Here is a 144,179-nt window from a genome sequence, read left to right on the forward strand (position 1 = left end):
AGCATGTGTGTGTGTGCGTGTGTTTGAGCATGTGTGTGTGTGTGTGCGTGTGTTTGAGCATTTGTGTGTGTGTGTGTGTGTAGGCATATGCCACAGCATGTGTGTGGAGGTCACAGGACAACCTGTAAGCGTCAGTTATCCCCTTCTGCCATCTGGGTCTTGGGATCGAACTCAGGTCATCAGACTTGGTGGCAGGCAGGTGTCTTTTTCCTGCCACCTTGCTGGCCCCTATTTATTTCTTTTAACAAAATCATCCCTGCTTGAATAGTTCTAATTACTCCTTGTTTTTTCCACGCAGAGTTTAGTAAAAATGGAAAAATCCCGATTTTCCTTGGCCTGGGCTCAGCCATCCCAGTACTAATTGCTGGCCAGGAAGGGCCCGAAATAGCAAGACTGCCAGCCCCTGCCTGGGCCCGGAGCCAGATTACCAGTGAGAAAGCAGGAGGGAAGGGAGAGAAGACTCAGGAACAGCCAAGCTTTTTCTAACGGCCTCGATGTCTGCAGAGTCAGGCATTGCCACCTGTCCCCAGTGTTTCTCTTTAATTACTGTGAGGCTGCTCTGTGGTTCTCACCAAGGATGCTGCCACTGCTGTTCTCTGCCTAGTAGGGCCTGATGGGGGCTCCAGGAAGGGAGCCCTTCCCAGGCAGCTGTGGCTTGTGCCCGCCCTCAACTGACAAACTCCTGAAGCATCCTCACCCCAGGATATAGCACCAAGGACTTTGGAATAAACTGCAGGCGAGGGCATCGAGGCACAGGAGGAGCCCGTGTCTTTGGTGTCTTGGAGAAGGTGCCGCCCTGGGAGGCAGCCCTGGGTGGCTGAGGCATCGGCTGGAGCCGGTCCCCCAGCAAGGATGCTGCCGCTGGTTAATAACTCCCAGGATCCCAGTGGATGACACCATCTGCAGCTGAGCTGGCGAATGAAAGCCTAAGCGGTAGTGGCAGGGGCTAGAGAGAACATTCTGGAAACAGGACCGATGGGCATGCAAACATGAAGGGACTAGGCTTTTCTTTTCTTTAAACTGCACCTCTCTCGAAGCCACGCTGTTCCAACCAGCTCTGCATGGCTGTGGCAGGTGATGTTTCGGGGGACCCAGAAGGACAGACTGTTGTCAATGAAGTCTGGGACTGTGGAATTCCATTTCCACTTTAGCCTGAAATGGCAAAGTTGTATGAGTTTGGAAGAGGCTTCATAAAATTTCTGGACTTTAGGAGTGTGGGAGGGGTTGTTTGCTTTCATTTTCAATTATTTACAGAATTAAGGCAGCAATATCGGTCCATCAAGATTTTTAGATTAACATAAGGTTTTATGGGTGAAGTCCTCTTTCCCTTTGTTTAAAGCAGTAAGGTGTCCACCGTAAGGCAGCTTGGAAGTAGTAATAAATGCAGCAGGCTTGTTGTAAGGCTCTCGCATGCTGCCCAAGTTTTCCTCTCACCTCTCCCCTCCCTACTGGAGGCTTCCCTGTCTCTCCGGAGGCTAACTTCCTCCACAGGCCAGCTCTTGATTCTCAAGTCAAAGGACAGCCCCCAGCTCTCCCACTCACTCAAAAGCCCCTGTGGGGGGGGAGGGAGGGGTGGCACCAGGCACCCTGGCAGTGGTGTTTCTGGTATAAGCTGCCTCCACCATACCTTCTCCTGATCAGGCTCTTTGGGGTCTAGTCCATCAAGAAGCCAAATGCCCTCCCATGGAGCACAGACCTCTCTTCTTCCCCGATTGCTTTTCAGAGATTTGTTTCTGGCCCTTACTTGGGGGTTGATCCATTAAACTGAGGCTGGAGTGTAGCTCAGAATGGTAGCAGCTCTTAGTCCCAAAAGCACAGGGACCAGCCATCTCCCTGGGGACCATGCCAAGGGTGCTGGTCTAATCATCACCCAGGCTTCATGTCCAGTGTTCCTTCTGAAAGCCCTGAGCAGACTCTGCAACCATCACCTAGCTTCTGGGACTTAGCTTCTCAATTCTTGCCCAGAATGTAATTGGGTGAGGATTGGACACCTGATCAAAGGTGAGCCAATAAGACATTTTCCCTGAGAACCGGGGCAAGAGAAGAATCTTGTCCTGTAGACAACACCCATTTCTTAATACTCACCCCGCAGAGGCCTTTCGAAGGGCATGGTAGCACCGCCATCTTAGTGCCCAGCTCCCCAATATGCCCACTGAATTCCTGCCCTTTAGCCTTGATAGACAACAGGGAATGGGCCCAGTGCCCAGAAGAGGCAAGGTGCTGTCTTTGACACTTGTCCAACAAGACATGGCCTGAAGTAGGAACTGATCATTTTGGGCACCTGTCCTCATCCCACCTCCCCACCTGGACCAAAAGCTGTCCACAGAAGACCATCTGGACCCTGAATTTCCCTGACCACTGAAACAGGAGAGGAATGGATATACGAGAAAAAGAAAGGCTCAGAGAGGAATAGCCAGCAACCTTGGAGAAGGTGGCAGTTGGACTCAGCTAACGTAAGGGGCGGTAAGGCCGCAGAGTGGGCACAGAGCCCTGAGGATATGGAGTGACCACTGCACCAGGCTGCTGGCACAGGATGGCTCTGTCACCTCGGGTCTGTAGAATGGCTGATGGCTCTAATGATGTCAGATCCAGCCCCGTGCCTGCTCTTTCCCAAACAGCATTTCTGTACACTCCAACCCAGAGTGCTTCTACAGCTGGACTTCATGACTGCTTTGACCCTGGACATGGCAGCAGCGTGTGCTGGTTAACCCAGCACTGGGGAGGCAGAGGAGGGTAGATTCCTGGAGCTCGCTGCCCAGCCAGCCTAACCTAATGTAGTGGGATTTCAATTGCATTTTAATGAATAAAGCTTGCCTGGGGATCAGGAAAGGAAAACAGCCACACTGGTCAGTCTTACAGTCAGGCAGTGGAAACACACACCTTTAATCCCAGTAGCCACACTAGTTGCCAAAGAAACCAGGTGGTGCATGCCTTGAATCCCAGCCCTAGAGAGGATTGTAAAATAGAGGGGTTCAGGGAGACAGCTCTCAGACAGTCTCATTCTGAGATTCCTGGAGGCAGGATTGCCATTTCAGACCGAGGTCGAGGTAAGAGCCAGTGGCTGGGTGCTTTGTTTTTCAGATCTTCAGGTTGAACCCCAGTTTCTCTCTCTGAGTTTTTATTAATCCTGCTTCAGCCTAACCAGTGAACTGCAGGTTAATTAGAGGCTCTGCCTCCAAAAGAGGAGGAGACGACACTGAGGAGGACAGTCAAGGCCATCCTCTGGCTACCGCAGGCATGCAGACACATCTCCACAGTCACCCATACAATGAGAACATGGAACAGGCAGACACATAAGGCAAAAGCAAAGTCTGAGCACATCACAGCCGCAGGGCTGCACACACCAAAATACAGAAGGCGAAGTGGAACTTAGGCATGCTTTATCTTCATGGTTCAAATGGGCACAAGGAGTGCGGACGGCATGATGGTAAGGAATACCACAGTCGAGTTCAGCCCTCCATGGGTGAAGAGTTTCCTGGAGAGAGAAAACAGGCCGAGCGAGAACTAGACAGAAAACACAACCCAGGCAAGCATTGCTTCAAGCAGCGACAGTGTGAGCACTCCGCAGAAAGCGCGGGTCCAGCTGCCCCACAGCTCCCTGGGATTTCTAAGCTACTCTCCCCGTTCAAATTTTGAGCCAAGTGCTATTTTTTTTTTCTTTTGCTGCCGGTAACATGAAACAGGAATGATGAATTGTTTGGTGCCAGGAACACAAAATAAAGAAGGACAATGGAGGTGAAAATAGCCCTGCTGTGATTTATGGGACAACCTAGCGTCCCGTCTCCTTCCCACGCTCTCCCAACCTTTAGACTCTCCCTGAACACTCCTTCCACTTAGTTTGCTTTACTTTCCAAAGTTTGCTTTAGAATAATTACCTTTCCCTCCCACAGCATAGCCCCCAGCGTGTGCGCCTGTCCACGTGTGTGTGCAGGCCGGAGGCTGGCGTTAGAATGGCTTCTTCAGTTCTCTCCGTCATACTTTGAAGCACGGTCTCTCACTAAACTCGGAGCTTACCGATGGGCTATAGTCGCTGGACAATGCACCCCTAGGATCTGCCTGTCTCCACCTTCCTCCAGCCCCAATTTTTATGTGGGTGCTGGGGAGTGGCACTCAGGTCCTCAGGCTCCACTAGCTGAATCCTCTCCCCAGCCCCACGGGACGCTCTTAGCAAGCCCACAAGGACCCATACAACCAGTTGTCTGTACCATTCTTGTTACTGCACTTGTTCTTGTTCTTATTATCAAAACTAATTAAACAGGGTCGAGGTTCAACCCCTCATTGTTTTTAAAGACTGTTTGCTGGAAATGATTTCTCCTAGCAGAACCACTCGGTATCTACTGTCTGGAGGTCTGATAACCTGGTGGTAGACCCAAGGAAAAACACGTGGCTTGCTAGCCCAGAGGTGAGACCAGGGCAGTGTGCTGACAAGAGGTGGTGTGTTCTCCGCGGGGAGGAAAGGCAGGAAGGACCATGGAGCAGAGCAGCAACTGCTTCTACAGACTTCTGAGTGAGTCCACAGGCTGAGAGCAGAGGAGAGGGCCTCGCTGTGGGCTGAGGCACAGCCATGAGATGGGACAGGATGGAGGAACACTAAAGGATGTCACGTAGGCTCATGGGCATGCAAGGCTGATGGGAGCTGGTGGGCTAAGCCAAGGACAGGAGAGAGGAGGGAGCAGGCATGAAAACCCCAACCCACACCAGAGAGGCAACTGACAAAGTAAGGGTTCTACCAACAGCCAGCTTAGGGAACCACTGACTTTACCAGGGCCACTGGCAGAAACCTGGGTGGACTCGGAGGTAGCTACCTCATGGGAAGGCCCACGCCAGTCCAAGTGAACACTTCCTGTGGCTTCTGCATGGTCACTGAACATGAAAGAACAGCACTGGCTGAGGATAAAGGCGAGGAAATGAAGTTAGAGGCCCAGGATGAAGCAAAGACCCAAGCAGAGGCCAAGACAGTGTGTGGTTGGGACATTAGGACCCAGAGGGACCCACTTACATAAAGGGCCATAAACTTAACTAGACACCATTTGTCCAGTTGCTTAGGTAGCCACAGACTATATCTGGCTTCAGCTGGTTTTCACCAAGGATTTTGCACCAGAAGACAGGATGGCTGAGGACCTGTGCTGGCATGTGGGGTGTAAGCGTGGTCAAAGTAATGGGCTGTAAGCTGGGCGGAGGACGGGTGTGAAGATGAAGGCTGTGATGCTTAGTCTTAACTCTCAGCTTAGTCAGATCCAGAGTCAACTAAGAGGAGCTCACCTGAGCAGGCCTGTGAGGGTGTTTTCAGGAAGAACTTGTTCGGCCGTCCTCCAGACGTGGTGAGGAGACACTGTGTGTGGAAGAGGCAGCAAGGGTGAGGAAGACCGTGGCTCTTCATTTAAACTTCTGTTCAGGGACAACCAGAGTGCATCCAGTTCCCCACAGGCTGAACAGACAGGGAGGTAAAGGCTGAGGGGACCATGCTTGGCTAGGTCTGGGAGCAGCCAGAAGGTTCCAGGGTTCCTGCCAGGGTGCTTCAGTCACCACTCATCTCAACAGGAAAGAGGCAAAGCATGCTGCTACAAGCCTAGGAACTGGGGCGCCCTGCCTGACACCCACAGATGCTGCTAGCCACGCTGCTCAGGTCTCACAGGCACTGTCTGCCCAATGAACAGCAACGAATTAAAAACAAAAGATGAACGCTGTTGGCTCGGTGTATTACGTACTCCACTTCCATGCAAAGCCAGCAGGTAGTAAATCAGCCCCAAACCATATTTAATGGCACCTAGTAAAAGCCAATTTACTCACCTGCCAACCGTGAAGAAGCCAAGTGCTTTGTCAGAGGTGGGAGCCCCATTCAGTGCAGACTGCGGGGGCTGCTCCAGACGTAAGAATACATTTTCCTGATTTAGATCAGGATGATATATATAAAAAATGAGCCAAGGGCTGGAGAGGTGGCTCAGAGGTTGAGAGCACTGGCTGCTCTTCCAGAGGTCCTGGGTTCATTTCCCAGCAACCACATGGTGGCTCACAACCATCTGTACTGAGATCTGGCACCCTGCTCTGGCGTGCGGGCATACATCGAGGCAGAATGTTGTATACATAATAAATAAATAAATCTTTAAAAAAAAAAATGAGCCAAAATAAAAAAAAAGTAATAACCCCACCCAGGAGCAACACGCCCGTGGTTAACAGCAGCAGGCGCTGTTCTTTGTCATCTAAGATGCAGTCGCCCTGGGAGCTGGAAGCCTTCTGGAAGTTTTAACCAGAGCCCTCACAGGGCAGGGAGAGGAGGTGGATAAAGACAGACTTCTAAGAAAACTACAGCTGTCCTTCCTGGCTGTTTAAACAAGCTCTTCGTGTCAGTCTCAGGAAGTCGGGAGCTTTCCGGGTAACATCTTACTGTGTGGTGCTTGTACTGCTGGGTTTCTAGAGAAACCTTCTACCTCGTGACTTCTGGGCTGACCTGAAAGAAATGATGGGAATTTTCTCATCTCACTCACTGATTTTGGTCCTCTGAGGTCTTTCTAGCATTTTCTTCAACTTCACCCTCTATTGTCAACAAGTTACTGTTCCTAAGAAAATTCCCCATTTCTGGCTGTCTCCCAGAAACAGAGTGCTTTGAAACCGGAAGTCGGATCCAGGAAGCTGACTGCAGGGAGGGAGCAAAGCTTGCTGCTTGCTGGTAACAGAACTTCTGCGTTCTAGCTGGCTGTGGTTCCCTTCTGTTGCTGTGACCAAGGCCTTGGGTCAAAGCCACTGAGGAAGGAAAGGGTTTGTTTGCCTTCTATTTCCAGGTCCCAGCCCATCATGGTTGAGAGTCAGAACAGGAACTTGACAGGAACTTGGAGCAGAAACTGTGAAAGGACACGATTTAGCAGCTTTCCTCAGAGGCTCCTGCTTTCTGACGTAGCCCTGAACCATCTCTCTAGGGAATGGTGCCGCCCACAGTGGGCTGGACCTGCCAATGAACAATCAAGAAAACCTTCTAACAGCCATGCCCACAAGGCAATCTGAGTTGAGCAACCCCTCATCGGAGACTCCCCTTCCCAGGTGGCTCTAAGCTAGGTCAAGCTGATAATTAAAGCTAATGAAAAAAGTCTTTCCCATATTGCCCTTTGATCTGTGCGCATCAGTTGTTCCAGGGGAGACAGAACTTCTGATCTGAGCTTCCTACTTCTGATCTGAGCAGTGCAGCTGGAATAACTTAAAGGTCTTGTACCTCAGACTGGGAAGATGGCTCAGACAGTAAATGCTTACCACACACACACACACACCCATGCCCAAAAGGACCTAAGTTCCATCAGAACCTGCATAAAAGTTGGGTGTGGTGTTGCACACTTGTAGTGTTAGTGCTGGGAGGTGAAGACACATGGATCTCTGGACCAGCTGACTAGCCATTATTGCGAGAGGTCCTCCAAGAGTTACAAACTCTCTATTATGGGGAGACAAAGGAAATGGGATTCAAATGGAACACACAGACTCACTGAACACCAGCCAGGGTGGAAACCACAGTGTCCCACCGCTCTGCCCCAGGGAGATGTGAACAAGTTTGCTTCTGCTCTGACCTCCCAAAAGAGTGAGCATGTTTCTTCTCTCCACTTGGCCAGTACCCCAAAAGTTATTGACTGAATGAGTTCCCAAAATAAGTCATCCTAGCTTAACTGACAAACTCCAAATGAACAAGAGACCCTGTCTTAAAAAAGCAAAAACAAAAAAATACAAAAAAATTAAAAAACGCAGTTGATGTCCTCTTGCTTCTCCACGTATGTGTGCACACATGTATGTGCACCTACACACATCTATAAAACACACACACACACACGCACACACCACTCTGCATCTCCAAGACTATGACCTTGAAAGTTTGCCCAGGAAAGAATCCAAAACCTAAGACGTAGTGAGCAGGAACTTGGGCACAGTCTTCAGTTTCAGGGTAGAGTGTGGCTGGGTGTCCACACTGCTGCCTGCAGCCTACCGATTTATGTCAAAGCTGAACCCAAGCTTATGCCTGCAGATAGCAACAACTCATGTTCAACTTGCTGTTTAGAGTTCTACGTATTTGTTGATTGTATGTGAGGCTCGCTTCCTCAGCTGACCTAAGACCCTTTAGAAGTTGTTCACAGACATAAACAAGAGGGTGCAGGGTGTGCGGGCCTCACTGTTTATAGTAAAAGTCGTGGTTCACTCTGTATTTTGACAGACACAGTTCTCCATGGGAAATACTTGAGCATGGTATTTCTTAAATCAGTCTGGAATGATACATTCTCAGGGGTCTTCAAAATGTTCATTACATTAGCCAGGTGGTGGTGGCGCACACCTTTAATCCCAGCACTTGGGAGGCAGAGGCAGGTGGACCTCTGTGAGTTTGAAGCCATCATGGTTTACAGAGTGAGTTCTAGGACAAATTCCAAAGCAAAACAAAGAAACCCTGTCTTGAAAAACAAAAAGCAAAAAAAAAAGTTTATTCTGTTAGCTAGTTAATTAATTAATTTGTGTGTGTGCATATACAGGCTATGTACTACAGTGTATGTGTAGAAGCCAGAGGAAAACTCATAGAAGCCAGTGGACAACGTGTGGAAGCAAGTTTTCTTTCTCCACCATGTGGGTCCCAGGTCAAACTCAAGTCATCGGGCTTGACAGCCAGCATCATCTCAGCTCCTTTTCTTGGGGTCTTAATGTATGAGATTACATTTTTGAAAGAAATGTATTTATTTTTATATGTATGAATGTTTTGCCTGCATGTGTGTCTATACACCACATGGATGCAGTGCCCAGCGAGGCTACAACAGGGCATCTGGAACTGGATGAGTTGTCCTCTGTGTGGTGCTGGGACCTGAACCCGGGTCTCTGCAAGAACAGCAAGTGTTCTTCACCGCTGAGCCCTCTCTCCAGCACCCAAGACCTGCTGGCTCTTGACTGCCGCACCATCCTCTCTCCCAAGGGGCGTATCTTCATTTCCAACATAGCACTGCTCAAATTGGTCTGCACAGAAATCAGGACACATACGCACACACCTACACGCGGGGGGCGGGGAGGAATATATTCAAGAATTTTAAAAGGTTACTGGTTACTTTCCTCTACACCTGTACACCCCTTAAATTCGCACAAGCACGGATGCTGGAGCATCCCAAGTTAGTGTTCAAAGTCAGACAGGGCTCCCGCAGTCAGGCAATGGGAGGGAGATTTTTTACCTCCCTCTGTTGCCATAACGCATGTGTACTTGGGGCACAGGGATGCTCCTGTCTTCCCCTCTATAGTGCTAGATTAGAGGCATTCACCACCGCGCCTGCCTTCTTATCCGGCTGCTGGGTATGGCACTCAGGAACTTCCATGGCCAGCCCTTAACCGACTGAGCCATCCCGCCAGCCCTTAACTCTTGTTTATTTTGTTCAGCAAAAACCATTCTACCATGTGATCTTGGGATTCTTCCCAGCCTCTCTTAGTCTCTGTGTTTCTACACCTTAAACTGTAGTAAGCAAACACTGCCATAGTTACGGTCGTATGAAGAACCCAGTACTTATGTGAACTTGATCTGCTGTGCTTGTCTCCAGGGGGAGTAACTAAGACCCTGTGCCGGCTCATTAGGCCAGGCCCTGCAATAGCATGTTTGCCTCGAGCCCCATTTTAATTGAGAAACAAGAACTAAATTAGGCTTTCCAGAAGTTGGGTTGGTACCAGATCATCATATTTGGCCGTGGAATGTTTAGTCCTCTTGCGGACACCTGCTTCATGTAATTTACCATCTTGTGGGATTCTTTAATGGCCCCTTTCTAAGAGATGAGTAATGCCCCAGCATATTGCTTCAGGAAAAAAAATAAGTCACAGCTGGGTGAGATGCTTAGCAACTTTTTCTGCAATGAAGAGATTTGCCAAACTCAGCAATCCGAAGCAGTAGAAATCCATCATTATGTTCGCAAGGCGCCTGGGTACCAACTAGCCCGAGGAATCTCCTTCCACAGGTAAGGGAATAACCTTCATTAAAGATCTGGGAAGACACTGCTGAGGTTTGCCAAGCTCTCCACACTGGGCACTCTCAGAACTCAGGGCAAGCTCTTGCATAGGGTACAGATGTGTTTGTGTGTGTGTGTGTGTGCGTGCGCGCGTGTGTGTGTGTGTGCGTGCATGCGTGTGCATATGTGTGTTGGCTTAGTCCATTAAGTGTCTGCTGCAAAAGCATGGGAACATGTTAATAAAAACATGAGTATGGTGAATACCCGAGTATGGCGTGTACCCGAGTATGGCGTGTACCCAAGCAGATGACGTATAGTGAATCACTAAGCCTGGCTTGAGTTTCTGAAATCTCAAAGCCCACCCTCCAATGACACACTTCCTCCAACAAGGCTACACCTCCTAATAGTGCCACTCTCTATAGGCCTATGGGGGTCATTTTTATCCCAAACACCACATTATGTCCACCCAGCCGGGGCCTGGCAGGGAGAGTGACAGCATCTCTCCATTACTAGTCTCTCAGGCATTTCCCAGGACTCGAAACCTTACCCAGGAGTGAGGGTCCAGAACAAATAGCAACTGGTCCTGTTTGCATATGTGGGCAGCAGCTGATAAGGAAGAAGGAGCCAGCATCTCAGCTCACAGAATGAATTGGAAGACGTCCCCAGCCTGTTTTCAAAGCACTTTAGAGAACTGGAGACTCTAGTTGCTAAGCTGCTGGTCACAGGGGACTTTGCCCACTCTTCTGCACCTCCTCCCTTTCCAAGAGCTCTTCTCACGACCCACCAGGACTCTGTGACCTTGACAACCAGCAGGCCAGCCCACCAGCCTGGGAATGTGGCAGGAGGTGGGGCTGGGGACAGATAGTGGATGTAATGTGTGGCAGTGTGGGGGCAGCTTGGCCATCTGGACAGGGGCAGTTCTTCCAATGAGTTCTCCCTTCAGCCATTGGCTCAGATGCCCAGGCTGGTCATGCATGTGGGAGGGCCCTGGGAACAAGGTTTGCCCCTGGGTTGGACTGGGAGCAGGAAGCTTTGGTTGGTTGCTATGGCATTCCTGCCTTTGAGAGCTTGTTTCTCCTCCTAGATTTGACCCTGCTTATCTGTTCAGAGACCAGAATGTGCTCTTGTCTCCAGGAAGATGAGCAAGACCTTCAAAAGGGGCTGCTGCAGAGGGGAAAGTCACTTGGATTTGGTCTTTAATGAGGTGGGGATTTTAAACAGTAAGGACAGGGGAAGAGCGGGCATGAGATTTCACTCTGTGGCTCAGGTTGAGTTAGAATTAACTATGAAGACAAATCTGGTCTCCAACTTGCAGCAATCCTCTGCCTCAACCTTCTGAGTTCTGGGTTTACTGATGATCACCATGTCCTGCTTGAGAAACCATAAATGTGTGAAATATTTTCAATATACAAGTGTACATACATGGGTAAACACCATACATATCACATACATATGTGCACACAAATGGACATACGTGCATTTACTTACATATGTATTTATACACACAAAGAGACACATATGTGCATGCATATGCCTATACATACAGAGACACACATGCATATATATACATATAATCATGCCCACATAGGCACACAGACATGCAAACACAGTTACACACACATGCACACCCACACATGACCACACGGACCCACATACAAAGGCACAGGCATACCCTTACAGGGACACATGCAAAGACACACATGTGCCCACACAGGGACATGCATGCAGGGACACACAGATACAAATGTGTGCACACAACAGGTGCACACTCAGGCATGCTCACATTGGTTGTAATCTCAAGGACTGCTCCACTGGGCTCGGCTGGGGGCCACTCTCCACTCTCTGTCCTTCTGACTCTGAGGACAAGGCTTGAGTCGCAGCGGGAGCACCAGCTAGTGTGTTGCATCGTTTGCCCGGTGCCATGGAGATGAGAGGCCCAGCGAGCAGCGAGATGCTGTTGCATTATTGATGGCATCACTGACGACTCAGCTCTCCTCCGGCTGTGACACTTGTCGTCTTGAGTGGGCAGCGGAAAAGGCTTTCAGCAAAGAGAGCTGAGCTAATGTGGCCTCGGGTGACCTGGTTAGGATGCACATCCCTCGGCCTGGGTGGGATGCTGGCTGCCTGACTTCTTATTCTTTTCTCTAAGCACCCAGGATCTGGCAAGTGTCTGCTGCCTCATGGTGTACTCAGGAAAAGGCAAATATTGAATAGGTCATGGGAAGAAACCTACAGCCTGCAGGAGGGACTGTTACTTGAAAATGTGACCAGCTAGGTGAGAAGGCCACGTGTGTCGGGCAGCTTCCTGCTGCTCTAAGCACTGGAATAATTAATTTATGGAGAGATGGCTTGCTTTGTCTCAGTTTGGATGGTTCCAGTCTACGGCTGGGAGACCCAATGTCGCCAGCCTCTTAGGCAGTAGCAATCAAGGCGGGAGCTGTTGCCCTCATCATCAAAGAAGACAAGGAGGAAGGGGCTGGATTCCTACAGCGCACCCCCCAATAACCTGCAGACCTCCTGCACAGCTCGCCCTCCCAACGGCTCCACCTCATTCCAGAACCTGATGACTTCCCAGAAGAAGTCAGTTCTGAGGCTTGCTGACCCGTCCTGTCGGCAGTGCCCGGGTCTGATCTGTTTAAACTTGGCACCTACTCACTATGAATGAGAGCAGATGCCATGACCCAGAAGAGATTTTCCATCCCTGAAGTGATGTGTTTAGGCCAATGGCTTAGCAGAGTAACATCAGGCAGGATCAAAACAGAGGAGGGCCAGGAAACAAAAGAGCAGTCTCCGCCTACACTGAAGTGGGATGCTAATGCACACAGGGACCATCAAGGTGAAGGACAGTTGGGGAAGGGGCATAGGTAGATAAGGAAAGCGAGAGTGGCTCTCTATGGTGGCTTCTTGGCCCCAGAAGACACTGTGAGAAGACAAGGCAGGTACAGAGACAGGTATCTAAAAAGGCTTAATGGGGAAAGGGAGGGCCCAGCGGCCCTATAAAACACCTAAGCCAGTGTTCCATTTAGCCTTAGGCTTCCTCCTATCCCAAAGGGATAAAGCCGTTATTTTCCTCTTTCTCTGGGGCGTGTCTGCACTTAGGAACAAACTCAGTGACCCCATAGATGACCGCCAGCATCTGTTACAAAGAACGCTTCACAGAGGGCCAGCCATACCCGCTCTAGTCAGCAGTATGGGGTTGAGTCAGGGCCTCCAATCATGGGAGCAGGCTGTAGGTGAAATGGCCATTGCTCTCTCCAGGGTGAGCTGGGAGGACAGCTGGGACCCCATCCAGCCCTGGCTTCTGAAGAGCAGAGGGAGGACTGGGCCACTTGGCCTGCTATCCTTCCACCCGACCCTGTCCAAGTCAAGGCAGAGGTCATAGGTCCCACCTGCCCGGGAGTGCTGGGCCATGTGCCTTTTGTTTATGAAATGTCCCCCAGGCTCAAGTGTTTGAACACTTGGTCTCCAACTAGCATTCTGTGTTTGGAAGACTGCAAAACTTGGGGGGAAGTGAAGCCTTGAGGTTTGACGGCCCAGCCTTACTTCCTGTCCACTATGCTTTTGACCCCAGACTCAATGTGACCAACTGCCTCCTGCTTCCCCATTGCCACGCCCTCCATGATGGAGTAGATCCTTCTTGGTTTGAAAATAAGCCTTGCTTCCTTAAGTTGTTTCCTGTAAAGAATTTGGTCACGTCTTATTGCTATTGCTAGAACTTCAAGCACTATATTGAAGAGGTATGGCGAGAATGGACATCCTTGTGTTCCTGAGTTTAGTGGGATGGCTTTGAGTTTCTCTCCATTTAATTTGATGTTAGCTGTAGGCTTGCTGTATATAGCTTTTATTATATTTAGGTATGACCCTTGTATCCCTAATCTCTCCAATACTTTTATCATAAAGGGATGTTGAATTTTGTCAAGTGCTTTTTCAGCATCTAATGAAATGATCATATGGTTTTTTTCTTTCAGTTTATTTATATGATGGATTACATTGATAGATTTTCGTATGTTGAACCAGCCCTGCATCCCTGGGATGAAGCCTACTTGATCATAATGGATAATTTTTCTGATGTGTTCTTGGATTCGGTTTGCCAGTATTTTGTTGAGGATTTTTGCATCGATGTTCATGAGTGAGATTGGTCTATAATTAATTCTCTTTCTTGGTTGAGTCTTTGTGCGGTTTTGGTATCAGAGTAACTGTAGCTTCATAAAAGGAATTTGGCAATGCCTCTTCTGTTTCTATATTGTGAAATACATTAAGGAGTATAGGTATTAGGTCTTCTTGGAAGTTCTGGTAGAATTCCGCATTGAAACCATCTGGTCCTGGGCTTTTTTTGGTAGGGAGGTTTTTGATAACCTCTTCTAATTCTTCGCGACTAACAGGTCTATTTAGATTGTTCACCTGGTCCTGGTTTTAACTTTGGTATATGGTATTTATCTAAAAAAGTGTCCATTTCCTTTTGAGCAAAGAAGTCGGGACCACGAGGGGTGTACCCACCCACTGAGACAGTGGAGCTGATCTACTGGGATCTCACCAAGGCCAGCTGGACTGTGACTGAAAAAGCATGGGTTAAAACTGGACTCTCTGAACATGGCGAACAATGAGGGCTGATGAGAAGCTAAGGACAATGGCATGGGGTTTTGATCCTACACAATGTGCTGGCTTTGTGGGAGCCTAGCCAGTTTGGATGTTCACCTTCCTAGATATGAACAGAGAGGGGAGGACCTAGGACTTAGCACAGGGCAGAGAACCCTGACTGCTCTTTGGACTGAAGAGGGAGGGGGAGAAGAGTGGGAGGAGGGGGAGAAGGGTGGGAGGAGGGGGAGGGAAATGGGAGGCTGGGAGGAGGTGGAAACTTGTTTTTTTTTTTTCTTTCTTTTCTCAATGAAAAAAAAAATAAATAAATAAAAGAATTTGGTCACGGTGACAGGAAAGTAACTCATGCCAGATCAAGTGCCCAGTCTGACCCCAAGGGTGCTGGTGTCTGCTGAGGCCGCTCACCATGCCCAGCAAAAGGACTCGTGACCGTCTGCTCTGCCATATGCCTACGCGGCACTGTGCAAACATCAATGCACAGCCCCTGCATTCTAAGGCACAAAATCCAAGTGTGTTTACACAGTTAATACCGAGTTCTGTTCCCGGGAACCCTGGCTCCCAGGCGGCTCTTCTTCCTGACAGGGGTCTGGTCTCCTCTGCTCCTCAGCCATGGGTGGGAAGTAGGAGCCAGAGAAACCAGAAATGTGACAGGCTGGAGCCAGTTCTGCACGGCCTTTCTCCTGACCCTGTGTGCTCCCTGACATACACAGCCTGGTTCCCCCACAGCTAAGGTTTCTCTCCTGTGCTGCTATCTCCTGAGAGACCCATTGTATGGTGTGACCAGGTCCTGGCACAGTGTCTACACCACAGGAAGCATTCATCCCTGGGTGAACTAGAATCAGAGGTGGGCTGAGGGGGAGGGGAAGTGGGAATTAGGCTCTGCGGTTCTGGACCCACTTTCATTGAGATCAAAGGTATGGAACCCAGCTTTCCATCCCGTGAACCACTTGCTCTTCCTGCCCCCACGGTTCTTTCCCCTGAGTCCCAGAGCCTTCCACAGTTGCCCATGTCTCCTCATTTGAAGCGCGTCTCCCTTCTTTCTTCTGCGCCTCCAGCTCCCTGCATCCCTGCAGCTTCAATCTCCTCCCTGCTGTTTCCATGTGTGATCTGGGTCCAAAGCTTTCCATCCTACCAGCCGCTGTGATTGCAGAGTTAAATGTTAAACTTCAGGGCCCGGAGCAAACATGTCGGACTCATTCTTCCTCTTCCCCGCATTAATTGCCAAGTTAATCCCTCTCCGGAGAGAGCCTCCCTTCCCTGTCCATCTTCCTGTGGGCCCGGAGCTAAGCTTCCGAGAGCCCAGGCTTCTCTGAACGGATGGCAGCGGATCAAAGCTGGGTACCCAGGGGGCTCATCAGCGGTGATTCTGGCTTCCACATGGTGGAAGGAGAGTGAATTCCTGAAAACTGTTCTCTGATCCCCACATATATGTTGTGACATGTACACACACACACACACACTAAATTAATACCTATATAATAAAAATAAAGCAAAGCAAGGAGCTGGAGAGATGACTTGGTGGTTAAGAGCACTGGCTGTCCTTCCAGAAACCTTAAGTTTGATTCCAAGCACCCACACGACAGCTCACAATTGTCTGTAACTTCAGCTCCAGGGATTCAACACCCTTTTCTGGCCTCTGAGGGCACCAGGCACCCACACAGTACACAGACATTCATGCAGGCAAAACACCCAAATAAAAACTACTGAAAATTGGCATACTTGTATACATAAATGCACATATAAAGACAGAGTTGATGTTCATGTCCAGAGAGTTCACACAGAACCACCCTCACGAAGCTTAGTTCTTTGGGAGACTCTATTGGACTGAGGTCTCCTTGTACAGATGTGTTTGCAGCCAGAACTCCTTCAGAGCGTTTGCAGAAGTGCCTCCACTCTGAATCACGCACAGCCCTCCTCACGGCTCTCAGGCTCCATGAGGGTTTCCCACACCAATCCCTCCAGGCTGATGGGTGGCCACTGACTGACGGTCAGGACATCTGAAGTCTTGAGGACAATTTGGAATCCATAGGACCTTTGCGGGTTTGGTGGGGAGGGCTGTTTCTCTGGTTCTTCTGCCACGTGAGGCTGCTCGGCTAGTCTCAGGCAGAGCCCGGACAGAAGAAGTCAGGTGTCTTCAGCTGGTCATGTCAACAGGTGAACAAAGACTTGGAGAGTTTCAGAGGCCAGCACATCTGGTATGCTAGGATGAACTGGGTGGGGGAGGGGCTCACATGGTCACATGTCTAAGTATGCGATTTCTGGGTAAGAGAGCTCGGTCAGAAAAGAGTTTACCATGCAGGTATGAGGCCCTCACTTCAACCCCCAGAATCTGCAGTACAATAAGCCAGGATGATGACATGGACTCATAACCCTGGGGCTGGGGAGAGTCGGAGCCCTAAGGGTTGGTGGTCAGCCTGGCTGAGTTGGCCAGCTCCACCAGTGAGAGGCCCTGCCTCAAAAAACACAAGGTGATGGCTTCGGAAGATGAGGCTGTCTTCTGGCCTCTACCCCCAGGCACACATTTGTGTGTTATCCCCGCCCCTAAGGGTGACATTTGAGGTGAAGCCTGTAAACGTTTTCTGTGTGTCTGATTTCCCATCCAGTGTCTAGAATGGGAAACCAGCAAGCTCAGCACCTGGATTTATCTGGAGGTTACAGGTGAGAAAGAGGATGCATTTCTCTGGTTCAAGTTCATCTCTTACCATTTCCCCTCCCGTGTGTCACAGGAAATAAGCAGTTATTTCCTGCCTTCTTCCCTTCCTTAAGAGCAGTGTGCTTTTCAGCATCCCTAGAATCGTCCTAATGTGTAACCCACAGACACAGTAGGTTGGTACAGTCTCCACCACCCCTGCCCGCCCTCACTCCATCTGGGGATGCTGAGGAGCGGAGCACACGCTGGCTTGGTTTCCAAGGATCTGGGGCTACTTAATGGCCCCCCGAGGCAGGAACTGGTGGCGGCAGGCCTTCATAAACTTCTCACAAGTATCTTCATGCTGAGGTGGCACACCGTGGTAAAGAGGGAGCGGAGCCTTGACCAGATGGTTTATCTCCAAGGACATGAAGCCCTCTGTTTGGCTAGAAGTCCGCAGTCAGTTCCACAGAAGTCTCCAAATCCACCGTGCCTCAGAGATCAGCAGTCAGTCAGCCCCTGGCTCTCAGGCTGGTGTCTTACAAGGGCACGGGACTTTTCCAAACACTCTGCCACTGTCAGGTGATTCTCCGGTCTCCTACTCCTTACCACAGGAGTGCCAGGGTCACAGACACACGCCATGCGCCCACCTTTTTGTGTGGGTTCCACACATCTTAGGCCAGCAGGCTTCTACGGCTAGGGTTTTCACCGGCTGAGCCGTTGTCCCTGACAACATGTCCTCGTCCTTCTATGTGGCCACCTCTCTAGCTGTAGACTTTGCAGGTAAGAAGCTGTGGCTTCCTAAGTCTGATGGCATCCCTGGTGAATGACAGGCAATCAAAATGCATTTTGATTGACGGGTGGGACCACGGGCTTCTTCTACCTCATTGATAACTGAGCAGCTGAGCAAGGTAGGTTCTGTTGTTACCCTTGGATGGCAACTTGTGTTTTTAATAAGCCCTCTCCCTAGTATAGGAAAAAAAACCCTCTCCAATATGCTAATTACTTTCAACTGCCACATACTGGGAAGGCTTTGACACACAACAGTTCACCCCATAAGGCGAGAAAAAAACACCTGCTTAATTATTCTAAAATAAAAGCAATTACTTTTAGAGGCTTGACTCCAATATTAGTTTGTAGCAGCGCGTCCTCATAGCAAGTTAACATGCCTAGTTAAGAGGTGTCAGTAACCAAGCATGGGTAGCAAGTGCAAAGCCGCTCAGAACACCCTGCACCACGGAGACAGGAAGCATGTTCAGTTAGCCTGCAGAGTGACGGACCAGAATCACCTTGTTCCTGCGCTAGGCATGGCCCCATAGACATGGGTTTGAGAGATGACTCCACGTTGGCCCTAGAGACAAAAGGACTTAACATCAAAAAGACATTGATGCTTTGGGCCATGGCAACGCCTCAGGGTGGGACGGCACCCCACTTGGCTCCTTTCTTTCCTCTAAGGTGGACTCACTCCACCTGCTTAGCTGCGTGCTACAGGGCCACAGCTGCTCTAGGTCAGGGACTCAAAGAGCAGTGGCTGTCAGGGCTGCACAGCCGCCTCACAAACAACTCTGGATTCCTCGAATAAACCAGATTTATAGTCAGTCAGGTGTGGTGGCACACATCTGTAAATCCAGGTCGCAGGAGGATGAGGCAGGAGGATGAGTTATTAGTGAACCTGGGCTATACAGTGAGCCCTGGCTTTTCTAAAACCAGCCAACTAAATGGCTTTCCACCCCTAAAGGAAGCTTGAGTAAGTTACTCACCCCAGGTCACAGTTTATCTGGTTATAAAATGGGAACCCCCCCGACCCTCCCAAGGATATGGTTAAGTTCACCCAGACCCTCCCAACCCAAGGATACTCCTAGGGTCACCCAGACCCTCCCAAGGATACTCCTAGGATCAAGGAGACTAGAAGCTTAGAGAATAGTATACGTGGAGTGTAGTAATGAATCCTTAGCATTCTTAACCAGTGAGAGGCTAAGAGGCAGCTAAACAGTTCCGAATACAGATCAGGACCCGAAACGACCTGAAATAAACTCACAGAAATGATGGACACATCACAGTCTACACACACCAGATAACACTGTTTCTTATGTTGACTTCTTTTGAACATTTATTAAAAAAGCAAAATGTATGTTCATCTCAAATATAACAGTTAAAAATGGAAAAGCAATACAAACAACGTGTTAGCCAGCAGCACTGCCCGCCTGCTTCAGCCCGTTCCGGGTGAGCTCAGTCACCGCCCGCCTGCCTGCCGCCCTCCTTACAGTGCAGGTGAAACCAAATCATATAAAATTAACAGGTTAGGGTTAAATAAGCTTAAATAAGAGTGTTAAATACAAGACGCTTTATCGGAGTTTCTGTACAAAGATCAACAAATCTGGGGCTGTCCGCAGGACTCCGCGGGCACTCAGCGTGGGGACCGCTAGTGGGGGGGAGACGACTGTCCTCAGCAGAGCAACTATGGGAGCAAACTAAGCACTGACCACCGACAGGTGCAGCCACTTACAAGACATAAGCATCTCTTTAAAAAAATCAGAACACTGTTAATATTCAGGCACCGTTTGTTCCTGCAATAAATATGTCTCTACGGTAAGAGCGTTTGAGCTAGTGCTAGACTTCAGGGCTTCTCGCTGCCAGAGCTCTGCCGCTGCTTCCTGCACCCTTCTTATTGCTATGGTAATGTGGCTGGGGGAGAAAACTACTGTACATCCAAAAAAATAGAGCACCTTTAACATTAAAGTCCACGTCTGGTTATCTGCCTCCGTATTTATTTTTACAATCCTACAGCCCTGCTATAGTACACTGGCTTAGCATCTCTGTAGGTCACCTACTTCAGTTAGTGACACCCAGTTCTCTCCCCCAGGGAAGCTGAGGCCCGAGCACTGTCCGGGAGCCTTTCAGCTGCCGGCTACTTCTGCGTTCACCAGGGGTTACATTCATCTTCTGCTGCAGCTACCCAGGAGGAGTCCAGGTCCCCTGACCTGTCCTGCTAGGGTGAGTCGCGAGACACAGAACGAGCAGTGAGAATCTACCTACAGGTGGTGGAAAGCGCACGGAAAGCTGCGTTGGCAACTTGGAAGGGACTGCAGGCGGGCGGGCCAGCCCAGGGTCCCCGTGAGAGCAGCTGGCTGGTCAGGCCTTCTTGTCGATGGTACTGAAGAACCACTCGGTGAACTTGCGCAGCTGGGCTGTGGCAGTCTGCGACTCTTCCTGCAGCCGCATGTTGTCTTGCCTCAGGTGCTGGACCTCAGCCTGCAGCACTGCCTTGTCCTGCTTCTCCTGTGGGGACCAGAAATCGTGTTACAGAGCACTGGTAGGCCCCTCCCACTGAGAGGACATGAGGGTCCCATTCCGACTTAATCCCAGGGACTCTCCTGCCTGGGCTTTGCCACTCACACAGGGACAGGACGGAGCTGCTATGTAGGACGACTGTCAATCAGAAGCTACACTGCCCTCACCCACTGGAAGAGACAGACTGAAGCAGTTGGTGTGAACCCCTCCAGGTCTGCAGCTCTTCTCCAGTTGCCTTCCTCTCCACCTAAAACTGGCGCCAAAGTGGCAGCCATGGAAGCTAAATCTAGAACAATCACTCAGGGCCTCTCATTCTGTCCTTAGCCTTCTGATGCTGCCATATTTCCATGTCGGCCTTCAGTCTGCCACTCACAAGCACATAATAGTGGGATTTCCACAACAGGATGGTGCTACTAACAACAGCCATGAGGAACACAGGTCTCTAGTGCTGAGGTGGAAAAGCAAAGCCTTGTTGGCAGATCAGCTGAACTCTTCCCTCTACACTTGACCTTAGCCTCTTCTCTGGTGACGGAAGACAGAGGCCATCAGAAAGTGTGTCAACATGTGGACGTGCATGCACACACAGACACACCTGATTGACACACTGAGGAAGCTGTCCCTGTGCCCACCCCAGGCCACTCCCTCCCAGCACTCTTGGCTGTTGTGTAATTCCTTCCTTTCTGCTCGGTCCGGTCCTACTAACACTCACACCAGCTATAATCCCTCTTCTCTCAAAGTCAAACTGAAGCTCCACCCAGAGCCTCCTGGGACATTCTCTGCGATACACACCCCACTCCGCAATTATGGGCAGCAAAGGACACCTAGCACAGTAAGGACACAGCAGTGGGGACCAGCAGGAATTCCTGCGTAAAGAATCTTGTTCCTCTGAGGAGACATTGGCACAGGAGCATGTGCACACAGCTGTTCCGAGGTGGGTGAGCTGACTGAACTCTTGGAGATATCGTTTTGGGGGAGCAACTGACTCCCCTTTGGACTGGCTCACATCTGGCTATTGCAGTCAACAACTCACAGAATCAAAGATTCTGGCTTGTTGCGTCTTACTTCACATGGGGACCTCACCGTGCAGAAGGCCCAGTCACCCTCAGGCAAGTTCACAGGACTCCCTGCACCCTCAGGAAAAAAACCACACCAGCTGCCTGTGAGCAGGTGAGCACAGACCCAGGGAATCTCCTTCTAGAGTCCAGGTCTGGTGAGGGTCTTTAGACAGGGGCCGCCATACCTTGCGAAGGTCGGTCTGCAGCTGTCGGAGAATCAGTTCGAGCTGGTTGACTTTCCCAGTCAGTGTGGAGGGCGATCGCTCCCTGGGAAATGGTATAATGAAGAGGACTTAAGAAACTCAAGGCTAGGATATTGCTTGTGTTTGTGTTGGTACACTCACTACAAACATTATGTATAAGTTGATGATTTGGGACAATGTCCCCAGAGCTACCGCTACAGACTGAGAATTTGTAAGACACCAAGACTGGTAAGGAAACAAAGACCAGGGTTATTTAACTGGAGAAGAGGTAGGCCAGAGCTAAGTCCAAGGAGCCAAACATGAATGTGACCTCTGTAACTTGCTTTTGTCAAGAAAACAGAACCAGGCTCAATACCAAGTTAACAGTGACTCAGTTCACAGGTAAGTCAGAAGTGGGGTTCATGCATCATAAATAGCAGGTACAGTCCTCATAAATGTCATTAGCAGGTGGATGGTTGGACCAAGGACCAGGGTCTGGGATGAACTGTGCCCTAGGAGGATCCTAGCATGAGTGGCCTAGCAGTCCAAGAATGACTAACAAGGGGGTCACTGCCTGGTGCTTTTGCAGTTTTTAGGTAGCTGACCGAGGTCCCACCTGGTCCTCTCTGCCAGTGAGACTGGCTGCTGTGGGCACAGGCCAGCCACCAGCGGTGCAATGGTCACACGGTCTAGTGGCGTCATTTCCAGCGTGGCAGGAATCCAGGTTAGGCCCACTGTAAGACTCTCCCCTGCTTGGCCTGGGGTCCTTGAGTTCTGGGACAGTGGGTGCCCACTTACCCAGAGGCATCCATGAACTCCTTGCCGCTGGTGGGATCCACACACAGGGACAGCTCTGGGGCCCCTTCCAGGTCTTGTCCATGCTGGAGGTCGGTCAGGGTACAGAAAGATGCCACTCTCTGGTCTGGAGATGAGGAACACACAGAAAGCAGTTTGGTGAGAGCCACCAGGCACCATGCCTTTGTACAGAGCAATTTACTGAATGGAATCTGCTGGCCCTCCTTACCACAATGCCCTGTTTGAAACAAAATGGAGAAACAGAAACTCAGGCAAGCTGTTGGCGATGAAAAAGCAAGAGACTGACAGTTCTCCGCGGGCTGTATGGGACACACCATACAGAGACTGACAGTCCTCCGTGGGCTGTATGGGACACACCATACAGAGACTGACAGTCCTCCGTGGGCTGTATGGGACACACCATACAGAGACTGACAGTCCTCCGCGGGCTGTATGGGACACACCATACAGAGACTGACAGTCCTCCGCGGGCTGTATGGAACAGACCATACACAGAGACTGACAGTCCTCCGTGGGCTGTATGGAACAGACCATACACAGAGAGAGACTGACAGTCCTCCGTGGGCTGTATGGAACAGACCATACACAGAGAGAGACTGACAGTCCTCCGCGGGCTGTATGGAACAGACCATACAGAGAGACTGACAGTCCTCCGCGGGCTGTATGGAACAAACCATACACAGAGACTGACAATCCTCCGCGGGCTGTATGGAACAGACCATACAGAGACTGACAGTTCTCCGCGGGCTGTATGGAACAGACCATACACAGAGAGAGACTGACAGTCCTCCGTGGGCTGTATGGAACAGACCATACAGAGACTGACAGTCCTCCGCGGGCTGTATGGAACAGACCATACACAGAGAGAGACTGACAGTCCTCCGTGGGCTGTATGGAACAGACCATACAGAGACTGACAGTCCTCCGCGGGCTGTATGGGACACACCATACACAGAGACTGACAGTCCTCCGCGGGCTGTATGGAACAGACCATACAGAGACTGACAGTCCTCCGCGGGCTGTATGGGACACACCATACACAGAGACTGACAGTCCTCCGCGGGCTGTATGGAACAGACCATACAGAGACTGACAGTCCTCCGTGGGCTGTATGGAACAGACCATACACAGACAGGGCTACCATCTTCTTCCACACCTAAGTCATCTAAAGGTACTGGCTGGGCATGGCTTAGCAAGCTGGTTGATGTGGCTGGTGGACAGAACCATGGAGATGGACCCTTCTGCAAGCTCCCGTGAACTCGAGAACATTCCTGGGACAGAACAGCCAGGGCATACGTCCCTGGTGCCTCCCCCACCCCCATTCGGTATGTGGACCACCATGCAGGCGTGCAGACACATGAAATAAATAGAACAGGCTACAAAACAGCAAGAGCCAGTGTCATTCACCTAGGTAGGAGGCGTGGTGACAGAGAAGCCCGAGTTCTTCGTCTGAGTCAAGACCTGAAATAAGATTTAGAATTCTCCCATGAACAGGAAGATCTCTCTGACCTTGAGAATCTCGGGGACCTTTATGGCACTTGAAGGATGGGCTTGTGTGGGTACAGCATGCATGGTGTGCTAGCATTTGTGTGTGTGGGGGGTCGATGTGCACCTATTAGTGTACGTGTAAGAAGACAGTAACCAGAAGGCTCCGTGCCAGTGTTAGGTGGTGTCACACATCATGGTGAGATAGCATGCTTCATGTTTTAAGCGTTCTAGTTAGAATCAGGGTGTTAACGTCTGACATATACGTGTTCAGTTACAGATCCCACCATTTCAGATTGTCCTGCTCGATCCACTCTGCAAAGCTAAGAGAACAGTGGTGGTGAGAGCCGCCGGCTGGGCCCTCTCATTAGAAACGGTGCACGGAGCTCAGCGGGATCAGCGAGGCCAGCAGAAACACCCACAACCCGAGACAGAGCCTCCTCTTACAAGGCATCGTGAGCTTGACATTCAATGTTTCCAGAAAGCTGGGCAGCAAAGAACGGCAAACAGGAGCAGTCCAGCCTCTTGGAGCTAAACTCTGACCCAGAACTCAGGCCAGCAATACTTCGAGGTAGGCAGGAAATGTCCTGTCTTTGCAGGACCTGGGGACAGATTCAGGGAGCTGCCCTGGGAGCCTGCCTTGCCCCAGAGTCTGAGTGCACGCGCATGCGCAGCTGGGACTGAGCACTGAGGTCCTCCAGTGAGCATGGGAGGCTTCTCATAGGGTTGATTAATGGGGAGGAGCAGTACCCAGGCGCGAGGAGCTGTCTCCCGCTGGCTGCTGCGCAGGCCTCCTAATGAGGTGACCTGCCTGCTTGGTTGATGTAGGGTCACACACTACCAGTTAATTAAAAAGGCTAGCGATGCGGAGGCTGCCAGGAGCACATGATGGAACGTCACTGCAGCCAGATGGAGCTGAAGGCACAGCCGACTTATTCACGGTGCCCTGGGCCCTCTCAGAAGTCCTGCTGAGCCCACCGAGTGACCCAGCCCATCAGGGTTCTTGAGCTGCATGGCCCCCACCTAACACCTGCCAAGGGCAGACAGGTCCTTTAATTGCCTTTTCTGTAAAGCCCAGTCTAACCCACAGCACGACAAAGACCCTGCAACTGCTCAGCCCTAACAGGAAACTGCGCAACCCACTTCTGCCTGACATTTGGTGAAATAACCTGGAACTGAACAGGCTAAGGCAGCTTGGCCACTGCCCACATCCACACACGGTCTCCCTGTACAGAGGTAGTGAGGACGGATGAGGGGGAACCCTGGCTGGGAGTGAGAGGCCTGGGTGGCTACAGAATTCTGTGCACACCAACTATGGCCTTTTGGTTAAGATCTTGTGTAGAATTCTACAGTCTTCTTCTGTGAGGGCCCCAAATAGACATCTTATCATTTAAAAACAATAGCAACCGAAAACTAGAAAAACCCGGGCTGGGAAAGTGCTTGTTGCACAGCTGCGGACCTGAGTCTGGACCCCTCACACACACACGGAGAAACTGAGCATGGTGAGAGTATGTCTGGAGCCCCAGTGTGGGAGGGCAGAGGTAGGCAGATCCTCGAGGCTCACTGGCCAGGAAGTCTAGCTGAATGGTGAGCTCCAGGTTCAGAGAGAGATCCTGTCTCCAAGGGCGATGAGGACAGGAGAAGCTACCAAAGAAATCCTGATGTCAACCTCTGGCCTCCACAGGCATCCACACAGGCAAACACACCTGCACATGCATGCTTGCACTCCAACATCAAGATATTCTATTTTGTTCATTTGTTTTTGTTTGAATTCCATGGATTCATTTTTACCATGTGGAGCCTGAGACAACCTAGCCAAGCTGCCTTTGTTTTTCAGTATATTTGGCTCTGAGGGTCAGGTCTCACACCTGGATAAAAATACTGCATTCTGCTTCAGCCATTTCTGTCTTAATCTATAAATCCCACACAGGAACCAGAACAGCACACGCTCCAGGCAGCCCCAGGGAGTCACATGGTCTTCTGGCCAGGGTGACAGAAGCCAGTGCAGATTTGCCACCCAGGCAGTGTGTCCCGGAAGAGCAGGCTGGGGACTCTGGGCAGGCAGATGCTACTCTCCCTAGAGACACTGAATGAATTTCGGATAAGGCTCACCTTCCTGACACTTTCCAGGGACACTCTGCCCCTTCAGCTTACTTCTCTGATGACAAACACTCTGCCATCACATGACCTGACCTGGAACCTCATGGCACAAATTAAAAAACAGAAAAGGCAAGCTTGGGAGAGTGGCTGGTGTGTGCAGGCACAGCTCAGGCCTGGCGCCTGAACTATGGGGCGGCCTGTTTGCTTTGCCCCTCCTGTTCCCACAGGCTCAGCAGGTTTGGCTAATGGGAACATCAGGCATGTTTGAGGAGACAGCCAATTTTCCCCTTTAGGTATGGTGATACTTATTTCAATGTCATTATATATGTTCATGTGGGGTGGGGGTAACGTGCATGCGTGTTCGAATGTTGAGGTCAGAGATCAGCTTAGGGCATTGTTTCACAGGTGTGTCTACCTCTCTTTTTTACTTTTAAGACAAGGTCTCTCCCTTGGCCGGGAACTTGCAGACTCTACTAAGCTGGCAGGTCAGCCAAACCCCAAGGATGCTCATGGCTTCACCTCCTCAGTGCTGGGGCCATAGGTGTGCATGGTGTACCCCGCCTTTCCACTCAGGTCTTCTCACTTGCAAGGCCAGCGCATTAAAGACTGAGCCATCTCCCCAGCACCCGATGTCATTCTAAAGATCTGAAAGGACATAGCACTATGCAAGAGGAAGGCTAATCCATAGGCCATTCAGTGAGTCTAGGGCTGAAACAGCAAGACAGCGGACGGCAAATCACCCCAGACTTTAAACCACACCAGCACGACAGGCAGAGATGAGCAGAGCCATAAAATGTACCAGAGTCTCAGTGGATGGCAGGTGGTGAGATAAGCGACCTCTTCCACAAAGAAGGCTTCTCTGATCTGTCTGTCACACTACAGAGGAAAAGACTTGCGTGGACTCTGCAGCTGGGGAGGGGAACCAGGGCTGCCTGGACACCCACCCGTGCTTCCTGGGTTGTGGGACGGCGACTCAGATGACAGGAAAGGAAACAGAACACACTGCACGCTCCACAGCAAAGACCCTGGTTCAGGCCTCTGTGGGTCTCCTGAGGCAGCACTGAAGAGCTGGCCCGAGTCATGGGAAGCAGGAGCCCTAGAACTAGCCTCTGCTCAAGACACAGCAGCCTTGGCCTGAGACCACTCAATCCGCTGCTTAAGGGATTTAAGCTGATTTACCATATAAACCTGACCTCGCAGTGCTTGTCTCTCTACTTCCCCACCACTTACAAGACCACCAGGAGTACCCAGCAAGCTGTGTTCTGTGTGTGCACATACAGGCTCAGACAGCAATAACTCTAAGACTTTAAAACTTCTATCAGCTTGGTGCTGAGTATTTAAAATGAAAAACTTTTCATCTTCAAAGTTTATATATATATATATATATATATATATATATATATATATATATACTACACACACACACACACATATATACACACACAGACTACCCCCCTCCCCCACACACACAGTGTGTTCATTTGGTTATCTAATTCCCATATCAGCCCAGCATTGACATTAAAAGCATGTGAGCACACAGGTCTCACTCACGCTCAGTCTTGGGGACGTGGTGACAGCCACCGCCCATGGTAAATACTGAGCACTTAGAGGACAGGCCTCTTCAGGTTAGGGACATAGAACCCAGTCTCTGGTTGCCAGCATCATGTTAATTTTGAAGCATGCTTGCTGTTCACTTCAGCATGTAAGCAGGAAACTCAGAACCACACTGGCCGACTCCTGATATTTCGATGATGAATGAGAGCAGCTAACTTCAGGATCTGTGTATGTGGACACTCACGTACGTGCAGGTACATGCGTATGTGGAGGCTAGCTCGTTGGCCTTGAACACGCACTGATTTGGGTAAGCTCTCAGTCTAGTGAGACCCAGGGATCTGAGAGCATCAGCTTCCCCAGCATGGAGATTACCAGTGTGAGTGACCATGCCTGGCTTTTCACACAGGCTCTGCAGGTCACACTCAAGTCCCCATGCCTGCAAGGCTACCACTTTTCTGACTGAGCCATCTTCCAGCCCAGCCCGTTAACGGCAGAACTTTTCAAAGAGACCCCACTTCCCTTCCTGGACTCAGTCTGACCCACAGCCAGATTTTCTACTTGGCTCTGATCCCGTTCACACGATCCCGTCCTGTTAAGCCTGGGTTTAGGTGAACACACTATTAACACCACCTGCAGGGGAGCCCAGCCCAGCCACACAGCCCATGTTCTGCCTGCAGTCCCCACTGCCGGCAGCACTGGCAGCACTGGCAGCACCCAGCACCGTGGGGCAGGGCCATGACGCACTGCAAATCCCAAATGTAGTTTTTACAGAGCGTACATTGCTCTTGAAGTGCTGGAAAGTGAAAAACTCACTAAGGAAACGAGTTGGGGCGGTCTAGAAAACATTACTTCACGTAGCAGAAGACAAGCTGGAAGGGTTTTGCTGTAGTAGGTTAGTCTGGAATTCTGTTCAGGAACTCTGACAGGCAAAGGGCATTGCCGCATCCACACCAGACAGAACTGGACATATTAAAATAAAGCCTGGCGCCAGGCGGTAGTGGCACACGTCTTTAATCCCAGCACTCGGGAGGCAGAGGCAGGTGAATCTCTGTGAGTTCGAGGCCAGCCTGGTCTAGAAGAGCTAGTTCCAGGACAGGAACCAAAAAAGCTACAGAGAAACCCTGTCTCGAAAATCCAAATAAATAAATAAATAAATAAAAAATAAAATAAAATAAAGCCTGGCATGTGACCCAATCAGGTCTTAAATGTGACTGTCACAGCACAGGGGAGTTGCTGGCCCTGCGCTGACATTGGCACCTGGATCACCCTCTCAGTCCCAGACTAAGGAGACTTCTCCACTTTTGACGTGTGCTTTTGGGCTACACTCTGGTTATCTATCTACTTGTAACCGATCTTAATGGTGCTGTATTATTTTATATATGGAATAGTTTGCTATTGGCTCGTTCTGAGGAATGAGATTGTGAGATTTCAGGTCTGGGGAGGGGATGTGGTTATGGATTCTGTGCTCGAATGAGAAGACTGACTGCTTTAAAACCTGCAGAGCAACACTGGCTTTAGTGCTCTTTGTGGCTTCCTGGAGCAGCAGAATTGTTTTTCACACTGAGCAGGTGAGTGCCCGCAGCTCATTATCGCTTGGATCTACATGAACACGGTTTGCACACTTAGTTGCTGTGTGTCTTCAGCCGGCCGCATGGACACACTTCACTAGCCAACCACGGAGCCAGCACATTTATCTGGCCACACTGTATCTCACATGCTCTCTCATTACTGCATAATTAAGTCTTCCAAATGGTAATATTGAATTATTTTTCACTTTTTATAAAGTTGACTTTCCTAGTATATAAACTGCTTTCTCACTTAGGTGTTAAATACATTCTGATGCCTATGTTCTTTACTTTTTCAAAAGAAATTATTCTATTTTTGAGTCATTATTATGCTATTTTAATTATTATTGATTTATAATAGGTTTTTTGTTGAAAACTGTTCATCATTTTTCTAAATGGGTGCAATTAAGTTCTTAGCATATCTTTAGATAGCGGAGTTCAAACTGCACTTATCTCAAATTAATTCAGAAAGGACTGTCATTTTTACCAGCGAGGATTCTATCCACTCCTGTCCTTGTCTATATTAAGACTCTACAGTTACTTAAGAGGGGCTCTGTTCTCTCATTGTAATTCTAACGATGGCTTAATTTCCAAAGAACACACAGTTGGAGCTTGCTGGTTTGCTTATGGTGTCTTTCGAGGGTGTTACAGAGACTGTGTGGGACCTGAGCCAACCAGACCTCCCTCTGCCATGTGAACACACCAGCCGTGACCACAGCACCACCCTAGTGTCCGGCTGTCCTTGAGACTCGCTCTGCAACAGATGATGGTAGGTATCATAGCCTGGGACTTCACAGATCAGACATCAAATAAAAATAACCTCCTTTTATTCCACTAGGAATTCCATCATGCATGGAAATATGCAATGACCCCAGTGGGTGCAGAGTTCAGCCAGGGTGTGGCTATTCCTGACAGACACAGGAGTGGGGTTCTCTGCATGAAATTGACACAGCCAAGCCCCAAGCATGGGCTCTGGTAGCCTGTGGAGTAGAAGAAGCACCAAGCTGAGCCTCAGCCAACTCAAGGCACTGAAGAAACAGACCACGGATGGTGGTAGCACAAATTTTGGGATGGCTTATTATGTAGAAATAGTAGCTAGAAAAACCAGGAATACTTTGAAAAATTGTTTATCTAGTTAATTTTAGAATTTTTTCCCCCAAAACAGGACTTCTCTGTGTAGCACTGATATCTAGAAACTCATTTTTAAAGATCAGGCTGGCCTCAAATTTGCAGAAATCCACCAGCCTCTGTCTCAGCAATTTTAGAATCTTTACTAATTTCCATTTGATCCTACCTTCTAGATACAGAAGCATGGCTGCAATTTTAAACCACTGATATCATTCTTTTTATTCCCTCCCACACTACATGTGTCAAGGAAGCCAGTGCAGAAAGGAAAGGCTATGGTTTCACTGGGCTCCTGCTGTGGTTACATGTGTGTTCCCCACAGGCTCATGCGTTTTAACACCCGGTCTCCAGCTGGTGGCGCTGCTTGGAAAGGTTGTAGAGCCTTTAGGAGGTAGAGCATTGCTGGGAGAAGTAGGTGTCTGAGGGCCCTGGGGCTTTAGGGCCTGGCCCTACTTCCAGTTTCTTGTTTTGTTTCCTGAGTGTTGATACGATGGGATCAGCCAGTTCCCAAAGCTGGGGTGGCTGTGCCCTGCCTTCCCTGCCACAATGGACGGTCTCTCTCTTTCTGGAACTGTGATCAAGATTAAGTGCTTTCTCCCTTCAGTTGCGTGGTCAGGACACTTTATTACAGTAATGAGAAAGGAACTAAGGAAGCTCTTGTTTAATTTCTCAACTTGAAAGCCCTGCTCATCAACATATTCCCAACTGCATTATGCAGACTATCTGGGAATGAGGATATATCCTTCATGAGACTTGGGAAGGATTTCTCAAATCTTATCTTTTATTAGAAATAGGTCCCAATTCTATTAGATATACTTTTAGGAAATTAGAATAATCACTCTTAATTACTTTACCTACTAACTTACTATAATTAAAGCTTTTCTTTTATTAAACTAGTTAAACTCTTGCCTGTAACAATGAATAACCTCAGTCTACTACAGAATTTCATGTGCGTTTCTCACTGCAATCTTACAGACCAAGGCGGTCTCAATGGGACTCTCTTTTCAGAGATGTAAAAAAAGAAAGAATTCTATCACACAAGAAAGTGGCCTCTAGATTTCAGGAAAGCCCCTCACAAGCGAACCATTATTCTCTGAATCTAAGAACAATTCACTGCAAACTTGGTAGTTTTGAGCGATAGTGGATATTTTGGAATATTTTCTAGTGGCTTTTCAATGACCTCCACACTCTGGCTTTTGTCCTTGACCCCCGGTTTTTTTTTTTGCAATAAATACTCAATTATGTCACCATGAAATTTATTCATATGTAGTTGACATTCCTCAATAACTTCTTTTAATCTCTCTTTAGTATCACCCAGAGAATATGTAATGAGAAAATGTGGAGGAATGATGGGTGGGGGAGGGAGAGGACATGGGAGCAGCCAGGCCAAAGCCACTGAACAGTGTCAGGTGCACGGTTTCCCACCTGTAAGAAGTAGGCTCCGAGTGCTGTGTTGAGCAAGGGCCTCACCAGGAGTCAGCTAAGGCACTGTGAGTGAGCTGCCATCACTAGGTTGTCTGGGGACAGGTTCCCTTTAGTCTCTCAGCTACTTCTGGACACTGGGAACTGTGCACTGAGCATCCTAGGGAACCAAGTTCTGCTTTCTGTGATACTAGATGTCGAATCCTGGGCCCTGCGCTTTCTGAGACAGCATCTTGTTCCGCTGCCCAGGTGGGCACCAAGCTTGTGGTTCTCTGTCTCTCATCTTCCAACAGCCGGGATGACAGCCTGGCCCGTGCCTGACTTGGAAACCAGCACACAAGGCTGGTGGCGTGGCCTGGCCAGAGTCTGCATTCTTCTTTGGGGACAGCAAGACCCCAAAGCACCACAAGGTCTCATGACACAGCCAGAGGGGGGGGGTCTTACAGGGCCTGTGTCTTCTCCAGGGGACGACAGTCTGCTGCAGCTCCAGTAGCCTCTCACATATTAATCCCATCTTGCTCGTGCATTTTTATGGTTTGGGATCATATCTGATAAATGCTAATTAATATTCAAAGAAAAACTATTTTTTTTTTTTTTGGTTTTTACAGACAGGGTTTCTCTGTGGCTTTGGAGCCTGTCCTGGAACTAGCTCTGTAGACCAGGCTGGTCTCGAACTCACAGAGATCCGCCTGTCTCTGCCTCCCAAGTGCTGGGATTAAAGGCGTGCGCCACCATCGCCCGGCTAGAAAAACTAACTATTGATCTATTTACACAAGCAATTATATTTTATCTGTGGTAGTATTTTAAAACAGATTTCATCTCTTTTATTCTATTTGTCTGTGTGTATGTGCTGTCTGCACACAAATGTGCACACCACTGCACACGAATGTGCACACCACTGCACACGAATGTGCACACCACTGCACACGAATGTGCACACCACTGCACACGATGTGCACACCACTGCACACGAATGTGCACACCACTGCACACGATGTGCACACCACTGCACACGAATGTGCACACCACTGCACACGAATGTGCACACCCGTGCACACTGCGAACAGAGGAGGACGTCAGGTGTCTTCCTCTCTCATCCTCTTCCACCTTGTTGGCTCAGGACAGAGTTTCACTGAACTGGAAGCCTGCCATTTTGGCTAGACTGGCTGGCCAGCAAGCTCTGGATAGTCCCATCTCTGCCCCGCCCACAAGTCTGGGTTACAGGCATGCACAGTCAATATCCAGCTTTTGATGAGGCTGCTGGGGATTTGAACTCAGGTCCTTACACTTATAAGAAAGGGCTCTAACCCACGGGGCAGTCTCCCTAGCCCCTATGCGCAGTTTTCGGGAATCTCTGGAAGTATAGTTAAGTTAGTTTTCATACTTGTTCAGTAAAATGTTTCTAAAACATTGTGTATGTCTTTAAGGACTGCTCTCTATTTAACAGGCCACACTCTCTTCATCACTTCTTACTCACAGAAAAAGGACGGTAAATTCAGAGGAACATTTCACATCTCCAGAGTTCCAATCTCGAGTTCCAGCTTTGGCGTTCTTGATAAATTGTTTTCCCTGCCTGCGGTCAGCAATGTCTGGGCCTGTTTCTCTCTGGAGGGCACTCATGGAGTGGCCTTGGGCAAGCTTCCTGATGATGTCTGTGGTCACAGGAACACCCCCATTCTCAGACTGATCACATCTAAGCACATTCAAACAACTGTAATGGGGGGGGTGTGCATTTGGTGCTCAGCGCTACTCTTGAATAACACAACAAAGCCTAAGCTTTAGCTCAGGGAAGATGAACATGGCCTTTAAAAAGGTGGATGACCGAGGTAAGTCGATGGACCACGTGACTGCCAGGGAGGAATTCCTGTTTGGATTTTCTAAGTAAGAATTGTGGTGTCTGCTTGGTAAGTTTTCCTGAGGAAATGGAAACATCAATTCTTCTCAGACGTAGACAGTTCCGACAAACCAAAGAAAAGACCACATTCAAGGCAGCATGGTGAGCCAGTGAGTTCTGGGGTGACTCATGGAGGCGTCTGTGCAAGCCAGAGGCAGCTGCATCACTGAAGAATCCACCCACGCCCTTCCACCCCTTATACACTCTATCATCCAAAAGGCCACATTCAGCTGGATGAGAGGGCGTGGTGACGAACATCTTTTATGGGGTCCCTGAGTACCCTCTTCTATGAGGGAAAGCTGTTGGGTTCAATCTGCTAAGGTTCTCCTGCTTGTCATTATGACTGCCGATTTAGGACCACCAACCCGGAGGAAACAGTTACACTAACAGTTCACTCCAACAGGCTGGTAAATTCCACTTTAAAAACCCGTTTTCAGATGCACCACCTGCTAGGTATATCAATATGGGAGCTGAAGTCTGATCCAGTAAGACATTTTACCTCACCACCCTTAGCGGCTTCTAACAGCGACATAAACAAGTACATGGACATTATTTAGATGTTTCCAGAGGGAGTGATGTACTAACAGGGACGTAGTGAGGGCATGGTCCCTGTGTACGAGGGTCCTCTCTCAGCTGTCCAGTCTCAGTAATACCCCCCCCCCCCCCAGGCAGACATACATCCAAGGGGCACGAATGCACAGGAGGCCTCTCTAGCAGGTCTGGTCACAGCAGCAGACCTTGGTTTTCTGTGGCCGATGTCACAGGTGGGAGGTAGAGCCACAAGCAACTGAGAGATGTGGGGGCCAAGGGAGGCTCTGAGCCCCAGGGACAGCATACTCTGTTAGGGCTGGAAGGCCTGGCCGCCTCACAGTGGACAGAAGGCAAGGCAACCCTAACAAACAATCCCATATCACTTCATCTGCTGGGAAAGGCACGGACAGAAAGGAAGCCGCAGTGTCGGCCTGCATGCAAAATGTTCTCGTGGGCTAATGTGTTCTCAGAGCGCAACTGACTCCCCACAGCCCACCCACCACCAGACTTAACCGACCCTCCGCAGCCCACCAATCCACAGGCTTAACCGACCCTCCGCAGCCCACGAATCCACAGGTTTAACCAACCCTCCACAGCCCACCAATCCACAGGTTTAACTAACCCACTGACCTACACACTTAACTGACCCATGGGCTTAACTGATCCACCGACCTTCAAGCTTAGAAGAAGCTGAGACCCACATGGGTAGAGGGATTTGCAAGGGGCAACTCATCCTGCCAGAGTCATCCGTGTTGGCACCAAGTGAGCAGGCTACAAACAGTTCCACCCACACAGCAGCTCAGCCTCATGAGGGTGCTCTCCCAGGCCACCTTAGGAGCTAGGCAACCACGCATGCTTTTTACACAGGGCAATGGAGCCAAAGTGGAAAAGGGGCTTGTCTGATCAGGTGGCACTTGGTGCCTGGAGTAGAATTTAGGGTTTGAAACCCCTTGCCTAGCACTATTTCACCAAATGACATGACCACCTCTAGATGCCTCCTTAGATCCATGTCTTCCCCTTAGATCCATGTCAAAGATGGACAAAGCATTCAGCATTTGCCAGATGATCCAATACATAGACACGTGCTCCTAAGCTGCAGTACAGGCCCTGTAGGAGCATGCTTGCTGGGCACACAGAGGGGCCCTGGGTGTGGGTGAATCTTTACCTTCAAACGCTCGTGCAGCATCCACAAGGTGGGACCAATCTAACCCTGTGGCTGTGTCTGGTAGTGGCATCAGGCCAGGATCTGCACGCTTGGACTTATCCGATAAGGACCCGTCGGAGAACCAGAACTCATCTGAGTAGAAACAAAATCAGAGTGTAAGTCAGTTTGTCTCCACCCTGAGCCACAGCATGGGGACCATTGTCCCCAGACTCTGTCAATCCGTTAGTCCGTCCGTCTGAACATGAGTACTATCGTCCTCAAAGAGAGTCAGTCAGAAGGCCAGTCAGTCACAGCATGGGCACCTTCACCCTCACCCTCACAGGGAACCAGCCAGTCAGTCAGAGCATGGGCACCTTCACCCTCAACCTCACAGGGAACCAGCCAGTCAGTCACAGCATGGGCACCTTCACCCTCAACCTCACAGGGAACCAGTCAGTCACAGCATGGGTACCTTCACCCTCAACCTCACAGGGAACCAGTCAGTCAGTCACAGCATGGGCACCTTCACCCTCAACCTCACAGGGAACCAGTCAGTCAGTCAGAGCATGGGCACCTTCACCCTCAACCTCACAGGGAACCAGTCAGTCACAGCATGGGTACCTTCACCCTCAACCTCACAGGGAACCAGTCAGTCAGTCACAGCATGGGCACCTTCACCCTCAACCTCACAGGGAACCAGTCAGTCAGTCAGAGCATGGGCACCTTCACCCTCAACCTCACAGGGAACCAGTCAGTCAGTCAGAGCATGGGCACCTTCACCCTCAACCTCACAGGGAACCAGCCAGTCAGTCAGAGCATGGGCACCTTCACCCTCAACCTCACAGGGAACCAGTCAGTCAGAGCATGGGCACCTTCACCCTCAACCTCACAGGGAACCAGCCAGTCAGTCACAGCATGGGCACCTTCACCCTCAACCTCACAGGGAACCAGTCAGTCAGAGAATGGGCACCTTCACCCTCAACCTCACAGGGAACCAGCCAGTCAGTCACAGCATGGGCACCTTCACCCTCAACCTCACAGGGAACCAGCCAGTCAGTCAGAGCATGAACACCTTCACCCTCACCCTCACAGGGAACCAGCCAGTCAGTCACAGCATGGGCACCTTCACCCTCAACCTCACAGGGAACCAGCCAGTCAGTCACAGCATGGGGACCTTCACCCTCAACCTCACAGGGAACCAGCCAGTCAGTCACAGCATGGGCACCTTCACCCTCAACCTCACAGGGAACCAGTCAGTCAGAGCATGGGCACCTTCACCCTCAACCTCACAGGGAACCAGTCAGTCAGAGCATGGGCACCTTTACCCTCAACCTCACAGGGAACCAGTCAGTCAGTCACAGCATGGGTACCTTCACCCTCAACCTCACAGGGAACCAGTCAGTCAGAGCATGGGCACCTTTACCCTCAACCTCACAGGGAACCAGCCAGTCAGTCACAGCATGGGCACCTTCACCCTCAACCTCACAGGGAACCAGCCAGTCAGAGCATGGGCACCTTCACCCTCAACCTCACAGGGAACCAGCCAGTCAGTCACAGCATGGACACCTTCACCCTCAACCTCACAGGGAACCAGCCAGTCAGTCAGAGCATGGGCACCTTCACCCTCAACCTCACAGGGAACCAGTCAGTCAGTCAGAGCATGGGCACCTTCACCCTCAACCTCACAGGGAACCAGTCAGTCAGTCAGAGCATGGGCACCTTCACCGTCAACCTCACAGGGAACCAGTCAGTCAGTCACAGCATGGACACCTTCACCCTCAACCTCACAGGGAACCAGCCAGTCAGTCAGAGCATGGACACCTTCACCCTCAACCTCACAGGGAACCAGCCAGTCAGTCACAGCATGGGCACCTTCACCCTCAACCTCACAGGGAACCAGTCAGTCAGTCAGAGCATGGGGACCTTCACCCTCAACCTCACAGGGAACCAGTCAGTCAGTCACAGCATGGACACCTTCACCCTCAACCTCACAGGGAACCAGTCAGTCAGTCACAGCATGGGCACCTTCACCCTCAACCTCACAGGGAACCAGTCAGTCAGTCAGAGCATGGGGACCTTCACCCTCAACCTCACAGGGAACCAGTCAGTCAGTCACAGCATGGGCACCTTCACCCTCAACCTCACAGGGAACCAGTCAGTCAGTCAGAGCATGGACACCTTCACCCTCAACCTCACAGGGAACCAGTCAGTCACAGCATGAACACCGTCACCCTCAACCTCACAGGGAACCAGTCAGTCAGTCACAGCATGGACACCTTCACCCTCAACCTCACAGGGAACCAGCCAGTCACAGCATGGGCACCTTCACCCTCAACCTCACAGGGAACCAGTCAGTCACAGCATGAACACCGTCACCCTCAACCTCACAGGGAACCAGCCAGTCACAGCATGGGCACCTTCACCCTCAACCTCACAGGGAACCAGTCAGTCAGTCACAGCATGGGCACCTTCACCCTCAACCTCACAGGGAACCAGCCAGTCAGTCACAGCATGGGCACCTTCACCCTCAACCTCACAGGGAACCAGTCAGTCAGTCAGAGCATGGGCACCTTCACCCTCAACCTCACAGGGAACCAGTCAGTCAGTCACAGCATGGACACCTTCACCCTCAACCTCACAGGGAACCAGTCAGTCAGTGACAGCATGGACACCTTCACCCTCAACCTCACAGGGAACCAGTCAGTCAGTCAGAGCATGGGCACCTTCACCCTCAACCTCACAGGGAACCAGTCAGTCAGTCACAGCATGGGCACCTTCACCCTCAACCTCACAGGGAACCAGTCAGTCAGTGACAGCATGGACACCTTCACCCTCAACCTCACAGGGAACCAGTCAGTCAGTGACAGCATGGACACCTTCACCCTCAACCTCACAGAGAACCAGTCAGTCAGTCACAGCATGGGCACCTTCACCCTCAACCTCACAGGGAACCAGTCAGTCAGTCACAGCATGGACACCTTCACCCTCAACCTCACAGGGAACCAGTCAGTCAGTCACAGCATGGGGACCTTCACCCTCAACCTCACAGGGAACCAGCCAGTCAGTCAGAGCATGGGCACCTTCACCCTCAACCTCACAGGGAACCAGTCAGTCAGAGCATGGGCACCTTCACCCTCAACCTCACAGGGAACCAGTCAGTCAGAGCATGGGCACCTTCACCCTCAACCTCACAGGGAACCAGTCAGTCAGTGACAGCATGGACACCTTCACCCTCAACCTCACAGGGAACCAGCCAGTCAGTCAGAGCATGGACACCTTCACCCTCAACCTCACAGGGAACCAGCCAGTCAGTCACAGCATGGACACCTTCACCCTCAACCTCACAGGGAACCAGTCAGTCAGTCACAGCATGGACACCTTCACCCTCAACCTCACAGGGAACCAGCCAGTCAGTCAGAGCATGGACACCTTCACCCTCAACCTCACAGGGAACCAGCCAGTCACAGCATGGGCACCTTCACCCTCAACCTCACAGGGAACCAGTCAGTCAGTCAGAGCATGGGCACCTTCACCCTCAACCTCACAGGGAACCAGCCAGTCAGTCAGAGCATGGGCACCTTCACCCTCAACCTCACAGGGAACCAGTCAGTCAGTCACAGCATGGACACCTTCACCCTCAACCTCACAGGGAACCAGTCAGTCAGTGACAGCATGGACACCTTCACCCTCAACCTCACAGGGAACCAGTCAGTCAGTCACAGCATGAACACCTTCACCCTCAACCTCACAGGGAACCAGTCAGTCAGTCACAGCATGGACACCGTCACCCTCAACCTCACAGGGAACCAGTCAGTCAGAGCATGGACACCGTCACCCTCAACCTCACAGGGAACCAGTCAGTCAGTCAGAGCATAGGGACTACCACCCTGACAGAGAAATCAGCCAGCCAGTGAGCCGGCTAGCCAGCCAGGCAGGCAGGCAGGCAGAGTGAGCATGTACACTATCACCCTCACAGAGAATCAGTAAGTTGGCTGTCACAGCTTGGATCCCATAGATTCCACACATACATCAATATAAGTACCTAGTCCGCTCAGTTAATCTGTCAACCTATTAGTCACCGTGTACATGTCAGTCACAGCATGAACACCGCTACCCATACAGAGCAGTCAGTTAGTAGGTCACAGTATGGCTACAACCGCTCTTGCCCGCAGTATGAGCACCATACTCCCTGTCTGGAATCAGTCAACCTATCATTCCATCAGTAATTGTCCTCACAGCCAGTCAGTCAGCCAGAGTATCCTCACAGCCAACCAGAGCATCCTCCCAGTCAGCCAGAGCATCCTCCCAGTCAGTCAGAGCATCCTTCCAGTCAGTCAGTCAGTCAGTCAGTCAGTCAGTCAGTCAGCCAGCCAGAGCATCCTCCCAGTCAGCCAGAGCATCCTCCCAGTCAGTCAGTCAGTCAGCCAGCCAGAGCATCCTCCCAGTCAGTCAGAGCATCCTCCCAGTCAGTCAGTCAGTCAGTCAGTCAGTCAGTCAGTCAGCCAGCCAGAGCATCCTCCCAGTCAGCCAGAGCATCCTCCCAGTCAGCCAGAGCATCCTCCCAGTCAGTCAGAGCATCCTCCCAGTCAGTCAGTCAGTCAGTCAGTCAGTCAGTCAGTCAGTCAGTCAGCCAGCCAGAGCATCCTCCCAGTCAGCCAGAGCATCCTCCCAGTCAGCCAGAGCATCCTCCCAGTCAGTCAGAGCATCCTCCCAGTCAGTCAGTCAGTCAGCCAGCCAGAGCATCCTCCCAGTCAGTCAGTCAGTCAGCCAGCCAGAGCATCCTCCCAGTCAGTCAGTCAGTCAGTCAGTCAGTCAGCCAGCCAGAGCATCCTCCCAGTCAGTCAGAGCATCCTCCCAGTCAGTCAGTCAGTCAGCCAGCCAGAGCATCCTCCCAGTCAGTCAGAGCATCCTCCCAGTCAGTCAGTCAGTCAGTCAGTCAGCCAGCCAGAGCATCCTCCCAGTCAGTCAGCCAGAGCATCCTCACAGCCCTCAGTATGAGCACCATCAGTCCCTAGCCCGAGTCTGCTAGTCCATCAGTCCCTGCAGAGGTACCACTGTCCCCACGCCAACAGCACTCCTGATCCTCCTGGGGTCAGAGAGTGGAGAACAAGTCCCCACTCAGTCATGGAGTGATTGCTAGAGTCGCCATAGAGTTGGTTACAGCACAGGGACCTCCATCACCTCTCACAAAGGTTCCTAGGAAGCTGTATAAGACATGTCCTACTAAAATAGGAAACATTAAGCTGCCATTACCCAAAAGAGATGGAGGTTTGGCATAACCAGCCAACACAAGACTGAAGCAAGGGCCACCAGCATGGAGCCCTGAAGAACATCCTCACTCACGCTCTTGCAGAAGCTTTCTGGAGGTACCCAAATCTCACTGACCTGGGATAAGCTCCTGCTTGTTTCCTCAGCTGTCTCCTTTAAAATGTGCCTCAACCTCCACCCCGCCTTGACAGGCTGGTAGCAATCTCTTTCCTGATGACTTACAAAGTCTGAGGAACAAGGTCAGCAAAGCTGAATGGTAGGTAAACATTACAGACATCACAAGGGCCTTTTTTCCGCACCCAAATGTAGTGAGACTACTCCAACTAACGATGAGAAGAAGAAAGGATGGCTCTTCATGACCTATGTGCAGATGCAGCTGTGGGCCCACCTGTCTGACTTCCCAGGACAGCCCTACTGCGGCCACACCAGAAGCCCCCGGGCCCTCCCTCGCTTCCGGGAATGCTGGGCAGTTCTCCTTCTGCAGCGCACGTGAGTTTCCCACCATCCCTTTTCTCCTCAAGCTCTCGCATCAGCTCCTTCAGTGCCCAGGACATTAATAATACTCATTGTTAAGAACTCGTTATGCATCTGAGGACCCGTTCTGAAAGGGCCTGACCGGATGATTTCAAAGCGCCTTTTCTGAACCTGCCCAGAGCGTTGCATGCAGCTGCTTGTGGCTGCATCTGACTAATGAGACCAATCAAAGTAATGACCACCTGGCTGGCTGAACCTGCAATTAAGTTCAGGGGCGTAATTAAGCAAATGCACCTGTGATTTCTGCACCTCCATCCTTCTGGGAAGCTGTGAGGTGCTGGCATCTGGAATGGGACAGGCACCACTTTGCCTGTGTGGTCTTGAAGGACACCCACAGTCTGCTCCCAGTGACAGTGACACCAGTCAGAGAGTGCTGTTTCCAGGCGACCATGCTGCGATGTGGGGATGTCTGCCAACGTGCTCCCTCCCAGTCTCCTCCGAGGGGACACTGTGGCAGCCCCTCCCTGCACACATCAGCAGTCCCTGCCTGCACTGTGCCATTGTCAAGTGCGAAGGCAGCAGCAAAGGCTGGAGCACGGGCTGGGAGAGATAACACTTAAGACTGTTGGGTCCTTTCCCCCAGGCCTTCTCTGCGGTACGCTGCAGGGGCCACTGGGTAGAGCTGGGAAGAAGACTGTGGCCGGTGTTGTTAGACTAACTGGAACAGTGGCTGGCTGGCACGATAAAGGAGGGGATGGAGGCCCATGGGAGAAGGAAAGGGACAGTGGCTGGTTTTAATTGAGAAGGTGGGGTGAGAGTTAACACCCTCCTGTGGAAATATCACTCCCCCAATTACTCAAGGAACCAACCACCTGGCAGTCTAGGGCTAAGAAATTCAAGTTCTGTTTCTAAGGCAAGGTACAAATTAAGAATCTCGGTGCTGAGGGGCAGATGATGCGAGTGACTGGGTGTGCAGACAGGTGCGGCTCAGTCAGCTCTGGAGTCTGCTCACAGGAGAGCACATGTGCAGTCACCACTGAGTGGCCCTGGGGTCTCAGGAAGTGACCTGCATAACCTGTTCAGTGTCACGGCCCCTTCTGTGGTGGGAGGAGAGGAGATTGCATGAGACGTCCCCTCAGGCTGGGGCCCCCAGTGCTGTCTTTACAGAATGGCTGCTCCATCACATCTTGAGAGCAGGCCAGTCGGGACACGGCTGGGGCTCAGCGCTCGGGCTGTCACTAGGAGACAGATACACACTGGGATTCCAGAACCTTCTAAAAAGGCCAGGCTAGATGACGTGCTGTGAGACAGAGTCCTGTCTAAGGAGGTGACCCTTGCTTGAGTCCCGAGAGACAGGGGGAGCTGGCAGACACCTGGCACGGGACTGGCTTAAAAGCTTGGGATGAATGTGGGGAGATTTGAACCTCAGCCTGACGACCTGAGCAGGGAGAGCCGCAGGCTATGCCTGTTTCTCAGACGACCCAGGTGCTGCATGTGCCTTTTCCAATACTCAAAATCAGGTGCACTTGACATCTTTTCCTTCTACTAGGCGGGAATGAGGTCATTAAGAACAAGAGAAGCCCCTTTCAAATTCTTTACATCCAAAGATGCAAACCTGTCTCGTCTTTACTGACACAGACACATCACTGGGCTCTACACCGGGAAGCCAGCAAGCACAGCCACCATGTCGGAGGACAGTGGAACCAGAGCTGGTGGATAAGCACTGCCCGTGGTCTGGTGGGTTTGGCTATGGTGGGAAGGAGGAGGCCTGTGATATTACACTCAGTATGTGCTCTGTTCTCCAGGTTTGATGATTTCTAGAAAAGACTTCTTTGCCATAGCTACCCAAAGCCATCCTTTCAAATCCAACTCTTCAAAGTCTTGGGGGCACCTCAGAAGATTCAGAAAGTGACCAGCTAGGTGACAGTACTGACTAGCTCCTGGCTGCCGGTCCCTGGGCACAGCGGTAGCGCCTATGGCAGCACATGACTGATTCCCAGAATAGCATCTGGCTCCTCACAGAGCCAAGAAGGCTGTGCTATGTAACACTCGGGTCAGATAAGATGATGCACGCAGGGAAGAGGGGAATGCAAGACTGTAACAGGAGTACTTCCTGGGCCAAGGAGGTGAGGAACAGAAGGGGTGTGTTGGCCTGAATGCATTTCTGGGTACAGGTGGACAATGTTCAGCTTCACCTGGACAGAGTCATGCAATTTCTCTGCTTGACTGCATGAGGACCTAGATTTTAGGGGTGGCTCGTGTCTAGGCCCTGTTGTCCACCCAACATGCTAATCTTTAGCCCTAGACACCAAACTCGTGATCCCTAATATCACTCCACCATCCTGACCCTGTCTGGCGTCACTGGCATTATTATAAATGCTGAGGGGCCACCCCGACAGCATCGACTAGATGGCTCTTGAGTGTGAGCTTTATAGATGACAATGCTGTGTCCTGATGTCAAAAGGTTGGATCAGTCTGACAAAAAGACCTACCCACGCTAGAAGACATGACATGGACATCCCAAGTCTTCCTGTGCACAGTGTTTATGTTTTTCTGAGAATCTAAATGGTTCTCTCAGGCATGTGGTCCTTGGTGTTCACCACTGGAGACCTGCTTCTGGGGATGAGGGTTCATGCTACAGCAATTCAGAATGCTGCCACATTCTCAGAGGGCTGTGTCCCTTTGGGGGGGGGTCTGTGTAACAACCAGGAAGGCACTGGATAAATGGATTCTGAGGGGACAGATGCAAACTGTCACACAGATATTGGAGGTAGTCACGGACCAGGAACTAGCATCCTCCAACTGAATCATGGGCAGCCAGAAGGGAATCAGAGGCGTTTGGGGAAGATAAGTCACTACACAATATTGTAAAGTTTCTTATTCACATCCAATTACACATTACAGGTTTGCACGTCTATCCCAGAACAGAGTTCTGAGCAGCTGAAGGCTCGAGGAGACACGTTATCAAACAAGGATGTTTTATGAGAGTACACCTAATAGCAAGGGCACCTCAAGAAGGGACAAGGACCTGGCACATCTTGCTTCTTCCCTCATTCTGCCTTGAAAGGATTCAAAGAAAGCATGAACACCTGTCATTCAGAGAGGGAAAAGCACAGAACTTCAACTGTTAATGCTAAGAAGGAGGCCAGCATGAAAGGCTACATATTCCGGCTTCAGGTTGTTACAGGACCACAGAAATAGCAGAGAAGCCATGCTTGCTATAGACAGGCAGGTAGGAGGGAAACTGAAGAACTGGGCTTTTGAAGGCTGTGAAGCAGATCTGGACAATGCTGTGAGGACGGAAATGTGTACTGACCCCATACAGAGCATGTGCAGAATGGACACTAAGCCAGAACTATGGCCTGGCTGACAGCGATGTGTCAGTGGGTTCTACAGTAACCAAGGTGCCATGCAGCTGGTGGTGGGGTGCGGGAATGGGATGGGAACTACAGTATTCTCTGCTCATCCTGGGAACCTAAAACGTGTCTAAGAAGTGAGGTGTTTATTATTATTATTAATTATTATTATTCATTTAAAGAAATTGAAGCTGAAAACTGCATTTCTCATGGGGAAAAAAAAGAGAAGGGCTGAATGGAAAAAATCCAGCAACACAGACCACTTATAGTGTGGGAAATAGAAAAAAGTAAACAAGTGCATAAACCAGAACTTCAGTGGCTGCACAAAAGCGTTGAGAGACACTTACTAGGTCATCCTGAGCTACACGAGGCCCTGTCTCAAAAGGGGATGTGTGGCTATGACAGTTAGAGGACCATGGGCAAACACTATAAATGTGTGTCCTGCTATTGAGAAACTCGGGGGATTTATACCAGGCAGATACCATGCTCCTAAAGAGATACAGTAAGCACTGCCCAAGATGAGGTCCTCCTCAAGCTTGTTAAATATTACTAAGAAGCCTTTTGTCAGATAACTTGGGATGCTTATATACAATGCAGAAGTTAAACTGGTTCTAAAGATGGTTCTTTTTATGATGAAATTTTAAAAAACAACCTTAATATTAATTTATAATTAAACTGTTATCTTTTCTGCACAATAAGAATGGGGGCAGGGCGCAGAAATTAGCATTAAAAAAGTATCAAAACCTAACACACACATTGGGACTAGGGAGGCGGCTCTGCAAACATGAGGACCTGAGTTCGGATTTCCAGCACCCAGGTAAAGGCCATGCACGCTGATGTACGCTCATAGCTGTAGTGCCAGCAAAGGACACAGCAGATCCCAGGGCTCGCTGGGCAGCCAGGAGAGCTGAAATGGCAAAGTCTGGGTTCAGTAAGAGACCCCGCCTCTACAGATGTACATCCCTATACACGCATGCACGCGCTCACACACACACACACACACACACACACGATACTAAAGATTATAGTTTTAAGATTTGATTTGGCAATCATCAGTTTGACTTGTGACCAGGGCACAGGGAAAAAGAGATGACATGCAGAGGGTGGGAAAGTCGGAGCTGGGTCTCCTAACACCCGACCCAGGACCATGAGACGGGAGGGCTGAATGCTTGGCACAACCTGAAAACTCACCCCATGCCACTGTGTTTTTTGCAAAAGTTAGACATTATACATCACTTTCTTCGGAGATAGAGTAAAAACAGTATTTGATAATAACGTCTAACGTAAACCACCTTGCAGTTTTGTTATTTAAAAATGACTTAAAAGACAAAGAAAACAGTGCCGAATAACTGATATCTAATTCCGCATGTGCACTGGGATATCTGACTTGAAGAGTGTATGTACCCCAGGTGTCCCATGCGCCCACCCAGGCAGCCAGGGTGGCCTGGCCTCCACTTACTCCGTAGGCTCCCCATGCTGGGCGCAGGGTGGGTCCTCGGGGGCAGCGTGCTGTGGTAGGGTGGAGTGGTGCTGAACAGAATGTCGTTGGGCAGGGCCTGGTCCAGGATGGAGCTTCGAGAACTGGCAAAGGAAGAGCCCCTCCGGTTGCTGCATACGCTCTCATCAGACAGTGTCCGGTACAGTGACCTCCGTGGAGACAGGTTCCCATAGAAGGAAAACTAGGGGTTCAACAAGGCAGGGGGCATTAGCAACCTGAAGGTGTCAGGAGCAGTGTGCATACATATAATCTCCCCGAAAGTGGGTTCAACAAGGCAGGGGGCATTAGCAATCTGAAGGTGTCAGGAGCAGTGTGCACACATATAATCTCCCCGCAAGTGGGACACTGACAAGGGCATTGCTGAGAGTTCAAGGCCAGACTGGGTTACATGGCAAGTACAATCAATTCTAGGCTACCATCCTAAAACTGTCTCAAAACCAAATAAAACACCCAAGGTAAACATGCAGTTTGAACTGTTTGACTGCGCTATGGGAGCGCCATCCGCGAATCTTCTATTAGTCCAGGAAAGCCAAGCATGTGCCTAGATGTCAGCGCTCCCGCCTCTGACATTCTGTGAAATACCTGGACAGATTAGACGTGCATGGCTGTACTAATTCTGAAATGTTGAATGGAACTGTGGAGAGGCGAGAGCTCCTGGAAACACACAAGCCGCCATTTCAGACAACTGATAGCCACAAAAGCACACACCGTGGCTTAATGGTAATCGGAAATTACTACATTTTAATATCAGGCAATTGACATGACGGTCACCTGAGTCTCAATAGCAAAACTAATTCTGAACACGGACATCTTCTGAGCCATATAAATGGGCTCAAGGAAAGCAGTTTAAATCCAGTAAATTCAGCCATCCACTTAAAAATGACCACTTACAAAGTCTGTGCTATAATTGTTGGAAACCGAATTACAACCAATGGAACAAAGCTATTGCAAGGGTCGGCTTTGCCAACTGACAAAATCTAGAATCACCTGGGAAGAGTGTCTCAAATGTCCACTTTGGGTTACTGGTGGGAATGTGTATGGGATGGCCCAGCCCTCTGTGGGCGGCACCATTCCCTCGGCATGGGCTCCTGGACGGTATGCAGTCGAGTGGAGAAGCTGAGCTGAGCACAAGCAAGCACATATGCACCCCTTCTCTCTGCTCTTGTCTGTAGATGTGATATGATCAGCTAGCTGTCTGAAGCTCCTGCCTTGACTATACACATTTATAGACTGTAATCTGAAATTGTAAGATGAAATAAATCTTTTTTTCTTCTCAGTTGCTTTTTTGAAAAACAAAACAACTGCATGAGAAATGAACCTAGGAAGCCAACTCTAAGGAAAGCACTGACGTCACTGTGTCAAATCTCAGGCACAGAAAAACAAATCCAAACAAGAGAAGCAAGGACTCATGAATCGCCACCCCCTTTGGCATTCTGAACCATTTTCCTCTCGTGTAAATGCCGTTTCTAGAACACTCATTTCTGATACATACAGAGGTGGATGTGGCAAGAAGCCTAGGAGTCTTTCCATTGCCAGTGTTCTACTCGCTCTGTCTGGCCTCTCTGGCGAAAAAGCAACTGGCATGTGTGTGAGCTGCAAAGCTCACATGTACTGGGAAAAGGAAGTGATTTGTCTTTGAAGCAAACACACACATGGAGTATGAGTTCATCACTCTGAGACGCTGCACGCTGTAGGCCCTTGAACCCAAGAAAACGCAGGCCCCTAATTGGATCTGATACAAGCTGGAAGAAAAAGGCTCACCGTGAGGCCTCTTGTGAGATTCCCTTTTCATACCCCAGCGAGTTCTGTAGAGCTGAGAGTAGGTGCTTAGATGAAAGTGGATGGGGACGGGGAGGAGGGGGGTAGTGCCCGATGGTGCTGCTCTGGGAACACAAGCCAGTTCACGGTGTGCTGTTCACAAACGGAACCCAGCACACAGCTGGCTGCTCACTGCCATTCCAGGCAACAGCCCACTCTCCCACTTAAACCAAAGAAGCTTAGATGACAAGTGAGAGAGGGGTCTGTTCTGGTACCAAATATTAGGGCACGCGTCACATTCCATCCCCGGAGTCTCAGGGTCTAGCAAACAGAAGCGACTGGCTAACGTTATTTAGGATCTTTTAATACTTTGCAATACTTTATAGAATTGTTTTGTTGTATTCATTTATTTATGGTGTGTGGGGCACATGTATGTCACGGTACATAGATGGAGGTCAGAGGGTAACTTGGGGGCATCCACTCTTTCCTTTATCATATGAGCCCAAGCTTCAGAACTTGGATCATCAGGCTCAGCAGCAAGCACCTTTAGCTGCTAAGACATCTTGGTAGCTCCTATTTTGCATCATTTTAAAAAGTGGCTTACAAGACACACACACACACACACACACACACACACACACACACACACAGAGAGAGAGAGAGAGAGAGAGACAGAGAGAGAGAGAGAGAGAGAGAGAGAGAGAACACTTGGGGAGAGCAAAGCAAAAAGTGGTGAATTCCTCTCTTGAGAAGGTGCCGCTGAGCGTGAGGATGGGACAGTACTGTCTCTCTGAGCTCTGCAGCTCTGTAAGGCAGAACACAAGGTTACACAGTGGGACTGTGACTAGCTCCCATTCACTTCTGGAACGGGCAGCCTCCCAGGAAGACCTGGGCAGGGTACAGGCTGGAGGGTCTGGGTGAGTTAAGTGTGAACTTCACTGGCTGAGGTCTGATTGCCCGTCATGTCTAGGCGCTGTGCTAGGCTCCTATGTGTCAATCTAGCAGAGCCCTGAGCCTGGAAGACAGTCATCATCACACTCTTTCAGCACATCAGCATACAAAGGGCACTTGCATAAGCTCACATAACAAACAGGTCACAATTGGAGCTAAGACCTTAGTGGAGCCTACCTGGTGTGCAGAGCACCTTCAAGACTACAAAGCTCCCACCCTTCCTCCCCAGGTCTGCTTGCCCTCTGAAGGACTTGCCGAGTGGAGCTGCAGCTCCTGCCTAGAATGTGCAAGGTCCTAGAGTTCCAACCTCAGTACTAAAACACAGAGCAAAACCCAAACCAAGCTGGGGCAGTGGTGGTGCACACCTTTAATCTCTGCACCCAGGAGGCAGAGGCAGGCAGATCTCTATGAGTTCTAGGCCAGCCTGATCTACACAGCAAGTTCCAGTACAGCCAGGGCTACACAGAAAAACACTGTCTTGGGGGGAAAAAAAAGGCCCAAACTGTGGCAGTGGCAATGGCCACTCTGTCTTGGACGGTTGGTGGGACCACAGGAAGCACCCCACAGTTGCTTCAGACTGACTGTAAGTGCTCCTGGTGACTGCAAGGCCCTCACGATCACTCACCTTCCGTCTTCCCTCCTCCACTAAGGGACTGTCGGGAAGCATCAACTTCAGAAAGTCATCTTTGGACAGGACGTGTTGAGCTTCTGGAACAGAGTCTCCCACCGCTGCTGGATGCTGAGTGGCTGCGGACATGATGTCCATCTCGCCATATATCCTGATGGAATAAACCAGAACATAGTTCAGAGGAGTGGTGGCCTACTACAAGACACCCTTGATGGTCAGATGAAGGTCCAGAAAACATCTGTAAAGGCTGAGAGAGAGTCCAGCAGGAGGACCTGAGTTCAGTCTCCCAGAATCCAGATGAGAGGGGGAAAGGCAGGTATGGCAGTGTGCTTGGCACTGGGGCAGCAGAGACAAGTAGATCCAGAGGCTCACTGGGCAGTCTGTCTAGACTAATTAGCAAGTTCCAGACCAGTGACAGGCACTGTCTCAAAAATCACAGTGGGGCTGGGTGGTAGTAGCACATATCATTAATCCCAGCATTTGGGAGGCAGAGGCAGGTGGATCTCTGCGAGAGTTCGAGGCCAGCCTGGGCTACAGAGCAAGTGCTGGGACAGCCAGGACTGTTCTACAGAGAAATCACCTTGACAAACAAATAAACAAACAATCACAGAGTCTGAGCCACATTGGGCCAAGGTTATTGGTACGTGTACACACACACACACACACACACACACACACACACACACACACACACACTCTTTCTCTCTCTGGAAGCCCACAGTTCTCAGTTCTGGAAATTCACTGTGTGCACAAGTGTGTGCGCCTTCCCTACACCACCCCGCTTCTGTGAAATGAGCTTAAAAATAGTTAAGATTTTTTTAATAATTCACAGACAACTCAGATCCCCAAAACTCGGGATGAAAACACTGTCAACTTTAGAAGAAGGCCGCACGTCCCTTCTAAACTGTGTCGGAAAGTAGCTCCCATAATCATCAGAGACATTAGGCACTGCAGCGACATGCAGCTCCCTGGGGTTGAGCAGCAGGACCCCACGGCTGCCAGGGAAGAGAGAAGGCTGCCCCAGGTGGCCTCAGGTTTAAGATAAATTGGCTGAGGCATGAGCCAAGCAGGTTTCATTACTGGTGACTTCACATACGCTGTTTGGATAAATAAAGCCACTGTCTCTCTTAATTACAAGGATATGAAAATGGATGTATAAGCCACAAAAGCCTGCCATGTTGAATTACTGTGCCCAGGTCCTTTCCCGGAGAGACTGGGGAGTTACTCTGGCAAGGTTTGTGGTCAAAACATGATCTGAGCAGCCAGACACTCCAGGGTAATCAGGCTGGATGATCTGTGCTACACAACTGTGAACACGAGGCTCAGGGACTGGCTGCCCGCAGTGGAGGGCCACCGAGGTGACCCCGAGTCACTGCGGCACTCCTGTGTCTGCTTCAGTGAAGTGCTACCTCATCACAGTGACGGCTCACAGGGAGTGAGAATAGGAAACAGACCAGGGCCTGTCCACAGTGACTAGGCCTGACGGGAAACTCTCTACCTTAAATCCAGGTGATGCTGACTGTGTGAGCAGACAGCTGGGACAGTGGCTCTCCAGACCTTCCAGACATGACTGGAAAGGGACAGGCTTGTGTTAGATAGGGCATGAGAAGGGGGCCACCAGAACTCCAAAACCTTGGGGACTTTTGTAGATGAGTCTTCTAGGGAGAGAGCCACACATGGCTTTTAGGAATGGCATGTACAAGAAGTACTTGACATCAGGGCTGGGAAGTGCTCTACATCATCAGGCCCTGTCTGATTTAGGGGAGACAGAAAAACCTCTCGGTTTCATCAACAGCCACAGTGTGGACGAAGCCAAACCACGATCGTGCAGCTTACAGGGGCGCTTCTAGCTCCCGTGGGGTAAGAATCACCAGCACTCTCTGCTAAACTAATTCTGGGGAAATGTCTTCAGTGATGTGCTGGAAATATGTTCCCAGGTTTATTCTGTGCTGGTCACTGTGACTAACAGGGGCCCTGGATGACCCCTAGCCTGAATGTACAGACATACACGCATGAGGGAGTTCACAGAGAGTGCAGAGAAGAGCCCGCCATGGTGGAGCTGGCCGTGCTCAGAGGCTCCGAAGGCTGACTGGCAGGAAGCAGGGATACTCAGAGGTACCAGGCACAACTGTTCCTCCACTTATGCTATTTTAAAATACAGGATACTGTGAGCAAACCATCACAGAAGGCTCTATTGCACAATTTTAAAGGAATTGGCGATCTTTCTTCGTCCTTCCTTCCCTTTCTTTCTGGTGGTGTATGCATGTCTATGCTTTTGTGTGCGTGAAGGTTTAGGTCAGAGGTTGAAGTTGAGATGTCTTTTTCTGTAGCTCCTGGTAGTGATATTTCATTTGCATTTTAATAAATAGTTCTTGCCTGAAATTCAGAGAGTAAGACAGTCATACTGGTTAGCCATACAGAGTAGGCAGTGGTGGCAGACACCTTTAATCCCAGTAGCCACACTAGTTTGCCATAGAAGCCAGGCAGTAGTGGTGCACACCTTTTATCCCAGCTCTAGAGAGGAATATAAGACAGGAGGAGGCAGCTCTCACATACAATCTCATTCTGAGATTCCTGGAGGCAGGATCACCATTTCAGACGGAGGTAGCAGTAAGAGCCAGTGGCTGGCTGTTTTGCTTTTCTGACCTTCAGGTTGAACCCCAATTTCTGTCTCTGGGTTTTTATTAATCGTGCTACAACTCCCCATCTTAGTTTTGAGACAGGGTCTCTTGCTGGACCTGAAGCTCACTGTTTTGGCTAGGCTGGCTGGCAAGGGACCCCTGGGTAACACCTGTTTGCACCTGGGGTTCCAGGTGCTATCAACCACCGTTTACCATTTACATAAGGGTACTGCCAGTGCTGAATTCACAGAGGTGCTAGCCTCATGGCTGTCCGGCAGCTTCCTGAATAGCTCTTCCAGTAACTTGGTAGGTGGTACCCTGACAGGACTCAAAAGCCAGCCTTGCAGTCCTGAATGGATGTCTTTCCTTAGAACCTACTGGACGTGCCTTCAACAGTTATGGCTGATGTGTGCACACACGTGGGGGCGAGAGTCCTACACTGACACAATGCCTGACATGTCTACTCTGGGGGCAGAATGAATGACTTCCACAGGCCTTCCCTGTAACACAGGCCTGAGCATACCCATGGGATCAGGACGACTTCTGAGGTGAGGGGCCCCATCCAGCATGTGTGGAGTTGTACCCTACCCTCAACACTCCCGCATCACCCCTTTCCCTTGATGTCAGTGTGGCCCACTCATAAGCACACACAGAGCCTGGGCCCCACCCACTGGGGTTCCAACAGTGCTTTCTGGAATTTACAAAAGGCTTGAGATGCGGTTCATGAAGTACCCAGCAGACAGAACACCCATGCATGGCAGAACACCCATTTGTCTCCATAAGATCAGCAGTCACGTGAAAGGCACAGGACAAAGGGCCTTCTTAAACATTTTGCAAGAAATTGACATGATTCTCTATATTCCGAGATTCCAGGGACAATTTCAGCACTAACACAAGGGTCACCTTAGAAGCTAGAAATGGGATAGCTAGGTTTACTACGGGTCATTTTACCAGTCACCAGGGCTAGTTCACAAACATCTCTTAATTCTGAAGTGCACCCTTTAAGAGTCCCTGCACCTCCCATAAACCGTGCATTCACGGCACACCCAGCCCACACCTACACCATGGCAAACTCACACAGCGGAGCACAGGATTCAGACCTTAGGACACACAGTTTCTTAGGCTTCTTGGATCATCCAAACCTTCAGTTTTTCCTGCTTTCACACACAGAGACTATCCCCCCACCTGCCCATCAAAGCTCGAGAGTCCTACAAAACAATCAGGCAAGTGCTTTCACTTGTGTGTTCTCTGACTGTGGAATTCATGCTGCCCTTGGCCTTGAGATACCATACAGTCTGTGCCTACACCACTGCTAGCTGTTACCATGACTCCACTGCACACAGATTTTTGGATATGGAATCAAAGACAGCAGAGTTTTACATTTTTTTGTTTTAACTTATAAAAGTCAAGGGCTGGAGAGACGGCTCATCAGGCAGAGGGCTGGCCGTCTCAACGTGCAAGCCAGCCGATCTGAGTTCAATCCCAGAAGCCCTTATGGCGGATGGAGAGAACCAACTCTACAGAGCTGTCCTCTGACCTCTAGACTCATGCTATGGCACCACTCCACACCATCATCACTACAGTAATAACAAAACCAAGACTTTAGAGAGAGAAACATGGATGCCAACACTTACAGAGCTCAAAACAGAAGCCGGGAGACGGAGAAGGCTCAGTGGGTAAATGCTTGCCTTGTAGGCACAGGGACTTGAACTCCATCCCCAGCACGGGGCGTGGGGGGGGGGGAGCTGAACATGTTGATCTGAACTTGGAATCCCACTGCTGGGGAAGTGGAGACAGGAGGATTGCTGGGCGCTAGGGCTCAAGGGCTGGCCAGCCTCCACCTACTTGGTAAGCTCCAGGCCAACGAGAGGCCCTACTGTTCGTTTGTATTTTTTTTTAAAACCTCTTTTAATTCTTTACTCTTTTAGGGGCCCACCACCCAGCTCCCAAATAAATCATACAGAGTCAATGCCGATGTGAGCTTGGCTTGTTTCTAGCCAGCTTTTCTTATCTTATCCCCGTCACCTCTGCCTCTGGGCCTTTTCCTTTCCTTACTTTCACTCTGCTCTCTGGCTGGCTGGTGGCTGGCCCCAGTGTCCTCCTCTCCTTTCCTGCTCCTTCCTCTCTCTTGCTCTTTTCTAAGATTTCTCCTCCTATGTAAGCTCTCTGCCTGCCAGCCCCGCCTATCCTTGCTCCTGCCTCACTATTGGCCATGCAGCCTTTTATTAGACCATCTGGTCCTTTAGACAGGCAAAGAATCACAGCTTCACAGAGTTAAAGAAATGCAGCATAAACAAAAGTAACACCTCAACATAATTTTCTACAACACCCTATCTCAAAGAAGGTAGACAGAGCCTGAAGAACATCCCGGACGCTGTCCTCTGGGTTTCGCCTGACTGTACAAACTTGCACACGCTTAGGCTGTGCTGGCTAGCTTTGTGTCAACCTGACACAAGCTACAGTTATCTAAGAAGAGGGAGCCTCGACTGAGAAAATGTCTCCACAAGATCAGGATAAAGGCAAGCCTGCAGGCCATTTTCTTAATTAGTGACAGAGACAGGGAGGGCCCAGTCCACTGTGGATGGTGCCAACCTTGGGCTGGTTGGTGGTACTGGGTTCTATACGAAAGCAGGCTGAGGAAGCCATGAGAACCAGTAAGCAGTGCTCTTCCATGGCCTCTATATCAGCTGCTTGAGTTCCTGTTCCAACTTCCTTCAGCGACAGACTGCAGCACGGAAGTGTAAAGCCAAATAAACCCTTTCGTCCCCAGTTTGCTTTTGGTCATGGTGTTTTATCAGCAACAGTAACCTTAACTAGGACACACACACACACACACAAGCACACACATGCACACGCACACATACACATGCGCACACACACGCGCACACACACACATACACATGCGCACACACACACATACACACACACAGAGTTTGAAACAAACATTTCTTGGCTGCCTGTTTCTAGAAAAAGCACTTCCTATGGGAGGAAAGGAGAAAGTGAACATGGCTGCCCACGTAACAGGAAGCCACTTACCTAGGGCAATCAGTCACTTCGGGTTCTTCAGGAGGAGGGCTGCCTTCTGACTTTTTCCAGCCAATGACATATTTGTTCGCTGCCCCTTGTCTATGGTAAGGCTTCACCACGGCCCCGGGCACCTGCTGACCACCACCGTGAGAAACGATGTAGACCTTGGAGCTGTCCAGAGAGCCAGTGCTTTTGGAACAGTGGGCAGAGGGGCTTCCTGAATGGTGAGAGCCACTGTGGAGGAAGACAAAGGCGGTAACACTGTCACACACAGCAGCGATGTGGTCAGAGCTGGCCACTGGGCTGGGAGGGCAGGGTGACCTCTCGCCACAGCTTGCTGGGTGGAAGCCCCCTGTACAGCGGCTCCCACAGTCACATGTGGGCTCTCTTGTGGCAAGATCAATGAGACACACAGCTGGAGGGAACTGAGCTGCAGCACCAGGCAGGCAGGTGGCAGGGCCACTCGGCGCCTGAAATTCCACCTCAGTTACCCAGGCCTCAGTCTCACTGCAGGTAGAAAACCCAAGGTGGCTAAGGGGCTTCAGCCCAACTCCTCATGGATTCTTTAATCCGCTAACCTATCCAATTATAGATGAGGAATTTGAGAGTCCCCTCGAGCACCTCTTCTCTATGAAAGGAGTAAGCACTGAAGGCAATGCCCCAGGAAACCCCATTGCTGCCATACGGACTCCACAAGTCCCCGAGAGCATCCTGACTCCTGATACCAGGTTTCTTACAAGTGTCCTGAGCTTCGAAAAGATGCTACAGGGCAGCAAGACCCCAGCAAAGCTTTTACAGGATGGTCGCATTTTATCCGACCCTGAGAAGACGGTGGGAGTCATCTCGGAAGTCGAGCTCACCCGATCCCTGAATACGATGTTACCCAGCACTGAACTTACTTCACTAAACAAAATTGGTAAAAATAAATAAATAAATAAATAAAAATAAAAAATAAAAAAAAGCAGCAAGACTGTCTGCTTGGCCCACAACCTCCTTACCCTCTGTTCCCTCTACCCTGTCTTGTTGACTAGATCTGGGATCCTGGGGTGACTGCTGTGTCTGAGGGCACGACAAGGACCCACTCTGAATGTGGCAGCACCATCCCACAGACCGGGTCCTGGACTCAATACAAAGGAGCGAGCTGAGAACCAGCATTTATCCACGTCCCGACTGCAGAAGCCATGCGACAGCTGCCCTGCTCTCCTGTCACAATGCCCTCCCACCAGGATGGACTGCATCCCCCAAGCCATGAGCCAAAATGAACGCCTTTCCTTATGCTGCCTTTGCCATGGATTTTATCATAGCAATGAGTGAGAAGCTAGCTGGGACAGGGGCTTCTCAGGGAGGCCTGCTTCTGAATACACTAGAAAGAGCCTTCTCGCCCAGGAACATCAAGGAGCAAGGCCCGTGGGTGGCAATCAGTGAGGAAAATACTCACGGTGTGAAGGCGTCACATGGGGGCTAAAGATAGGAATTCTAGTGTCAGGCAATGTCACTTGGCCAAGCAGAACCTCAACAGTTCAAGACATTTCAGTTACACGAGGCAAAATGACATAACAAGTGAAATGAAACAAGGAGAGTTTAGTTACCCCGCTGGTTGTACACACAGCATTCATGGCCGCCACTGTCCTTTAGTAATGTCCAAGGGAGGGCAGGGAAAAGTTCTAGGGAAAACTCTGGCGACCACTGCTCAGGAGGCCTGTCTAGGGGCTTGCAGGCACCACTTCCTGGAGACATGCCTATTAATCCTGGGTCCTAGAAGACTGTCCCATTATGGTTTGTCCAGCCCTGCTCTGTGGCTGGGAGCTCTGAGAAGCCAGGGAGTGGCCCAGAGCCCAGTGCGAATATCAGTGGAAGCCACACTCACTGATTAAATCCCACCCACAGATACAGCAACACACGTTTCTTCTCAATCTTTGAAGGCGGAAATGTGAAATTATCAGTTTTTAAACTAAAATATAGATGTCTGTCAAGTAGGAATACAAATCTACACACAGGCATGTATCATCCATCTATCCTTAGAACACAATTCCCTGATATTTAGCTTCCCCCTCACCCCAACACTGACGGGTTGGTTGAATTCACTAGCGCCTAGAGCTATCTCATAAACAAGTCAATTAATTTTGAGACAGGATCTCACTAAAATGTTCAAGATCACCTTTAACTGACTATATATATGTCCCAGGCTAGCCTTGACTAACCTGTGCTGTGATTATAGGCCCCTACCATCAGGGATTATAGGCCCTCACCACCAGGGATTATAGGCCCTTACCACCAGGGATTATAGGCCCCCACCATCAGGGATTATAGGCCCTCACCACCAGGGATTATAGGCCCCTACCATCAGGGATTATAGGCCCTTACCACCAGGGATTATAGGCCCTCACCACCAGGGATTATAGGCCCTCACCACCAGGGATTATAGGCCCCTACCACCAGGGATTATAGGCCCCTACCATCAGGGATTATAGGCCCTCACCACCAGGGATTATAGGCCCCTACCATCAGGGATTATAGGCCCTCACCACCAGGGGTTATAGGCCCCCACCATCAGGGATTATAGGCCCTCACCACCAGGGGTTATAGGCCCCCACCATTAGGGATTATAGGCCTGCACCTATAGCTGACTGGGTGCTAACTCTTCATTTAAAAATCCCAATTGGGGCCGGGCGGTGGTGGCGTGCGCCTTTAATCCCAGCACTCGGGAGGCAGAGGCAGGCGGATCTCTGTGAGTTTGAGGCCAGCCTGGTCTACAAGAGCTAGTGCCAGGACAGGCTCCAAAGCTATAGAGAAACCCGGTCTCGAAAAACAAAAAAACAAAACAAAAACAAAAAACAAAACAACAACAACAACAAAAATCCCAATTGGGGGCTGGGAAGATGGCTCAGCATTTAAGCATATTCACTGTACTTCCGGAAGATCTGAGTTTGGTTCCCAGAGCTCACACTGGATGGTTTATCAACAGTCTATCTCCAGCTCAAGAGGATCCAACCCCCTTTCCTGGCCTCTGAGGGCACTATACTACACACACAACCACACACAGAGCCAAATCCTAAATTTCGGCTGTACATAAGTGGTCACACCAGAAACCTCAAGTCTGGCCGGCCATCAGGCTTCAGGGGGCACGGATGGTCACGATGGTGTTCACAGCTTACGGGGCGGGGTGTCCCAGATGAGGCCTGACGAGGTGTCTACTACTGTGCCTTCCCTCTTCCAAGGGTCCCCAACTGTCTTTTGACAGACGCGGTAAGACGATGCTGTCCTCTATAAAAGAGGTTTAGAGTTAACCTGAGATGCAGGTGGCCTGCAGGGTGGACATGGCTGGTAGACACTGAAGATTACCCAGCTTGCAGCTCTTTATCAGAAGACATCAGTGTCACAGGCTGAGCCAGGAGAGAGAAGTGGCAATCCCTCACATTGAAAGGGAGAGTAAAATCACGGGGACAGACTAAACACGCACACCTCCACTACAGAGCTTTGGAGGCAAAACCTCCCTGTGAGGTCAGACAGTTGGGCAGCCAGCAGTACCCAGCCTCAGGCCCCGCCTTTACAGCTCCAGGCAGGAGCAGGTGCAGCGTGGCCCATGATGGCTCACCTGGAATGAGACGAGATCTCACTGAGGTCACCCATGCTGCCCTCTGCAGCACTGGTGGAGATGGCGGAGGCGTAGCCATGCAGGGTATACATCTTGGCAGCTTCATCGTCAGCTCCCGAGACATCAGCAGCGTCAGCCCACTGTTCGGCCCGGCTGTGGATCAGAGACCTGCTACCCGTCAGGTGCACGGGGCCAAGGATGGTGGCCGGCATGCATGGAGTGGTGTCGATGCCACTGTCAGTGGAAGCGCCTTTGATGTAGGTCAATCCCAGCAGCTCGGGGTCCATTAGGTCCCCTGACCCGAAATGCTTGTCGTCGCTGTTGCTGGACGTGTTACTGGAGAGAGTGTTGCTGCTGGAGTGGCTGGAGCAGCTCTTATCCCCGATCTGGAGAAGAGGTGGACAGAAGATGGCCTTTGGGTGACCCCATGCCCTCCCCAAACACTAGACTATAGCTGGGACTGAGTGCTCCTGGTACTGCCAACAGAAACATGGCTTTTCTCCACAATAGCCTTGCCATTTTAGAGTGTGTGTGTGTGTGTGTGTGTGTGTGTGTGTGTGTGTGTGTGTGAAGGTAACAGTGGTCAGCCTCCTCCTGTTTCTCAGGATGCCAGTCTCTGGCTTTCACTTGTAGCCTGCCGACTCAGCTGGCTGAGAAGCCCGGGGATCTGCCTGTGCCTGCCTCTCCAGTGCTGGCACTGCCAGGGTGCGTCACCACAGCTGGTTGGAAACAGGTGCTAAGGACCAAACTCAGGTTCTCACGTTCACACTGCAGACACTCTGTCCACTAGGCCACCTTTCTAGGCCACCAGCCTGGCCTCCTGCACAGGCCCTGCCTCCCGACCCCTCCCCCATAACTGTCATGAGCTCAGCATCCTTTCTTTGGTCAATCACAGGTGTGTAACACACGAAAATAGGTCGCACGGCACTGAGAAGGATTATATAGACTGGGAAGGATGTAAAAACTAGGTAGAGAAAGAGATCACATTTACAGCCAATTTACAGTCATTTACAGCCAATACGGCATTTCCTCTTAAAAGTTCCAATGCCAGCTCAGGTTTGGGGAAGGAGATTCGGGTTTGAGTCATGATGGTAAAACATCTGGTTAATTCCTGGAAACTTTCTGAGCTTACAGTGCCACATGGTTTCTGCTCAGAGAAGTGCTCTGAAGCCGTGATGTGCCCTGCAAACAAGCAAGTGGGCTTTGGGGGGCTAAAGCCAAATGATGTCCCAAGGAGGGAGGTTCCAGAACACACCTGTTTGAAAAACACCCAATGCTTCCAGTCCCCGAAAGACTAGCGGCAAACACAACAGGAGAGATCCCTCTGTCCACTGTGTTCAGACCAGCTGCTGTCACAGCCTGAGAACCAGCAGGGGCAGGGCTTTGGAGCCAGGACAATGGACCCTACCTGGGCATTTCCACGGAGTCTGGCCATCTCTCTTTTCCCTCCATCGTACTGAGCCCTCAGGTTTGACCCTGTCCCCTCTGACAGAAGCACTGCAGGAACTGCAGGGTGGGTGTGAGCAGACTGGGAAGTGACTCAGTGCAGGGGTTAAGGGGACTATAACGTTGGCTGCTGACAAAGGGAGGGGAGAGCGCTACCCAGAAGTCTGCACATTCCTTTCACCTGCACATTGTCAAAAGGTAGAAAGGGAAAGGCCGCTCCTCTGCACTGGGTCTCACAGAAAGCTGTTTCCAAGTCAGTCTCTTGTGGGATTTGCCTTGTAAAGGCTACCGAAGTCCATGGGTGGGCAGAGCGAGGAACGTGCAGTGGGGTGGACTGGGGCCACTGAGTACAGTCAACAGGCAGCCACGGTCACCAGGCACCTCAGTGACGTCAGCAGACACCGTGCACTGTCAGCAGGCAGCCACGGTCACCGGGCACCTCAGCGACATCAGCAGAAGGACCCGTCTCCGTTTCTATGACTGCACTATCCCATTAAGCGGGTAAATGGTTAACTAACTACACCTGGGGACAGGAGCTCAACACTATCCCCTGGGACATGGAGGCTCGGAGGGTGGATGCACATGTTGGCTTTTCCAGTAATCTGCTGCACATCCTTTCTGTGAGTTCCTTCACAAGCTGGGGAAGCGAAGGTATTCTCGTTTCCTCTCACATTAAGTATCCCATTTGGTAAATGAGGCGTGCTCAATCACTGCCACAGGTGTGCACCTACTGTGCGCTGGAAGTTCTTTATATTCTCAACCACTGCCACGGGTGTGCACCTACTGTGTGCTGGAAGTTCTTTATATTCTCAACCACTGCCACGGGTGTACACCTACTGTGCGCTGGAAGCTCTTTATATTCTCAACCACTGCCACGGGTGTGCACCTACTGTGCGCTGGAAGTTCTTTATATTCTCAACCACTGCCACGGGTGTGCACCCACTGTGCGCTGGAAGCTCTTTATATTCTCAACCACTGCCACGGGTGTGCACCTACTGTGCGCTGGAAGCTCTTTATATTCTCAACCACTGCCACGGGTGTGCACCTACTGTGTGCTGGAAGTTCTTTATATTCTCAACCACTGCCACAGGTGTGCTACCTGCCTTGCTGTGCACTGGGACATTCCCTAGAGTACTGAGCATCACATGTGGGCACACGCTGGTCAACTGTGTGCTGCTGGGGCATGACCCAGGCTCCCACGTGCTGCTGGCAAGTGTGTTACTCTACTGTGTGAGGTATATAATCCATGTTCTTGAGTAACACACACACACACACACACACACACATGCTGCCACACCGTGTGCAGGGCTGCACCTCACACTGTCAAGCATGATACCACCGTCTGCAGTCCTACTGTGTAGTGAGCTGCATCCTATGCTCTTGAGCACTGCGGACAAGCATGCTGTACCACCCACTACGTGCTGACAGACATCAGTCCTGGCTAACAGTGTGACTGGCCATATGCAAACAACTTACATGAGATAGCTTATTGGGGGAATCTTTGCAGCTTCCGTCTTTCTGCAGGGCTCTTTCCTTATAGGAGCTCAGGACTTTGGAAGGTGGGCCATGCCATTTGGTTTCTGTGACAGAAAAAAGAGTTGAACATCCAATCTCCAATGTGAGTAAGAGGAAGAAAAACGGGGCGCTAACAGATAGTTTGGAACAATCAAGTAGAATAACGACAACTTCCCAGGTCACCAATGGACAAACAGGAGCCAGGAAACCACCACCACAAAGGGATCTGTTTCTAAAGGCTTTATAACCATAGCTATCTGAAGCCACAGTACAACCACAGCCACCCACCGCACTGCCTCCTGTGCTGGGAGAATCAGCCAAGCCCTCTGCCTAGCTCCAGAGATGCTGATCAAATATGGCTGAGGAGTGAATGAGTGGGGGCAGTGGGGACCTCGGCGGCCGTTCCCCAGGGGTTCTGTGTTACCTGGAAGCCTGCCTCCGTCTATGATGTCCTCATGCTCCCTGGCTCCTTCGCACTCCACAGAGCCCGGACCCTGGTGCTCGAGTAGCAGAGGGGATGGGCACCTGCAAAGAAAGAGTCCAGCTGTTCTTTCCTGACACCACCAGCCACAGAAGACAGGGCGGCTGGCTTCTACAGGGGACAGGCACGAGATGGCTGTTGGTTCCTAAAGAGGCCATGGCTACCAATCCCTATTGGCTCTAGGCCTGAAGCCCTTCTTGGAAACAGTTCCCTGACTGGTGGAAATGCAGCATGCTGGCTGATCCCTCCAGAGCAGAAGATGCTGCTGCACTAGGGTTTAACATATAGAAGCAGCACTGCCAGGGCGGGCCGCGGCCCAGCTCTGGTGGGGCACAGGGCTGTCTGTCTTCTGACTAATGCACATGGCACTGACAGAGTTGAAACCGCTTTTCCAGGAAGGAAAATCTAGGTACAGACTCCACCCAGATGGCCTTTGCTTATGGAAACCTGCAAAAGGAAGACAAATCTTAGAAGTAAAGGAATTGAGGAGAATGTGTTTGTATTGCAATATGATTTGTATGGAGAGAATCCACACTGTCCATCTTAAACCACACAAGTGTTTTTCATTTATACAAAAACAAACCAAACACACTTGTTTAACACATAGCTTCATTTAGAAAATGTATTTGCCATTTAGCTGTGAAGAGCTCTATCATCTAAGGTGACGAGCATGTCACGTGGGAAACAGTGTCCACTTCTAAGCCCAAACTGGACAGTAGAATGCAATGCCTGGACTCAAGTTCTGCTCTGTGTCTGAGGACAGTAGCATGACTGCCTGCAGCAGGCTCTTCTACGGACAGGGGTCTTTCATCCGCACCGCTCCGAGGCCTCCACGGATGGGCGACTGTGGGCCCAGCTGCTGACCAGCACAGATGAACCAGAATCACCACAAAGGACAGCTAGGGCATGACTGTTTAGTGTGGTAACCTCAAGAGTCCCACGTAAAGTCAGTGTGTGTGTGTGTGTGCGCGCGCGTGTGTGTGTGTGTATGTGTGTGCGCCCACAGGGCCTCCAGTTGTGACCTCACTGCGGACTCCTGGGATATGATACAAACTACAAGGGCTGCTGCCATGGTGGCCTCGACTATGGATCTCCAGCCGGAAGTGAAGATGCCTCAATTATAACCTCATTTCCCTGGCTCCGAGGAGCTGTCTCTTGCTAGCAACTTAAGCGAGGGCGACTTCTGAGGGTTCCTATCCACAAGGCCTCAGGCCTTCCCTCGTGTTCAGAAGTCATTTCCATGGCACAAAGAGAGCAGGGCTTTAGAGAGCCCAGTTAATACCATGTCCACAGAAATGGAGTCTCCTAGCTGGACGTGGAGGCACACACCTGTCATCCCAGCCCGAGAGGCTGACATAGGTGGACTGCCACATGTTACAAACCGCTTGGGCTACAGTGCAAGACTGATTCAAGCAAAAGAAACGGCATCTCCTAGCCTGGACCTAGAGCTTACTACAGTGCCTGATACTCTCACAGGTATCCTTCCTGTAAGAGTAGCCTTCCCTCAAACCCCACACAGGGAATGCTTTTGAATGAGTCCTAGGCAGAGGCACCGGCTCCCTTTGGGGAGACAGAAAAGCCGGAAGGAGCCATACCCATCGTAGCCCACTTGTGGTCTCCAGGGTCCACTCCCACCAGGTCCTGGGTCGCTGGACGATGACTGGTTGCTGGGAGAGCTTCTGCAAGGGAGGAAAGAATAGCAGCTGGGTTAGGACATTGCCAGTCCCAGTCAAACCCACCTGTCTGACCTGAGCTGGTTACAAACAAATTTGCTTTGCTCATGACAAAGAGCCAATCACATTACAATGTGAAACGGAACCAATCACAGATTGGTAATCTTGGAGTTGGGATGCCCCAAGATTTATGACCAGCAACCCATCACAGGAAGGGCTGTGTAAAGATGAAGGCACAACGACAGCTCCAGAGGACAAAACCAGGGACGCGGCTGGAGGATACAGTCAGGAGAGCAGCATCCACACCTGTTACAAGGAGCTTAATGCCAGCCACTTCTGGGTCAGCAGAGAACAAAGCTGGAGTTTAGCAAAACCACTGATTTTCACATAACTACCAAATGTAATTTTACAACTCTTTTTTCCAAATATTTGTGAAAACTCACTTGATAGGGTTAATGCTAGCCAGGACTCCCTCTGGAACTGGGTCATTCTGGTTTCCTCTGTAATTCTTGAAACCCTACTTAATCAAGGGACGTTCTGTGACACCTGCTCAGGTGAGACCGGCCGTGGGCCTTGCACGGCAGCCCCTGTGCCTTAGAGCACGGAGGGTGGGCCACAGCCTGTGATTCTCAAGTAACGAGGCTTGCAGCCCAGATGACTTAATTAATGTTAAAAGACTCTGACACTTCCTCACTTCCTGGGAGAACAAATTAGAGGAGGCAGGAAGGGCTACACATTTTGTTAATTCTGGTAAATATATCTGTAAGTTAACGGTGTGCCATGTCTGGTTCTAAGCCTCTCACTGACACTGATCTGGTCAGTCCTTGGAAGGGCATGCCAGTGACTGCATCCTTCTCGTTACCAGAGAGGCCCAGGGGACAGTGTATCAGGTAAGCAAGACCCTGGCTACCAGTGTGTGCTACCAGCGTGTGGCACCCAGTGTACAGGCCAGAGCCCAGCAGGGGTCAGCTGTCCAGGGTAAAGACACACACCTCTAGGTCACATGGAAGTTGACGATAAGCGTTACAGATGGAATTCATTGTTTTGCTCTCAAACACAATTCTCATCAGCTTCTCATGCTGCTGAATTTAACTTTAAAAGGTGCAGTCTTCCACTGAAACAGCTACTATTGAGCCAGCCCGTTAGCAGGCTGCTAACTTCAGTTGCTCAAGAGGCTGAAGCGGGAAGATGGCAGATCTAGGGCCTGAGCAGGCTACAGGGTGAGTTAAAGCTAGTCTCAGCAACCCAGGAGACCCTATCATTAGACTCGTTTGGATTCCGCTCACTTGGCCGGCGGTGAGAGAGAAGTGCACACCTGAAGGCCTGCAGCCCTGCAGTGGGAAGTCCCTGTTCATGTTGTGTTTGCTTATCCAAACATGCTCAGGGGTTCCTAGAGGCGCACTGGTAATAGCTCCAGGATATCTGGAGGGCCTGCCACCACAGAGGGCAAAGACCTGGAGAAGGTGACAGCCAGCGGCCCGGGTGGACGGAGGGCACAAACCTGGAGAAGGTGACAGCCAGGGGCCCGGGTGGGCGGAGGGCACCTGATGCTGCATCAGGAAAAGGCTGGACTCCCTTGAGTGCCGCTGTGTCTGAGGATACCTGGCTGCCCTGCTGGCCCAAAGCTCACAATGAGCCACCGTAGGACTCAGGAAGGTGTGGGTGTTACCTGGTGCCATCAGGCAGCTTCCTATCGAAGGATGTGCTCCGGGGGATGGCGGCCTGGGCCTGCTGGAGCAGTGGCTGACACTGTAGACGGTCAGGTGTGCCTGGCACAGGCGAGGCTCTGGAAACTGGCTGTAGGGCTGGGGTGGGCACACGGTGCCACGTGGTGTTCCTCCTGAAAGGTGTCTTGTATTCGCAGGGTGTGCCCTCGCTGTCCAGCTTGTACTCCACCATGGGGATCCGGCAGAGCTCTGAACAGCCCCTGTTGAGTTGAGAAAAGATGGTGAGAAAGAAGCTTACTGGGGGACCCCAGGAAAAGCCTGCACATGGCTGAGCAGGTTCTTCCTGCAAGCCTACTTAACTGGGAGTCACCTAACACCTACCCTACCCATGGCAATAAATATCTCTAGATGCTCAAAACTGTTCAGCTGCAGTTTGGATAACAGTCACAGACTGAGACTCTAAAAGGTTCATTGTGGCTTTCTTCTCTCTGCCAACATACCACTAGGCTGGCTGGGGTAGGAAGTGCTGCACAGTGGACTATGACAGCCCTTTGGATGCTGTGGGCTATTGTTGTTAGGTGTTTTGAAAGCCCTCTGTGCTCCTCCAAGTGCTGCCTACTGTCACTAGGCATCAAAGTCCAGAGATGCTGCACACCTGCTCAGGATGACACAGCAGGGTCATGGCCAGACCCAGGGGCTACAAATGTTGTCCACAGAGCTAGACACAAACACAAGACACTGTTCACCAGGGCCCAGGCATCAGGGTGAATCGCCCCGTTGGCCATGCTGGTCCAGCAGTCAGTATGTGGAGGCACTGCCTCTCTCTAGATAGTCGGCGTAAAATCCCAATGCAGCCTTTGAAGGAGCTGCTCCAGAACACACTCCAGTGCTGGTGCTGGAGTAAAGCACTGCCGAAGAACAGCAGGAGCTGAGCACCAGCCAGGACATGCAGAGGGAGAACCACCATGCCCTGGCCCTGTGCAGCCCAGGGACTCAGCCAAGAGCTGCTGGTGTGGCCGACCGACAGTGTGAATGTGGAGGCTGAAGACGCAGGGCTGCTTAGAAAGCAGGGTCCATGCAAAGTTCATCCCCAAGCCCTGAGGTCCAGGGGGCAGAGGGCAGCCAGGAAGCAAGCATGGGGATCTTTGATGTTCTGCAGAAACACAGGGACTGGAGTGGATGGCAGTGAAGAGAGGGGATCAGAGACTCAGCCTTACTGCCCCTTACCCAAATCCAGCCTGTCCCCATAGGCTGAATGAGGGCCATTTTCACCAGGAAGGCGACAGATGCCAGTCCCTGGAGAAGTTCCCTGACCAGCCAAGGCTCAGAGAGCAAGTAGGAGCCTCTGATACTGACAAACACGATAATTAGGTCTTAAACTTAAAAAAAAAATGTCTGGCCAGACAGTGGAATGGTAAACTGAGGCACTCTCCCAAAGAACTTAGGAGGGAGAGATGTGAGAAAATTCAGGGTGATTCCAAAATACCCATCTCTCACCAAAAAGGAAGGGGGAGGGAAAGGCCAGAAATTAGTAAGAAATACAAACAGAAAAACACAGAACTAAAAGACACCTGGACTGGAAGCCCCCAGGGCATGAAGTACAATGAATGGAGAAAGAGCCAACTACACAGACATCCTTGGGGAATCCGACCCTGGGTCAAAGGCATGACCTGAAGGACCATGGTGAAAACCTGGGGGGGGGGGAGCGCTGGCCAGGGCTCGGCTCTCTATGGTCCTGCTGGTAGGTACAAAGGGTAGTAATTCAAGGAAGGCTTCTGATTAAAATCCTGGCTGGAAATCATTTCTAGTCACTAGATCTTTATGCTGGGCCTAGAGAGAACTGCCAACAAGAATGGCTTCGGGAAACTGAGTCCTGATGGTTGCCCTGGAGGAGCAGCACGGGGGTGGGGTGGGCTGGGGGGATACTTCAGAAGACACCCCATGTTGTCCTCAGCAGCAGAGACTCTGAGCACCAGGACACTTCATGCCTCGCTTTCTAACTCCATCTCCTTCCCCAAAGCTAACTTTGCTTCTTAACTTAGTTTATACAACTCTGGATTTTCTGTTTGACAGTCAAATACTTCAGTTCAGATTTACACTGGATTGTGCTGCTGTACTCTGAGTAAAATCTGAGGAAACATTACAATTTTTTACCAAAGGACTTTAGTCTATGAGTGCTTTTGTATGGAGATTCGACACTTCCAGGACTGCCCCTTCTTCTACACGGCCAGTGGTCCAACTGGAAATCACGAAATGGGACAGTCCTCTGTTTGTTCATGCGTTCATTTGAAAAACAATACTGATCTCTGAACTCAGCACAGCAGACATCTGGGATAGTTTCGCCCTGCACAAACGTTGCTTGTTGACCAACTTACCCACCCTGAGATGCTCTCACTGTTCCCTGCTAACACTGGGCCCCGACTCTGCTGTCTTACACAACTGCTGCACTATTTTTGTTATCCAGTAAAAATTGTTGCTTTGCTTAGCAGAACTCTGTTTTAAATAGCCCAAATGTGCACACGAAGAACTGTGTAAGGAAGGCTGGATAGACCGGAGGCCCTGCAGGGTGAAGAGGAGGCTGTCCTGTTAACAACACAAGTGATCAGCAATTTCTGGCACCAATTTGTTGAGAGTTATGAATGAATGAACCAACAAACAACTGCACGAATGGACAACTAAACAAATGAAGGAGTGAATGGATGGACGAACTGCTGCAGGCAATTCCCCAAAGGTTCTGAAACTTCATGCTCTTACTTTAGAGAAAGGGTGTGATCGTTACACTGGAAAAACATGCCAGGACTCTGAGCATGTGCCAGATGGCCAGGTGGCCACTACAGCCTCAAGTCCTGAACTGTTTCTACGTTTCGTATAAAAATTCAGCAGAGGGTTAGTAAGACAAGAGTAGACACAATACCTATCTATAGAAATAGATTCATCTCTCTCTCTCTCTCTCTCTCTCTCTCTCTCTCTCTCACACACACACACACACACACACACACACACACACACATATATACAGAATACCAGGCCATTAAAATAAAATTTTCTTTCTGTTCCTCATTTCCTATCTTTCCTGCTTCCTGTACTTGGGCAATCAGGCAGCAGGAGACAGAAGCTTGGGACAGGAGCCTTAATTTATAGAACTCTGCGAGCAATCATTTTGACTGGAGATGACCCATGGAAATCTCTGCTGTCCTGCATCACATGGAAATGTGGACTCATGTCAACAAAACACAAAGAGCCAGATGTACGGTTTGGAGTTTCATTTCCATTTTTATTGGACATGTTTACTAAATTCGCTAGCAATGTGTGACAAGCCATGCAGGATTCTGGTGAGTCATTACTTCTCTTAGAAAGCAGCCTTTGATGGATGCCTTTTCCCTAAAATGCCTTTGACAGAATGTCACCTTTGAAGGTTAGGTCTAGGGCCTCCCATTTGAAAAATAGAAAAAGATTCTTAAAAAAAAACAACAAACGTGTGTGTGTGTGTGTGTGTGTGTGTGTGTGTGTGTGTGTGAATGTGTGTGTATGCATGTGTGTGAATGTGGGTGGGTGCCGCACTGCCCATATGAAGGTCACAGACACCTTGGGTGTCTAGTCTCACCTTCCACCTTGAGAGAGGATCTCCGGCTCACTACTGCACACACCAGGCTAGCTGGCCCATGAGTTTTGGAGATTTTTCTGCCTCTATTTCCCACCTTGCTATAGGTATACTGGGCTTACAAGCGAACCAGGGCTGGCTGGCTTCATGTGGATTCTAGGGATCCAAACTCAGTCAGGTCCTCAGGCTTCCTGGCAAACCCTTTATCCCCTGAGCATTTCCTCCAGTCAGAAAGGCCTTAATAAGGCAGCTAGGGCAAGGGCAGCACTTGCCTGGTAGCCTGGGCAGCCCTTTCCTCTGCCCATTTCCATTTGAAGAGAGATATTCCCATGTTGCCCCAGGCCACTCATTCCCGACCTGCATGAATTTACTGGAGGGTCTCAGCCCCAGCCTGAGCTCCTTTAACAAGCCCCACCCCCAGCCTGAGCTCCTTAAACAAGCCCCACCCCCAGCCTGAGCTCCTTTAACAAGCCCCACCCCCAGCCTGAGCTCCTTTAACAAGCCCCACCCCCAGCCTGAGCTCCTTAAACAAGCCCCACCCCCAGCCTGAGCTCCTTTAACAAGCCCCACCCCCAGCCTGAGCTTTTTTAACAAGTCCCACCCCCAGCCTGAGCTCCTTTAACAAGCCCCACCCCCAGCCTGAGCTAATTAAACAAGCCCCACCCCCAGCCTGAGATCCTTTAACAAGCCCCACCCCCAGCCTGAGCTCCTTTAACAAGCCCCACCCCCAGCCTGAGCTAATTAAACAAGCCCCACCCCCTGCCTGAGCTCCTTTAACAAGCCCCACCCCCAGCCCCACCAAGAATTCAAAAAGTGGCTCTGCTTTCCTTTCAACTGGGGAGTGGGGACAGCTAGACTGTCCTCAAAGCTGGGTCAAAACGGGACTTCAAAACACTCACGGCTTTTGATGCTACACAAACACCTTCCCTACAGACAGCCATGACCCAAGGATAACCAGGAGTGCCCATTACCCCACAGGCCTCCCAGGCTGAGGGCGGAAGCAGATGGGCTCTGGGGCAAACGGTTTTGTTACCAACTGAGACTCCAGAGTGGACGGAAGCGTTGATGAGGGCTAAGACTCCTTGGAATTAGTTTGGCTATTTCTGCCTTCCTCATGAACTTGCACCAAAGACAACTTCTCTTGAAAAACCACACAGATGTGTGCGCATGCACATAACTGTTCATTTAAATTACTGTTTTTTTCTCCCTGACAGACTCTGAGAGCCAATTTCTGAAGAAGACGGAGGTAATTTTCCACCCCACAAATCAACAGCGCCGTCAGAGCCCCAGGCAGGTCCTTGTGTACTTAACTACGGAGCCAGCGTAAGCTGCCCTTTCAACAGTTTTCAGTTTTATTGTAAAGATTTATTTTATTACTTGTTGGCGTGCATGTGTATGTGTGTGTATGCATGTGTATGCACGTGTATAACAAGGCACGTGTGCATTCGGACACCAGGGATGGCCATAGAGGGCAGGCTCCCTTGGGTCATAGAGGCAGGGCAATGGGGAGTGTTAGGAATATTCTTAAGATGAGCCTCTCCAAGGACACAAATAATTTCCATCAGACAGGATTAGACCAAATCAATGCCTGTGTTTACTTACAGCACTCGGGGTGGCCAGGAAAGCACGGGTGGGGGGAGCCCACACAAAACCCGAAAACCACCTGTTCCTTTTTTTGGGCAGCAGCCTAAATCGCCTGTGGGAGTGGTCCTGACCCTCCCTGACGAGAGGTCAGCGTTTGGTGGGCTTTCCTGGAGGGGGAATCCAAGGCAATTTGGAGGCGAACCAAGGAAATTCCCAGGGGGAGCGGGCTTCCAAAGATGGGTGCCGGGCGTTGCAGTGAGCAGTCAAATGTGGGTGCTGGAGACAACACTCAAGTCTCCCGGGGGCAAGCAGGTGCTCTTAACTGCCTGACCAGCTATCTCTCCAGGCCCAAGTTTTTCAGATTTGAAAGTGTCAAAGCATGGCTATAATTTGAGCACTTAAGAGGCTAAGGAGAGAAGACGGAGAGTTTAAGGCCAGCCTGAGCTACTATGTAGTGGGGACTCTCTGCTGCCCACCCCCGGCGCTCCACGAAAGCCAAACCTAATTAAACTCAATATAACAATGAGAAGAGCCAAGGGCTACCTATTTCCCCTTTAGCATCTCTTCTATGGTTTCCTAAAATGTCACATAAGGCAGGCTAGCAGTGAGAAACCTGTGGGCTGCAGAGGTGGAAGGACTCCTGTCAGCTCAAGGCCAGCTGGGCTCAGAACTAGGGGCTGGGAATGCGGTTTGGCGCTTGTCTAGCATTCTCCAGGTCCTGGATTCGAGCCCCAGCAGCACATGCACACAGGTACATGTGTGCAACACATATGCTCTCTTTCCAATAGTGCCAACAGTCCAGGGCCTGACTGTGCAGGAACATGGCTGTAACAGAAGAACAGCACTGCCTGCACCCTCCACAGCTAGGAGCTAGGGGGATAGAAGAGACGGGAACGCAGTAAATACTGCGACCATGGCCCGCACACAGCGGAAGTGAAAATGGATCAGGAAGAATGAAAACACGAACTTTAAAAAGGCTCAGAGTCAGATCCACACAGGAGGAGGAAACTATAGAGAATCCTGCTCGATGTGTGCAGGGCTTAGACCTCTAGAACCTTCTCCAGAGGTGAGAGCAGAAGGGGACTGCACTCTAAGAAGGGACTATGTGCTTGGGGAGGGACAGCCTCAAAGGCAAAGGCTCTGAACAAATATCCTGGCTATTTTCAATTGCATTTTAAACAAAGAATTAATTATAGGCGGATCCAGGCAGATAAGAAAGTCTCGCAGAGGAAAAACACGCTCTTGAGGAAAAGACAGCAGCAAAACATTCACACTGGAGTCCTGTTTATTTGTTCTGGCTGAGAAACAATTCAGTATTCCTTAGGAAATTCTATTCTTTGAATTTGTATGATTGAAATACCAGGCATAATGAAAATGTTACTATTTTTATTATCTAACATTCTTGAAAGCTCTGAGAGTTTCTTGCAGAGCAAAAGCAGACTAAACCTAGATAAAGCCTGGAAACCATTTTCTCAGTTCTGCAGTAGCCAGTCTCATGGACAGGGAAGGCCTGACCCTCAGCAGGAGTCACACCTGTGAGTTCCCCCATAGACTGGCTTAATTCTGAGGAAGATGTCAGCTTACAGGATCCTTGAGCTTCAAGGAAGGCCAGAGGAAGACATGCTCACGGCCAATCTGCTTCTTACTCCTGTCAAATAGTTTTTTATCTTTCTTTGTATGGACTTAAGTACGGCTCCTGGGGGTCCCTTGACTTGGGGAGGGGCGGACCGTGACACAGATAGGTCTAATGGGCAACACTGGGCAAGGTGGGGCTATAAGAAACCTCTTGTGGGGTTTTACAGGGCTAGGCCTTTAACACTAAGAGGGATTTCAGCTCTTTAACCCTTTAGTTTACAAACATATTGGGCAAATATAGGAAACATGGCCTTTGAAAGTCTAGGGGTGGAGTCCACGCCAAGTATGCACAAGGCCCCTGCTGGTTCCATCCCCAGCATCACATCAGGCCGGGAGCAAACGCTAAATCTAATCAGACTTTACAGTTTACAAACTCAGGCGAGACCAAGAGGACACACGGGTGGTTTGTTTTCTAAAAGATCGCCATTTAGGGCCGAGCTCCCCAGAAGGTCAGCCATTAGAGCCACCTGTGGTTAATTAAACTGAATTAATTAAAATGGAAAGACTCAACCACACTTCAAGTGTGTGACAGCTGCATGTGGCCCGGCCATGGCACAGATGCAACCAGGCATGTGCTACTGGGAGAACGGAGAAAGGATGCCCTTCTGTCACGAGTCCAGAAGGCGCATACAGTCACCTTACTGTCTGCAGAAGAAAGTTCCTTTAGATACGACAGGAACTGGAGTGAATTGAAAGCTGCGCCCCTTCCCCCAACTCAAATGCAGAAGGAACAATAATTATGCTAGAGTTCCGAATGCTTTGGAGATCATGTTACTCAACCTTTCTAAAAACCACACAGGCCATGCTGCAGATGTGGAAACGACTTTAGGAATCTCTGTCCCCATGAACATGCAGTAGAGCCCGAGGCTCGGTCTCTCCATCCTCCCAGAAGGTAAACTTCAGAATCTGCCTCATGACTACCTGAATGGGGACAGACGCTGCATGGGAAATATGGGTGCCAGAGCCCCACCATACCCCCAACATGGGCTGTGGTCGGCAGGGAGCACAGTCTGAACTAGTGTCTTCTGCCCTATGATCTGACTGGCAGTCAAACTTGACTTGAACCATGACCTTGTCATCCTCACATGTACACTAAAAGAACCACACACATAGACACACACATGCACGTTCACAAAAACATGTGCGTGCATGCTCACACATTCACATACGTGTATACACGCACGCGCACACACCCGCACACGGCTAATGTTTTAAATACATTTACAATTCCCAGCAGTCCTTGCTGGAGGTGCATGTGGTTTGCAGGCCACAGGTCAGACACACTCATGAGTGTTTCCTTCAGGCTAACACCATGACTGTCTGTCAGCAGCAGCAGCAGCAGCAGACAGACTACTTCCCACTTTCCCTCGGGTCCCTCCCACCACCTGTACACCTCTGGGCCTTCTAGTGCAGTTGCCCCGCCTCCGGTTTTTCAGGACAGGTTACAAGGATTCCCTGAATCCACTTGACACCTCTGAAGCTTCACCTTGAGGACATCATGGCTTCCAGGGTCTACCTGCTGTCCCGCGTTCCTTCAGACTGGGGCCTGTTAGTCATCCCAATCTGAGGTGTGTGGGCTGTGAAGGCTGTGCTGTGCACACTCAAGTCCCCGTAGGCCAGGCGGGTCAAATAGACCCTTCCCCTGGTCTGTGGTGACTGGATTTCACACTGAGACACGCTGTGGAGAGCCACAGCCTGTCGGTGACCGCACACCACCTGCCATCTGAAGCTCTTTAACCACTGCACTCGGGGCTCTTGTGGTCCACAGAGACACCCGACTGGCTCTGAGGATCCTACAGGCAGGCAGGAATGTATCTGGTGGTAGAGCACACTGCCCCGTGCACACTTACCTGCGGGGAGAGCCATCCTCATGGGGGTGTATGATAACCACCTTCACAGTCACCGATGTCCGCAGTAGGTCAATCATCTGCTCGTGGGTCAGGGTGGCCACGGCCACCTTACAGATCTCCACGAGACGGCTCCCTTGGCGAAGGCCCGCCTTCCAGGCAAAGCCGAAAGGTTCTACATCGGCAACAATCCCTTCAAAGTTCACATGGAAGCCAAGCTGGCCCAGTCCGTTCCTCCTCAGGGTCATTTCCACAGTTTCACAGCCTCTCGTCACTATCTAAGGGGGAGGGAGGCTGTTAGACAGGTTTGACCTTTCCCCCTGGCTACCATGGAACCCTAATGGGGACCCACACACAATTGTCTAAGTGAGCCCCTCCCCCCTGCTCTATTCCCATTCACCTCCCTGTCCCTCCAAATGATTTGAGAGCAGCGAAAGCATCATGACCACGAATGGCCTGGCAGGCAGCCTGGCCCATGAGACATGCTGTGCACACGCTGTGACATGCCTTCACCCCCCCCCCAGCCACCAGGACTCAGAAGCACTGAGTTCTCCTCTTCTAGATGTGCTGTACCGAGAGAAGGAATGGCGTGAGCCACCGATCTCTCAGTCTCAGCCACCAAACTCTACGGCCTATCAGATAACTCAAAAGAAAGCAACACAATGTGCCCAAAGTACTTGTGATCTCACAGTCAGTGAGTGCCCGTGCTCAGGAAAGACTAGACTGCGAGGAAACCCTTAACGGCTCTTCATGCACTGGCCCGAAGACTTTCTAGTCTGTCCAGTCAGGCCTCCTGGGAGTGATCACCCATGTCCACCTGGTACCAAGGGCCCTTTTGATCAACGTGGGGCTTGAGGTGGCAGAGGGGCCCTGCAGCCACCTTTCCTTCTCTCGACTGTGCCCTGGATGCTAAAGGCCACCCCAGGCAGCTCCAGTGACACTCCCCTGGAAGACTAGGAGTCAACACAGCAGCCCAAGAAGAACATGAGGGAGCCAGTTCAGTGGCTTGTGCCGCAGCAAGTGAGGTAATTAGTCATGGTAACCCTCTGAGGCACTGAAGAAATGTGGCTTGCAACGCCATGAAAGGAGAACATGGCTCATTAAACATCATTTGAAGATGATGACATCATTTTTTGTGGGAAACTTCAAGTTGGGAGGTATCATCCCCATCCCCAACGCCCTGGGGGCAGTGTATGGAGTTTCAGGTCAGTAAACTCCGTTTCCAGGAACCTGGCTCTGAACACACACATTCCTGTTAACGAGCCCCGTGGCTGTGAGCACAGCTGGGAGCTGTGGCTTGCTCCCTGCATCAGCATCTGGCCTAGGTTTCCATGGCTACGGAAGTGCACACGCTGCCAGTTGGCTTCTCCCAGACCAGCACAATGCGGGGGACTCAGCAGAAAGGGAACACTGTGTCAGTCAGGAGTGAAGCTCCCAAAAGCTCATGTTTTCAGCCACCTGAACTAATTCCAAGCTGTTAACAGAGCAATTCCAGGTGTCCAACCTCGACAGACATTTTCTTTACTTCTTCAACTTTGTTCTAAGCAGCCCTAACAGACGGTATCTAGCGTGCCTGCGTGCTGGCAGACGTGAATGCAAGCGCCACCTGACATTCACTGAGGTATGGACTGAAGAGCACCGGCTGGGCCTTGTTTCTGACCTCCTCTCCTTCACTATCGTATTTATTATCTCCTGCTTTCAGACTTCCCTGAAGTCAGTCCAGGGACTCGGTGTTTCTGGAGTGCCCCATAATACTAATGCACTCTCAATAATGCTGGGAAACCCACATACCTGGGGTCAGCTATGTAATTCCTGGGGCCCACTGGACAACACAAATGAAGGTCTCTACTCGAAATCTATTATGAAGTTGAATGTGTGACGGGGGACCTCTATCAAGCATGGCCCTTCTCAGGATGTCTTTCCAGGACTCGGGCGTCATACCCAAGGTCCCTCTGGGAGTGAGCTCTCCTCCCCTCCTGCATCCACAACACACAGTTCTGGCTGTATTCAGTGTCAACGGCAACAGTGAGTGCACCACCTACAAGAAAGCGGTGTCCCTGCCACCTGGCACGATGGTCTTCGGGAGACACGGTCTGCGGTGACTATACCCGACCAATGCTGACCGACTTTACTCTCATACTGCTCTTCCTATAATAAAAGAGGAACTCACCCTCTGTGGGAAGGAAGGGCAGGAAGTGCTATCCACCCTTTTTAATGAGTCTCAGCTGACTATATAATACACCCTCCTTGGGAAAGGAGTTAATAATCAGATGTTTTATGGCCAAAACATGCTTTCTTCTTATATTACAGCAAGCAATCCAAACAGCAAATTTATTGCTATTGCTCTGCTGCACACACCCAAAGATAATCTGGATTTTGCTTGTTAAAGCTGGGAGCAAAAATGTGACTATTTCAGGTGCACACACTTGTAATCCCAGCACTTGGGAGGCTGAGGCAAGAGGATCTCAAGTTTGAAGCTGGCCTGGAAGCTCCAGCTTGAGTTACATGGCAAGACCCCGCACCCTTATTTTTTTTTTAAGACAGGGTTTCTCGGGCTGGAGAGATGGCTCAGTGGTTAAGAGCATTGCCTGCTCTTCCAAAGGTCCTGAGTTCAATTCCCGGCAACCACATGGTGGCTCACAACCATCTGTAATGAGGTCTGATGCCCTCTTCTGGGCTACAGACATACATACAGACAGACTATTGTATACATAATTAATAAATAAATAAATTTAAAAAAAAGACAGGGTTTCTCTGTAGCTTTGGGGCCTGTCCTGGAACTAGCTCTTGTATAGTAGGCTGGCTCAAACTCACAGAGGTCTGCCTGCCTCTGCCTCCCAAGTGCTGGGATTAAAGGCGTGCACCACCGCCCGGCGACTGAGTTTTTCTTATTGTGCTTGTGCGGCTGGCTTCTTTACCACTGTGGCTGGTTACTGACTCTCAATAAAAAAAACCAACCAGTGCCTGGGCATGCGGCTCAGTGGTGGAGTGCTCGGAGTGCTCACCTACCAGGCAGGAGACCCTGGGTGTGACCTCCAGCACCAGTTAAACTGGATGTGGAGGTCACAGCTGTAACCAGAGCTCTCCAACTGGAGGAGACAGGTGGAGCGGAAGTTCAAGGTCACTTTTGCTACCCGGTGAGTTCAAAACTGGCCTGAATAAGAGAGACCTTATCTCAAAAGAAAACCAATCAACCAACTAAACGGACCAAGAACTCAGCCCTCACTGGAATAGCAGCTGGATGCCCAAGCCGTGAAGTCAGTGCAGCCCACTGGGATTGTGAGATTGGAGCACGGGCAGTGGGACACAGGCCATACTCACTACGAGCCGTTGCACTATCTCCCGGATGTCTTCGGAGCGGTTGTCCACTGAGGACAGCAGGATGCACTCTCCCCGTTCATAGAAGACTTTAATGCTCACCAACCCCGAAGTCCAGCCAATCACATCCCTGCAGGAACAGTTAAACACGACATTCTTGGAGTCCTTCTCGATCAACATGATGAACTCATTAGAGATCCCAAGCAGACACTCAATGTCCGCTGATTGGCCGAAGTCCCGTGCCACCACATGCCACATGATGGCCCCGATGCTGAAGAGGTGTGCGTCCTTCCTCGGCTTTACTCGCTCCTTCTTCTTTGCACCCAAGGTGATGAAGCTGAATTTCGCAGAAGTGTCCACCGTGGCGGTTGTGACAAAGTTCTCGGCCAAGTCCTTCAAGTATTCTTGCCTTGTTCGAGTAGCCATGGCCCGGAATTTTTCTGACTTATGGGCTGCATTTTCTGCATTGATTACTTTGGCTAAAAGGAAGTCCCGGAACACAGCTGACTTTGGAAAAGTTACACCTTTGGGGATTGGGGGACCAAAGGAAGGAACATCCTTTGACCTGGAAACGCCAACACTGAGGAAGAAAGAAAAATGAAAAGAGATAAGTCATGGCTCTTCCTTCTTTAAGGTGGCAGGTCCCATATTTAACAGAGGTTAGCCCATCTGTTTACACAGGTTAGCCCATCTGTTTACACAGATTAGCCCATCTGTTTATATAGGTTAGCCCATCTGTTTACAAAGGTTAGCCCATCTGTTTACATAGGTTAGCCCATCTGTTTACATAGGTTAGCCCATCTGTTTACAAAGGTTAGCCCATCTGTTTACATAGGTTAGCCCATCTGTTTACATAGGTTAGCCCATCTGTTTACACAGGTTAGCCCATCTGTTTACACAGATTAGCCCATCTGTTTACATAGTTAGCCCATCTGTTTACATAGGTTAGCCCATCTGTTTACACAGGTTAGCCCATCTGTTTACATAGGTTAGCCCTTCTGTTTACAAAGGTTAGCCCATCTGTTTACATAGGTTAGCCCATCTGTTTATATAGGTTAGCCCATCTGTTTACGAAGGTTAGCCCATCTGTTTACATAGGTTAGCCCATCTGTTTACATAGGTTAGCCCATCTGTTTTGCAGACTGTTATTATTCTAATTTTGAGAAGATCAATGGACCTGATGGGGTACTGTCAAAAATTTGAGGTTCTCTGCTGGCTTTCATTTGAATCAAATCAGTAACTATTAAATTAGTGGCTACACTCTGATTTCTTAAAAGCCAATGACTCTGAGAAGAACTGAAATATTTCATTGTCTATACAGAAAAACAATGTGAAGAGCTATGCTCCACAAAAAAATGTAGGCTGCCTTAGAAAAATATCTGTCCCGTAGTAACTCAATTAGCATCAAGAAAAATTGAAAAGAAAAAGATGATAGCTGTCTCCAGTGAATTCTGTGCTAACAAGTCATCCCGGAGCGGAACAGAAGACAGGACTCGATGGAAGAATAGAGGCTGCAAGGGTCACAGACACCTGCTGTGGTTGGAATGGAAAATGTCCTCACGGGCCCATGTGTTCAAATACTCGGTACCCAGCTAGTGGGACTGTTCAGGGAAGTCGTGGGACCTGGGGGATGTGGAGCACAGCTGGTAGATACCCACTACCTTGTCATACCTCCCTGGCTAAGGCCGATGGAAACTGAGCCACAGGAAGTCCCAACCCTGAGAGCGCTCATCAGCTGTACTGTCACAGCAACAAGTGACCAAAAATAGCATTCAGTAAAAACAGCACCAAAACCAATAAAGCTGTAGACCTGGCCTATTGCTGAGGAAGGTTCCAGAAACCCCTGAAGATGCGATGTCCGTGTTTGCACCAATACCACCCACTTTAAGCACAGTGCTTATACAGAACAAGTGACATATTTTCTCAGCTGCCGTCCCTTCCTTAACATAGGTCAGTAGTCTAGCTAGGCCAAAGGCGCATCCACAGCCATCCCGTGAGGAAAGCCTAATCTCACCGGGGGCCAGAGATTCAGTAGGCAAAGCCAGTGAGGGGGCCAGGCCACAGTGCTCAGACTGGGGTCCTGCCTCGGGGGGTGGTCACCATGTTCCCATGAGGACCAGAGTTCAGATCCCCAGCAACCATATCAGTGAGCTCTGAGCTTAACTAAAAGACCCTGCCTCAGTGCAGAAGGGAGACGAGCCACTGAGAAGGGCTCCTGACATTAACTGTGGTTCTCTATATGCAGGCATGTACACACACATATGGACCCCCAGAAGTGTACCCATATATGTGTGCACGTACACACACATGTGGACCCCCCCAGAAGTGCACCCATACATGTGTGCACGTACACACACATGTGGACCCCCAGAAGTTACCCATACATGTGTGCATGTACACACACGTGGACCCCCGAGTAGTGTATCCATATATGTGTGCACGTACACACACATGTGGACCCCCCCCGAAGTGCACCCATACATGTGTGCATGTACACACACGTGGACCCCCGAGTAGTGTATCCATATATGTGTGCACGTACACACACATGTGGACCCCCCAGAAGTGTACCCATATATGTGGGCACGTACACACACGTGGACCCCCCAGTAGTGTATCCATATATGTGTGCACGTACACACACATGTGGACCCCCCAGAAGTGTACCCATATATGTGGGCACGTACACACACATGTGGACCCCCCAGAAGTGTACCCATACATGCAAAATATGCATATACACAATGAAAATGGAAAGTTAAGAAAAAAGAAAAATAAAGAAACCACATACACCCAGGACAAGCAGTAAGGCAGGAGCATCCTATCAACACACGGAGGGAGCAGTTATTCATCCTAGTCACCTCCTACGGCAAAGCCCCAGATAGGAGCCAGGACTCAAAGCAGGCCCAGTGGAGATGGTCTTGGGGCTCTGCAGCACACACAGGCCTTAACGTCATCAAGGCAAGTGGTGCTGGGTTTCAGTGGCCCTGCCAGGGAGTCTCTAGGACTTTATCTGCCATTCACGGCCCTAACAGGACACACCATCTGGCTGAGGTCTCAGCCATGGGCCCTGGTTCAGTCTCTCGGGAAAGCAGAAAATGGAACCCCACTACTCTGGGCAGCTAGGTTCTTCCTTTCTCAAGAGAGTGAGGCAATTACTGCTTAGAAAAACATAATCAGAATGAGGACGGCTAAGGAATGTACCTCTGTGGTAGAGCTCATGCCTAGCAGACGTGTAACCCTGGTTTCAATCCCCAGGACTAGCAAAAATTAATAAAAATTATTACAAGGCAGGTTATAATCTCAGCACTTGGGAGGCTGAGTTCCTGGCCAGCCTAGGCTACACAGTGGAAGAGGAGGGAAGCAGGGAAGTTAGGTAGTTATGGGTCCAGGAGAAGAACTGAAAGCCAGATGGGAAGTAGGGTCACAGGCTCACCTGTAGCACACGTTTTCTGTGCAGGGGTTGTGCACCTTCACAATGACGAAGACGTGCTGGAAGTGCGAGCGAATGTTCTTGGGGGTGAATGGTAAGGCGCCAGGCTCCTGGAAGACGATGGTCACAATGTCGTTCCCAATGTGCCTCTTCCTCAGAAGCTGTGCAGGGAAGGAAACACCCAGAGTGACATACAATACAGTAATATATACACAACCTACTCACTCTCTACTGAGACTGTCTTGACCGGAGAGAAGCAGAGCAGATTCCAGTGGCCTTGAGCATATTGATAAACTGGGTGTCACAAGCAGAAGACCCTCAGACAGAAATCTAAACATCCAAGGTCATCAGAGAGAGAGCGTGGCACCTGGGAGGGAAGTGGGCTTCCCTAGGCTACATCCCTAGCTATCCCTTTTACTTACAAACATACTTCTATTCTCTCTCTTTATCCTTACCAGCTATTGCTTCCATCCTAAAGACGCACACTAGTGCTCAATATACTTGTAAGATATGCTATGGTCTAAGCACCTCACCTTAGAGGAGGAGACGGGGTTCAGGGAGGGGTGACCTACTGCTCACACAGCCCTGGTTTAGACCACAGGCTCCCATGCTGCCTTGCATTTTGGCAAGAAAACCAGGAGGCTGCCTCCATGGGTAGTATAGGTCTTCAAATTAATTAACTAAAACTTGGCTTTTTTATAGAATTCATACTAATTAATAAATCTGGAATTCTACTACACTAGCAGTTACAAAACCCAGTCTTTTGCAATCTTACAAAACTGAAAGTCTAGGGGAGAGGAGGAAGCCAGACTTGCTTCTGACATCACTTCTGCCAAGAATGTTCCTCACTCCAAACTCTTCCCGGACAGTTCCTGTGTCAATGTGGAGTGAGGCGCCTTGGCACAGCTCACCCAGACAGTTGTCTCTGCTCCTGAGGCTTGGATTTGAAATGTCTCCCAAAGCCTCATGCAGGAAAGCTCAGCCCCATGCAGCAGCGCTCACGGGGACTCTGACTTCCAGTGGGAAATCTAAGGAAGGGCTCATAACAGAAAGTACCAGTGGGAAGGGGTGACGGTGAGGAGGCAGGGCCTGGCTGGAGGAAGCAGGACACTGTGGGAGTACCCGGGAGGGCTGCATCTGGTGTCCTGCCTCCAGCCTCCCAGAGGGCAGGAGGAACATAGTCTTCCTCTGATGTGCCCTCCTACCTCACTAGAGACCAGAAAGACAGAGCCAAGTGACTAGGAAACTGGAAACTGCTACGATAAACCTTTTCCTTGTCCACACCGATTTTTCTCAGACGTCTTGGTAGTGAGAAGTCTGTCAAGGCTGCACCTCTGCTCCACCCTCATGCCTAGGTCACCCAGGTCCACTCTCTTCCCTGACTGGCTTAAGTTCCTATCTAGGTAGTGGTCTTCCCAGGGACAGGAAATGTACCGACTGGCTTCCTGCCTTCAAAGGCATGCCCAACACCAAGCAGGCACCCAATGCACATTTGCTAAATGAATAAATGAAGCACACAACCCATGTTCCTTCTGCCATGCATTAAAAGCATGCTCACCTTCCTGGGACCACATGCCAACAACCCTACACAGGAGACCCCTGGAAGTACAAGCAAGCAACACAGAAATGAGCCCCGCCCATTTCAGATACAGCCAGTCGCCCACCAGGGAACTGGTGCTGTCACTGCAGGGCTGGGCCCATCTCCGGCAGTAAATCTCCCTTCACTGCCAACAACAAAGAACACGACCTTGCCCTTGAGTTTATTTGGCTCCTACAGAACATGTTTCACTGTCCTGGGCATTGAGTTTGACTTTTAACCCCCTTTAAACTTGGAAATAAAAAGGATCCATAGAGAGCTCCCTGGCTTCTAATTTAACACATAAAGAGCCAAGGAAGCAAAACTGAAACGCTCCTCCCCAAGAGTCCTGCTCATATCCTGTGGCTGTCTGAGCACAGGGAAACTATTGTACTGCCAGGAGTTTTGAAACACATATTGATACACAGTATTAATCTCCCTGTTCAAATCTGTAGTTTTAACAGACTTTGATATACCTCTAAGTAAAACGCACCATTTCAAATTAATGTTTAAAAAAAAAGAAAAAAATTACAGTTAAAAACTACATTAGGCAAAACAGGTCCCCCCTCTTTTCTGATACTTGACAAGTTCATTTTCATATATTGTGACCACACCTAAAAAGATCAAGAACGAAGCAGCTATTAAAATTGAAACAGGCCTGGGGCTGTGATGGGACATAGCTGTAGAACACAGAACACAGCAGCCTGCCCTCCACACCCTTCACTGAGAATTTCCAAAGGACAGGACATCTTGGAATCACAATGAAGACAGAGCTAATAGAACCAACGGCCAGGCAGGGGCTCTGCACCACACGAGTCCAGAACAATCACTGTACATTGTGGCCCTTGGCAGTCAGATGACCGATCTATGAGGAGCATGTGGCGTACGGTAAGACCCCGTCTCAAAGCACCAACAAACTAAGGGAGGCAGGTATTCTCACAGTCAAACAAGGCCTGTATTTCCAAAGGCACCCTTTCTTGCTCCCCACAGAGGCACAAAAGCTAGCTGGTAGCTCTGGGTTCCCACCAGCCAGTCCACCTCCAACTTAACTGAGGTTCCAAACATTTATCACCAAATTAACATCTCCTATGACCATACTGTACCAAGAGCCAGAGTAAATGTACAAACTAGCCAGGCAACGATACTGTACACTTAAAACAAAGGCATAAAGCACAGTGTGGATTTTCAGAGCCTTCCTGACAAGGCTAAGAGGAAAACAGGGCTTTCCACAGCAAACTTCGAGCTGCTGTCATTCCTTTATAAGATACAAAGATACAAACCACAGAACCACTTCTGGGCTTTCTCCTGGCAGAAAGTGTCAGTCATGGGGGAACACAGGCTCAATCCTGATCTGCTCATATAGCACTGAACAACCCAGGCTGCTCTGGATCTAAGTGCTCAACAGCTGTAGCAAGCAGGACCCAGGAGGTGAAAAACCCTTCATAGCAGGGCCTGCAGCCGGTCTAACACAGCCCAGGCCAGCCCAAGTATTGCAGTCTGCAAGTCCACTGTAAACATAATAACAAAACCCCAAGGACCTGGTCACTCCTAGGTAATTCATAGGGCTTAAGGCCCCTTCCAGTCAGGGCCAACTGAACTTCGCACATACACTAAGAAAGAAAAGGGCACAGTGTGCCAGGCCCTGTGCTGTCTCCTAGTTTATGAGCCTACTCTAAGGAAAGGGTGTTTCTGCCAAGGTGAGCTTTGAAGTGGCCGTGTGAAGTTCTCGGTGATGACATCACATGTTGGCTGAGCTGTGGTCTCTTCACAGAAGGGGTACACAGGAAACACAGCCTTAGGAGAGACTAGTATGAGCTTATCCTGTGTAGAGATGTGGGGTCCCAGGGCATCTGTGGTCTAGGGGCCAGTAAGGCTTCTCCAGTGGGAAGGGCTCAGGCCTGCTAACCGTTCCTGAACTTTACTACCTCAACAAGCAGCTCCCGGAATGATTTATTACAGGAGCAAACACACGAAATCAGATCCTCTGAGGACAAGCCTGGGCCAGTTAACAAGTTACAAACACTCTGGTGCTAATAAGAACAGGGGTACAAGCGGAGTTGGGGTTCCAGTTGGGCTGAGTCCCATGGTGACTGCCATGGGACTGGCCCTTCAGACTTTTCTGCTCTTGGTATTAAGTTTGTGGGCATTATTTGCAGGATGAGAGAGATGGGAAGAGTCAGAAGAACCTGTGTCAAAATTTTACTAGCCACGCCCACGATCAGGGAGTGCCACTGTTCAGCTACAACCAGAACATCCCACCAGCAGCTTATAATCAGCAAGTCTACCAAACACCTGGGCGAAGAAAGTCACCCAGACTGCTGAGGCATTCGAGCCTTACCTTTACACAACAGATCTTTAGGAATGGGGACAAAGCCAGCAAGCAAATTTAGTCACCTAAAAATACCCATGAGCTGCACCTATGGGATTATAAAACAGTTAACAATAAAATTTAGGCACACTGCACATAGCACTGCTTAGGCTCGGAGCTGGGCCTGGCAGTGAAGGCTAGTAATTCCGGGAACCTAGGGAGAGATCTTCTAAAGATGAAGAGGGAAGAACAACAAATACTAGAAGACACTATGGATCATCCAGGAAGGTCAAGAACTGAGTTAAGAGTCTGAGGAAAACATTCAGCCAGGGAGTCCCGGAAGGGAGGGTGTGAAGTTTGCTCCTGAGGGGAAAAGCCCAGTGGGTTTCTTAGCTGAAGGACCTTTGGGGTTTAGAACTAGTGGGAGGGAGAGGAAGTAGCTGGTCCTTTCTTTGGGGGAAAAAAGCCGTAAGTTTTGATTCAATTAATGGATTTCACAAATGTTTAAGATATGAGAAAATTCGGGGTTGGACAGAAGGTTTAACAGCTAAGAGCACTGGCTGCTATTCCAGGGGATCCAGATGTGGTTCCCAGCACCTACATGATGGCTCACAACCATCTGCAATCCCACCTCCCAGCAAACACTCATAAACATAAGACAAACAAATCAAATTAAAATAAAAAGGAAATGAGGTAGTTATCTGCTGCTATGCTTCACTCTCCAGACAGCCACACTCGGGCCCCCTGCGGTGTCCAGAATGTCAGCACCCAGTCCTGCCACATACCACACGCCAGCAGTTTGGGCCCTGCCCTGGGAGTCACCTCCAGACTCAGGCAGCCTTCTTCCTTTAGAGGGGCTGGGGTTGGGGCTGCTACCCCACAGGACCACCTTATGTGCCCCAAACTCCCACATTCGTGAAGCAGCCACAACACTGCCAAGATCTGCTATCAATTCTAGCAATTTCTGTAAAAAGAGCTCAACTCATTTTATAGCTACACAAAACATCCTGTTAATTACTTGGTGATGTTTTAGGCATCGTTAAGCTTTCAACATTTAAGTCTGCGGAGCGACTGCCAGTGCAGGAGAATCCTCTCCTCACACAAAGGGTCAATATAGTGTGTCATTGAAACAATACAATAAACCCCAATGAGCAGCAGCAGCTAAGAACAGCTTTAGCCCCCAATGCAGTTAATATTTTCTAAAATCAAGTTATTCACCCACATGAGGAAACCTGTCTGTCTGGTCAACATAGTTGTTCTCATAATTAACATGATGGACGGGAGTTCTCTTAAAAAGTCTGCGTAGCTAGCTTCTAAATTTCCTGATCAATAAAAAATACAACAATCTTCTTATAAAGACTCCGATATCCTATAGTAACAGCCAGAGAGTCAGCTTAATGGGAGCAACCTATGGTTAAATGTAAATTCGCGGTCTCACTCTTACCACTCCTCCCACCCGGCATGACGGATCTGGGGGCTGGATGGACGCACTGGGGGACATGGGAGTGGGGACATGCCACAGTGCATATACTCCTTACCTGCTGCCTGTTGTTTGGCATATATGGAAGCAACGTTGACACGTGGAACATGAGTTCAAAGTCTTTGTATGTGGTATAGAGGGAGTGAGTCCCTGTGGAATCGGCTAAAAACAAAGTAAGCAGAAAGCTAGTCAGGCAAGCACAGAACCAGGGTCTACAGCCTGGACGGTGCTTTCTGCAAAGGATGAGCAGCCCAAGCCGCACTGTGTGTAAACCTGGATGCTCTGCTCAGCTGTTCAGCTCTCCCCTGGAGCTGCCCTCCCAGGCCTCTGCTCTCCTGTCAGCTTTCTACTGAGCATGCTCTCAGAGTCTCGGACCCAGGGCGGGAGATTACGGTCTCTTTCTGTACCTCCTTCCTGTATAAACACACGCTAAGAAATGGTAGAGCTGGGGGAGTGAGCGAGGATCTGCAGCACCCATGTCAAAGGCTAGGTGAGGAGTGGTGTCTGCACTTGGCAGGTGTGGAGACAGGCAGATGGAGGTCGCTGGGCAGCCAGTGTAGCCTCATCAGTGAGCTCCAGGTCCAGTGACAACTCCTGTATCTGGTGAGATGGCTCAGCAGGTGACAGCTACTGCCGAACAAACTAGAAAATCCAAGACTGGAACCCACACAGACCAACCAGAAGGATACGGGGTTGATGCACCCGTAATCCCAGCCTTTCTATGGCAAGATAGGAGGTGGTAACAGAACTGCCCCCATACACTGGGCTCAGAGAGCCTGGGGTACTTTAGGTAGTATAAAAAATGAGACAGCCTGCCTCAACAACATGGGAAGAGGAAATCGACTGCTCAAAGTCATTCTATGATCTACCTCCACACGCCCATCACGGTGCTGTGCGTGTTATGATCTACCTCCACCGCCCATCACGGTGCTGTGCTGTGTGTGCTATGATCTACCTCCACACGCCCATCACGGTGCTGTGCGTGCTATGATCTACCTCCCCAGACCATCATGGTGCTGTGCGTGCTATGATCTACCTCCACACGCCCATCACGGTTGTGTGTGTGCTATGATCTACCTCCACACGCCCATCACGGTGCTGTGCGTGCTATGATCTACCTCCACAGCCCATCACGGTGCTGTGCGTGCTATGATCTACCTCCACACGCCCATCACGGTGCTGTGTGTGCTATGATCTACCTCCCCAGCCCATCACGGTGCTGTGCGTGCTATGATCTACCTCCACAGCCCATCACGGTGCTGTGTGTGCTATGATCTACCTCCACAGCCCATCACGGTGCTGTGTGTGCTATGATCTACCTCCACAGCCCATCACGGTGCTGTGTGTGCTATGATCTACCTCCACACGCCCATCATGGTGCTGTGTGTGCTATGATCTACCTCCCCAGCCCATCACGGTGCTGTGCGTGTTATGATCTACCTCCCCAGCCCATCATGGTGCTGTGCGTGTTATGATCTACCTCCACAGCCCATCACGGTGCTGTGCGTGCTATGATCTACCTCCACACGCCCATCACGGTGCTGTGTGTGCTATGATCTACCTCCCCAGCCCATCACGGTGCTGTGCGTGTTATGATCTACCTCCACAGCCCATCACGGTGCTGTGCGTGTTATGATCTACCTCCACACGCCCATCACGGTGCTGTGTGTGCTATGATCTACCTCCCCAGCCCATCACGGTGCTGTGTGTGTTATGATCTACCTCCACAGCCCATCACGGTGCTGTGCGTGTTATGATCTACCTCCACAGCCCATCACGGTGCTGTGCGTGCTATGATCTACCTCCCCAGCATATCACGGTGCTGTGTGTGCTATGATCTACCTCCCCAGCCCATCACGGTGCTGTGTGTGCTATGATCTACCTCCCCAGCCCATCACGGTGCTGTGTGTGCTATGATCTACCTCCACAGCCCATCACGGTGCTGTGTGTGCTATGATCTACCTCCCCAGCCCATCACGGTGCTGTGCGTGCTATGATCTACCTCCCCAGCCCACCATGGTGCTGTGTGTGCTATGATCTACCTCCCCAGCCCATCACGGTGTTGTGTGTGCTATGATCTACCTCCCCAGCCCATCACGGTGCTGTGCTGTGTGTGCTATGATCTACCTCCCCAGCCCATCACGGTGCTGTGTGTGCTATGATCTACCTCCCCAGCCCACCATGGTGCTGTGTGTGCTATGATCTACCTCCACACGCCCATCACGGTGCTGTGCGTGCTATGATCTACCTCCACAGCCCATCACGGTGCTGTGTGTGCTATGATCTACCTCCACAGCCCATCACGGTGCTGTGCTGTGTGTGCTATGATCTACCTCCCCAGCCCATCACGGTGCTGTGCTGTGCGTGCTATGATCTACCTCCCCAGCCCACCATGGTGCTGTGTGTGCTATGATCTACCTCCACACGCCCATCACGGTGCTGTGCGTGCTATGATCTACCTCCACAGCCCATCACGGTGCTGTGTGTGCTATGATCTACCTCCCCAGCCCATCACGGTGCTGTGCTGTGTGTGCTATGATCTACCTCCCCAGCCCATCACGGTGCTGTGCGTGCTATGATCTACCTCCACAGCCCATCACGGTGCTGTGTGTGCTATGATCTACCTCCACAGCCCATCACGGTGCTGTGTGTGCTATGATCTACCTCCCCAGCCCATCACGGTGCTGTGCGTGCTATGATCTACCTCCCCAGCCCACCATGGTGCTGTGTGTGCTATGATCTACCTCCCCAGCCCATCACGGTGTTGTGTGTGCTATGATCTACCTCCCCAGCCCATCACGGTGCTGTGCTGTGTGTGCTATGATCTACCTCCCCAGCCCATCACGGTGCTGTGCTGTGCGTGCTATGATCTACCTCCCCAGCCCACCATGGTGCTGTGTGTGCTATGATCTACCTCCACACGCCCATCACGGTGCTGTGCGTGCTATGATCTACCTCCACAGCCCATCACGGTGCTGTGTGTGCTATGATCTACCTCCCCAGCCCATCACGGTGCTGTGCTGTGTGTGCTATGATCTACCTCCACAGCCCATCATGGTGCTGTGTGTGCTATGATCTACCTCCCCAGCCCATCACGGTGCTGTGCGTGCTATGATCTACCTCCACAGCCCATCATGGTGCTGTGTGTGCTATGATCTACCTCCCCAGCCCATCACGGTGCTGTGTGTGCTATGATCTACCTCCACAGCCCACCATGGTGTTGTGTGTGCTATGATCTACCTCCCCAGCCCATCACGGTGCTGTGCTGTGCGTGCTATGATCTACCTCCCCAGCCCATCACGGTGCTGTGTGTGCTATGATCTACCTCCCCAGCCCATCACGGTGCTGTGTGTGCTATGATCTACCTCCCCAGCCCATCACGGTGCTGTGCGTGCTATGATCTACCTCCCCAGCCCATCACGGTGCTGTGTGTGCTATGATCTACCTCCCCAGCCCACCATGGTGCTGTGCGTTCAGAGTCACACATGAGAAACAGAAATTAAAGGGCATAAGGTGGAAAACAATGCAAGAGGGCACTGACTGACACTGACCTCTGGTGTCTACATGAACCTGCATGTACTCTGCACAATGTACACAAACATGTACATACACTTACACCATATATAAATATTTTAAACAAGAAATGGTGGTGTCTAAATTGTTGATTGTAAAGCTAGTCATCTGTTGATTTTAAATGTATATAAGCACACACAAACACACATATAAATACACAGGCCACTCACATATACACGCACATAAACATACACTCACAAAACCACAGAAACTCACACATACACAATCACAAGCTACACAGGCTGTTTGCACACACGTGCGCACAAACACCGTAACTCCAACTCGCAGAGGTGCTTACTCTTATTGTCCAGCTGCGCGCGGTACTTGCTGAAGCCCTTCAGCCGCACCCTCTGGCCGAGGAGGTCCAGGAACTCCTCGAAGGCTGGCCCCGCCGTCTCGTTGTTGTACATCTCCTCTTCTGTGCTCTGCCCCGCTCTGCAGTACAGGATCCCAATTTTGTGCTGAAAGCTCAGCTAAAATGAGAGGAAACATGATGAACTTGGCAGCCAGGCCAGACCTGCTCGCTTCTAGCCAAGTTAAAGCTGCGGAAGCCCGGGATCTGGTTCCCAGGAAAGCAAGCTGGAGAAAGTCCCAAAAGCGACTCTCATTGTGCAAGATGTTACAAACAGGAACCAAGTCCAGAAACCCCAGGATACAGCTAGAGAAGACTGAAACCCTAAGAAACACTGTCTGTGGCCAGCGCCGTGTGGGGTTTGAGAAAGAGTGGGCAGCCCTGTGCAGACACAAAGCGAAAACTGCAACTGTGTGAATGCCTCATCTAACACACTTCACGGCAGAATTAGGGGTATCTCCCAAGTTCAGGAAAGGGGAAGGCCATGGACTTAGAAAAATTTTCTCTTCTCCGGCTCTTTTGTTTTTTTCTTCTGTAATTTATTTGAACATTCATGGGAAAATGTTGGCTGAGAGGAGAGAAATCAAATCAAATTGAGGTCTGGTAAGGGAATTCCAGCGAGGACTGCGATACGTGTGCACGCATAGAAAATGTTTTGTTTCCACCAAAGTACGTTTGGTTGTACAATTACAGTCATTTCTCACATTTTGACTGTTTTGAAAAGAAAACATTGGCCACAGACACGAGCCTCCAGAAAGAGCTGTGGCAGCGATTGAACAGTTCCTGCCACAATCCTACGTCACAGTCAGTACCGTGTCAAAGTGGAAGCCGCTGATTTCCTCCAGAACCAGAAAGAAACTAGTTCCAACTTCAGCACTTGCTTCTCCCAGCCCCCAAAGATCAGCTTCTCGGTCCTGGCAGCAGAGGCCTTGGTCCTCCAGCAGCAGCAAAGCCTGAGAGACTGACCTTCCGACGTCACCAGCTCTGCAGATGCGGCTCCACAGCGGGTTGGCCTTTGGAACTGAGATGGGAAACTCAGCCTCTAACTGAACCCCACAGCCGACTCTAGCAGCAAAGCGAGGCAGAATGACAGGCAGTTCTTAGAGCCAGAACACAGTAACAGTCTCAGCCGCTTCAGTATTCACAGTGAGAGAGAGTGGTGCTTCCTGGGTGACCTCAGCAGGCTGCGGAAGCTTCACTGTCTTTTGATGGGTGGGTGTGGAGTGTGGAGCCACAAGCTCCTCATCACACAGACCACAATGGCTTTGGCCTGAACTGTGGCTTCCAGAGGTTAAGTAACTGCTACTGCGCACCTGGTATTAAGGGCTTATTCTTTACTGGGGTCAAATGGGATTTTCTTCCCCCAAAGGGGAAAAAAATCAACAAACTCAATTTGACAAAACTTTGTTGTTCTTTACGAATAGCAGCAGACTCGGAGTTGCTTGGAGATGGCTTAGATCTTCAGAGCTTTAGGGATGAGGTGGTTGACCTTAGCGAGGCCAGAGTGACGTCAAAAAGTTCCAAACATGTACTCTGTACTCACCCTACCATGGCCAGAAAATCTCAACTGCAGCGCCCACCAGTCAACTCTAGAACAGGCCATCACTTGCATGGCTGTGACGCCACAGGTGTGGTTTCAAGCTGGCTGAGCCAAGCCCCCCGTGGGCTTGTGTGCACTCCCTGACTCCCGGCACTCCTTGGGTCTTTATGCAGGCCAAGGGTGCAGCTCCCTGCTCAACACTATGCTGTCGATTTCACTGTCTTCCATGCATCCAAGAAAACCCAAAATGCGTCTAAATCCAAACTAAATGGGAATGGTATTTCCAACCACTAGACCTGCATTGCACGGACCAAGACCTTTGGGAAATGTAATGACAGAATCAGAATCCAGATCCTGTAGACAGAGGGACACACGCAGCATGGCCAGGAACCACTATTCACCTCAGTCATCTGTTCTCCAGCAAGATGGAACTGAGAAAGAAATGCTTCCATTTACTACAAGATTGCAGCAATCTAATGCTATTCGGGAAGTGACCTACTGTCACCTGGCCTCTTTTAGAAAACTAAAAAAATGTCAAATGGCATTTCACTTTTCCTCCTCCTAGTACACTGACGACGCTGCTATGGACATAGCTGAGCACATGTCCTTGTGGTATGACTGAGCGTCCTTTGGGTATGTACCCAAAAGTGGTATTGCTGGGTCTTGAGGTAGACTGTTTTCTAATTTTCAGAGAAATCACCATACTGACATCCAAAGGGGCTGTATCAGTTTGCACTTCCACCAGCAATGGAGGAGTGTTCCCTTTACCCCACATCCTCTCCAGCATAAATCGTCATCAGTGTTTTTGATCTTGGCCATTCTTTAGGTAACTCTTCTTAGAGGCCAACCTATGGATTCCCTAATGTATAAATCAGAACATCTTTAAGAAGAGAAAAAGGCAATTTATGTAGTAAAGATGGCTCAGTAGTTAAGAGCACTTGCTCTGTAGAGGATCCAGCTTCAATTCCCAGTACCTACATGATGGCTCAGAACCACCTCTAACTCCAGTTTTAGGGAATCTGATGCCCTCCCTCTTCTGGTGTGCATACATTCACATACATAAAAATAAAAAAATTTTTTTTAAAAGAACAAAAAGGAAGTGGGAGTTGGAGAGATGGCTCACTGGTTATGAGCGTCTGCTGTTTTTTCAGAGAATCTGAACTCCCAGTACCCACTTGGGATGGCTCACAACTGCTCACGATCCCAGCCCCAGGGTTTCTGACACTCTTTGGCTTTCTCAGGTACTGGCGTGTGCACACATGCATGCATATACACTTCTAAAAATGGAAAAAAATGGCATTATAGAAACTGGGAGGTAAGTTTATAAAGACAATATGTCAAAACCCCCAAGGCCCTGCATTGTAACTGCTTTTCAGCTTTCCACAGTGCTCTGTCTCCTTGCTTGAAACATCTTACCAAATCCAGCAAAGAAAATGAACAAGCTACACTCTCCTCACCTGTGTCCTGAAGGGAAGCGAGATGGCCAGGAGCCAATCAGAGGGAAGCACAAGGGCTACAGAACCCAAGCAAGAGGAGCCACGGCAAGGTTAATCGGCAGTTAAATGTCTGAGCTTTTTGTTGTGCTAGTGCCCTCACAGGCAGATTTGCTTTCAGGAAAATAAACAGAACAGCAGTGCCTGGAGTAAGAGGGCAGAGTTGGCAGAGTGACAGTAAAATACATCTCTGGTAGGAGTAAAATAAACAGCCTCTTTTCTCAACAGTCCTTGACTTCCAGGACACAGGAGCAGTTGCCAGAGCTGAAAGTTCAGCTGGCACTCAGGTCCAAACATCATCACAACACACAGCCATCTCAACATGGCCAAACTGGAAGACAAAGCCATGGAGCCCTGCCTCCAATATCAGTTTGCTGACGTCCAATTCTAAGATGGTGTTCACCCAAGGTCTGAAAAGGCCAGGCATGGCTTCTGGACCTGCCTGGCTTATGACCTCACAACCATCTGCCTTACTCGGTGAGGACAGAGCAGAGCACAGTTACCATGTGGTTTTGCCACTCTGCTCCTGAAAAGCAGAACCACATGGTTTGGGGAAAATGGACCCTCTATGGGATTTTCTAGATTGGTCTTGGGGTCATACGCTTTACTTGGAGACATTTACAATAAATGGTCTCAAAGAAAGAACATGAGAGCCTGGTGTAGGAGCTAATATCTATAATTTTGGCTACCTGGGAGCCTGAGGCAGGAGGATTCTGAGTTCAAGACCAGCCAAAGATACAGTAAGACCATATCTTTAGAGAAAGGCGAGCTGGCGGGTGTGTATATGTGTGTGTCCCACGCAGTTCAGGTTTGCATGAGCTTTCTGGCCACACACTGTACGTACCCCTTGTTCATCCAGCTTGAGCAGCTGCTCCGGGACTTTGGGGGAGCTGGCTGCCTGCCGCAGGCACTGGATGCTCAGCTCTGGGATAACATACTCCAGGACTTCCTTGAGGGGCAGACCCCGGGCAGTTCCATGTCGGGCTGTGGAGGGGACAGCATCTTCTAGGATTGCTCCTCTCAGCGTTGTGAGCTGGGACAAATGAGACTCCAGTTAGTACCTGGTGCTGGTTACTCACAAGGGGTCTAACAGTTTAGCAAGGAAGTGAGACACTCCGACTGAACCAAATCAACATTCCTTTCATCAACAACGCTACAGAAGAACAGGAGGGCACCAGGAGGGGCAAACAGATCAGACAAACAGAGGAGAACCTAAGAATGAAGGAAACAAGGCCATAAGGCCGAGCAACACAAACAATTGACCTGAAGTCCTGAAACCCCATGGGAAGGCTACTGAGGAGGGACCCAGGATAAGCCCACACAGTATATCCCCCTCCTCCAGTCTCTGCATTTCTGTTTATCCCCTTCTCCTTTCTTGTCTTCTGATTAATATCTATGTCGAGCACTCCTGGGGGTGCATGTGGGTGGCTGAGATGGGACCACAGGACCCAGTCTCATGTTTTGTTCTACTGCTTGGAAGCCCAGTGTTCTGAATGAGAATGGTCCCCATAGGCACACATATTTGAATGCTTGGTGCCTGGCTGGTGGATAAGAATCACATAACCCCTCTCAGAGTCCTTAAGCGTTAGATAACTGACAAGAAAATTAGGTTTTCCAAAGTTTAACAAAGTGGCAATAAGGGTGGACTCCACAGCAGCCTCTCACCTCACTGGTCCTGAAGGCCACCCTGTAGTTGAACTGGGACCCTTCTTTCTCCTTGGGATCTTCCACCTTCTCCCTCCGGATGCTGACTGCCACAGGGCCAAGGTTTTCATCTATTCCAAAGTAGTTCTGGTGCTCTGGGATTCAAAGGAGCAGAGTCAGGGGGGAGAGCAACGCCGCAGCATTGGTTCACGTACGTCCCCAGGGGAGCGCCACGAGGCTGCACCATGATCCCGACGCACAGAGCACCCTTCCTGTTCCCTATCTGGACATGCTGTCCAGTCCTGCTGCCTCACTCACTACCTCTCTGCTCTTCGCTCTCAGGGTCACGAGGGCCCACACCCCAAAGCTGCCATCAGCAGGATGGGCGACCATCCCCAGCACTGTGGAGAGGCAGGACGGGCGACCATCCCCAGCACTGTGGAGAGGCAGGACGGGCGACCATCCCCAGCACTGTGGAGAGGCAGGACGGGCGACCGTCCCCAGCACTGTGGAGAGGCAGGACGGGCGACCGTCCCCAGCACTGTGGAGAGGCAGGACGGGCGACCATCCCCAGCACTGTGGAGAGGCAAGACGGGCGACCATCCCCAGCACTGTGGAGAGGCAGGACGGGCGACCGTCCCCAGCACTGTGGAGAGGCATGCCTCCTCCACAGTCATCACTGACGGCTGCCAGGTGCTGCTTCCTCCACACAGATGCTGACCTTCTCTGACTGAAAGAGACTCCTGAGGTTACCCAGTGAGCCACTCTGACCTGTCACAGTAATCCTAGCCATTAGTGGAGTGGCAAAGGTCACTTTGTCATCAAACTGTCTCTAGTGTCTAAGGAGAAACTTAGTGACAGGGAACACGTGACGATTGCTGGGCTGGGAAGGTCACTGGTCCTACAAACCCAGTTACTCCCTCCACCAAGATGCCAGTTCACCTTTTCTTTCCCATAAATCCCTGGCCCTTGAATGAGACCCAAGCCACACAACGCCATGGCAGGAATGGACACCAGGGTGTCCCATCTCTTAGGCACAGGGTGCCACAGGATACATTTTCTAATGGACAGTCACCAGCCTTCACTCATCTTCATTATACATGCCAGGTGACATTTAGCAGTGGGGACACAGGAACATCCAAGGAAGCAATCCTCACTCATGAGGTGAACCTCCTGGCAGGAATCCTTCCAGTGCTGGGACACTCTTCGCTCTGTGAACAACTCTTGCTGGACCACAGACCCTTCATTGAGGGTCACCATGTCCCACTGCAGTTTCTACACTGATGTCTTCAGAAACAGCCCAACTTTCGGCAGCACGACAGAGGCGGCTGGGCTGTGCAGAGCAGTTGCCCACGTGCTCGTTAATGCAGGCTAAGAGTGTGCCTGTCATTAACAGCCATATCACACAGAACCACGTGCAGAACAGGTACAGATGTGAGTTCTTTACGAACCACAGCATGGTTGGCTCTCCAAGGGTTGTTTCCTTAAACACAGAGTTTTTCTTCACCCTTACGAAACATTCCCTCTGGATGTCACCTTCTAGGCTTCTGCCAATCTTTCCCAACTCTTGGTTTTTGAGTTCGGGAAGCCTGCAAACTTTGCAAGGCTCTGCAAGCTGCGGTTCGGTGCTCTGAGAACTGCTGGAGAGCTCTGAAGTCAAAGCACCTGATCCACTCCATTCAACATTGCCCCGATTGGCTTTGATATAAAAGCCACTCTTTTTATACTGACTGGGGAAGCAGACTAGTGTAGCACAGGTATTCTGTCCTTCTGACTGGGGAAGCAGACTAGTGTAGCACAGGTATTCTGTCCTTCTGACTGGGGAAGCAGACTAGTGTAGCACAGGTATTCTGTCCTTCTGACGGGGGAAGCAGACTAGTATAGCACAGGTATTCTGTCCTTCTGACGGGGGAAGCAGACTAGTATAGCACAGGTATTCTGTCCTTCTGACGGGGGAAGCAGACTAGTATAGCACAGGTATTCTGTCCTTCTGACTGGGGAAGCAGACTAGTGTAGCACAGGTATTCTGTCCTTCTGACTGGGGAAGCAGACTAGTGTAGCACAGGTATTCTGTCCTTCTGACTGGGGAAGCAGACTAGTATAGCACAGGTATTCTGTCCTTCTGACTGGGGAAGCAGACTAGTGTAGCACAGGTATTCTGTCCTTCTGACTGGGGAAGCAGACTAGTATAGCACAGGTATTCTGTCCTTCTGACTGGGGAAGCAGACTAGTATAGCACAGGTATTCTGTCCTTCTGACTGGGGAAGCAGACTAATGTAGCACAGGTATTCTGTCCTCCTGACTGGGGAAGCAGACTAGTGTAGCACAGGTATTCTGTCCTTCTGACTGGGGAAGCAGACTAGTGTAGCACAGGTATTCTGTCCTTCTGACTAGGGAAGCAGACTAGTATAGCACAGGTATTCTGTCCTTCTGACTGGGGAAGCAGACTAGTGTAGCACAGGTATTCTGTCCTCCTGACTGGGGAAGCAGACTAGTGTAGCACAGGTATTCTGTCCTTCTGACTGGGGAAGCAGACTAGTGTAGCACAGGTATTCTGTCCTTCTGACTGGGGAAGCAGACTAGTGTAGCACAGGTATTCTGTCCTTCTGACGGGGGAAGCAGACTAGTATAGCACAGGTATTCTGTCCTTCTGACGGGGGAAGCAGACTAGTATAGCACAGGTATTCTGTCCTTCTGACGGGGGAAGCAGACTAGTATAGCACAGGTATTCTGTCCTTCTGACTGGGGAAGCAGACTAGTGTAGCACAGGTATTCTGTCCTTCTGACTGGGGAAGCAGACTAGTGTAGCACAGGTATTCTGTCCTTCTGACTGGGGAAGCAGACTAGTATAGCACAGGTATTCTGTCCTTCTGACTGGGGAAGCAGACTAGTGTAGCACAGGTATTCTGTCCTTCTGACTGGGGAAGCAGACTAGTGTAGCACAGGTATTCTGTCCTTCTGACTGGGGAAGCAGACTAGTATAGCACAGGTATTCTGTCCTTCTGACTGGGGAAGCAGACTAGTGTAGCACAGGTATTCTGTCCTCCTGACTGGGGAAGCAGACTAGTGTAGCACAGGTATTCTGTCCTTCTGACTGGGGAAGCAGACTAGTGTAGCACAGGTATTCTGTCCTTCTGACTAGGGAAGCAGACTAGTATAGCACAGGTATTCTGTCCTTCTGACTGGGGAAGCAGACTAGTGTAGCACAGGTATTCTGTCCTCCTGACTGGGGAAGCAGACTAGTGTAGCACAGGTATTCTGTCCTTCTGACTGGGGAAGCAGACTAGTGTAGCACAGGTATTCTGTCCTTCTGGGACCAGGCAGAGCCAGAAGCAGCAAGAAGGCTACGTTTGGTGAGAAGATGAGTCAGTTTCAGAATGGAAAAAGCCTGTATATGGGATATAGTATGTGCTGACACCAAGCAAGATAATGGTCATAGCCTTAACTCCAGTGTCACCAAACACACGTCAGGGTTGAAGAAGCTGAGCAGGTCTGTGACTTGAAGCAGGAGATTAAGATTAGTAACAGGAAGTGAACTGTTTGCTCAGTGGTTCTTGTTACTCCCGAGGACGCATTGGTGAAAAGGGGTCCAGGGCGCTGCACTAACCCTCGGTATAGCACACATGCATCAGCACAGAACTGTCCAAGCTGCAGCTCACTGCCCTACGGATTTGGGCTCTACTGTTCTTGGCAATACTCTGTAGCTCTCTGTGGCGGTCACTTCCCTTTCTTCAGATTTGATCCCAGGTTTGTGGTGTTTTAGAATCCATCACACACACACACACACACACACACACACACACACACACACACACACCATGTGTGTATAGGTATATATACACAAATACATACATATATGTATGCATATATACATATATCTGCCATAAACATATATATATTTCAAATTCTCAAACTTCTGTTTCCGAACAGGCTACCACAGACTTTAGATCTGAGTTTCCACTGGTATGCTCTCAGGTGACCCCCTGGGAAGAGTCGGTTGTGCTCAGTCTTTTTAGGGGCACAGTGGCATATTATCCCCCACTGAATCAGAAGTTATACTTTGAAAAACTGAAGAAACTATTAGCTCTTTCCCTAAAGATGACAAGGACACAAACTAGGGAACAAGAGAATAAAGAGAAGGAGTCCGTCCCTCCTGACAGCTCTTTCTGACCTGTGCCGCAGCCACATCTTGCTTCCATTTCTGGCTCTGGCTCCCTCGCACGTGGGTGTTTCTGAACTGACCTGCAGAAGTGAGGTTCCCATGGCCCACAGGCAGCATGACTGGCCTGCAGACCGCACAGCGGTTATGTCCCACCAGTCTGCTAGGAACCTCACAGTGCCTTTGGTTTCAGCAGAGAGCTGCAGGATGCCTGCATATGTTTCTAAAGAAATTAACATGTTTCCCCGGATTTGAGAACATGCTGCCTAGCTCTTATATAGAGCATGCCCACAGACCATGAAGATGTGAACACAGCCTATGCTCCCTCCCCCACTTCCCCAGAGGAAACAAAGGCAAGGCTTTCAAAGGACATCCTGATTCCCTTTCAGGAAAGACCCGAGAATTTCATCCTGAGAAGCCCTGCCACTCTGGAGCGGCTTTGAGCAAGTTCCTCTCAGCTGTGTGCATTCAGCCCCCACCCCCCTCGGCCTTATTTCCGAACCAATGAGCTGATGATTTCCATAAAATTGTTTCGAGAGCGAATCAAATGAAATCCTTCCCTGGCAGGATGGACCTTTAAGAAGGCTGTTGATAAGTTCAATGAAAATCCACACATCGCTCAAATATATCAGAACATGATAAAAAAAAAAGTGGTTAACAAGATTGCAGAGTGGGAAACAAGAATCGCAGCACCTTGGGGGAGTGCCCTGGATATTCCATTGAGGAAAGGGGAAAATTCTTAACTCCAACAAAGAAAAAGGACTGGGGTGCCCCGGGACCCCAGCTCAAGGCTGTGTGTAGACTCTGCAGTGGAGATTAATTAGCAAGTCACCAAGGAGCTGAGCAGGGAAGGATAGGCACTCTGAAAAGACAGATGAGAGCGGCTTTGCTAGGTTGTGGTACTCAGTGGTAAGGGACACTGCAAGGCCATAGATTCCACAGGCTCAGCCCATGCAGAGAGGACTGTCTCCTGTAATGCAGCAGGCTCAGCCCATGCAGAGGACTGTCTCCTGTAATGCAGCAGGCTCAGACATGCAGAGGACTATCTCCTGTAATGCAGCAGGCTCAGCCCATGCAGAGAGGACTGTCTCCTGTAATGCAGCAGGCTCAGCCCATGCAGAGAGGACTGTCTCCTGTAATGCAGCAGGCTCAGCCCATGCAGAGAGGACTGTCTCCTGTAATGCAGCTCACCAGGTCTCTGCCTTTCAACAACTAGCTGGTCACTTTGTTTCTGCATGCTGTTGACTGAGGTGACATGCCATAGCTGGTGACTCTCCAAAACTCCTAAGACAGATTGTATAGCACCCTACCCTCTATGCAGCTGCACGCCTGCATTTCCAGTCACTGTCCACCGCTGTGCTCTAGGAGCAGGGGACACAGTACGACAGCAGTGGGACAGATGGGTGGGTGAAGACCCCACCTCAGCAGACCACGGGAAGTCTCCGCCAGCCCTGAGGAACCTATGCTTTGTCAACGTGTCTCCATACAGGAAAACTGAAGTGCTGGTGCTGCCACACATCTCCTACCCAAATTAACTAAACTATTGTTAGTGAGCTTGGAAAACCCACAGCACTGGAGGGAAATAATCATACAAAACAAATGAGGAGCCATGTTTCAGATGGGGCTGAAAGGGCAGGGCTAAGTGATGCTGTAGAAAATGGTCTGCTGCGAACGTTAGAATGGAAACCGCCTGGCAACAGCACTTCCATAAACAGCTTCGGAGGATAACTTCACATAAGAGGCAAAACGAAGCCACGGGCTGCGGAGATGGCTCAGTCCATAAAATGCACTACCATAAACAAAATGCATGAAGACTAGATTACTGAGTTCCACTGAAATGCAATTCCTGATTCAGTCGGAAGAGGCAGAGATGGGGCGGAGCCTCTATACAGCAAGCTGGCTAGTCAGATGAATGACATCAGTAAGCCTGGACCTAAGCACACCCAAGAGACCTTGCTAGTGCCCAAGCTCTCCACTTGGGCTGCCAAGCAAGGCTCACAGAGACAGCAGCATCTCCTTCCTGTTTCCCCAAGGCTGACCTGAGACCTGCTGAGGTCCAGTGGGAAGAGGCCTTTTGCAAGTTCTTAAACCGACTCCCTGCACCCTCACGGCCCTCACTGCCGCAGCAGAGAGAAAGTGCATGGAAATGTCCCCTGGTGCCAGAGTCCCAAGTACAACTGGGTAGTTCCTCCTGCTAGGAGCTCCTGGACTCGATGGGGCCAGGGAGAGAGGCTATGCAGAGCCTGCCCATGGTGTCCTCTCAGGGAGGAATATGGGTCTTAGAAACACACATATTGTTAGGTGTCATGTGTCTCTGCCCATGTGAATCTAAGTGTCCAACTCCCTGTTGCTTCAGTCACTGACTATAAAACTGGAAGAAGAGGCAGGGGGCATGGAATTCAAAGGAGACACAGTCATGAATCATTCAGCACCGAGTTCAGAGGATTCATAAGAACCCCTCCACCCCAGCCCTGCACCTAGTGACACTGGAGTAGCGTGTCTGGAACCAGGTGGCAGGTGTCACCAGACACACTCCTAGCCCCATTCCTGCCCCCTCCGGCTTCTCTCCTCATCTCTTCACCATCAGAACAAAGTAGTACCCTTTAAGGCTGTGCCTGCCTGTGGCTGGGACAATGGCCTCTTTCAAGAGAGGGAATTCTCACACACTTACGTAAGAAATGCATGAGGGACCAGGCTGGGTGACAGGCACTGCTCTAAGCCCTTTACAGGACATCCCTGAATCACTAGCTCACTTAAAGATAGAGCTAGGTGGGGTAAGAACCCATGAGTGTCCCCACCTGTCCCAGCCGCAGTCCTTGGTTATCAAGTGTGGACTTCCAAGCCGTAGACAATGGACGGCACTTGAGCCTTAGGTCAAAGGGGCAGTTCCTGAGGCCCATCATCTCCACGTAGTCAGATGGTGCAGTGACAGAAGAGAGGGCTAGTGTAGGTTTCCTGTGTTTGTTTTTGCTTTGGTCAGTATGGGCTAGTGAACTTAGGGTCTTGTATACAGTAGGCAGGTGTTGGACAAATGGCCCCAGCTCCGGCCCAGACTAAACTCTTCATGCTGCAGAGGAAGCTAGCTGGCGCTGGAGAAGGGGAGCAATCACAAAGAGCCAGGTGGAGCAGCAGTGAGGGGTGACAAATCAGAAGGATGCGGAAGGATGCGAGGGTGCCCTGGGGCAGCTTCACTTGGGTAGTGCCCCTGCCATCACAACAGGAGCCTCATGGCACTCCGAAACCCTTCCAAGTGGCCTCCACCCCTACAGGAAGCTGATAAGACAGGAAGAAATCAAACATGTCCTGTCAGGTGCCATTTCATAAAGGAGGGAGGGAGGAAATAAGGAAGAGATAGTGAGGCGGGAGAGGAGAGCATGAGGGAAGGAGAGTATCAAGGCTGGTGTTGTCAACTTCACAAAAATGTAGAATCACTTGGAAGATGGGACTTTGGGCATGCCTGTCGGGGACCACCTTCATTACGTTAATCGATATAGGAAGGCCCATCTTAATTGAGAGTGGGGCCATTCCCCAGACAGGATCCTTGTCTGGATAGAATGGAGAACAAGCTGGCTATTGGCTTGAATTCCTCCCTCTGTTCCCTGACTGTGGGTATGATGTGGCAGCTGCTTCAAGCTCCTGCTGCCCTGACTTCCCATCCATAATGGACTCAGGAGGTTCAGCATGGCAACTGGAAAGACGCTAAGGGAGAGAGAGGGAGAGCATGGCCTCATGGCTGTCAGCTCCATCCACCGGAAACACACCCTGAAGACACTGCTGCACAGGAGTCCACGAGTGTCAAGAGCTAAATCTGGGATGTTTGCAGGACTTTTCCAAGTGGCCTGGGCTACCAAGGAAAAGCCCCAGCGGGAGGACAGTGACAGCGTGCAGCAAGACCCCAACTTTTCCTCCTGGTCCTCACCAGAGAGAGGGGTGCTATTGCCGCTACAGCAGAGAGAGGGGTGCTATTGTCTCTACAGCAGAGAGAGGGGTGCTATTCCCGCTACAGCAGAGAGAGGGGTGCTATTGCCGCTACAGCAGAGAGAGGGGTGCTATTGCCGCTACAGCAGAGAGAGGGGTGCTATTGTCTCTACAGCAGAGAGAGGGGTGCTATTGCCGCTACAGCAGAGAGAGGGGTGCTATTGCCTCTACAGCAGAGAGAGGGGTGCTATTGCTGCTACAGCAGAGAGAGGGGTGCTATTGCCGCTACAGCAGAGAGAGGGGTGCTATTGCTCTACAGCAGAGAGAGGGGTGCTATTCCCGCTACAGCAGAGAGAGGGGTGCTATTGCCGCTACAGCAGAGAGAGGGGTGCTATTCCGCTACAGCAGAGAGAGGGGTGCTATTGTCTCTACAGCAGAGAGAGGGGTGCTATTGCCTCTACAGCATAGAGAGGGGTGCTATTCCCGCTACAGCAGAAAAAGGGGTGCTATTGCGGCTACAGCAGAGAGAGGGGTGCTATTGCTCTACAGCAGAGAGAGGGGTGCTATTGCTCTACAGCAGAGAGAGGGGTGCTATTGCCGCTACAGCAGAGAGAGGGGTGCTATTGCTCTACAGCAGAGAGAGGGGTGCTATTGCCACTACAGCAGAGAGAGGGGTGCTATTGCTCTACAGCAGAGAGAGGGGTGCTATTCCCGCTACAGCAGAGAGAGGGGTGCTATTGCTCTACAGCAGAGAGAGGGGTGCTATTCCCGCTACAGCAGAGAGAGGGGTGCTATTGCTCTACAGCAGAGAGAGGGGTGCTATTGTCTCTACAGCAGAGAGAGGGGTGCTATTGTCTCTACAGCAGAGAGAGGGGTGCTATTGTCTCTACAGCAGAGAGAGGGGTGCTATTGCCTCTACAGCAGAGAGAGGGGTGCTATTGCCTCTACAGCAGAGAGAGGGGTGCTATTCCCGCTACAGCAGAGAGAGGGGTGCTATTGCCTCTACAGCAGAGAGAGGGGTGCTATTGCCGCTACAGCAGAGAGAGGGGTGCTATTGCCGCTACAGCAGAGAGAGGGGTGCTATTGCCGCTACAGCAGAGAGAGGGGTGCTATTGCCGCTACAGCAGAGAGAGGGGTGCTATTGCCGCTACAGCAGAGAGAGGGGTGCTATTGCTCTACAGCAGAGAGAGGGGTGCTATTGCTCTAGCCATGCTTACAGCCATTTCCCGTATCCCTTCAAACTCTTAGGAGGATGTCTTGTTTGGACAGGTCATGCTGTTGGCTTTGCTTATCAAAGTCACCGAAACATCCTTTAGTGACTGTTCTGAGACACATCCTGGCATCAGGAGCCACCTCTGCACATCACGGCCCAGCACTTACAAAGTCCACACATCAGACAACCCACAGTACTGAGAGTTTCACAAGGAACAAAGAAGAAAACAGGAGGTGCTTTAGAGGTTGTCAATAGGTGCCCTGCGAGCCACAGAGGAGAGCCTTGAAGGGAGGGAGGCAAGCAGATGTTTGTGGAGCCCAGCCTCAGCCTGTCCTGGTGGGGCTGCTTCCAAGCCCAGTGCCATCCAATTGCTGGCGAGCTTGTAGGAGCACCCTGCTCTGCCTTGTCCAGTGGCTATGGTTTTGGGGTTAGGCTAGTCTGTACAACTGAGCCCTCAGAACTCTGGTCACCAATGTCTGGTCCCTAATAACTCCATGCAGACACTCTTGCTGACAATTTTATCTCACACTGGGTCACAGGCAAGGAGCTAAGTCCTGAGGAAGAAGGAGTCCCCTCTGCACTGAAGCCTTGCATCTTTCTCTTGAGGTCACATCGTCCTCAGCCTGGGGTTCACCAGGCTTTTTCTCAGGAGACAGTCATGGGAGCAGGGGACCGCAGGGCTTGCGCACATTCCCTCATTCTGCTGGCTTTACTGAACAGTCTAGAACTTGGCTTTCCAGCTACTTCCTATGTCCTCAGCTAAGCCCCTAATCAGAGATGAAGCCAAGATCCTGGCACTGCCAGCTAGCACAGCTGGATCCCCTCACCATTCACTCTAGGGTGTGTACATGCAAATTATTTCCGGGAGCTTATTAATTTATTTCGTGTACTGACCTAAATACTCTGAGAGTGTCGTGCCCAATGCTCTCCAGAAAGGGCAGAGGAAGTAAGCCACTGCAGAGGTCTTCCAAACAAGTGACAGATGAGCACGGACCAGACCAGATCACCTCCTGGGACAGACCCTGAGGCCTCTGCTAAGTCCAGTGGTGGCAACGGCTCTCCTCGCACATACTTTGGATGTGAGACACAGTTTGAGTGGGAAGCTGTAAGCGTTTGCACAACAGGACCATAGAATCCTGATGTCCTAAATTCTCCAGCACTCAGCTGCCCAGATGCTGAGCGACTTATGGACTATAGAGTGTAACAAATCTAGATTAATTCAAATGCCTGCTTTCAGCTATAACTACAGCCTTGTTGAGGAAGGCTGCTCCTCCGTGGTCTCATTTTGAAAGCCAAAAGCAATTGACTTCTTCCTGGAGACCAGTTATCTACATGTCTAATAACTGGGTCCCCAGGGTTGGGCAGGGCAGTGAGAGTGACAGTTAGCTAACAGACCGAAACATAGTCCAGAGGTTCCGGGCCTTTCCTGTGACAAGCACTGCACTCACAGAAGAGAGAGCAGAGAATGGGGTCAGGGGTGTACATGTAACTAAGACCCACGGAGAAGACACCAGACAAACCAAAGGGAAAATAATTTCATTTATACTATATTAAAGACTTTTGCAATACCACCAGAAGGAACTTTTTATCTCTGCCCAGGTAATCCCATTTTCAGAACCAGGCACATCTGATTAAACCATAAATTCTTTCAGTAGGGCTTTGACACATCCAATCTATGAATCAACAAGACAAGAACAAAGAACGGCAGGAAAACCCCACACAATTATCCAGTCTCCACAGCGCTAGGAGCTATGTAGAAGAAAACACGGGCAGATATAACCACAGGACGTTTAGCAAGATGGGCAAAATCTACATGAAGCCTGACATCAGAGGAGGAAGAAGCATGCCCCTGGTGGGATTACGAATCAGCACACCCAGATGTTGGGGCTTCTAACAGGCTGCAGTGGACAGTTCCTGACCAAGGACAACCCGAGCCCAGTGGGCCATGGCCCTGGAACCCTGAGAAAGATGCTCTAATGCAGGAAGCTCATGGCAGGCCCTGAAGACACAGTCCTGATACGATCCCAATATGTCTTCCACAGATGATGTGTTAAGCAAAGCAACCGCAGCTGGTTTGGCGGTCCCCAGAAACTTCAGGAGGTCAGCTGGTGGTGCTGCTTTGGCGGTCCCCAGAAACTTCAGAGGGGCCAATTGACCTGGAAGCATAGGTTGTGATTTGCAGTGATAGGGCTGCATCACTGCAAATGATACCTGGCCCCCAGTCCCTCCCTCCCTCCTTTTTGTCCACTGTGCAATGAAGAAATTCTCTGTACAGCATGCCCCCACGTCCACCCTGAGAACAAGAGGACTCTTGACTGTGGGCTGGACTCTGAAACTACGCCCAAAGAAATCCTTTCTCCTCTTAAGCTGTTCCCTCAAGTGTTGGGTAGTTTCTCCGTAGTGTGTTTTACAGGGCTGTCCTCTGAGCCTAGCTGTTGCGGTCTTCATCAGATCAGTGATGCCGGCCTGCAAAAGATCATCACAGCTGGGCCTCTTGACTGCTGATGTCTTTGTAAAAGGGCTGGCAGGAAGGGTGATGGGACCCTTATCTGACTGCCCAGCCACTGCTCCCCATCGGCTGTGTGTTAACTCTGCCCTAACTGCGCCTGGTCTCAGAGAGGGGCTAGAGCACGCAGACAGGGCAAGAGCTAGGGAAGAGGGTTCCATCCCTGCAGTCATCGGGAATCATCCACACTGGGCACAGATCTTTCCACATGGCTGCTGGAAGGCCCCCCATACACCTGCTCACAACCCCTCACCTACACTCTGTAAGCCTAAGAGAGCCAATGGTTCCCCAGGGTGAATGCGGGAAGAACTGCACCTTGGTTTGTCCTTGGGACATGGGGTGGGGGTAGTGAGCAAATGCTGTTTATGTGTACCCCTGGAAAGGAATTTAAGTAACAGCAATGTGAGGTAAGAGTCCCGGAGCCCTCGAAGGCAGCCAGGTGCCTACCTTTGCCGTAGAAGAACTTGCGGTAGTAGTAGGCCCCAAGGTCCACATGCTCTATGATGTAGCGCTTGACCTTCTCCCTGTGGATGGGCTGGTTCTCCCGAGGCACCTCCAAGACAGAGACGCCTGCGTTGGTACAGTGTGAGCTGAGGGATGATTCAAAGGAGCAGCTCTCCCCAGAGCTGTAGGAGGCCGAGTTGGCCCGGGAGAGCGCAATGCGCCTGTCGCCCTCCCCGCCAGTCTCATTCCGGAAGTAAGGGCAGCTGAGGACCAGGTCATTGCTCTTCCCGTCACCCTCGTCAGCATCCGGGTTCTCTTTGGAGTTGAGGTCCTCCTTGCTGCCCAGTGGGGACTCACAGCCTCCAGCTGGGCCTGCGGTAACTGGGGTCTGAGATGCAGCCGAGGCCCCTGTGGTGATGTTCTTTCTCTTCCCCACGCTGGCTCTTGTGGCCATGGCTTCGTTGATGTTGAAGAGAATACTCTGCACATCGTAGTGGGCAAAGCACCTCTGGCAGCTCCAAGGGCGGACGCCCCGGTCAAGGCGGCCCTCTTCTAGGTCAGAGGTGAACTTGAAGGTCTCGTGTTCACTCTTTACTGTCCGAAGTTTTCGGAAGAGTGATGTTTCCACTGACTCTGATTTTAACCTGCGCTTGAAGGGCTTGTCTCTGTCCCTTCCCATCAAGAGCCCACCATCCACGTAGTCCAACCCCGAGATGCGCACAAACTCTCCTCTAGAGATCTGGGCTGCAGCGTGGAGGCTGGGAGAGATGGCGGTGTTACAGGGAAAGAAATCCGGAAACCCAAAGGAGCTGGTAACCTTATGGTCATAATTCTCCACGCGGTACCCCCGGAGCATGGCGAAAACATTCTCCCCAGACAGACCCTGCCTGTCAATGGACGAAGTGCTCCCATATTCCCTGTGCAGGGCTGCACCGGTGTTGGGGTTGACTGCATGTTGGTCCAGGACATCCTCAGTGTCGATGTCGCTAATGGTAACGTCGCTGTTGCTCCTTTGTCGTATGGGGTGGAGTCCTCTCTGGGGAGAATGGACAAAGATGTCTCCAATGGTGTACTTTGCCTCCACGAAGTCCAGGTCCAGCTGCTCCTCTTGGTGCCTGTCACCCTGGTCATTCTGGCCATTCTGGATGATGGAGGCAACACTCTCATAGCTGGACTGAGAGCGGCTCTCCCACAGGGGCTTGCAAGCAAGGTCCTTGGAGCAGTCCTTTTTTGGAGGCCACTCAGACACTCTGGCCCTCACTCCCATCTTGGGCACTGCTGGGGTACCGTTGGCTGGCCCACCGCCACCTCCACTGCCCTCACTTGGACTGGAGGTGTTTAAAGTGGCGGGCCCCATGCTGCCATTGATGGCTTTAAATTTCCGAGCAAAATAATCATCAGACTGCATGGTTCTGGATGAGTCCTTGAATTTGGAAGCAGCTCTGCCAAGCTTGTGCTTCTCTACCTGTGCTGGCCTTGGGTCACTCATGTCCACAGAGGCAAGAAGCAGTCATCAGCAAGGATAGTGTGAGCCCGCCTCCGAGGTCATCATACGGCGCTATCACAGACAGACAGAAGAGCCGATTGCCTGAAGTTTCTTTCTTACCAAAGGCAAACAACATCCTCAAAACATAGTTTCTCCAAAGCCATGGCAGAGGTGATTCCAGTGCTTGCAAGGACACTGCCCGCACTTCTGTCCTTTTCAGTAGCGCTCGTTAAGACTCCTGTCCATGAGCATTTCCTTCACCTGAATTTAGAGACAGAAAACAGTCAATTGTGACCGAAACAGTGCAGGACAACACAGGCCTACCGGCTGCTCTCCGTCGTCTCTCACCCTTGCCTCTGCCCATCTCAATGTTCTCACACTCCTGTGTGCATGTTGCGTTGTTCGCATGCTTAGGTGTGCCTGTCTATCCTGTTGTGCAAGGCTGACTGGAACTCACAGAACACCAAGACCATCGCTCGTAGAGAAACTCTCCCAGGAGGCAGGATTTACTCCAGGCACCAAACACCGTAACAGATGGAAACAAACGGGCAGAAATGGGACCAGATCTACTCTGCCCTGTCTTTGCCTCTAACCACACAAAAAGTATTGCTAGCACCACATACTTTCCTGGTTCAGGACAGGTTGGGTGACTTATTCATGGACCCAAGAAAGAAACAGCTCTTGTCCTTCCCATAAGCATAATATCAAACTACAGTTTGGCTGGACAAGATTAAACTTCCAATTAGCTAAACAGTGTGAGAACTTTCTGGAAAGCTCCTGGCAGTCAAGATGAATAGACGGGTATCCTTGAGAAGTGCAGATATTTTCCTGGGGTAGCAGCTGCTTTGCTTTGTCCTCAGTACTAAAAAAAGCTTTCAGTCTGGGTATGGCCTCATGTTAGTTACCCCAGAATCATTATGTAACCGAGGAAATAAGGGATGCTAGGATATGACAGACGAGGGGAGAAAACACAAGCAGATGTCTGGACATCCTGACCTGTGTTCTCAGAAAGACAGAGGAATGGCTGCCTCTTCTCAATCCACCCAGAATTACCACTGTTAAAAGGATTGTAGGCTGCTGTAGATTGCTGTTATTTCCTACACAATTTAGACTTTTATGAAGCCAGTCCCTGGAAACCAAGAGCTTGACAACAGAGGCAAAAAAGCAAACAAGCTCTCCCCTCTTCTAGTGAGATGCATGGGATCGGCGAGCTGGGCTTCTGCAGAGCCCACCAGTTCTTTAGATGACTGCTTTTTACAGTCAATGAAATTTGAACTTAAGAAGTGTAATGATTGGGGCCAGGAAGGTGCCTCACTGGTAAGTGTCTGCTGTGAAAGCAGGAGGACCCGAGCTGACGCTCTGAGAACCCATGCAAAAGCAGGCACGGCTTTCAGAGTCTGTAGGCCCAGCACTGGCAAATGGAAACAGGTGGATCCCAGGAACTCACTGGCCAGCCAGTGCAGCCAGAATGGCAAGCTCCAGATTCAGTGATCTCAAACAAACGAGGAGGAGGGCATTAAAGGAAAGAAGCAGCTGTATTCCTCTGGCCTCTGCAAGAGCACTCATGGGGGCACACACTCATGTGTACACGCATGTGTATGCCTCCACCCCATTTAATGTTTGGTACAGAGCTGCATGAATCCACAACAGGTAATACAGGAAACTAATTTTTAGCTTCTTAGTATCAATTTATAGACCTTCTGTGAAGAGACCCCCACCCTACTACCTAGTTCCAAACCACTGACCTAACTTCTAGAGTCATAGACAGGAGCTGAGTGCTCATTACTCTGGCCATTTTAGATGACAGTAACATGTACTAGGAGAGGCCCAGAATTGATGCAACAGAAGTGGACAAGATAAGCAAGTCAGAGCTACTTAAAAACAAAACCTGCTTCTTCTCAAGCCCACAGAAGAACAAGAGAGACGGAAGACCACACAGGTTTTCAAAATAGAAGGAAAACACAAAGGAACATATTCAAAACATTATTATGTTAATATAAGCATAAAAGAATACCTGAAGCAACCACATAACAAAAATTTTGAAAACCCATAGGAATCTAACAATGTCCTAGTAAAATAAAACACAAATTCTCCAAACTGACCCAGCAATGGAAAATCTAAATAGCTTCACTGCCATTGGAAAAAACGGAAATACGTATTCCTAACAAAAATGCTATAAAAATATGTATGAAATGCCAACTTCTCTGAACTTTCATCTTCCTATTTATATGACTAATGCTATCCAAAGCTGTGGCATAACTGCCCTATCTTCCTTCCCTTTTCATATCCTGGCACACACTGAAGGACCAGTATGTACCTAACACATAGGACACTAAGTGGGAAAACTGCCGAGACCCCAGGCACAGCCACAAGGGGTCCCACCTACCACCCCACCCACCACGGCAGAGCTAAGCCAATCAGCATCTCACCGAGATGCATGGGCAGTGCTGAGGCTCAGCTACATATCAGCAGTACCTCCTGGACAGTCAGGACAAGACATGGGCTACAAAGACAAATCATGAAGCTGCAGAAATCAGGGGCTCTGAGTCTATTTAAAGATCTTCTCGGCTAGACAAATAGCCGAGCGGCAGAACACTGGTGAGTAGTGAGACTCCATGCATTGTTTGAGCTCTCTCTCTTCCCCTCCCATCTGTCTGCTGTCCAGTCCCATGTTCTATGCTGCGTCTCAATCACATCATACCAAGTACCTAGCACCCTTCACTGTAGGCTGCTGTCCGTGCTGCGCCCCCTAACTGGAGCACTAGCTGCTGAGCAGGGCTGACCACCCCATCAGGCCACTCTCCTCTCCGGCTATGCATCCCTGTGCCGGGTTCCCATGGTGTCCTCTACCTTCTCCCTTTTTTGGACTTTACAGCAGCTTCTTGATTCGGTGTGACTCTTCCCTCAAAGCAGCCCGTGGGTCCAGGGCCACATAACACTACTTGGCATTTCTTTTGTAGTGATCAGTATGTTTACTATTCAGTAAAGGTAAAATAAAACAAAATGAACAAAAACTCAGAAAAAACAAAAAACCACCCACCACTAAATAAATCAATGACTAACTGAAGGAATGCACTGGACAGTAACACTTCAATATAAAAGATTAAAGTGGAATGTCCATGGACCTACTAAATAGGCCTGGGGATGGAGCTCAGTTGGCCAAGTGCTTGCACGGCATGCATGAAGGAAGCACTGAGTTTGATCCCCACCACTGTATAAAACTTGGCATGGTGGTGTACTCGCTTGGGAGTTCTGGAAGTTTGCCAGATCAGGTCAAAGCCACCTTCAGCTACACATTAGTTTGAGATCAGGCTGGACTATATGAGACTGTGTTTTTAAAAAAGAAAAAGATGAGCTCACTGTAACTTTACAAATACATGTTCACATGCTAAGCGCTCACTGTAACTACAGATGCATGTTCACATGCTAAGCGCTCACTGTAACTACAGACGCATGTTCACATGCTAAGCGCTCACTGTAACTACAGATGCATGTTCACATGCTAAGAGCTCATTGTAACTTTATAGATGCATGTTCACATGCTAAGAGCTCACTGTAACTTTACAGATACATGTTCACATGCTAAGAGCTCACTGTAACTACAGACACATGTTCATATGCTAAGCGCTCACTGTAACTACAGATGCATGTTCACATGCTAAGAGCTCACTGTAACTTTACAGATACATGTTCACATGCTAAGAGCTCACTGTAACTTTACAGATACATGTTCACATGCTAAGAGCTCACTGTAACTTTACAGATACATGTTCACATGCTAAGAGCTCACTGTAACTTTACAGATACATGTTCACATGCTAAGAGCTCATTGTAACTTTATAGATGCATGTTCACATGCTAAGCGCTCACTGTAACTACAGATGCATGTTCACATGCTAAGGTGTTGTGTCAACAGCTGGGAACCCAGGGCGGACAGGATATTATACCAAAAGGCCTACACGGCTGTAAACAGAAGTACCAGCAGCTACTCCATTCTGTAAAGAGGGCATCCAATCCCACTGAAGTACCAGGGAAATGAGCTGCAGACGCCCCAACTGGATAGATGGCAAAAAGCTGCCACCCCCCATCCTCTCCACATATCCAAAACTCCCCCTGGCAAGGCAGAGTCCCGCAGAAGCAAGCAATCAACAGTCCCCACAGCCCATCTGCCATGGGTCTCGGGGTGCTCTGGGCTGTGCAGAGCCCTCTTCTGCTAGGTGGCTTCCTGGGAGAAACTCCTGATGCACGCTGTGAGCAGAGCCACTGCAAATGAAGATGTCATGGCAAATGGAGTACTCGGGGCACTCAGGCTGCATGCCGGGGCACCAGAAGCCCTGTGGCACAACAAGCTTCTGCATTCTTCTCTGGACCATCTGCCATGTGCTAGCCCTTCCTGCACTGTCACACACACACACTGGTTTTGATAGCATATGTTGGCCAATGCCAGGGTCCCCAGCGATAAGCGCACAGCACATTCTTCAAGAAACGTAGTGGCATATCAAGGGTGTGTGTGAGGTATAGCCAGCACTGAATGTGCAGCTGCCCTGACCTTCTAACCTGCTCCATCCTGATAAGGGTCACATACGGACCACTGTTGTTTCCCTATGTGAATGGCCAAATAAACATAGGCTTGCAAGTTCCCAAGTCCAGACACCGACCAGATGAAGGAAGAAGGCACAGAAATCCCCAGATTAGTTTTCCTTTTCAAGTTCTTCTTCAATTCTAAGAAGGCACCACCTCCAATCTTTCGCAAATACCCAACCCCCTTCCCGTGTTTGTTTGTTCGGTTTTTTTTGTTTTGTTTTGTTTTATGTAGTCCTAGCTAGCCTTAAACTCACTAACGTAGCCAACGGAGACTTTGAACTCCTGATCCTCCTGCCTCTACCTCTCCAGAGCTGGAAGTACAGGCTTGTTCCACACACCCAGTTCATGCTGGAGACTGAGCCCAGGGCTTTGTGCATGCTAGGTGAGCTCTTACCTACCAGTTCAGCTACATTTCCAGCTACATTTACTCTTTCCTTGTGCCAAGGTCTATGGCTTTTGCTGCCTATCAAAAATATACAATTTTCTACCAGTCATCATTAGCACTAGAAGAAAGGAAACAAGGAAGCTGTGTTGCCTCATATGAACAGAAGAAGACCTGCACTGCGAGAAGCTAGGGGAGGAAGGCAATGGGAGCCGGCTAAAGGGCACACTCAAGGGCGGGGAATCCGAGAGAAGGGTCGGCACTCATGCTAATGCCCAGGGCATTCGACAGAAAAGGACAAGACAGAAGCACAGCACCACACTGTGTTAAGCACAATTGTCTGTAGGTGAGATGCATTCCCAAGTCTCCCACGAGACATCAGTGAGTCTTAAAGACTGATATTGTGCTCATAATTGAGCCTCTTATCAGGACTGCAGCTGCAGCAAATGGTTGAAACCCACAAAAATTCACAAATTATGAGCCCCATTCCTAGAAAAAAATGGTTAAAATTATACAGTGTGTCGATAATATAAGCATAACTGAGGGAAATGCTTATTCTCCACAGCAGAATCCAATCAGAATATATCTGGGAAGGCACAGAGGAACAAAGGTAAAGACTTTTACTTTCCCTGTGGCCAAGAGGACAAGAGCTAGGCTGTTGCCTTCTCTGAAGGTCCATCACCTGAGCCATGCGCACAGACCAAGTGTGTTCAGCCTGGTGTCAGCCATGGCCAGATGGCCACCAAACAACCCTTTATGCACATGCAGATGTTCACTGACCTGCGCAATGAGCTGTTAGACTGGTTCACCTTCTCTGCCAACCTGACTGGATTTGGAATCACCTGGGAGATGCTCCTCCGAGCCTGTCTGTGAGGGAATTTCTGGAGAGGTTCAGCTGAGGAGGAAAGATCCACCCTGAATGTGGGCAGCAGCATCCCATGAGCTGGGTACCAGATTGAAACAGGAGAAAGAGCTAAGTCCTAGCATTTCTCTCTCTCTATTTCCAGCCACCTCACACTCCACTGCTTTGCCTGCCTTCCCCTCTATGATGGACTGTACCTTCAAACTGAGTTAAAACAATTCCTTAAATTGATTTTGTCAGGTATTTTGTCTAAGAAATGAGAAATGTAGCCAACATAGCTATTATTAAGTAGCAACCACTATCTATTGATAGGCAAATTCATTAAATCTGGGCAGGAAAATTGGTGTTTCACTCAGACATTCTTTTTGACAAACCAACAAACCAACCAACCACTGAGCTGTACCAAAGTTAAGTGGGCATAGTCATGAGAATTCAGAAAGCAGGATTCTCCACTCTGGAGTTCGTAGAAAGCTCGCACTGGCTTCAGCTCCACGGTCTCCTAGGCAATTCAAGTATTACTGGGGGAATTTCCCTAGTGTGGTCTTCAGGTAAGCGGATCTTCAAGGTCCAGTTAAGGTGTTTTCCATCAGACTACAGCAGGACGCTCATGACAAGGCCTTGAAGATTTAGTTCCCAGATAGCCCCTGATGATTAGCCCATGATGGACAGACTTGGAGGACCAAAGGAAACAAGGGAACGTGAACCACAGGTGGGACCTCAGCTAGTTCCAAGTGGGCAGGGCCCCAGCCTAGAACACAAACTGCTCTCCCCATCCTTACAAGTGAGCAAGGCCCTGGGCTAGCACTCATGACCAGCTTACATCTGTTATTAAATCCACGTGACCGCAGATCCAGGAGCCAGGATGGAGCAGGGATCACCTTCATAGCACACAGGTCAGACAGAGACTCTCTGTTTGCATCTTTAGATCTCCTGCTGGCTCCTCCTCCTGGGCCTTCCCGCGGATGCTGGTGTTTGGACTATCCCAGGCTGCCTTCTCTAAATTCTGAAGGCATTCTGGGGGTTCCATATACCTTCAGTCTTTATCCACAGCTCAAAGCTGCTTCATTCAAGGCTTCCGATCTGCACTGTGATAGCTCATGCTTACGCCCCGCCTCTCCAGTACCACCCAGCACGGCCACATCAAGTTCTCAGCCAGCTCTTCTCGAAGTCCACATCCAACCTACAGCCTGCCAAGTTCACCACCCAATGTTTCTCTAAGGCATCTTCCCTCTCTGCTTCAGCTGCCACCGACCTAGTTGGACCTCTGTCATATTCCCTGAGAACAAAGCCTGCTTGACTAAGTCAGATGGGGCACTCCTATCCAGGTCCTCGCTAGACTAAGTCAGATGGGGCACTCCTATCCAGGTCCTTGCTGGAATCTGGGCCTCCTGACTCTATGTTTACACATGCTAACTTCATGCTATTATCCAGGGTATTTTGAATGCTACCTGACCAAAGACTCAGCAAGGCCTTCTTCCCCATTCTGCCTAATGTATCTGACTTTATTTAAATCCTACAGCAAATCTTTCAGAAGTTGCCTTAAATCTTAAGATTGGTTCCACATGAGCTTAACCTGGGCCCGTGGAAAAGAAGGGAACATAAACATCTTCCATGAAACTCGGTGCACTGAGCCTTAAGAGCTGCAGGAAGACTCACACCCTTCCCTCCACAGAACCACAATCACACCAAGATTCATACTGAACCTAGGGTGCCAAGTAGCTGGCCCAGTGACCTTGGTGAGGCAGGAAACTGTCCAATCCAAAGCAACTTTCTTCCACTCTGCACAGAGGCTGAGAGAAGGCTAGCCCTGTCCACTGCTGCATGCAACTCAAATACCTTTAAAAAAAAAAACCATTTGAGTAGCAAATATAGAACAAATCCATTCACTCCTGGCTCAAGGTAAGAAATCCCTTCACTGCAGAGTGTTCTCAGGTGCACTGTCAAGTCTTTTTCAACATGGACACTAAGAACTCAGTGGGAGTAATGTTTCCAACAAAGGGAATGAGGTGTGCATATGCCCTACCTGACTCCATATATAAAAATCACCCAAAACAGATTAAACATAAAAGCACAAAACCCATAAAACTTGGAAGAAAACCAAGAGCATCTGGGGAGATGGTTGGTCAAGTGCTGGTATGCAAGCCGGGGGCTCTGAGTCTGGATCTCCAGCACTCAAGCAGAAGCCAGGCTTGGTGGCACATGTCTGTGAGCCCGCTGTGACAGGGTGTGTGGAGGTGTGTGGGGGTGGAGACAGGAGGATCCCTGGGGCCCAGTGGCCAGTCAGTCAATTTGAATGGGAGAAATGCAGGTTAGTAAGAAACCCTGTCTTAATATTACGGTGAAGAGTGATTGAGAAAGATGTGTGATGTTGACCTCTGGCCTCTATACACACATGTATCTGCACACACACACACACACACACACACACACACACACACACACACATATAAACACTAACCCTAACCTTCATACCCCAACACACACAAGAAATACAGCAAAGATTTGGCAGTGACTTCCTGAATAAGACATGGATGGGACACCAATAGCATTGTCAACCAAGAAAAATGATTGATAATCAAATCAAGCAGCCCTGGAACAGGAGGGCACATCTGGGAACAGCCTTGACCTCACTTGGGTCAGGGCAGGGCCCAGTGGGTCTAGGTCCCAGCACAGCAGGAAGCCCCTCCCCCTGGCCAGCGTTCCTTGCTGATAGGTCCCAGTGACTCCCCTCTCAAAGCTCCCTAACTTCACAAAGACAGCGCACGACAGGACTGAATTACTTCTACCCACAACATTGGATTTTGATCCTGTGGTAATGTGCAAGACTCGCCAGACTCCAAACCATACGTTCTGGGGCCCAGTGATCCAAAGACAGATAAAAGGGCATTTAATAAAGGCCTCAAACATCAAGGAGCCGCCTCCCGCTCGCCTCAGAAAGCACCCGGATGCCTGGGAAGCGTGTATAGCATATGTTTTCTTAGGCTGTCACAATCTTAAGTCTCTCTAAGTATCTACTGTTTAATCTAATTTTCCCTCATGAAATGTCTGGCGTTGGCTCAAATTGAATCAGCATTTCCATTATAAATCTCTGTTTCCATGTTTCCCGAGTTTGACTGTAAAATGTCTTTTGTATGAAATCTGACACGGGCAGAAGCCTGAATTTTAATGCTCTCCATTGGCAAAATGTAGGGTTCTCCCCACCCCTACAAAACCAGAATCACAGTTTTCTACAAGTCAAATGTAGACCTGGAAACATGTCTAAAAGATAAAAAGAAACTCCCTAGGAAATCCTTTAGTGCTCATGTCTCAGGTCCTGAAGCATTTCTACTGGCTTTTATTACACGGAACATCCGCAGCCATGTGGCATAAGAGAATCCTGACCTTCCATCAGCGGCTCCTGACCTTCCATCAGCGGCTCCTGACCTTCCATCAGCGGCGTGAATGCTGGGGCCGCCTGGCTCTCTCCTGAGGAGGAAACTCTGCAGCTGGAGCAGGGACCTCAGCTCTGGGCAGGTGGGTGGGTGTGGCCGGGGCAGGGGTATGGGGAAGGTTCTGGCTTCTAGGTCAGAGTCAGTGTGGTCAAACAACCAGATGAACCTCAGTGCCCTGAGGGAGGGGGACAGAGGCCACTCATCACTGCCCAAACAAGTCTCTCAGTATGGCCAGTGAAATTTCCCACCTCTGCCCCAAACGAGTGTCTGATGGCCACACAGCTCTGAACTGGTAGCTAAGATACAAACATTGCCCTTATGTGTTAGGAGTAGAAGGCTGCACACATATGAAACACCTGTACAAAGAACCAGAGGAAACTAAACTGGACCCCACATGCCTGCAGCCACGTAATCCTCAGTGTGGCTCTGAGGATGGAGGCTCAGCTCTACTGACCTCTTCTGTCACTGTCCTGATGGACAGCGTCCCTCGCCAGTTTCACATGGCACCTGTCAGTAATCAAAGCTCCCAGGACAAGAGAGAATAAGCTATAAATCTAAAACCTGCGGGCAAGGGGAGCTGAGTGGTTAAGAGCAGACTGCTCCTACAGAGGACTGCGCATGAGTCCGAGCTCCCACTGCGTGGCTGATTTCTGTAACCCCAGTTCCAGGAGATCCAGCACCCTCTTCCGGCCTCAGCAGACAATGCTCACATGTGGTACACATAAGCACATGCTAGTAAACACTTGTGCATGAAAACAAACAATAGGCTTTGAGCAGAACTAAGAAATAGCACACACCACCAGCACAATAAAGCTGTTATGTAGTTTCAAGAATCAAGGCCACGCCATCTCCTGTTAGGCATTCGCTTTTGTGTGAACTATAATCATGTTACTGTAAAAGTAACGAGTAACCAACCTCTCCAGCAAAGATTCACAAGTGACAGGAGAGAGAGAGTCGACAGAGAGTAAATGTCAAAACCCATCTCTTCTTGTGGCCAAGCAGCTGCAAGGTTTAATGTTTCAAAATACTTCCACTCAACGGATGCTTTTGATCTGAGACTATTACACTGTAATATGGATGGGGTTTGTCTGTGCACACAAGACAGACACAAGTTGTGTCACTTGTAACCCCTCAGACTCAGAAAACATGGCTAGGACCCTCCAAAATAAACATCTTTATACGATAATTGTCTGAGATCCGTGCTATAGTAACCGAAAGCTGGCCGGCACACGGAAGTTCACACAGGGCGGAAAGTATCTAAGCGGTGCTTACGGACCTGTGCCTTCACCTACAAAGGCTTTGAATGTCTGGTCTTCCGTGAATACAAAGTGGGTTCAAGGCAGGTCAGCCTAAGACACACGAGACCCCGCCCATCCCCACCACCATGCACACACCAAAAAAAAAAAGGAAGAAAAAATGCAAGAAAACTGCAGATGCCCTCCTCTTGTGTGGTTGTATGCGGTGAGCGAACACCTTGTTTGTACACACTGGAAGCCGCACATGACAAGAACCAGGCTTCTCCACGCACTGTTTTCCCCAGACGCAGAGAAACAGCCAAGCTGTCCAAGAATCAGCAAGAAGTTATTTTAGGGAAGGTTTCCTTGTGTTCTCAGGCTGTGCTGGATGAGGCGACACTGCACAGTGCCTGGGTCTAGCTCCAAGTGTCCACACAGTACCATGTGCTCCTTGCTAAACAACGGAAACATGTGGCTTTTTATTCTGATAAAACACAACTGTCTACAGAAAAAAAATCCAAACAGAAACAAGGTGTGCTGGTTCACAGCTGCAGGTCCAGCACGCGAGGGGCTCAGGCGTCACTCGACAATCGGAGATTCCTTTTTTAGTTTTATAATTTGTGTGTGTGAGAGCAGGCAAGTGTACAGAGGCCAGATATCCATGTTAGGTATTTTGCTCAGCCACTCTCCATTTAAAATTTTTATTCCATTTATTTGTTTATTTACTTCATATGTATACAGGAGAATCACAGCACACACATGAAGCCATGCAGAAGGTGCACAGAGTATCACAGCACACATAGGAAGCTATGCAGAAGGTGCACAGAGTATCACAGCACACATAGGAAGCCATGCAGAAGGTGTACAGGAGAATCACAGCACATACATGAAGCTATGCAGAAGGCAGCTCATAGGAGTTGCTTCTCACATTCCACCACAGGGCCTCTTGTGGAACCTGGAACTTGCTCTTAGGTTAGACTGGCTGACCAGCCCCCCAGCAACTCTGTCTCTGTCTTACTCTTTTAAATAAGTCATAAATTATAGCCTCATTCAAAAACCAGGAGCATTCCAGAGTTGACATTCTAGAAGGCAAATTATGCAGCAATGGGAGTCACTGTTTTCTGGACTCCTCCCCGTCTCAGACATGTGCTGGAACTCAGGAGTCCCTGTGAGGATCTGCATTCAGATCCCTAGGCCCCGAGAAGGCTGGACATGTTTGGATGCCCTTGTAACACAGCAGCAGGGAGGTTGATCCCAGGGGCTTGCTAGGCAGTGCCCCTCAACCTCATCTGTGAGCTTCAGGTCGAGTGACAGATCCTGTCCCCAACACCTGGTGGACAGTGCCTGAGGAACAACACCAAAGGAGGTTGACATGTGCCCTACACATGATCACATGGGATGCCCACCACAACACAGGAACACACACACACGAAAAGCCAAGACTTCGGACGTAGAACACACAGATGGGGAAAACAGGTGGAGGCCGGCACCCACAAGAAGCCCCCGGATCCTGTCTTGGGGAGACCATGGGCTAATCTGCTGTTACGAAAACGAGGTCCCTGCAGCTGGCCAGGTTCTTAATAGGGGAAAGTTTAGTTCCAGTTCTGGAAATTTCTGAGCATGGCTCAGTGTGAACAGGGAACCAGGAATTTAGGGATGGGTTCCCTCTTTTAAACAGTTTGCTCTTACAAGAACTAGTTCACAGCTCTGGGGGATAAACCTTAATTCCCTCTGAAGGAAGCATCCAGTGGCCTCTGCTGGACCCATCTAACTGTGAGGACGAGGACTCAGCCTTCACTCTTGGGCTATCTTCTATTAACCTGTCTGAGGAACCCCGCTTTTCAAGGTATGTCCATGTGAGGACGCTCTCATTTTAGGAATCCCTTTGCCATCTCTGTCCCTCTTCCCGATGTGGCCACAGAAATTCAGTCTCAATTTTCTGTTTTTCACCTTTAATTTGACTCTTCTAATTGGCTGGACCTGACTTGGGGCGCGTGTGGTAACCCCCAAGTTCACTGAACACCTGCGCTGTGCAGAGGTGCTCTCCCAACACACACCAGGCCAGGAGAGACCCACGTGTCCCACAGCGGAATCTTCCTCTGTTCAGACACTAATCCCAAGTGCAAGTCGAAAGCCAATTTTCTAGAGAGGTAATTACATAATCCACTTTTTACAGTCAAGCTTTGCTACAGCGTAATTACTGGAGCAACAGGAAAATAAATACTCAAATGAATATTAGTGCAGTAATCATGGAGACGCTGACGGCGGAGCCTCCCCAGCTCTAATGACTTCTGTGAGGCACAGACAGGACTGTCCTGGAGCTCTGCTGGGCTTGAAGGATGAGCAAACACAGCAGAGGAGACCCCGCCCCTACCCTGGGGACCAGCACAGACCACAAACAACAGGCTCCCCACCATTCTTCCTGTCTCCTGGCAGCCTTTGCTCAAGTCACAATGAACTTGGAACCCAAATGGCTCCATTGTGTGGCAGGTACTTCCCACAGTGTGAGGACTCACAGAAGACCCAAACAAGAATGAGCTCAACAGTGACACTCCGTTCACTGACGCTGGCGACAAACAGGAGCTGAGCCCTGGCCAGCACAGCCGTAGTGTCCAGGAGAGAGACAGCTGGTCACCTTGTGAGGACCAAATTCCAAGGGAACACAGTGTCCGTGCACAGATGGGGTCCAGGTAAACTGTAAGAAGGGGGCACATCATACAGGGATGACATCACCCGGGAGGAGGTGCAAGGGGGTTAGTATGGGACTTGGAGAAGCTGGGGACAGGTAAAGGGTAGCAGAGGCAGGCGCCTCCACAGAGAGCAAGGGGCCTTGGAGAGCCAGAGGTGTGGAAAAACCTCCAAAGAACGGAGATGCATGTAGTAACTACAGAGGGCACAGGACCCGGCCCTGTATGCTGGGTGTGCACTGCACCAGCTGAGGTGAAGGAGCAGCCTCAAAGGCCCTGGCCCCTGCCAGCACTTGGCTTCTGGCCCACCTACAGCTTCACATACCCGGCGACTCCAGCACGTTTTTGCTGAGGTCTACCTCCTAATCCTCCTCATCCAGGTCTACCCGCTTGCTCTCCTGGGGGAATTCTCTACTATTCCCAGGAAGTCACCTCCTTTGGGCTTCCATTTATTTCTTGAAGGAAAGCTGCCCACTCCAGGCAACTGTGGTGCTAGGGGATTACTGTCTACTACAGAACGGAGCAGGCTGCTGAGGCCTCACAAACTGCTTAGAAGCGGCCAGAGCCAGGTGCAGTGTTCTGTCTGTGGAAGGCTCATGGAGATGGGATGATGCTTTCTGGGGGAGGTGAGGTCACTGTTGGCCTGATTAGGGACAGAGGAGTGAACTTAAGGAGGAAAAACTTAAGTCTTTTATGAACCAACACCCTGCTGATCTAACTTTGAACTCCAAGTTTGAACATGCAAAAACATGATCAGCTTTACTCTGCTTCTTCACTGTGTTAACTTTGGCTGTGTGTGTGTGTGTGTGTGTTATGTGTGCTGTGTGCACATGCAGAAGGGTGCAGACCAAAGAATGATGTCAGGTGTCCCTGTCTGTCTGTCTGTCTGTTTGTCTATCTGTCATTCTCCCTTGAAACAAAGGTCTCTTACTAAACTTGGAACCAGTCTGGCAGTCAGCAAACCTCAGCGACCCTCCTGTCTCCACCCTCCACAGCTCTGGGTTCACTGGCAGGATCCATGGCCATGGCCAGCTTTTTACATAAACACTGGGGATTTGAACTCAGTTCCTCAGGCTTGGACAGCTTACCCACTGTCTCTACCTTGAATCTTTATGTCTCTAACTCCCCATATCTAACTCCTTGCTATCACAGATGGCAAGCAAGAAGGAAGGCATTCTGGATCATTCTAAAATCAGCTGCAGAGAGACAGAAACTCTGGATGGAACATTTTGATGGAGGAAACCCAGGCTGCAGACCAGCACCACTAGCGTCCATTTGTGCTGCTGCTGTACAAGTACTTACCACCAAGCCCAATCCATCAGCCGCAGAGGCACCTTGCTGCATTCAGAGTGCTCGCTACTCACAGGAACAGCTTTCTGGAAGCCTGGCGGAAGGCTAAATAACCAAGATACAGCGCAGGAGGAAGGCTCGCGACAGGGAGCCCAATGTTTACTGTTCTCAGGGTTTTAAATGAGAACATTCTTATTCAGTCACCCGTGAGCCAGACTTTATCACAGGGCTTTGGGTTTGGAGGGTGTTTCCCCCCTTTTCTGTATTTTCCAAACCAATCGAGAAATTTCAATGCCAGGGTAGCTTAGCTTGGGCAAACAGGACTGCCAGCCTCAGGAGCCTCACAGCCACCTTCATTTGCACAAGAAATAACCTTGACAACAGTGGTACCATCAGCCAGAACAACTCAGAGGCACATTGGAAAACAGCTGATTCTGCCTTTCTGGGCTGTTGTTCTCATCATCAGTGCCAACAGAAGCAGCCTGTGGATCTCAAAGGCAGCACCAATGCCTCCATCGACTCAACCAACATCTCAATGGCGCAGACAGCAGACCTGGGCCGGCCGGCCTCTAACAAGGAACGTGACAACAGTACAGGAATCGTGTGGCCTGAGACAGAGGCACTCACTCACACTCAAGAGACGGGCATCATCTCACGCACGTCTGTAACCCGACGCTGTTGTGGGGTCAGAGAGACAGGGAGACTGTTAGGGTTCACTGCTCACCGGCCTAGCTGCAAGTTCAGTGAGAGACGCTGTCTGAAGGGAACAAGGCAGACAGTGACAGAGGACACCTGACATCTTCTTTAGCCCAGGCGTACACACCCCCACACCTGTACAAATGCACGCATTCAGTCGCTCCCTCATAAACATGCATCTTCTCGCTCAAGTTTTGATAAGCAATCAGCCAACTGGCAGAGCCTTGAGACAGATGAAGGAAGCTGAGCAAAGCGTGAGCCCTGGCTTCAGCCAACTTATAACCCTCCACCCAGGGCAAGAGCAGTACCCAGATCCTTCCTCAATGCTGGCTGCCGGCTCACATCTAACATTCTCCCTCACAGAATTAAGAACTGAAACGAATACATTTCGTGTTCAATTTCTATCCTAACATCCGTCTATCCCTCTGATTAGTATCAGTGACCACTAAGCCCATCTGAGTGGGAGGGACACTCAGAGCAAGGCAAACGGATGGAAATCTGAGAGTTAGTCACGGCTCGCCAGCGACCAGACCCCTGGAAACACAAACTCACAGAGACACCACCACGTACGGGAGCAAGCTCACCCCGGATGATTCCGCGCTGTGGCTGTGCTAGAAGAAGGGACCAAGAAACAAAGTGTTTACACTTAAGGTCCTATTTTTAACAAACTTGTTTTCTAACCTCCCCAACACCAAAGCCTTTCTACCACGCACCCCTAAAAATAGTGATGTTTTTATTCTTGCTCAAGGAGGCACTCAGGTTTCCCTCTAGTCTCTTTCTGCAATGGGCTGTACCCCAGAAAAATGAAACACTTACTATTTCTGTGAGAATATGCTATTTCTGTAACACACATAGCTGGTACTATCACACACTCGAGGACACATTCCTTCCAGAACCGTGGGTCTGCTTCAGCCCTGCTTGTTTTACATCCTGGCCTGGCCTCTAAGCTGCAGGATCTGGTGACTTAGGCATCCCACAGAGTTTGATTAGTTTAATTTTAACAAACAGGTTCAAAAAGGGTTAATTCATTTCTATTAGAATAACACTGAGGAGTTGTTCCCAGTGACAAACATTTAAGGGGTAGACAGAGTCAGCACACTGTCCTGTCTACTCTACCAGACAGCTTGACAGTTTAGCCTAGTCTGAGAGGAGCTGCCTAGATTACCTTAGACTATGGGCATGTCTGTGGGGTGCTGTCTTGATTTTAATCGCTGTAGGAGGGCCTAGCCCACTCACTGGGTGCAGCAACATTCCTCGGTAAGCGGTCCTGTGCTGTATCAGAAAGCTAGCTAAGCGTTAGCCTGAGGGTAAGCCAGCAAGCAGCTTCCTCCCAGGTTTCTGCTGTAATTCTTGGCTATAAGGTGAGTTCCTTGTTAGAGGTAATACTGCAGTGTAGCAGGCAGGCCTGCCCCTGCCTCCAAGTTCCTGCCTCAAGATTCTGCCCTGATTCCTTTCAAAGATGGATGTGAGCCACACTGACATAAACCCTTTCCTCCTGTAAGTTGTGTCTGGTCAGAGTGTTCTAGAATACACACTACCTTGTGTCTATAAAACAAAGTCTGGTGCTCTCGATTATTCTACCTTTAGAACTACACATGAAATAAAAGCTATGCCCAACCAGAAGTTGCTTACTTCTATCAGTACATAATTCAGTTGTTGAAGTCTTTACTTTGAAATCAGTTACAGCCCCAACATCCAAAGAACAAGTGGGCTCCACAGCCTGCAGCCACTCTTCCCTGTGCAGGCGCAGGTAGGAGGCAGCAGGGAGATCCCTTTGCTTATCCGCACTGCTCCCGTGCAAAGCTATCCCAGGTTCCTCCAACACGGCACTGTGCTGGAGCAGGTGAGCCTAACTCTGACCGCTCACACCTGCTGCCTGAGTTGCCCCAGAAGTGTCAGCTACAGACGACAGACTTTGACCGATGACCAGAATACAGAGCCCCAAACTGTCCTGCTGTGTGAGGATCTGACAGGTATTATCCAATCCTACACAAAGGAGACAGCTGAAATATGGTCCCTTCCAGGTCAAGCATGATGGTGCACATCTGTAACCCCAGCATTTAGGAGGCTAAAGCAGGACAGTCACAAGTTCAAGGCCAACCTGATTACATAGTGAGTTCCATACTAATCTGAATTACACACACACTCACACGTACACACGAGAGAGGTCGGGGTGCTGAACTCTGCCTTCAGGAATCTCATGGAAAGGACCCTTAGACATAGAAAACACCCTCATATCAAGAGTTCTAGAAAGCACAATGTCTCTTCCTAACTAACCCCCCTCCATCACAGGAGGAGAGGAGGAAAGATCTGCCCATCATAAGGCATGAGCCACCAAGCTGACACCCAGCTGCCTGGAGGTAGTGTTGCCACGAGGTCCTCAAAGAGCACCCTGAAGTCATAACTGGCCCAGCTCAAGAAGGCTGTGGGTGGTTCCGGCAGCAGCACACAGCTTAGCTGAAGGATGAACACTGTCTGAGAATGGTCAAGGCAGCGTCAATGCTGTGCTTGCTAGCTTTACAGCAACTTGGCCCACACTAGAGTCATCTCAGGGGGAGGAGCTTCCAAGAGAAACTGCCTCCACAGAATCAGGCCATAGTCAAGCCTTTGGGGGTATATTCTTAATGTAGGAGGGCTTACTTAGCTCCCTGTGGGTGGGGCCATCCCTGGGCTGGAGGTCCTGGGCTTTATAAGAAAGCAGGCTGAGCAAGCCATGAGGGCAAGTCAGTAAGCAGCACCCCTCCATGGCCTCTGCATCAGCTCCTGCCTTCAGGTTCCCATGCTGTTTGATTTCCTATCTTGGCTTCCAACGATGAACCATGATTCAGGATATGAAAGCCAAATAAAAATAAACCCTTTCCTCCCCAGCGTGCTTTGGTCAGTGTTTGTCACAGGAGTAAAAACCCTGGCAAAGACAAAGGTGAGGCCGAGAGAGCTACATACAGCGATGCCATCAGGAGGCGTGCGGACAGCAGCTAACAGAGCTCACTATGACCTGTCCTAAAACCCGTGTAGGGACGCACTGGGGACAGAGCCTGGGCCGCCTGAGATCCCCAGGGGCAGCAGGGGCCTCCACAGTCTATGACTGACGTGCACATTTTTCCTCAGCAGGCAAACTTCAAATTCGTGCTGAAGTCAGGGGTTTGCTACGGGTTAAAATGCCCTCAGAGTATTAAACACCTGGTCCCTAGCTCCTGGCGCTAACTAGGAGGTGAAGCCTCATTGGAGGACACAGGTCACTGGGGGAGGGGGGGTGACTCTGAAGGTCAGACCGGGTTCCTTGTAATTTCCTTTCTCTGTTTCCTGTCCACCACCAGGTGAGAATCTTCCCCCGCCCCCCACATTCTAGCCACCATGATGTTTACCCAGGTACATGAGCAATGTGGGAAATCCTTCTGTATATGTGTTGCTTTTATTGGTTAGTGAATAAAGAAACTGCTTGGGCCCATGGCAGTGCAGAACAGAGCAAGGCGGGAAATCAAAGCAGAGACAGAGGAGAAGAGAAAGTGAAGTCAGGAGACAGACACCCTGGAACCTTAAAGGTAAACCATGAGCCTCATGGAAAAATATAAAATAATAGGAATGGGCTAATTTAAGATGTAAGAGTTACTTAATAAGAAGCCTAAGCTATTGGCCAAGCAGTGTTGTAATTAATATAGTTTCTATGTTATTATTTGGGTCTGGGTGGCCGGGAAATAGACAAGCAGTTTCGAGGCCAAGGAACCACAGGCTGAAATGCTCTATATCCATAAGCCAGGAAAAAAAATCCTTTCTCTGTAAGTGGCTTGTGTCACAGTTTCACAAAAGTGACCTTCAGCCCCCTAAGGCCACTACTGTCAGGCCCTACATGGGCCTTGCTCCCTCTTCCACCCACATTAGCCAAGTCCAGTCTTCACTAACTTTCCTGTTCTCCATGAATGTGTCCTCTCAGCTGCTGTCTTTGTCACAGGGCCTCAGAGAGCACCAGCTCTCTTCTCTTCAGTGCTCAAGGGACCAACCCAATGGTACCACTACCAACTGACACACCTGTCTGCCTCGCTGAAGCGAGGACTAGGAAATCTGAGAACTCTATTCCTAGCTGTATTTTCTTACCCGCCTAACACAAAAAAGGCCAGCTAGATAAATTATTGCCAAGAACTGCTCAAGAGGGCAAGAGTCACCTGGTACCTGCCTGACCACAGCCACATCTCCAATCCACAGACAAAATAACAAATTCAAGTATCTGATGCAGGCTTTTTATGTGAATCACAGTTCCACACCAGCAGGGCAGTGCTGGCATGGGGAGCAGGCCCTGGAAACGGACATGCCACGGCCACACTGAGCAAACAGAACCCTCCCTGGAAAGTCACCTGCGCTCCTCCCAACCACAGGACCTGGAAGGAGGGATGAGCCACTGGGATTCAAACTGAAAACAACAAAAGCCTCCACCCTGGAAGTTAAGCATATATCCTAATTAACAATAACAGTAATTCCAGAAAAGGGTCAGAGAAGCGGGGTGACGGCTCAGTTGGTAAAGGACTTACCACTGAAGCATGAAGACCAGAGTTCAGATTCTCAGCACCCAATAAAAACCCAGGTGCTACCACACCTGTCGTGTCCTGAGGAGGCTCTCCCAGAGGACCCGGGTTCAATTTCCACACCTATAACATGCAGCTCACAACTGTAATTCCAGTTTCAGGGAATCCAACACCCTCCTCTGGTCCCTGCAGGCACCTGGTACATTTGCATAAGCAAGCATACACACAAACATACACAATTTTTAAAATGTTAAACAGTGAGAAAACCCACAGTTGATCTCTGGCCTCCACACATGACAAGCCAAGAAAAGGACCTGGAGCACACGCATGGGACATGGCCAAAGAGCAAGTTTTGGCATCCAGACAGAAAGAGACTCTGAACTACTGGATAGGCAACCCAGCACTAAGGCCACGGCACAGCTGACTCCTGCTTTGGGCTCCAGGTGCCTGAGCAACCCTCTCTATACTTTGAATTTCTATGCAGGCATTGGCATTCTGCCGGGATGGTGAGTTTGGCTATCATGAGATGCAGATCCACCTCAGAAAGAAAAATCAACTCTTTTTTCTGAAGTTCAGTTAATGAAAGTCTCTGGAAAATTCATTTCTCCTGGCTGCTGCACCTCCTCAGCCTTTACATTCACGTTATCTTTAAATGTGTGCCGAATGGGGTGGAGTTTGACTTGGGCAATCCTTTTCAGCCCATGGCATTTTTCACCAAACAGAAAATTTACACAGCCAGGGTCCTTCATTATCCTAGCGTGAAACCATCCTCTCCATCTCGAGGTAGAAGCGCAGGAAGTAGCTCAATGTTGATGGCATTAAATTAATGCGCCTTTGCAAGGCTCACGCTAATTTCTGCAAAATTTAATTTGCAAAAACCAGCCCACGGCTACTGCAATATCAAATTCACTTGATGTGTTAATTTCACACTCCAGGGTCTTCATCCCATGGTGGGTGGGGGACCGACTGCAATTATATAAAGTAGCAGAGTGTCTGAACTTACCCAGGGGACCCCAGAAAGTATTCTCCCAGCCCAGCAGGGAGCCAAAGCCAACTTGCCTGCTGCTGGCCCCTGGGAGTATGAAGATGCCACCAGGAATCCGCCAGGCCGAATCAACATTTTCCCCTCTGCAGAGCTCAACCACCAGGTACCAGCATCCCCTTTAATAAACTTTGTCTTCCAGGAAAGAAATTCAGTTTACATTTAAAAAACTAAACCAAAGGCTTGTGACAGCTCAGTGGGTAAAGTGCCTGCCGTGGAAAACGCAGATCTGAGTTGTGTCCCCAGCACCCACGTCTATAATCCCAGCAATGACAGATCCTGGAGCTTAGGGCCAGCGACCCTAGCCTAACCAACAGGCTCCAGACTCAGTGAGAGACTGTCTCTCAAAATAGAAGCTGGAGAGTTATCAAGGAAGACACATGGCATAAACCCTTAACTCCAAATGTGCATGCATGCACACATGTGCACATAGTCACATGAATATATACATACACCACACACACGCACACACACACAGGTCTCTGTTCTTTTATGGGTAACAGTATGATGGTTGCAATGCCATTTTCCAACTTGTACCACAGACCCTTCACCTGAACGTACTAGCTACAAGCATGACACCAGGAAGACAGCCAGAAACTGGTAACTTGGCTATTAGAGTGACTTATTTGGCCAAATAAGACCCTTCAAAAGTTTCTCAACCATTGGACTATATAGACCCCCTCGGTCATTAGTGAATCTTCTAGGATAGTGGTTCTCAACCTTCCTCACGCTGTGACCCTTTAATACAGTTCCGCATGTTGTGGTGATCCCCAACCATAAAATTATCTTCATTGCTACTTCATAACTGTAATTTTGCTACTGTTATGAATCATATTGTAAATATTTTTGGAGACAGAGGTTTGCTAAAGGGATCAAGACCCACAGGTGTTGTAGGGGAAACATCCCTGCTCACTTGTATGAAGAGTCCTTTCATTTAGGCATTCCCAGCTCCCATTCCCCAGGAGGAAGACCAGCTCCATGGAAAGAGAGTAGTCTGGGGCTGGTGGGACAAGCAATCTACACAATGACCCTGTGTCACCTGACTCCTCCAGCAACAGAAAATATCGACAAGCAAAGCCATCTCCTCCATCTGGGTGGGCAACCTAAGAAGCCTGTGGGGCAGGCACTCTGCACTGCAAACAGGTATGAACAAAGAGGAATGAATGGGGTTGACCTTTCTTACCCTGGGTAAGTTATTTGTTATCTAGGTTTTTATGGTTCAACCACTGATGGTCCACATGGACAACTCCCTCAGGAGGGCCTGGTGGAAATTTCATCTTCCGGGTCCCACCCTATGACTACTGAATCAACATCAGAGGTAACAGGGAAGGGGATACAGGATGCTGTGTGCAGTGACCTTGACAATGGATCTATGAGCAGAGATGCTGTTTAAAATCACTAGACAGCTTCCATAGAGCCAAACACCCGAGGAGCCCTGAGCAAAGCATCAGTGCCAACTGGCTGCCAGCCAGGCCACTGACAAGTGGACAATGAGAGACACCGGAGAAGGCAAGTGGAAGGGCGGCTCAGGGGCCAGGTGAACTTAAGTGGTGCCCTCAACCAAGTTGCACACCTGTCTTGACGGTGGCTGACATCCCAGGAGCATCTCCCAATGCCAGGAGAATTACACAAATGTAACGGCCAGCCAGAGGTGGTTCTAACTCCCCTCTACAAGCACTGCAAGGTCATCACACAACTGCAAACCTCCCAACCCCTACAAGGAATGCTAAGAAAATCCTCACTTGGCTAGCTGCCTAGAAGAAAACTAGTTTGAGAATGGTCTCCATGAAGTTGTGCATTTGAAAAAGTCAACTGCACAGCACAGTCCAGCAAATTGCTTGGAATAGCATCTTTATTGAGAGATACCTGTGGGCACACGAGAGCATCAGGTTTTATGAGGTGTGTGTGTGTGTGTGTGTTGTTTTGTTTTTCCATTTCAGGGATGGCAAGTCAGTTCTTCCATCCTGATGAACAAACTAATTCAGAGCCTAAAATAAGAAACTAACAAGATCCAATTGCTTTTTCTCTTCTTCCTATTGATTCTGTTCCGGCAGGGTCTCATAAAAACCAGGCTGACTTTGAGCACACTGCTGCTAAGGATGAACTTGTCATCTTCCTGCCTCTGCTTCCCAAGTGCTGGGATTACACCTAGGTCACCACCCTGGCTTGTGCGGCGTGAGGGATAGAATCCAAGACCTCGTTCATGCTCAGACAAGCATGCTGCAAACCGAGCTAGTTGTAGACCTCACCCAAGTGGGCTTTTAAAAACAACATAAAGTCATAAACAGTGCTTGCATTCCTGATTGGTCATTCAGGCCCAGACAAGGGGATCCCTTCCTTGGAGAAAACAATTCAAGAAACAAAAGACTCAGAGAGAAAACACCTCCCTGTTCACTTTTCCCAGCAGCACTAACTGTGCATATTTTAGCACGTTTTAAAAGGAAAAGGAGGAAAAATAAAAAAAAAAATTGCAACTTCAACCAACACCTATGAAGCGGAGCTGGAGAGGGCACAGGAGGGCCCTGCAGACACTGGCCCCACCTGTCAAGACCGCCAAACCCCAATCTCCAAGTCACTCTAGTGACTTCCAAGGAAGAAAAAGAAGAAAGAAGATGAAGAAGAGAAAATCCTACACTCCTGAAGAGTGAGGCGGGAAACCTGCTAGTAACTCAGCCTTGTCAGACAGAACACAGCAGCCTCAAAAGGTTCAATAGCCTTTTTATAAACCTATTGTGTGGAGTAGTGCCTAAAAATAGTGTGGCTCCCAGGCAGGCAGCTCAGGAGAGTAAAGCCTGCAAGCTAAGCTTCACACAATAGACAAAGGGTGGGGAGAGGAGGGCAGGATGGAGCTCCCTCTGCACCAGGCTCTAGGAGCTGGCTGCCTTCCTCCCTGGACACTCCCCCAGACTCTGTGTCCTTGGACCACAGGGTGAACCACCTCAGCCCTTATACCCTTCCCATGAAGATGAGAGGGCAGGCTGCTAATGGACCCATGACATCACTTATTCTTGGCCACTAAAGAGAACTTTCTTGTCCCTTGAAGTGGCCTTAAACGTGATGTCTATATTATGACAATTACTACTGTTCATGTTAATTTTCCCTTGCGCCAAAGCAGCTTCTCCACTTCCACTGCCTCCAGAAGTCACCCAGATGTTGGTAACTCACTGTTGAGCCCACTCCTAAATATCAAACACCAGGATTTTCAAGTTTCTTAGCAGCAAGATGGCTCCGCAGGTAAAGGTGCTTGCAAGGCCTAGTGACCAAAGCTGCATCCCCAGAACCCATGGAAAGGGAGAGGGAGAAAGTGACAGTACAAGGTGTCGTCTGACCGCCACGCGTGCACTGCAGCATGAGTTCCCTCCTCCAATGCATATATGACATAATTTACATCCAATTAACTCTGAAAAGTTTCTTGAGTGGGCAGCTAAGAGTTTAAGGCAACATAGAGATCCTGACACAGCTAGGCACATTACTCTAGCCACCAAAGCGGGCAATAAAATCACTTTTGAGTCTGGGGCTCAGTGGGTAAAGTGCTTACCATGCAAGCATGAGGACCTACCTGAGTTTGATCTCAAGAACACATGTAAAAAAAAAATCCGGGCGATGGTGGCGCACGCCTTTAATCCCAGCACTCGGGAGGCAGAGGCAGGCGGATCTCTGTGAGTTCGAGACCAGCCTGGTCTACAGAGCTAGTTCCAGGACAGGCTCCAAAGCCACAGAGAAACCCTGTCTCGAAAAACCAAAAAAAAAAAAAAAAAAAATCCAGCACAGATGTACACAGTCCTAAACTTAGTGCTCGGGGAGACAGTGATAGGTGGGTCTATGGGGATCAATGGCCAACAAGTTTGTTGCTAAAGTGAGTCTCTCTCCGAGCTAGTGAGAGACTCCATCTAAAAAAAAACAAACAAAACAAAAAAACAAGGTGGAAGGCACCTCAGGACTAACATTTGAGGGTGCTCTGTCCTCCACATGGATATATAAGCATGTGCACCTGCATATAGACGCGTGTGTGTGTGCCCACGCACACAGACACACACACACCAGTCTAGAGTGAACCATTGTGAAGGTTGAAGCCTCATGGTCTATACAACCAGGAAGCCAAGCGCCCTTGTGGAGTGCACAGCTGGACAGAACAGACAGCACCGTGAAACGGGGGACTCGTAGCAAACGGAAAACTTAAAAGCCACATTCAACCTCCTCCAAGTCACATTTTCTCTTTCAATACACTGTTCGAACCCTTGCCATGAAGTTTTACTGTGGACACACGGCCAGCCCAAGATGTGAAAGACTGTGTGCTGAAGCTCTCTGAAGAGGACACACCGCAGCAGAGAAGCTGCAGACGGCTAAACCCCCGCCCAGGAGAGATCCTGCTCCTGTGACTGCCCTGCTCTGCAGACATCTGTGTCTACCTCCCATGTCCCAGCTCATGAAGGCAAAGGCTGATGCCTGGTGCCAGTCCGAGGAGGAGCTCGACTCCCAGGAAGAGATGTCATCCAGTCTGACAACCCAGCAGACCACCAAGCAGGACAGACTGGAGCTGAGACAATGGTGACAGGCGGGACCACACCTGGACCAGCACTGCTTAGCTATGCACACCTCTTATCCCCTATTCAACCTAAGCCCCTGTCAGAGCTCTGAAGAATGGAAGTTCGGGGAGGGGTCACTGGGCATCTGGGCTCCTCTTCTCAGTGTGGCCACACTGAATAAATCTCCTTTCTTGGCTTTTCGCTGTCTCTTGTCCCTCTAAGTGGTCTATTGAGGAGAGCAGCTGAGCCGAGGCTGTTAGGGCTGCCAGGGCTCAGGCGCTGACCCTAACACCACCAATAACAGCCCCATCAATGGGGAATGCTTGCAGGTCCAGAGCCACGATTATCTTAGGTCACTTCTGAGCCAGACTCAGCTTCTGGTACTGTACCTTGAAGCTTAGCAGGCTCCCAGCTATTAAACCCTAAAGCGGAAAAGTGCAAAGATAACACAGGCAACCTAGAGACCAAGCGGCTATAACCGGCTGTAGCCACCCACCTGCCGCTCCCACCAGCAGAATGGAAAATGTACTGATTGGCAGGCATGGAACAGAAGGAGGCCATAAAATGCACACCATCTCTTCCGTGATGGAAGACATCATTCAGGATCCCTTGTGCTGCCTGCCCATGGCCAGTCCCATCTGGCTCAGATTCAATTCTTGCTGGAGGCCCTTCAAAACAGAGTGATTATGCTTCATGGACATAACAGGTCATAAGCATGTTACCAACAATCAATCTAGCTAAATTTTTCTTCAGAAAAAAAAATAGTTAAGTAGCTATATTGGTGCAGTAAGTGTCCCGTTAATAAAATCTGACAGAAAGCTTGAGACTGTTGTATGGTTGTTTCTCCAAGCTGGACGTGATGGCCCAGTCTTGAGGTCCAGCACCAGCAATCACCACAGGAGAAGCTCCCACAGCCCACCTATAAACACTGCTTCCTGGCGGGACAGGGAGACTCCCAGCTTCACCCAGACCTGCCCCTCCCAGAGGCTACTGACTAGGGTGGGGCTCTTCAGTGCAATTTGCTTATATGGAAAGTGAAGCACACAATGTCTATCAAGCATAAGGCAAGGCCCTGGGTGCACCAAACAAAAAATCAGTTCAGGCAAACTGCCCAAGGTTAAATAAATTAATGTTACGGAGGGTCTGGTGGCAAAGGCTGCTGCCGCTACGCTAACACTAACTTTTCTCTCACTAAATTAGGTTCCGTCAAGTTCACTTTTGAGGTGTAGGCTCGTGTACGTGGGTCTGTTTCTCTCTCTCTCTCTCTCTCTCTGTCTCTGTCTCTCTCTCTCTGTGTGTGTGTCTCTGTCTCTCTCTCTGTCTCTCTCTCTCTCTGTCTCTCTCTCTCTCTCTCTCTCTCTGTCTCTCTCTCTCTCTCTGACAATGTGTCCATATGTAGTCCAGCCTGTTCCTGAGTTCACAATCCTCTTGCCAAAGCCTCCTGAACGCTGAGAGTACAGGTATGTGCCGCCGCCACTCAGAGTCCGTGTACTAACATATTTGTTTACAGATATCCAGAGCCAAAACGGCTCAAAGTAGACAGCCCTAGCACCAGACCCGAGTTCCTCCAGCCAGAACAACCCTTCCCTCATTCTAGGGCTTTGGCATCTTCTCTAGCAGAAGGACACAATGGGGTACATAGAAATAGACTCCGGGCAAAGACGGCTGCTAACCCCACTGTGTTTAATATAAACAAAGACTTTCATCAGCAGATCCACTTCTGTGGTTCCCACGCCGTGGTGTATGCTCTGTTTCTCTCTTCACATCTCCCTAACAGCCCTTCACAGTGGCCAGGCAGGTGTGGAGAAAACCAAAAGCCCCAAGATCTCCAAGAACCTGGCCCAGAGAAAGCGGAGGCAGGAGAGCCTGGGCGGGGTGACTCAGGCTGTGGTGGATTCTCCCAACCGCTCTCAGACACACGGTTAATTAACAGAGACAAGCTCCACAGAACAAAAACAGTTATTTCACTAAGGAATCAAAGTCTGAGCGCTCCCCATTGTTCCTCAGTGAATGCCTCCTTCACGAAACCTTCCACTGCCATTGCCACCAAACAAACGCGCCACATAAACAAACAAGCCAGAGAAAGGAAACAGCTTATGAAATTACAATGTGTTCTGTGACAGAGCCCAGCCTTCGCATTCAGAAACTAAGAGCCAATTCAGCGGCTTTTCACTAAGGGGATACACAGAAGGACGTCTTTATAGCAGGACTGTAAACACTCCCAAAGTGAAGCACACTGCCCGTCTGGTACACAGCAGGACAGCACATTCCATGGGTTTGCAGGTGCACGTGTGTACATACGTGTGTACATACGTGTGTACTGGCCAGGCACAGACACACATGTACCACTGCGTGCATGTGGAGATCAGAGGAAAATCTGTGGGAGTCAGTTCTTTCCTTCCACCATGTGCTTTCTGGAAACTAAACTCAGGTTGCCAGGCTTGCAGGGCAAATGCCTTCGCCCACTGAGCTATTAATTCTTTTGGGGGTGGGATGGGTGGGTACCAACAGCTCTGGGTGGACTTGAACTCACAGATTTCCACCTGCCTCTGCTTCTGAGTTCTGAGATCAAAGGTCGCAGAACCACACCCAGGTAGTTCCACTTTCTAAATGGACCTGGGCTGTAAATGTGACTAGATTTCCAGGAAGTCTGTGGGCGCAGATCTCCTTTGGAGCGTGCTTCCACACAGGGACATTCTCTAGTTCGTGTTTCTGGGTTGCATGAAATATCTTTATATACTGACATAAACTATGGTTTCTGACACAATACAGATCCCTAAAACCATTAGCAGATTCAGAGCCGCTCACCTGAGCACACTGTAGAACCTGCCCAGGACACTACTCCCCATGCTTACCCGCCCACTAAGCCTCGGTCTGGAAAGACACCCTGGACACCCTGCAGGCTGGAGAAACCAGGGCACAGCTGCTTCCCACAGCTCTCCAAGGTGAGGAAACGCCAGAGGGTCCTCATCTGTGTCCACCTGGCGTTGACAGCTGACTTGTCACGCAGCAGGAGTCCACAACACTGGAAGGAAGGCAAGGGTCTTTCCTCCCGCTATTTCCTGTGCTGGGAAGCTCCGCACCTCCCTGCAGTCTTGTTTCCACAGCACAACTCACTCAGGCTCAAGTGCTTCCCTAAGCAGAGGAAATGGACAGAGTCTTCCGGCTCCCGTCAGGAGGGATCACAGCTGTGTCAGAGAAGCCACCGGGTCCCTCTGCCTCCAACCCTCGGCATTCACTTCTCTACGCACAGAGACTTCTATAGTCTCCCCACACATGAGCCTCATGCACTGGCCCTGTGCATGGAGAAAGCCCTGGACTGGACACTATATGGAGGTGGATTATGCCATGAAGGGCACTCTGGGACGAATGATGAAAAACCTGGGTTGCTGAAAACAGACGGGGGCATAAGTGAGTCGGTATTAAGTAATTCAAGGTTGATAACTGAATCACTGTGACCCAAATGCACACAGTTCTTTTATTCCTAGCAAACAGACACTGACATTCTCTGGGGCAAAAGCAGAAAGCACACACGTGTGAGGTGGAGGTGTGCACACACGTGTGAGGTGGAGGTGTGCACACACGTGTGAGGTGGAGGTGTACACACACGTGTGGGTGGAGGTGTGCACACACATGTGGGTGGAGGTGTGCACACACGTGTGAGGTGGAGGTGTGCACACACATGTGGGTGGAGGTGTGCACACACATGTGGGTGGAGGTGTGCACACACATGTGGGTGGAGGTGTGCACACACATGTGGGTGGAGGTGTGCACACACATGTGGGTGGAGGTGTGCACACACATGTGGGTGGAGGTGTGCACACATGTGGAGGTGTGCACACACGTGTGAGGTGGAGGTGTGCACACACGTGTGGGTGGAGGTGTGCACACACGTGAGGGTGGAAGTGTGCACACACGTGTGGGTGGAGATGTGCACACACGTGTGGGTGGAGGTGTGCACACACGTGTGGGTGGAGGTGTGCACACACGTGTGGGTGGAGGTGTGCACTCATGTGGAGGTGTGCACACATATGTGAGGTGGAGGTGTGCACACACGTGTGAGGTGGAGGTGTGCACACATGTGTGAGGTGGAGGTGTGCACACATGTGTGAGGTGGAGGTGTGCACACACGTGTGGGTGGAGGTGTGCACACACGTGTGAGGTGGAGGTGTGCACACACGTGTGAGGTGGAGGTGTGCACACACGTGTGGGTGGAGGTGTGCACACATGTGTGAGGTGGAGGTGTGCACACACGTGGGTGGAGGTGTGCACACACGTGTGAGGTGGAGGTGTGCACACATGTGTGAGGCAGGACACGGGAGAATGGGAACTGGTTTGACATTGGTTAGAGGCCTTGTGTGCTAGGTGGCCACCCCAGACAGGACCCTCACAGATCTATCTCATTTCCGGCTGGAAGGGGACAGCACAGCCTTGACTCCAGGCTGAAAGGGTTAGCTGACGATCTGTCCTGTCTGCCTCATCCAGGGTTAGCTGATGATCTGTCCTGTCTGCCTCATCCAGGGTTAGCTGACGATCTGTCCTCTTTGCCTCATCCAGCTGACTCTGAACAGCTCCTCCTAGCATGCCCCACCATGTCCTGTGTCCTCCAGGAAAGGTAAGCAGCCCTTTACCCACAATATGCTCACTTGAGTCTCTCTTACTTATGGAACACTCTTTGTGTAGACTTGTACAAGCTGATTATAAAAAGCAGACCCTCATACACACAACACAGACACCCACAGGAACTCATCAGAAACTTGGTTAGAAGCAGTTCTCCCCATCTCCCCATCTAGGCAACTCCAAAGTTCAAAGGAGCCTATGTGAACCCCACCAACCCTGCTCCCCACATCTGCTGCAAGTGAAAACACCCACAACATCCAATACACCGAGAAAGAACACAGCCTTTCCAAAAAACCATTACTGGGACCCAGCTGTGGAGGGTAACCGGATCTGCATGGCAGCCTGCAGCAGCTTACCTAGAAAGACCGCAGCCTCCGGTGCAGAGCCTGGAGCTCACACAGACTGCAGCAAGAACCTGCAGAAGAAGAAAGAGGCCTGGTCAGATTCATGAGGTAAATTTCATCAGTAGCGTTCCGTGCAAGCAGAATCCCTGGGACCCAAGCTCCTTCCGGGGACCCCAGGAGGTTAGATCAGGTTCGTCAACGGCACAAAAGCATTATCTTATCTTTTTCCTCCCCCTCCCTCCTCTCACAGCCTGTAACGGAGCTTCCTGAGGTTGACACGTGATAGTGTCAAAGGTTGACCAAAGGAGCAGGTAAAAGAACCCAGCTGTCTGCTCTGCATGCAGGCGTGGAGATCTGCAAACGCAGACAGCCGCACGCTGCTACTCTTGCCTTGGTGGAGTTATTTTTGAAAAACATTGTTTATAACAGAAGGCAAAAGGTTTATTGCCAGTTTTTACAACACCCCTTCTGTACTATCGTTTCAAGAAATACTTGTAAGGACTTACTACACGTGTCTGAGTGTGCTGCCTACCTGTATGCGCACCACAAGCATACAGTGACCCTGGAGGCCAGCCGAGGGTGCTGGGTTCTCTGGAACTGGAGCTACACAGTCAGAAGCCCAGTCAGTGGGTTCCTCAGCCTTGCCGTGGGATCCTGGATTTGCACCCCAAAGAACTGAAGCAGGCTCTAGAGCAGTGGTTCTCGGTCTTCCTAATGCTGAGACCCTTTAGTACCATTCCTCTTGTTGGTGACTCCCCCTCCACAACATAAAATTATTTCTGTTGCTACTGTATAACTTTAATCTTGCTACAGCTATAAATCATAAGGTAAATATTTGTGCTTTCTGATGGTCTTAGGTGAGCCAGTGAAAGGGCTGCTGATCCTTCCAAAAGGGCCGTGACCCACAGGTTGAGGACCAGGTTATGTGTCAGCCCAGGTTAACAGCAGCTCTCTTTCCCACAGGCAGACACTGGAGCCGGCCCAAGTGTCCATTGATGGCCTAATAAACAAATGAGGCCCATTCATACAATGGAATTCTATTCGGCCTCAGGGAGGAAGGAAATTCTGACATCTGCTCCATTATGGATGAATGTTGAGGGTTGCTAAGTAAGATACACGGGTCACAAAGGGACAAAGGCTGAGACAATTTCTCTTACATGGGGCTCCTGGAGGAGGGCAGACGCAAAGCAGAAGCAGGACGGGTGAGGGAAGGAGAGATGAGGAAGCTGCCTTACCAGGTTTGGAAAACCACAGACAGACAAACACCACAGCTACATAAATATCAATTTACTTGATAATGCCAAACTGCTTCTTTTACCACAATATAACCTCCCCCAAAGCCAAAGTATTTATCAAAGGTGTCCTAACATTAAATAACTAGGTAATGTCAAGTGTTCACCGACCCACCTCACAGCAGCCACTAGGCAAACGCCCACCTCCTAGGCACCGCAACAGGACAACAGAACTCTGTGAGTGTGAAGGTTTTGACACAGAGGATGAGCAAGAGGGAGGCTACGTGTGACACACTGAGCAGTCACCAGGGAGACCTATGTGGGAGTCATTACTGCACTGCAAACGACACGTGTCTCTTGCGAACACAGTATGATCATCCAGAATTTGGAAGAGAGGCATCTCTGAAGCATCAATATTTCTTAGCAATCAAGGTTCCATTTTCCTCTAAGGAGGGTTCTGTTCTCAAATGCATACACTATAAAAGTTACGTCTACAAAATTCTACTGCTTATAGTCAGCTTCACATCTGCCTTCCTGTGTTACTCTGTTTTCTGTAGTTTATAGTGAGATGCCCTACACAATGAACATTCTGGAAAAGTGCTTTTCCTTCCTCTGACGCAGCAAGCATCCCGCAATAAGCAATGCCCACTCTTTCAGCTGGCTGCTTTTGTTTACGGGCAGGAAAGGAAGCCACAGATTCTCCACGTAGCAATAGAGGCTCTGGAGCCTGTTGGTACTTCCTCCTTCACAGGTGGCTTAATGAGGCGAGGGCTGTCTGGGCTCTCCAGGAGGTGAGATGGGGGTGGAAAACTGGGTTTTCAGCAGAGCTGTCTTCTCCAGCTACTGCCACGAGCTGGGACACAATAGGGGGGGCAGGAAGGTCTGCATTCCTCTATCTGTGCTGAGACACACCACAAGATGCTCTGCACAGAAATCAACAATGCAGACACGCCCCTCCCCCACACCCTGTTCCTACCAGCAGGTTTCCTGAAGAAGGGGCTTCTGATAAAGTGCATCCAGCACTGACATACGTCATTCTATCTAGCTCTTCCTCCAACTGGTAGGAAGACAACCGCGTTGGCAATCGGCAAAAGCCAGAATCCAAGGAAGGTTATGTTATGTTATGCTTTGTTTTGTTTTGTTTTATTTATTTATTTATTTATTAAAGATTTCTGCCTCCTCCCCACCACCGCCTCCCATTTCCCTCCCCCTCCTCCAATTAAGTCCCCCTCCCTGGTCAGCCCAAGAGCAATCAGGGTTCCCTGACCTGTGGGAAGTCCAAGGACCACCCACCTCCATCCAGGTCTAGTAAGGTGAGCATCCAAACTGCCTAGGCTCCCCCAAAGCCAGTACGTGCAGTAGGATCAAAAACCCATTGCCCTTGTTTTTGACTTCTCAGTAGTCCTCATTGTCCGCTATGTTCAGTGAGTCCGGTTTTATCCCATGCTTTTTCAGTTTTGTTTTTTCTAGGCAGGATTTCACTACGTAGCCCTGGCTGTCTTGGAACTCACTCTGTAGACCAGGCTGGCCTCGAACTAACAGAGATCCACCTGCCTCTGCGTCTGCATCCTGGGTGCGGGGATTATAGGTGTGTAGCACCACCACCCAGCTTGTGTTCTGTTTTTGTTTTATTGTAACAGGAAAATCCCTGGGGCTAGGGCGATGGCTCCGCAGGTGAAGTGTGTGCTGTGCAAACAGGAGGACCTGAGCTCAGGACCCAAGGAAAAAGGCAGGCATGGCCGGGTGCTCCTGTCAGAACTGCTGGACCCCAAGCCATTCAACAGACCTTGCTTCATAAAAATAAAATTAAACAATAACAACAAAAAAAACCCATGAAATGATAATTCTTTGTTGATAAACCGAGATCTCTCTAAGGCAAAACCAGGCATGCCAAACCACGCCCTGTCCTTTTCTGCCCATGGCCCAAAAGCTTTGACAGTCAATAAAGGGGTCACCTTTTCCCCCTCAGCATCCTATGCAACTAGGCATGGCCACCTCATGCCCTTCACCAAGCTGAGAAATGACATGAACAGGCAGCAGTGGACACCAGCCCAGTCCTCATGAGCCTCCAAAGCCCTCACACCTCAGAAGACAAGTTGAGAATATGAACAGTTTAGTGCTAGGTGCAGATCATCCTCACCAGAACTACTGGTCCCAGGGGACTTTAGTACATGAACATTAGATGACATCACCCTTCCTGGAAATGTGCTTTGGACACTAAGGCTCCAGATGATGGTGTGTGCTTAACATGCTGACCACTCACCCAGGCTAGCACACACACGCGCACACACACACACACACACACACATACACACACACACACACACACATACACACACACACACACACATACACACACATACACACACGTTTGTTTGTGTACTGTGGCAGGTTAGAACCCTGTGGATTCCCAATGTGAACAATACTGCAACTTGGGTGGCTTAAGGACATATCCTTACTCTGGTTCTTTTCCAGTTACTCAGGAAAGGAAGAGACACTGGACACAGAGACCCTTTGAAGTAGTCAATATTCAACAAATATTTATGTAGCACATCTAGCACCCACATGCAGACCTATGTGCTCTCCACACCAAGAGTAATTCTTGGCACCAGAATTTCACTGCCTAGTGCAGGAAGCCAGGCTTCCCACGGAAAGAATCCAAGTGACCTCAGATGGCACCAAAATAAATTTCTCGTGGGATACTCCTCCCTGGAAAAGAGGAAGACATATTTGACTGGAAGACGCCACAGGGCAAAGGAAAGGCTGTGGAGCAGAAGCAGAGAGGCCTGCCCACCTTCATCCAGACAGTGTGGGGACGGTATTCACTGGGCAGACGCTCGGTCAGACCCGCCACTCCCGTCTCAACGCGGCTAGAACTAATAGGGAAACATCAGAGATTTGGATCGTCTCTCATACCTCATAAGGAGCGTCCTTTCAGCTCTGGAGCGAGCTCCTCGCCTCACATGACGCTCATCTCAGCCCTGTCTCTCACCTCACAGGGTACTCTTTCAGTCCAAGATGAGCTCACAGGCAGCCCACAGGCATTCTCTTAGCCCTACACCTCACAGGGCCCTCTCAGTTCTATGTAGCATCTTCCATGGCTTCAAAGGTCCCCACTATCTACTTCTCTGACATCTCCAGGAGAGAACACCGCTATAGAGCTTCCAGGTGCCCTTGTTCCCCACTGTACCCTAAGGACACTGTACTTTCTGCTTCAATTTTCAGTCTCTTACATGATTTATTTTATGTCTGTTGCATTCAACAGTGAGTTCTTGATAGGCAGGAGCCTAAGGTATAACAGGCAATCGACAAATAGTTGGTAAAAATGAATAAACATAACCGGGGAGTTTCTTACCCTCAAAAGTCATTGGCTAATGCCACTGCAGTGAGTTCAGTATCTTCATCCTCTCCCCCTAAATTTATTAAATTAATTCTTCTTTGTGAATTTTGGGAATTAATAATAAAAATAAATTACTATCATTACCGTATGTGATACAGGAAATTCTCTGCCTATAGCATTTACCACAGCAAAATGAATAAGGAAAACCTCAGAACCAATAGATTCCTGCTACAGTAATGCCACAAAGCTCTATCCCATAATGACCACAAAAGCCAAATGCGTAGGCAAGGCAGCCAGCTAAGGCCTGGCAGCCTTCCTACCCTCTGTTTGCCCAGCTCCCTATTCGGCCACTCTCATTCTCATACCCAGACAGTTGCTCTTCACACTTGCTTTGGCACAGGGTGGAGTAGGGAGAGGTCATTGCAGCACCTGCAGAAGCATCATCTCCTGCACCTGGCCTGTAAAACACTTCAGTAAAGGGACACAGGCTCATGCATAGGATGTTCCATGTCAGGAAGTACAGAGTGCAGGCATCCCCACCCAGACACAACAAAGACCCTTGACTGGGCCTGCACAGCTGTTGTATAATCATCTGCTAGCTTGCTTTAGCACTTGCTTATAGACAAGCAAAACATAAGAAACGAAAAGATACCATTCATACTCATTATCTTAAGAGCTGAGCTCTGCTCCAACCCTGGACCACCCATGATCAAGTGCAGCACAGGGCAGCGGCTGATCAGAGCTCTGACTCTACAATGCCCTGAACGTGTTCAGCCTGGGCGCCCTAGAGAGTAAACCTGAAGTGGTGCTCACCAAGTCAGCGGAGAATGAAGAGGATGAAGCATATTTGTGAAATCCAAGTGTATTCTCTATTTTAAGGATGCAGATTAAGAATAACCATAGTAAACTACGAAAAGACAGACTCAACCAAACACCTGTAGGTGTTCACAATAGGCGTTCACAACAGGCTCCAGCTGAAATTCTCCCAATTGTGCTATC

General features: G+C 50.0%; 1 protein-coding gene across 3 annotated transcripts; it reads right to left on the minus strand.

Moving 5' to 3' along the window:
• Positions 1-19,240: 19,240 nt before the first annotated feature.
• Sipa1l2 (signal induced proliferation associated 1 like 2) lies at positions 19,241-108,533 on the minus strand. Of its 3 annotated transcripts, XM_075977690.1 has the most exons (21): positions 106,910-108,533; positions 94,688-94,821; positions 93,867-94,055; positions 89,936-90,110; positions 86,123-86,226; positions 80,704-80,861; positions 77,271-77,847; positions 73,953-74,227; positions 65,285-65,542; positions 63,538-63,621; positions 61,886-61,986; positions 61,423-61,526; positions 58,501-58,886; positions 54,915-55,139; positions 49,255-49,408; positions 45,882-46,101; positions 35,346-35,477; positions 23,912-23,965; positions 22,487-22,610; positions 21,692-21,773; positions 19,241-20,439 (listed from the first exon to the last, which is right to left on the minus strand). In XM_075977690.1, exons 1-21 carry the CDS (start codon positions 108,393-108,395, stop codon positions 20,293-20,295), a joined length of 5,169 nt encoding a protein of 1,722 aa, XP_075833805.1. In that variant the 5' UTR covers positions 108,396-108,533; the 3' UTR covers positions 19,241-20,292. The 3 variants fall into 3 exon arrangements, with proteins under 3 accessions (XP_075833805.1, XP_075833806.1, XP_075833807.1); XM_075977691.1 differs by lacking the exon at positions 23,912-23,965 and having other exon boundaries at positions 19,250-20,439; XM_075977692.1 differs by lacking the exon at positions 19,241-20,439 and having other exon boundaries at positions 21,690-21,769; positions 22,483-22,610.
• Between the last annotated feature and the right edge of the window lie 35,646 nt (positions 108,534-144,179).

The sequence above is a fragment of the Microtus pennsylvanicus genome, chromosome 6, assembly GCF_037038515.1.
Source record: "Microtus pennsylvanicus isolate mMicPen1 chromosome 6, mMicPen1.hap1, whole genome shotgun sequence".
Lineage (NCBI taxonomy): Eukaryota > Metazoa > Chordata > Mammalia > Rodentia > Cricetidae > Microtus > Microtus pennsylvanicus.

What these genes read in the sequence shown, in the direction of transcription:
- Sipa1l2 (XM_075977690.1), bottom strand. Translation starts at nt 108,395, where the DNA reads ATGAGTGACCCAAGGCCAGCACAGGTAGAGAAGCACAAGCTTGGCAGA. An exon ending in GAGGATGGCTCTCCCCGCAG is followed by an intron (nt 65,543 to 73,952) that starts GTAAGTGTGCAC and finishes TCAACTCAACAG; the next exon opens with GGGCTGTTCAGAGCTCTGCC. An exon ending in GAGTTCATGGATGCCTCTGG is followed by an intron (nt 21,774 to 22,486) that starts GTAAGTGGGCAC and finishes ACCATTTCCCAG; the next exon opens with GGAGCGATCGCCCTCCACAC.